Source organism: Pinus tabuliformis, chromosome J, assembly GCF_031772625.1.
Source record: "Pinus tabuliformis cultivar Carrire ecotype Pingquan chromosome J, CPIR1, whole genome shotgun sequence".
Lineage (NCBI taxonomy): Eukaryota > Viridiplantae > Streptophyta > Pinopsida > Pinales > Pinaceae > Pinus > Pinus tabuliformis.
This window is the reverse complement of record NC_142295.1, coordinates 1,253,770,988-1,253,915,166: the sequence shown is the minus strand read 5'-3', so window position 1 is coordinate 1,253,915,166 and position 144,179 is coordinate 1,253,770,988. Positions and strand designations below refer to the sequence as shown.

Below are 144,179 nucleotides of genomic sequence, written 5' to 3'. Positions count from 1 at the left end.
GGACTATTTTCAAAATCTGGCTGAGGAATAGGAGTATAGTGTGGGCCACGGCCAGGAGGGATTGCTGAAGGTTGCTCCGGTGTTTCCCCTCCTAAATCAATAAAGTGGGGCCCTTTCGTTTTTACTTTCCTCAATTTTCCTTTAAGTCTGGAGCTCCTTCTTAAATTTTTCTTTCCCTTTTCTCTTTGCTGCAGCTAACTATTCCTGAAGGTAAACTAGTCTTTCAGACAATATTTGGTGGTCCTCTTCTGAGGAAGGTTCTAGGGTTTGATAGACATCCTTAATATTTCTTTTCCCTTTTGATTTTCTTGGCTTCTTACCCTCAATTATTTCCTTCCTACTTTCATACAGTTTTTCTTCCCTACTAGTTTCTTTAACTATGTTAGTAGGAGTATCTTGACTTCTATCACTTGTTTCCTTTCTTCTGCTTCTCCTTGATGAGCTGCTTTCAGGGGTTTCATGTGGATCTTGAAAGAAATTTCTAACTAAAAACTACTCCCAGGTGTCCTTCTTTTCCTTCAATTGTTTTTCTATCAAAATTTTCACAAGGCCATGATGATACAAGTGGGGTTCTATGTCCCCCAGATTCTTTTGAATGGTGATGGACATTTTCTTTAGGCTATTTAACAAGAAGTAGGGAAAATTAATAGTTTGGTTTTCTAGAAAATTCATCAACAACCAGGTGTGGTACATGTACATTGACCCGAATTGTCCCTCACAGGTAATGAATTTCTGGATTATCAATAATAGACTAGCCCGCTTTTCTTCTAAAGCAGAGACAGGGATTCCACATTTGAAAATGGTTACATCCATACCTGGATTTCGTAGGATAACCCTCCATGCTCTCTTGTCAAAGCTTTTATTTTTGAACCACCGTTCTCCCTCCTGTGGGAGTTCCATTGTGGCTGCTATGGATGCTTCTGTGACTGAGAATTTAAGGTCTCCAACCTCAACTTCCACACCATCAAAAGATCTCGCAAAATGTTATAGACATTTTTGTGCCTTACAGCATTGAGCATGAAATGTCCATAATCTAAGGGATCCAAAGTCCCTAAACATGTTGTTCCTACCCCTAGAGGAACAAGGCTAACAAACCACAGCAATTCACAGAAGTTCTCCACCTGAAAACTGCTCAAAAACAAGTCAATTCAGGATCATTTCAGTGGCTACACTAGCTGTTTGTGCTGAATGTCAAAGCCAACACTGGCTACCTGCGTTGAACAAGAGTGGACATGTGGCAGGCTCATTTCTCAAGGTGTCAAAACCCAGGAAGCTTCCAAAATGACACTTGCCTCAGGGAATTCGACTGGTGATGAGTAAGAGGTTCTAAATCTCCAAGCAGAAGCAAGAACCTCCAAGTGGACTCAAGAACTGACAGAGGGAGAGGACACTAGTCAGATCTCAAGCTGACTCATCCTCTCTCCAAACATCTATATATGGATCTCTCTTCCATGAGATCTGGAGGCTGGAATTTTGTTATTGCAAAGAATTGTTGTTGGTTTGAGACTGGAATTATTGGGTGCTTAATGCTTTGAAGGGGCTGAATATAGGAATTCCATTTGCTGGGAAGGAGATGCTGGATTGGAGCCCTCTGGGTTGTATCTCTTCCTGAACCTTGTTATTCATCAATAAAGCTATCTTGGTTTCTCCTATATGCTGATGTTTCTTGATGTATGATTGCATTAGTGTATTTGATTTATTTCTAATCCTGAATCATTTATGAATATGAATATTTTCCTTTGTGTTGTGTTCTTCTCTTGTCGCAAGTAGCTGTTCTCTTGTCGCAAGTAGCTGTTCTCTTGTGATCTCGCAGGAATCAAGTAGGTGTTCTCTTGGGCGAGCGAGGAGGCAAGTAGCTGTGAATACCCAAAGAGAAGAGGATCTGGATCGAGGGACAAATGGAAGACACCGATAAGTCTATTGATCTCTCTTCTTTCACATTTCATAAAGGAAGAAACCAGTATAGCTGTACTCGTTTGTTGCTAAGGCACTGTCACACCTTAGGTGGATAGGATCGTCCTGCATAGGCATTTTCCCCCACAACAAATTGGCGACTCCGCTGGGGAGATTTGTTTAGTCATTTTATTTGTGTTTCTATCATTTGTTTGTTTCATAGACTTGACAGCAACAATCGAACTGCATCTTTCCCGGATGCAAAGTAGAAAGTTGCTGCTTTGATCCAATTGCTGGACTTGTCTATGATCTTAAAAATGGATCCACAAATGATTTGATGATCCTTGTGATAGATCTTAGTAGCCTCTCAAAGCATCCCTTTAGTTGTACCTTGCTTGTTTCTTTTATTTGGCCTGAAACAGTGAATTAAATAGCAATCTGTGACCCAGAACCTGAGGGAAACGAGAGTTTCTCCTTCAGCACAGACCCAGTGAAGGGATTATGCATTTCAACGCAGGTCCCGTGAAGGCTACCTGCGCTGAATGTCAAAACCCCTGTGTTAAGGTTGCGCTGAACCAGTTTGCTCTTGTGCAGCTGGGGTTCTCTGCTCTGTTTTGCCTTGTTTTGATCTCTGATTTTTGCAGCCTGTAACTAGCATAGGTACCAGTCTAATAACCCCTTTTCACTGCTTAGATTCCGCCTCCTTTTGTACAAAAAGACTGTGAGTGTTTTTATGTGTTTGTGGCGTCATTTACAGTCTTCCTTTGCATGAGTGAAGTAATCATCCTGTAGCCCTTGATTCAGATCTATTGATTGTGATCTTAGGAGAGAGTTCATTGGCTATTTGCAGATTGATTATACATTTACTTTTTCTTATTGGTTTGAGTTTGTCTCTTTTAAAGTGTCGAAACAAAAGTTTATTTCGAAAATCGTTAAGTGTTGTAATCTCTTCTACCCTTTCTGATTTCGAAAAAGTAAACTTGTTTGTATTGGTCATTTAAATGCAAATTCAAAGTTGTGCAAAAAGCTTTCTTTTGTAGGCATCAACATTAAGAAAGCGGAAAACAAACACCTGCATTGTGCATTTGCATTTTGATAAGTTTGCATGCTTGATTTAGGAAAAGTGCATTAGAGTGTGCTGATTGCTCTTTGAGAAAAGATGGTGTCTTTCTTTTCCCTTAGTAGCTAGGATTTTCAAAGTTGAAAAGATATAAGGCTTGCTTATCATCTTTAGACTGCATTTAGGAATTTGTATCATACATCTCGTGGTGAACCTTGAAAGGCAAACTTTAAAAACATCAACCTAAAATAAATTGAATGAACTTAACAACGCTTTGTAACATAACGCACAACATAGAGGTCTAGGTTAGAGACGTGTTCCGGCGTCGTTAAGCCTAGTGACTGTCGATCTCGTGGAAGGTGGGTGATTCCTCCTGAGGGACGATAGCGCTAGTATGGATTGTGCTCCCACGTACCGTCGCGTATATATTGGGAGACCCCTATAGGCATATATCCTTTATCCTTAGGAAGCCGTGTCGGCCGCCCTACTGATCGCAATGCAGTGAACACAGCATTCACGAAGATCGACCGCCCGTACCTTAAAAAGTATTCTGCGGTTTTGCGAAAAGTTTGGCACACCCTCTGCCTAGAACTCTAGAGCAGTTCCTTTTGGCCTTTTTCAGACTCTATAACAGAAAAAGTCCATCCGAGCATTTTTCACTTCGGGCTCGTTAAAACATCGAAGGAGACTAGAGTCATCTTTAGCTTTTTCTCGACTCTTTAAAAGTGAAAAAGCAAGTTGTGTCTAAAGCGTCGTTAAAATTTATTTTAAACGGAACAATCACCCTTTATTCCTGCGTTGATCTTTAGGTTGAAAAAATGGAGCACACCAACCAAGGAATTCCCCTTGGTGGAAATCCTAGTCCCTTCTCCTCTTGGGGAGATGTTGGTGCGCCCCACATGGCCACATTGTCGCTTCCAGGACTGACAATTGGCCTGCCGGTCTGGCTCTTTTCAACCAATGTCGTTCAGAACACCACCACTCCTGAACAGTCGAGTCAACAGTTAGACCAGACCAGAATTGCCAACCAGCCTTCTACTTCATCTAACTCTTCCTCTCCTCCTTCCTCTTCGCTTGACGGAACTGGTAAAACCAAAAACCGAGTTCCTAAGGAGAAGAAGGAAAAGAAGAAGAAAGAGAAGAAGAAGAAGGAGCCAAAGGCGACTGGGGGCAAACAAGTGTCGTCTGACAAAAATCCACACACAGCACTGACAAGGCCTAAATCGCCATGTGTCATATGCAAGGGAGACCATTTCCACAGAGATTGTCCCTGTATCCCTCGAATACTTAGGGACTGGTCTCCCCGTCTGCACAATTCGGTAGCATCAACCTCTGATAGCCATGTTGACTGCTCACCGTCAACTAGTGAAAGTGAAGCCACAAGACAGAGAGGGAAAGCTAAATTTCCCTGTAAACTGTGTGAAGGCGATCACGCCATCCACCGTTGTCCCTTCTTAGACGAGGCGAAAAGAGTTTTGGAAGATCGCCCGATTTTACGAGCGCAACTTCCTCCTGCATATCAAAAACTCCTGCCAAGTCCTTCACTAGTTGAGAATCCGGCTGGCCCGCCCAGGTGGTCAGCCGAAGCACCTATCATTGAAGATGAACCGTCTGGATCCATGCCTGACGAAAGTCAAAAGGTTGATACGGCAGTTGACCCGGTTTTGCCTTCAGAGGCTCTATCTTCGAATGATACCATCACAGAGGAGAATAAAGATGGCACCGTCCAAATTCTCTTCATCAGCACTGACTCTGATGAACAAGGGGACAATGCCCCCATTCCTTTATCGCAGGAAGGAAGTTCGTCAGAGCGATATCCAGCCGTTTATTCGGTCCCACCACCAAGCAACCTGGTTGTGTCCTTTGACTGGAACCAACTAGGCAGACCCCGGTTGCCAGCAAGCATACCATTCAGAATTGTCGTTCAAATATACAGAATGGTAATGGCTGGTACTATCATTGATGAGGGGGCATCTGTGAGTATCCTTTCCTCTATTGCTTGGAAAGCGCTTGGTTCGCCAGCGCTTTTACCTGAAATGAGAAATCTATCAGGTTTTGATAAAGGAACCAGTCGACCTTTAGGGATCCTCCCCAATGTGCCTATAACATTGAAAGGGAAGACCGTTCAGATGAACGTGATGGTCGTTCAAGGACCCTTGGATTATAACCTACTCCTTGGACGAGACTATATATATTGCATGGGAGCTATAGTCTCCTCACTCTTTAGAGTAATGTGTTTTCCGCATGAAGGAAGAATGGTCAAGCTCGTGGACCAACTTTCATTTCCCGGATCACACATCGCAAATAGTCACATACCATCCCTAAATGGTCTATTCATGCAAGAAGTGTCTCAACCACAGTCCGTCCTCCTGATGAGCGCGAGTAATCCGGGAAGATATGACTGGAACCTAGGGGGCATGCGTCCTGGTCTGCTTCGGCAGGGAAACTTTGGGTATAGAGTAGGTTTCCGTGGGAGAATATGACTAGTCCGTACCCCGTCCGTGATTGGAAGAGGGGTTGTTCTAGAATAAGATTCTCTTGTAAAAGTTATGTGAGAGGGCGGGTCTCGTCACTCACCTTTGTTTATCTCGGTAGACATCGCCGAAGAAGTGTTTTGTTGAAAGAATAACAAGACAATCTTTGGGTAACCTGAAAGAGGTAGGCCTCTCCTAGTGAAATGAAAGTTTTGACGGAAATGAAGTAGAGGTAACTTTGAAATCGTGCTTTATACCTGGGGGCATGCAAACCTTTTGGAGTGCAAGCAAAGAGCGGTTATTTATCTGTTTTTTGGGTTAGCCATTTCCTAACTTGCATAAAGAAAGGATGCGGAGCAAAGCTTAGTGAGATGAAGCTCCATAAAAAATAGAATCTTGATGAGACACTCTTATCACATGACTGGGTAATCGAGCAGTTTTATCATAAAGTTCATGCTCGTTAAAAAATAAATGCAAGATTCGAGCAGTTTTAGCATAAAGTTCATGCTCGTTAAAAAATAAACGCAAGATCCGAGCAGTTTTAGCACATAGTTCATGCTCGTTAAAAAATAAACATAAGATCGAGAAAATGTTTCCACCCGCGTTTAAGCTCATTAAAAAATGAACTATCCCGGTAAATAACCACTGTGAATGTAATACCATCAGCCATTAAAGCCTTGGTCATGTTTGCACCGTCACCTCCACTTTTCATTTGGCCGATCGTTCACCTCCATATGATTGTTTACCTATTTTGAGGAACGACTGCGAAGAGTGATTTCACCTAGCCATCCTTGTGACACTGTCGTGATTGGAAAATTCCAATCTGTACCTGGAATTAGCTGCTAACCCTGTTTATCACTCGTTCCTCAAAAGACGAGTCTTCTTTAAGCTCTTTTCATCTGACTCATAAAATATGAAAAGATTGCCGAGTTTTGGCCTTCCAGCTCGTTAAAGTGACCGGAAGAGCTATCTCTCCTCTAGATTTTAATCTTTTTGGACCCGAGGGATTATTGCACAAAAAGATCGAGCGCTTGTTTTATTCGGCTCGTTAAAACTATCGAAAACTCATCCCTTCTGTATTGTTTTATACTTTTTCGGACTTAAGGGATTAGATGCCGAAAAAGGACTTTTGGAGTTAGCTTTATGTACCTTTTCAGACTCTCTAAAAATGAAAAGGACCGAGTTATCCTTGTCGTTAGACTCGTTAAAATCATTAAATAGCGACAAACTTGTCTTTAGACGAGAACGAGTTTCACTATCGCTAGGCTCGTTAAAACATAGCGATGGGCTTGCCCGAAGGGCAGGTTATAGAACAAGCATATGTTATCCTCCTCAAGCTTGAAAAAAATAAAGAGGTACTGGTAAGCAATGACTGGGGAAAAATTGGGAGAAACTAAAGAAAACTTTGATGGTAGTAAGTCGCTCTTGAACATGACACTTTTCCTCCGTACCACAAATCGGGTTGGGTTGTTTCATTCACCGGTCACATCCATGGTCTCGCCATACCATCCATATTTGGGGTAATGCTACCGATCCATCGTATCAGTGTCGCCATATGTTCAAGAGAAGTCGTTCAGAAGAGTCAACCGTGTCCCATCCACTGCCATACATCATCTTTCATCCTTTCATGACCGCCACCTTGAATCATATGTCACAGATTGTTTTCACCTCCATTAAAATAATTAGCTCCGTTCTGTGTCACTGATGTGGGATTCATTAAGGCCCTCCTTTGACAGATCGCTTCTTGTCGACATCAGCTCATTATCCAAGAAGTTGATCTAGGAACACCCCCTTCAGTACTTTGAAGCTTGCATGCCACAATGGCAAGTTTCTAACTTCCGGCGACAGGTATACATCAATGACCTTCGACCGAAAGATTTTGCGTGGTGTTCGACGCCAAGTCCTCTATTCACACCACGTGAATTGTACTGCAGTACCTTGAGGGTCATTATCATTATCGGTGATTCCTCTTGCGCTTGTTAACGGTTTACATCATTGACCGGTAATCAAGCGATGTCTTTCCATGTTCGACTTCAGAACAATTCTCACATGGATCGACTTGTACTTAGAGTGAAGATCGAACGAGTTTGAAGACCTCGGATCTAGTTTCATCCATCCGGGCTGCGATATATATTCAGGAGATATAAAGACATTGACATGTACATCATCGCAGCAGATGATCATCCTACTCAAAGGATGATAATTTCATCAAAATTATCAGTCTACCATCAGACGATTGTCTGTTCTATGTACAGAAAAATGAATTTATAAAGCTGAGCATGGGAATGCCCGCCTCAGCTAGATCATGAAAGCAGTTTGAAAAATAATGTATTGTATTGTATTGTATTACAGGTCTCCTCCCAGCATTGGATGAACTTCGGATCCCCCTGATAAAGCATTTCACCCAATAAATAGCCTCATACTTTAGGGGGCAACTGTTATAGACATTTTTGTGCCTTACAGCATTGAGCATGAAATGTCCATAATCTAAGGGATCCAAAGTCCCTAAACATGTTGTTCCTACCCCTAGAGGAACAAGGATAACAAACCACAGCAATTCACAGAAGTTCTCCACCTGAAAACTGCTCAAAAACAAGTCAATTCAGGATCATTTCAGTGGCTACATTAGCTGTTTGTACTGAATGTCAAAGCCAACACTGGCTACCTGCACTGAACGAGAGTGGACATGTGGCAGACTCATTTCTCAAGGTGTCAAAACCCAGGAAGCTTCCAAAATGACACTTGCCTCAGGGAATTCGACTGGTGATGAGTAAGAGGTTCCAAATCTCCAAGTAGAAGCAAGAACCTCCAAGTGGACTCAATAACTGACAGAGGGAGAGGACACTAGTCAGATCTCAAGCTGACTCATCCTCTCTCCAAACATCTATATATGGATCTCTCTTCCATGAGATCTAGAGGCTGGAATTTTGTTATTGCAAAGAATTGTTGTTGGTTTGAGACTGGAATTATTGGGTGCTTAATGCTTTGAAGGGGCTGAAGATAGGAATTCCATTTGCTGGGAAGGAGATGCTGGATTGGAGCCCTCTGGGTTGTATCTCTTCCTGAACCTTGTTATTCATCAATAAAGCTATCTTGGTTTCTCCTATATGCTGATGTTTTCTTGATGTATGATTGCATTAGTGTATTTGATTTATTTCTAATCCTGAATCATTTATGAATATGAATATTTGCCTTTGTGTTGTGTTCTTCTCTTGTCGCAAGTAGTTGTTCTCTTGTCGCAAGTAGTTGTTCTCTTGTGATCTCGCAGGAATCAAGTAGCTGTTCTCTTGGGCGAGCGAGGAGGCAAGTAGCTGTGAATACCCAAAGAGAAGAGGATCTGGATCGAGGGACAAACGGAAGACACCGGTAAGTCTATTGATCTCTCTTCTTTCACATTTCATAAAGGAAGAAACCAGTATAACTGTACTCGTTTGTTGCTAAGGCACTGTCACACCTTAGGTGGATAGGATCGTCCTGCATAGGCATTTTTCCCCACAACACAAAAGTCTTTGTAAATTCCTTGTTGTATCCTCTGAATTTCTGAAGGAATTGTAGCCACCGTGCCTTCCTTAGCATACTTTTCAATTGCGGATACCATTCCATAAATTTGGGCCCTTTCAGTTTTGCTCTCAACAGAGGACCCATTCCTTCCCTTGCTTTAGAATACGTCTGCGTGAATGATTGACTGACAGAGGTGAGACGGTTGTGCTTGTGGGGAATGTAGAAGGACTGTCCAGAAAAACCAGTAGTCGTAAATGGAGGGACAGAGAATAGGTAGCGAGAATGAGTTCACAGAACGAAGGCTTATGTGAGCAGACCAATAATACAAATGCAACTTCGATGGGGTAGTATGGAAATAGCATGAACTCGACAAAGTTTTGAACTAGATAGCTGCAGAATAGACGTTAGCATGCTCACAAAATGGCTACAGAATTTGTGTGGTAGGAAAGAGCCGTGACCAAATCGATCACGTCCTCATAATTACCCGGTTTAACAAATGGAATGTCAAAGTACGATTGAACACGAGTTAAGTTCGGAGATGGATCATAAAGCCGTTAGAAATTAATGCAAGGTTTGTGGTGGAATTATGAAAAGGTTATGGAGTGGTTATGGAAGCTATCAAGGCGAATCATTACATATAATGGAGCTGGTGGTTTCATAACTATGTAAAATGTGTTTTAAAACGCTATTTGAAACGAACTTTGGTCATACCTTGGAACTTACCACTTTCATCCACTGACCTTTGATTGGCTACTTATTGTATGCTTCTAAGTGCTTTATATCTTCAGAATATCTTCCTTTTGCCATACCTGCATTTGATTTTCATGATCATTTAACTAACATTTCACTGTAAGTGTTGAAAAACATAGTGATGGCTGTGGAATCAACTTCTAGCTGTGGAAACTGGGTTCAGCTGTGGAAACTGACACAGTGATCATATGATTGAATGGAGATGGATAAATGATGACTGAATGAATGAAAATGGTCATAAAAGTAATTTTATTGGCAGAATGAGATGATGAAATGAAATGAAATGAAGTGAAGTGAAATGAGGTGAAATGAAGTGAAGTGAGATGTCATGAAACTATGAATACAATGAGAGAAGATTTTTTTTTTGTTTTTTGGAAAATATAGGGCGTCAGGAGTTCCTGATTTTTTCCCTGTATTTTCTATATAGGACTGCCAATTAGTGATTGGTTTTCAGGCTTATACACATATTATTATTATTATTATTATTATTATTATTATTTTAAACAGAAAAGAACAAAGGCTAGGCTGGTGCAGAAGAAGGATTCTTCTTCACCAACCTTAATGCAGAACTATCTTGAAAGATTTTGATAAATTCCTCTTTTGAGAGTGGCTTATGATAGATTTTTAATCTGTGGCCATTCACAATAAGGGGAGTTTGATGTTCATCAATGGTTTTGATTCTTACTGCTCCATTGCTAAAGATTTTGTTGATCTCATATGGCCCAAGCCAATGAGTCTGAAATTTTCCTTTAAAATCTTTAAACTTGGAATCAAATAGCAATGCCCAATCTCCTTCTTGAAACTTTTTCTCCTTGATGTATTTGTCATGCCACTTAGCTCTTTGATATTGAACTAGATCAGTTCTTAGGATTGCCTCTTGTCTGATCTCATCTAGCTCATGCAACTGCTCCATTCTATGCTTTTGGGCTTCTGATAGATCCATTCCCAATTGAACTGCCATCTTGAAAGTTTTTACTTCGAACTCAATGGGGAGCAGGACTTCTTTGCCATAAACAAGTTCATAGGGAGAATGTCCTGTTGTATTTCTCCATGTAGTTCTGTAGGCCCACAAGGCTTCAGGAAGCCTTTCTGCCCAATCTCTTTTGTGTAGATGAACAACCTTGGTGATGATGCCTTCAATAACTTTGTTTGTAGTCTCCACTTGACCATTTGCTTGCGGATGGTAAGGAGTAGATTTTTTGTGCTTGATTTTGTATTCTTCCATTAGCTTTTCCACTAGGTTGGATGTGAATTGACTTCCCTGATTTGTCACAATTTCACTTGGAACACCAAAGTGAGTAAAAATATCCTCATAAAGAAAACCAACAAGTAAATGCTCAGTAGCAGAAAATAATGCCTTGGCTTCTACCCATTTAGTGACATAATCAGTACAGAACAATATATACTTTCTTTGTTTAGATGGTGGGTTAATTAGTCCAATGAAATATAAAGCCCATTTTTCAAAGGGTTCGATGAGTACCTGTGGCTGCAATGGCATTTCATTTGAAAGGGCATGTTTTCCTACTCTTTGGCAGCTGTCACACCTTTCGACATATTGTTTTTCATCTTTGAAGAGGGATGGCCAATAATATCCTAAAGAGAGGATTTTATAGGTTGTCTTTTTGTCAGCAAAGTGTCCGCCGCATGGTTCATCATGACATGCTTTGAGGATATTAGGCATTTCATCTTCCCTAACACATATTCTGATCACAAGATCTGGCCCTGTTTTAAACAATTTGTTAGAAATCCATGAATATTTTGAACTCTCCTGAATAATCTTTCTTCTTTCACCAGGAATTAAATGTGGAGGTAGTTTCCCTGTAACCAAATAGTTAGCTATATCTGCATACCAAGTTGTCTTAGTAGTTACTATAAATAAATATTCATCAAGAAACTTATCCTCTACAGGAGAATTTTCTTTAGTATTCTGAATCCTAGACAAGAAATTAGCTATTGTATTTTTTTCCTTGGTCTATCCAACATAGTAATATTGAATTCCTGTAAAAGTAGGAGCCACCTTGTAACTCTGTCATTAGTAATAGGTTTTTTCATTAGATATCTAATTGCAAAATTATCAGTATGAATAAAAGTTTCATAGCCTGTTATATAATGTTTGAACTTATTGATTGCATGAACAACAGCTAAGAACTCTTTTTTTCAGTCACAGTATAGTTCAACTCAGTGGGAGTTAAATTTTTACTGGTATAGTAAATGGCATAAGGAACTAAATCTTTTTGACCCAACACAGCTCCTAAAGCTGTATCTGAAGCATCTGTAGAAATATGGAAAGGAAGTTTCCAATTTGGTCCTCTCAAGATAGGCGCTTCAGATATTCTTGTTTTGAGAGTTTCAAATGCTGATTGACAATCAGGATCCCATTTGAATTCACAGTCTTTTGTAAGCAGTTTGAAGAGTGGAGATGCTATTTTAGTGAAGTTTTCTATAAATCTTCTATAATATCCAGTAAATCCTATAAAACTTCTAACATCTTTTTGACAATTTGGAATAGGAAATTTGGAGATGACTTCAACTTTTGATCTATCAACTTTAATCCCATCCCCTGAAATATGATGTCCTAAAACAATACCTTCAGTAAACATCATAAATCATTTTTCATGGCTTAATGAAAGGTTTGTCTTTTTACATCTTATAAGGACTTTTTCCAAATTTTCTAACGCCTCTTCAAATGAATCACCATAAACTGTAAAATCATCCATATAAAGCTCTACACAATCATGGATTAGATCAGAAAAAAATCCTAGTATTGCTCTTTGGAATGTTGCGGGTGCATTACATAATCCAAAAGGAAGCACTCGATAAGCAAAAGTTCCCCATGGACAGGTAAATGTGGTTTTATCCTGATCATCAAGTGCTACTTGAATTTGATTATAACCACTAAAACCATCCAGAAATGAAAAGTACTTTTTGCCTGCTAATGTATCTAATACTTGATCGATAAAGGGCAAAGGAAAGTGATCCTTCAAAGTTGCTTTGTTCAATTCCCTGTAATCAATGCATACCCTTCATTTACCATTCTTTTTGGGTACTATAACCAAAGGGGAAACCCATCGGCTATCTGAAATTGGATAAATGAAGTTTACATTGAGTAGTTTTTGGAGCTCTTCTTTCACTATCTCCCTAAGATTTGGATTCATCCTTCTCTGAGGTTGTCTTATTGTTCTACTGTTTTCCTCGATATAGATATGATGGATGCAAGTCTTAGGGTCAATACCTTTCATATCAGTATACTCCCATGCAAATGCAGTAGAATGTTTTTGCAAGATTTTGGTCAACTCTTCCTGTTGTGACTTTTCCAAATTTTTGTTGATATTCAATGTCTTTCCTGGAAAAATCTCAATGGTAGAACTACCAAACTCTTCCATAGAGTAAAGAGACATTTGTATTAATGATAAGTACTCAATATCAGAATCTAACTGTAATTGTGTGTGGTCATATTCTAAAGATGTTTCAAAATTTTATAATGTGTTCATAATTTGACTATCTTCATTGATTTCAGAAATGGTAAAGACAGGTTGTATACTGTCCTCATCATCGACCCATTCATTGTCTCCTACTTCTGTAATTGCTTTTGCTGGAGGATATAGATTGAATTTCTTTGTCGAACAACCATCAGAAATGTACATATCTCCAGATCTACAACTAAAGAAAGCATCAGTTGTGGCTAGCCAAGGTCTTCCTAAGATAAGTGGGTGCCCTCCTAAATTACTCTTGGGAGTCAAAATCATGGAATCTACTGGATATTCCCAAGAATCTAAGGAGACTAAAATATCTTCTAATACACCATCTGGTTTGATTATTGATCTATTTGTAAGTTGCAGTAAGCTGGGTGTAAAAAGAAGATTAGGAAGTTTAAGCTGTTCCATAATCTGTCTACTCATAATGTTGATAGCAGCCCCTAAGTCAATCAAAGCATTTGGAATTTCTATCCCATTTATATGTGTCTTGACAATTGGACTACCTGGATCTACATATTTCTGCATGGTAATTTTTCCCATCATGATATTTGCAATTTTTTCTACCAGGTGGATTCTTCTTGTATCTCTTGGTTTCCTTCCTGGTCTTTTGAGACTCAACTCCTTTATTGTTTTTGCTAGAATAGGAATCTCTCTAATGGCTTGTAGCAAGGGAATCTTGATACAGACATTCTTTAATTCATCTAGAAAATCATAGTCAGGCAACAAGATTTGTTTTTCCACCCCTTTGTCAATTTGTAATCTTTCAGGGAAAGAAGGTGTGGATGAAGATGCAGGTTACTCAACTACAGGAGTTGTGGGGGTTGAATCTTTTTCTTTCTCTTTTTGAATGTTTGGGTTTTGAAGAGATGCTTCCTCAGAACCTTTATTGGCTTTAAGAGAATCATCCTCAGAGGTATCTTGCTCTTGAACATATATAGAAGGTTTTTCTAAAACTCTACCAGACCTGAGTTGTACATCATTGAGAGGAACAATCATATAGGTAGGAAATTGTTGTCCTACCATGTAAGCATTCTGAAGAATTTTTTTATTGGGATTTGGCAATGGCTGGGATGGTAGTTGATTTGTCTTTTGTTGAAATGGAAGCAAGAGTTGAGAATTTGGATTTTGTTGAGAAGGTTGTTGTTGTGGAAATGGTAATGAAAGTTGTGGGTTTTGATTTGGAATTTGTGGATTTTGTTGATTTTGAAAAGATGGAGGATATTGATAAAATTGAGCAAATCTCCCATAAGGATTTTGCATCCCTTGTGCCCATGATTGGTATGGATTTTGAGATTGGGGCCAAGGTTGTTGCCAAGAATTCCAATTTGGTGGGAGCTGAAAGTTCATAGGATTGTTAAATCCTTGATTTTGTGGCCCCTGCCATGGTCTTCTTGAAACAAAACAAAGGGACTCTACTGAATTTGGATCTTCCTGAAAGACAGCTTTGAGCCCATGAATTGAAGGACAATCCTTGGTCTCATGGCTTTCTAAGCAAATCACACATGTTTCTACAAATTTTGCATCCAAGGGACATTCCCTTAAAGCATGTTTCTTTCTACATTTTGGACAAAATATGGCTAAGGCTTTGGCTTCTGCTTTCTGTTTGTTTTGTATTTTAATGTTCACTAAGGCTCCCTAGAATATTAGTTTTGAACTCATCAAGCATATTGCCAATATCTGCCCTACTTACTAATCTAGTTGCAGATTTGTTTGCTCTAAGAAGAGAAGGATCTCTAGGCCCTTTTCGAGTTTTAGATTTTCCCCTTGAGAGATGGACACATAGTTCTACAATGTCATGGAGTGGAAGTTGAGAAATATCTCCCTTCCCCATCATGTTTAAAATATCTATCCATTCATCTCTAATGGCTTTCAATAGAAGGGCTTTCAAGGTTTCCTCATCTAAATTACTCATTTTTTCTCTCTTTAAGTTGTATTGAAATCTTTCAAGTAAATCCTCCAAGTTTTCATCTTCTTTTTGCATCATCTTGAATACCTCATCCTTATGATTGGTGGGCATGCAATAATCCAGGTATCTATCCAAAAATGTTTGTTTCATATCATTCCAAGTCCTAATAGATTGAGTGACTAATCCCATGAACCATTTCAAAGCAGCTCCTTTCAATGTTGAAGGAAATAGTTTGAGTTTTTGAGAGTCTTCCATATAGTCATAGGTTCGGCACAAGACTTCAAACTCAAATAGAAATGTTTTAGGATCCTCACTTTGCAACCCATAAAAGTTTGGGAGGACAGATGGTGAAATGTTTTTCACTGTTGTATGGGTTTCCTCATCGGCTATAGGGAATCCAAATGAGTTATCTCCATCCTTGTTTACCCCATTGTTACCTCTACCTCCTCCTTGTTTCATCCTCCTCTATCTCTACCTCTACCCCCTCCTCCAAATCCATTTACTACTTCCTCTGTCATGATAGTTTCCTCAGAGTTCTCAGAGTCCTTTGGTTCTTCTATTAATGGCGAGCGAGGAAGAATTTCTCCCTCCTCTTCTTCAGGTGATTCTACTTCTTTGATTACAATATGTTCCCCTATAGAAGTGAAGAAAGGTTCTTCTCCTAGGTCAAATTTAATGGATAGTGTGGGAGAGTCTCCTAACTCGACTGCTGCCCCTTGAATTCCAGGAATCCCAAGGCTGGGAGTGTGAGTCGGAGATGATGGAGGTGTATCTTGTATATGCCTTGAAGTAGCTGGAGTTGTGAAAATCAAACTTTTGGCCCTAGCTATAAACCTTCCCCTAGAATCTCTTGCTCTATGCATGCCATTTTTTTTATTTTTTTATTTTTTCAAGTTGGGCTAATAATTCTGTTTATGATCTTCCAGGTCACACTAGGTTCAAGAAGAGAGAATAATTAAGAAGTTATTAAACTAACAACTCTCTTTTCTGATCCTCCAGATCACACTAGGTGCAAGACGAGAGCATACTTCAAGAAGTTATCAATTTTTCCCTTCTTTTTTTTAAGAGATTGGCTACCTAGTTACACTTCCCTGACAACGGTGCCAAAATGTTTAGTCAATTTAGTGTGTCCTGAATTGCTACATTAATTATCAATCTGGGAGTCGTAGACTGATGAAGTGTGGCGCGCTATATGTGCAAGATAGCCTCTTTCTTATCTTTTTGTCGTTTCCAATTTTTATTTTGTTTTGGGGGTTTTTATCTTCATTTATCTCCTAATATGAATGGAAATCCTATTCCTAATTTTTAAGAATACTCTAGAAGGCAAGTATGGATAAGATTTTAAGGCAATTATGTCCTCTATAATGATTTCCAGAACTTAACACTTCAAAGGGTCTTAGAACATACTAGTGATGAAATTAATACTTGAACAAAAATATGCTACTATTCAAATTAAGCAAATAATGAACTACTGATCATGAAACTATTATCTCTGCTGTTTTCTAAATACAGAAAAATGAATTAAGCTACTGCACTCAAATAAATCAAAAATTGCAATCTAGTAAAAGTAAAATCAATTCACATCATTCGTAGTCCAATACCTCGCCAGGTAGTCTAAGCTATGGCTTTCGGAGATAATGTCAATGATATGAGCAAGTTGATGTCTAATTGCAGAAAAGTAAAACTAAAATCAAATCACATCATTCATAATCCGATTCCTCGCCAGTTAGTCTAAGCTATGGCTTTCGGAGATAATCGTCAATGATATGAGCAAGTTGATGTCTAATTGTAGAAAAGTAAAACTAAAATCAAATCACATCATTCATAATCTGATTACTCGCCAGTTAGTCTAAGCTATGGCTTTCGGATATAATCGTCAATGATATGAGCAAGTTGATATCTAAGCTAACTAACAAAGCAAGTGAATAAGACTGAAATCAACAAAACAGAACTGGAATTAAAAAAACTAAGAAAAGCAAAGTCAACAGAGAGGCTAATCCCATGTCACTAGTTATTACAAAAATTATATGAAAATGTCCGGGCCTACTCTATCTTGAAACATACACACTGTGATCAACGTTAACAGCAATATACAAAGCTTGTAAAATCATAAACAGAAATGAAATATTAATATCATAATAGATGAAACATGTGCAGTGGAAATAAGGAAACAATACACAAAAACCGTACAGCGAAAAGGAAACAAAACCTCAGCATGCAGGGGCCCTCTGCATGGCCTTGGTTAACAGGCTATCAATCCAAAATTATGCGCACGCAGTCATATAAAAACATAGTCTTCTTTATAATTCAAAACAGAGGAATAATCCTCTCGTTACCACAGTGGGACTAATGTCACGGCACAGTAAACTTTAACATTGAAATTACATTAATAAAAGACTAAAACTATGTGTTTGTAAACACGTTATTTATAAAAAAAGCTTCATAACTATTTTTCTATGAAACTACGTCAACAGAGGACACGTAAAAGACAGCGTCCATGGATTTAGCATAATGGTTGCCAAGATTATTCAATCTATCAAAAGTGGCTGTTGGATTCGCATCATGGGGCAGTCTACAGCTATCAACATGACCCCAAGGATCTAGGAATGGCCACGAATCCTTCACGTGCTTGAAGACGGAGTCCTGTTGCTGTAGGATTCCTCTGTTTGACCACCGCTTGACCACCGTTGACCACAGCTTTCCTTGATGAATCTGGCTGAACCAATAGGACCTCATCCATGTCCAGGTCATTTCTGATCTACCCACGTGTCCCATTTTTCCTGATGACACCTGCAACCTGGAGTTTAACAAAAAAAGCCGCGGAAAGTTGAATCAGTTGCGGAAAGTGGCTGCATTCCGCAGCTAATGAGCAAAATCTAAGTCAAACAGCAAACACAAAAACATAGTTAGAAAACCACTTAAATGCTCTTTTAGAATCAATATGCAATGATTTCTGATAGCTTATGGAGTACTGGTTAGGGGAAAAAGTCTGGGAAAATGTGTAGGAGAGGTGTAATCTCAAAGCTCAACAGTTTGATAACTGCAAAATTTTTCTTATTTCTTCACTGATTCTTGGCTCTAGAGTGCTGCTTAGGAGACTGAGTGTTGGATGTATAAACATTTCTATGAATTGTTTGTATGAATACTCTTTTTTCTCCTTCATTACCAGCATAGTCCAGAAGATGACTAGTTGTTGATTTCCCTCTTCATCCAAATTTGTAAGGCAAGCTTGAGGTTGTCTCCCTGAAAATATAAAAACATATATACTAACACATAAGCATATTTAAATACTTCCTCAATTTGAAATTTGACAAAATACTCATGGATGGAATCTGCAAGAAATTGGCTGAAGTTGAACAAGATCGAAGGCTTGGAACCTGCAGAGAAAATAGAAAGGAAACCTATAATAGCCTCATCTACCCATTGATCTGAGTAATAAACAAGGAGGTAGGAAGTGACAGTGATGATCTTCTTGGCTCTCTCAGGGAAAATGGAGGATGGATAGGGAGGATTTTTCTTGGGTAAAGGGGCATCTTTAGTCAATAAAATCTCAAGGGTTTTTCTCTTTTTGCAAAGTCCAATTTCTGGTACAATTCAGTGAGGGCTTCATGAGAGAAAGGAGTGGCATTCTTTGCAATAGGAGCTTGCATCATTTGATCTATTGATTGGGAAGTTATGGTAAATAGAATTTCTCTTGTTGGGGCAATAACAACTCTTTGGCTAGGTAGATAACAAGCATGACATTTACTGATGATGTCAGGGGCACTATGGGTGCAGGGAAAGATATAATGGGGTAAATTGGATTCCCAAAGTCCAATATCATCAGACTTGTCAATGAACTTGTCTTCAAGCAAACAATACATTTCAAATAGATCAAATTTAGATAGGGCTTCATGGATTTTATAGTCCCTTTCCGCTAGAGGTATATGGTGAAAATCGGTGGGAGGGTGGTTAAGAGGACTTACAGGATCTTCCTGTGCCTTGTCTTTTGGAGGCATGATTGGATAATGCTAAGAACACTGATGGAGTCTTGATTACATATGTTTGGAGGGTGTTGAAATGGGCTTGGGTTCAAGAAAATAGGAAACAAAGGAATTGGCCTGAAAGTGAGTTAACTGGAAATATCCCCGACCAGGTGAAATTGTTGCAGTTTGAATTGGCACACCTGTAATAAAACAAGGGAAATGGCAGTGTATAAAATCAGTAACATGTGAGTGGGTGAAAGGAGGGACTTTATAATCTTTTGGTTTTCCCATTGATGGTGGCACAGGTTCGTTGCATTAATAGTTAAGTAATTAAATTACATAACATATTGATTTTGGAGGGAGTGGATGTGATTAGTGGAAACAACAGGTAGATGAGGTGGCAGGAGGAGATTGGCGAGAGTGTAACAGATAGGGTAGTGGTTTTGTGTGGTGGAGAAAACCTTTTTCAGATGGGGGTATGTGGTTAATGGTTTTGGTTGAGGGGGGTGAGAAATCACGGAATAGAACCACATCATAGTGGGTCTGGGTTCGAATATGTCCATTTCAGACCCTCCTCCCCCCCGATGGTAAAGTTCAGATGGTGGGGGGGTGGGGGTGTGGGGGCGCGAAACATTATACGGGTTGTCGGATGTAAAAAGGTGGGCTCGAATGATGTGAGAAGTGGCGGCATATTATCGTGATGTGGCGGGCATATGGTGGGGTAGGGAAAAGTATTTAATGGGATATGATTAGATGAGTGGTGAGGGAGGCGAATGAATGAAAATATGAGTGGAGGGGTGATTTTTGGGTAATGAAAATTTAGGAATAGTGGAATAATATACCAAATATTATTTGATATACCGACCTTTAGAGTAAGACTTTAGTCCCTTTTCCTTTCTTCTGTACATGAAAATATATTTAAAATTCAACTTAGGATAAAAGTTTCATGCTTGTCTTGAAATCATCATTGTGCTTCTACCTACCCTTCTCATTTCAATTCTTTTTCTAAGCTAACATTTTGTCTTAATGCTTTGCAGGGTGCATTTAAACTAGAAGACCCATATCACTTTTTTAATGAAAATCTACCTTATCCTATCACTTATTTCACCATTGATTCAGATTAAACTGTTGAATCAATTTTATTTCTACCTAGCTACTAATTCACCAAGATTAAACTGTTTCATAAATCTTTATTTACTAACGTATTGAACAAAAATTTAAATGTGTTCAATCATGATTAAACTGTATGATTTGAACAGAACTTTAGTCATTGTAGCATTCAAGAACAATTTGCACACAACCTTATTTGATAATGAATTAAAAGAACTAACTTATTAGTAGTCTCACTTAGACTTGCAACACTTTCCGTATTATTTTCTATTTTTTCTTTTGTGGGGTTATTATTTTCTTTTTCTTATTTATTTTTTTACATACCCTCTTTCCATTTTCTTTTTGATATATTTTAGAAATCATTTCAATGTTGAATTTTATGTGTACTATGAAATTACAAATACAAAATACTCAATCACCTTGAGATCCTATAATTTATAGGACCCTAACAATGGCTCCAGCTGGGGATGGCACTTCTCCAAGTGAAGTGTCAAGAACATATGATTAGTAGCCTTTAGCACTGCATGTATGCAATGTCTTCATCTGATTTCTTTGTTGTTTTAAGATAATTTTGGTAGCTCATCAATCCAGGATTAGGGCCTTCACTGTGGGCTTCAACCTTTCTTAATCAGTTACTCAATCAAAACCATAAAGACTATGATATTTACAATGATGTAAGAAAATATGTAGGCTAAGAAAAGTAGTGCTTCAGCATCCTACCATTGATAGGACCCCCAGGTATCTCTGCCATCTAGCTCCTTAAGAAAGAATGAATTATTTCCCCTGAAATCATGAACAATATATGGCCCTTTCCAAATATTATCACACTTGCCATGTTTGCCTTTGTCTTCTCTCCTGGAATCCCATCTAAAAACTTGGTCTCCAATGTTAAAGTCATCAACTTTTGTCCTTCTATAAAAGATCTTTTTAATATTTTCCTGAATAATTGGGTCCTGTTGTATACTTCCTCCCTAGACTGTTGTAGCTGGATAGTTTGATTGATCCTTCTCTGTACATCATTGGGTTCCGATTGCACTTCTTAAATGATCTTCATGACTGGAACTTCTAAGGAGGATGGAAAAACTGCATCCATTCCATACACCAATTGGTATGATGACATGCCAATTGATTTTTTAGTAGTAAGTCTGTCAGTCCAAAGTGCATTGACCAACTTGTTATGCCAAGACATTTTATTGTCTTCTAACAACTTTTTGATGATGTTCACCAAAATTTTATTTGAGGATTTAGACAACACATTACCTTGAGGGTAATAAGCTATTGAATGTCCCAAAGTAATGTGGTATTTATGGCAGAATTCAACCATCTTCTTAGAAGGTTGCAACATTATCACTTATGAGTTTTCTAGGATAGCCGAATCTAGAGAGAATATTATTCTCAAGGAATTTAATAATGACAACATTAGTAGCAGCTCTAGAAGGGGTGGCCTCTATCCATTTGGTAAATTAGTCAATGGCTATAAGAATCCACTTATGTTGGGCAAAGGAAGAGGGATGGATTTCACCAATGAAGTCCAATCTCCATTTCTAGAAGGGGGTTTCAACAGAGATAGGCTTTAATGGTAGGAGCAAAAAATTTCTCTTTCCCTAAAAAATTTGGCATTTATGACATGAGGTAACTTGTTTGTGAATGTCAGGGAAAAGAGTAGGCCAGTAGAAACCATCTCTAAGGATTTTATTGGAAGTGGTTTTCCAATAAAGATGTCCACCACAATCTCCTTCATGAAATTCTTGCATAACTTTTTCTGCATCATCCTTTAACAAGCATTTAAGTAAAATACCCCAACATCTTTCCAATACAAAAAATTATCTATAATGCAAAATTTAACTGCTTTTAACTTCAAAAATATTGTCTTTGTCTTTGTAAAACCAGGAGTAGCATTTAAATTAAATAAAACATAAAGCAAGTCTGCATACTAGGGTGAGTTCAAAAATGCCTCATCAATTTGTGGAGTCACCTTTTCCTCTTGATTATCTAATGAATCAATCAAGTTAATGTCCAATACATGGAAATTTGAATCAGCCATCAATTTGGCTAGTCCTTGAACTTTGATCAACTTGGTGGGCTTGATTTCTAAGTCATAATCAAGAATTATAACAATCCATTTGCCTCGTTTTCCATTAGGTCCATTTTGTGTCAAAATGTCTTTAACCACTGAATTAGGTACATAAGCAATAATATGGGAATATAAGATATATACTCTAAAATATTTTATTTCTTTAACAAATGCAAATGCTTTCTTTTCCATAATTTTGTAATTCAAAGATGCATCTCTTAAAGCTTTACTAAAGAATGCAATAGGTTGCTCAAAACCTTCATCATTTTTCTGTAGTAAGACTGTTGCGATAGTGTGTTCAGAATAAAAAGAGAATATTATGAAATATTTTGTAAAACCTGAGCTTATCAACAATGGTACTTTGGTCAATGCCTGTTTAACTAAGTCAAAGGATTATTTAGCCTCAATATTCCACTTGATCTCTAAACCCTTTTTAAGCATGTTTGGTATGTTTCTAAGAAGTTTTGCAAGGTTGGAAATGAATCTCCTTAGAAAATTGATTTTGCCAATAAAAGACTGAAGCTCTTTGATGTTTCTTGGATGACTGATTTTTAATATTGCTTCAATTCTACTGGGATCAATCCTAATTCCATCCTTGGAAAATGTGACCAAAAAGTTTTCCTTCCTCAAGGACAAACAATGTTTTCTTAGGATTTAGTGAGATGCCAAACCTTCTACATTTTTCAAACACTCTTCTCAGAGTACTAAATGTTCCTCGTCAATTTTGGAATAGACAGTAATGTCATCTAGATAAATCACAATAAAATGGTCAATTTCATTAGCAAAGGAAATATGCATTTCTCTTTGGAAAGTGGCTACAACATTCATTAACCCAAAAGGAATTTTCACATACACAAAAGTTCCCCATGGGGTAGTGAAGGCAGTTTTATCTTGATCATCAGGATGCACTAAGACTTGGTTATAACCTGAAAACCCATCTAATAAGGAAATTCTAATAGACCCTACTACCTTTTGCAATATATGGTCCATTTTAGGTAAGGGGTAATGGTATTTAAGGGATACCTTATTAAGATTTCTGAAATCAATACATAATCTGATTTCTCCAGTTTTCTTTCTAGTAGGTAAAATGTTAGACACCCATTTATAGTATCTAAGAGGAAGTATAATTTTAGAATCATACATCCTTTTCACTTCTTTCTCAACCAAAGGCATCAAGACATGATTTATCCTCTGAAATTTTAGTTTGAATGGTTTTTTATCTTCCTTGGTTGGGATTTTGTGTTGTATGATACTAGTGTCATATGATTTTAGATCCTCATAACTCAAGGCAAAGACATCTATGAACTCTTTGAAAAGAGCTATGTACCATTGTTTTGTGACAATATGAAGTGATTTGGAGAGTTTTATCATTTTTGGATTCTTCTCACTACCTATATTGCATTCTTCTATGTTTGCCCCTGTGGATTTCATTTTTGGCTTCTTTGCTACACCATAAAATAAAATTTTTCTTCTAACAGAGCTAGACCCCTAGTTAGAACATTACCCTTAAGTTGAAGTACTTCAAATTCTTCCTTTTCTGGATCTATTTCATGCAATTCTAATTTATGTACATTTTTACTGACTGAAATATTTACATCAGAATCATCAAACTTCTTATCTACATTAACATATTCAACAATCTGCTTTTCTTCTTCACACTCTAAATATATGCTACTTTCTTCATACTCATCCTTGGATTGAAAAAAGTTTTCAATCTGTTTGTCACTTCCAAATACCTGCCAGTATCTCATATTATTGGGATGACTGGATAGTGTTTAACTTCCACTGTATATTGTCTAGTGGGGTGAGGCATTTTTCATGTGCTAGATGAAAAAGCTAAGCCATTAGCCAGGACATTCTGATTTTTGGGAATGATAGCAAGATCATATTCTACAAAAGTTCCTAGAAAGTCAAGCACATCATTTCTGTAGGCTCTCAACCTAGGATGTTTTGCAGCATATTCTCCTTTGATCTGTTTTAGAATTAATTTAGAATCCCCTTAAACTACAATTCTTTTAGCACCTAGCCTTTTCAATAATTGCAATCCTAAGAGAAGTGCCTCATATTCTCCTATATTATTGGTGCAATGAAAGTTGAGTTTATAGAAATGACCTTCTGCATGATTGTTCCCTGAATTGGAGACCCAAACACCTGCCCTCAAACCTGCTTTGCTACAAGAGCAGGCTTCCAAAAAGGTTCAGTTTCAATGTTTTGTTGCACAATTTTTGTTTGATTTTCATGTTTCTCATCAATGTCATTTTCTTCTTTAGTAACCTATGCATCAATGTCCCCATCATTATAAAGAATGAAAGAGTCCAGGTCAGAATGAACAGAGTAAAGAGGATAGTTATGTGGTTTCTCTTGACTACTGACCATATAATTCATTAAAGTTTCCCTATACAGTCTTCTCTGTTGACCAAACATTGGTATAGTGGTGTAAGTCATGTCCATTTGTAGGGTTCCTTGTAATTTTTCTCCCCATGAGCATGACAACAACATGCCATACTTAGGGGGAATGTCTGCAACCACTATATCCATCACTAGACTTTTAGCTGAGATTTGGGCTAAAGTAACACATAGGTCTTTGATAAGACCTAGGCATATAACATATCTTGAATCAAATGAATACAAATCTTTGTATTGTCTAGTAATATCAAGTCCTAGTTTTTCCATGAAAACTTTGGGCATTAAATCATGGGATGCACCTGAATCTAGCATAACATTATGGAGAATTTTATAACGAATATTCAAACTGACATAAAATGGAGGGACTCCTCATTCTTGTGGTTTTCCTTCAACTTCAAGCCCAAATAAGAGTTCAGGCTAATCACCATTCAAATTTACATCATCATACTTTTCCCCAATGTTCAATGATTTCATGACCTAAGTCCTGTATGTATTTTTGTTCATTAATCCAATTAAGGGGACAAAAATTTTCAGGTTGGAAAGTTCATTTTCTATACTAAATGGTGTTTGATTTTTAAGCAGATTTAGAAAATCAGACTTATCAACAACTACTTTTGTGGCCAATTTTGTTTGTTGACTGGTAGAAGGGAGATCAGTTTGAGTAGTTCTGGAAGGAGAATCATTGGTATTTTTCATAATAGCTTCTGTTGGTTTCTTTCCAAGAGTTTCAGTGGTTTTCTTAGGAATATTTTTTGTTGTTTTCTTGGAATTAGAATCAGATACCTTTTGAATAGGATTGTCAAGGTTCTTTTTATTTGTAGTATCTTGTTTTTTCTTACTTTTAATATTATACTGCATATGGACTTCCATTATGGAATTTTCAAATCCTTGCTTGTATTCATCTGACTCTTCAGAATCCATTTAAGTCTGGGCTATAATAAAAAGCTCCTGCTCCTCTTCAGTGAGGAAAATTGTTTCTGCATCACTTATCCCTAACAAATTTATTTGATTATCATCCAAATCTTCCACAATATTCTCCTCATCATCTGTGTAATTTTCTTGAAAAGGGGGCCGGACCTGTTATTCTTGACACTTTTTTTCTCTTTGTTTGATTTGGGGAACATTCCTTATAAAGTTTTGGTTTCTAGTTTGAGGGACATTTTGGTTTTCTCTTAATTGATTCTCATCATTAATGTTCACTCTCTGCATCATTTGATTAACTACTCTAACTAAGTTATCAATCTTATGGTCAACAACATAAGTAGAAGGTTCTTCTTTTATGGTTACTCTGCGTTCAGGCTTCTGTTTGGATTTTTTGGCCAAGATGTTAGCTTCAACTTTAATTGCATTTTCTTGCATTTATTCCAAAGTTGTCGGGTCTCTCTCTCTAAGTTGTTATTCCATGTCTACTACGAAACCATCTAGAAAATCAATTAGAGCTAGGCCATGGGAGGGCTTGATGTCTTGTGGAATGCCATTGTAAACAGTATTGAATCGTTCAAAATATTCTTCCACAGTTTCGTTGGGTTTTCTTTTTAACCTTTTATATTCATTTAGGAGTTGAAGTGGGTTCTTCTTGATCTCCCATCTAGCTAAAAAAATTTTATGGAAAGCATAAAGGTTAGTTATAATTCTTGCAGGTAAACCTCTAAACCATTTCTTGACATCACCTCCTAATATTTGGGCAAACAATCTCCTTTTAACATCGGCTTCATCCACTTCTTGGAGGTCAAAAACATCATTCATCATATCCACATGCTGTTGGGTAGTATTAGCACCAGTATTATCAAAGGTCACAATTTTGGATGGATAATCTGCAGGCATAACATTTAGCTAGCCTGATAACACCAAGGGTGCATACCTTCCTGCCATAACTATCCTGGTAGATTGACTTGAGGATGGACCTAATGGAGGTGCAGTTTTGATAACTACAGGGATAATGGGGATAGTAGTTTGAGAAATCAGAGGTAGGGAAGTTGAAACTATGGAATGAGTAGGACTGGGAGGTTGTAGAAGTACAAATTGGGAAGAATTACTAGACAAATAAGCTTCTGCAATATTCAATGCAGAGAATTCAACAGATTGATTAATGAAAGCTTCCTCGATAGCTTGGTCCAACACTGAAACTAGACCTTGTAAATTTTCGAATTGTTGTAAAGATTCAAGATCAGGATTTGTTTCAAGGTCTTGGGTTTTGGGTACATATGGTTGCAGTATGGCTTTATCTATGACAGTTTGATCTACAAAAGCCTCAGACTTCTATCTAAACAAGCTTTGCTGGAAAGGCAAATCAAATCCTATACCTTGTAAAGTTTCAAATTTCTCTGGGAGAGAATTAGACCTTGACAAAGGAGTATTTTCCAGGGGAGAATTGATTCTAGATAGAGGAATATTACTACCTTGACTCTCGGTAAAGCTTCTCTTTCTCACAAGTTTCTCAAGGTTATCTACAATTTTAGCAGCATTGGGATTAGGGTGAGATCTAGTATAAATTCTTTTGGGAGACAGGGCTATGAAAAATCATCACACACAAATCAAAATCAAAATCAAAATCAATGATACAACAGATATGTACAAAATAACAACCTCATATCATGTATTTCACAATGATACAACAATTTCTTACTAAAATACTGATTTTAAACCAAGGAATAATAATGTTTTAGATTATAATGTATTCTTCCACAGTATGGTCCTCACTATGTTATCATTCTATAATTTTTAGGTTGTTGGAGTAAATATATTGGACAACATCAAACCACTTTTGAAGTTGGGATCTAGCCCTACCAGCCTCAGAGTGGGATCTCTCTTTATGATTTACCTTTGTTTTTTAGTTGATTTTAGGGTAGTTATAATTATGCTTGGTTGTTTGTTTGAATTTGGTTGATTGGTTTGGTTGGTTGATATGATCAAATTATTTACTTTTCGTTGGGATATGGAGTCAAATATGCTAAATATTGTATCAAATATTTAAAAGAATAATCACAGGGAAAGCTAATTACATTTACTGGATCCTTAAAGCGAATTATGAAATGGAGAAGAGGTGGTTTCAGTAATGATTGAAAAACATTTACAAATTTTTCAATCAAACTTTAGAAGAAAAACATACAAATTGTAAAATAGTCCAAATAAGGTGTTCAATTAAAAAATATTATTTTTCACATTTCCTGTTTTACAATTAGATTTTCATATGATTATAATGTAGAGAATAACAGTGAAAACAACAATTACAATAAGAAAAACATTACTAGTAAATTGCAGCACAAGAATCCTGTGAAAGTATTTATATTAATGACACTCCAGTAGCGTAAAAGTACAATTCTTAATAATAAGTATTAGAATGATCAGGAACCAACCCTCAATACTTCAAATGAATGAAGTATTTAAACAAAATTTCCAAAAAGATTACAATCAATGCCGCATTGACATGGAAATATATTATTGATTACAAAATAACTGAATTGACTAATATGAACAAAAGAGGTGAATTTGGTGAAGTGATATGGAGGTATGGCGCTATTGTTGCGGAGAACAGTTGTTGAGTCACCATGATTTGGGTGTCGTGCTGGGTGTAGCTGATCTTTTCTTTAGTCCTGAAATTCACACAATTTATCCCACCACTCCTCATCTGGGATGGTGATTTTTTTTCCTTGCGGTAGATCTCATCTACCTTAGTATACTGAGAAAATGTGGGTTTTACTACAAAAATATGCTTTATCTCATGCTGGATGAAACTCATGTTGCTGATAGCTCCGAAAAAGGCTCTCCCTATCATAGCTACTTTAATATGGAAGACTTGGCAGTATCCTTTGCAATGTCTTTAAGCTTCTTCATATAATATTCATTGGTCATCAGTTTTTCATTGATTACAAATAAATAAGGCAGGCCCTTCTTAGTTAATGCTTCTATTCTGGTGAAAATTATGTTGACTGCTACCTCCAAACTATGACAAATTTATGTAAGATTCACAATCAAATTCTTCTTTGTCAGAAATTTCTTCATTTCTAAGATTATTTATGTCCTGTCATCTATTCCCAAATCATCCAATTCATATCTTTTTTTAGAATATAAAAAATTGATGATGTAGTTGGTTGTCACGGGCATATCTCCCAACTCAATGTTAATAGTGGAAATGGCCTGATTGGCTCTCTCAATCAACTCTTCATGTTCAAATATAATCTGGATACATGGCGAGATTTCATCCATGGCTTCAATAATATTGTTCCATATAAGTTCTTTAACTTGGGCCAGTGTGTGGCCAATAGAGGACTCAGTTGGTGATTTCCTCCATGCTTCTATTTGGTTTTGAGCTCTTTGTAGCTTTGCTGCATAGAAAGTTTCAGTGTTTGTCTTCTGGTCTTAGGGAATATTATCTTGAGCTGGCAATCTATTAATTTCTTCAGTTTGGAGAAACATATTCTCCACTGCACTAGCCAACTAATCTGCAGTAGTTCCTGTTTTTTTTGTAGAATATGAAGCTATAGGAATTGCCGTAAGAGGCACTGCTTGCAAAGGGACAATAGATATTATGGTAGCTTCCTCCTTTTCTTTGATGATTTTTTACATCTATGTTTCCATTTGTTTCAATTTTACATTCTATTCCATGATCAGCTTCATCATGTCTACCTTCTGTGACTTTGTTTCTTAAATATCTTTGGCTAGACGATCTTTAGTGGCTCATAATTTCAATTTCTTTCTCAATGTTGCTATGTCAGTATTCTTCTTTCTTACGAGCTCTTATGCAGCATTGATATTTGAAGGATCATACATGTTACATATTCATTTGGGCACATCACTCCCATCATTCATATCAGTATTATTAGGGCTCATCAAACCCTAATTCAGTTGCTACATGCCCTATACAAGTCATCACTTTGAATGCCTCCTTCCTTGAGAGTTTCTTGGCCTAAAGCCCTCTAGAAATGCCTCCTTGAGGGACCAACACAGTCTTGGTCAGGGGTAAGTGTGCTTCAGTGCAGGCAGGCCCATGTCAAGGTGATTTCCAGAGCACTTAGGCCCACTTTGACCTGCGCTAGGCGAGATTGAGCAAAATCATCATAGGGTTTTGGGAATATTCTTATCTTCTGGAGCCATCTAGAAGATCCCCACACTTATCATCCCCTATGATCTCAAAATTGGATATGGAATGAGTTAAGTAACCTCCTATCCTCTCATCCATTCCTCCATGGAAACTAACTCTACGTTTGGAAGGCCATTAAATACCCTCATTTATGACCAAACCTCCTCCATTTTCCTATGAATTGAGCACTCATCTAAGTGATCAGGGGCTGGACTTTGAGAATTTGTAAGGAGATATTGTTGGTGTGAGGTTTGAGATTGTAAGCAAGTATTGTTATGCTTCCAGAATGTTGTGCTTTTGATGTGATGTTGGTTGGAACCCAAGCTGAAGGAGTGACATTGGATCAATCTTCATGGTTGTAACTCTTACTTCTACTTAATAAAGTTGTTTATACCTTCTCCCATATTCTCGTCTTTATGTATGATGATTATATGTGTAAATTCTTTCGATTCCATTTGCTTTGATTGGTTTTTTTCCTCTGTTTATGATTGCAGGTACTTGTCGAGCAGATTAAGTTCGAGAAGGAGCGACGGGAGCCATACGAAGGAGACAAAGGGAAAGAGAAAGATAAAAAGTAGGTCCCTTGTCTTATTTATCTTCTATAGAAAAGGGTTAAGCACTTTAAATCTGTTGTTTTAGGTGTAGCTACCCACCTAGGGAAATTGTGTTTATCTGTAGATGAAAAATTCCACATAACAAATTCGTGACTCCGCTGGGGAACGATCATCATTCCAGGTAGTTTACCTTCATCTTAGTACACGCTAGTAGACTTTACTTGCTTCCATTGATCTTGTTTCAGCCCTTTTTGAAGTGTTTTTTGGTAAAAATTGTGCTCGCAAGCCCCTAGGATGGTCTCTCTGGCGCTAGCGTTGATCTGGTCAAGAGACAGAGCACTGTAGAGCACCTTTGGCTTGAGGACAGTGCTATGAAACACACTGTCTCACATTCAAGGCTGCACTAATCCCCCTTAGGTAAAAATTCCCTCCTTTGACTTGATTTTTCCCAAATTTCCTTCTGTTTTTGCTTGCTGAAAGATCAATGATGCTTGTGTCTTTGAAATCAATTTGTGTTTCCTTTGCTATCCCTACTAAATTGGCTTTGATTGTTTAGTATTTCTTAAATTATTTCTTTATCACTATCAATTCATTGTTAAAGTTAGTTTATAGTCGATTAATCTTTGTTCAAAATAAAGTATCGTAAAAGTCTTCATTTCATTTGAAACATAACTGTCGTAAAGTCTTTGTTCTCGCAAAAGATTGATTGATTGTATGTGCATTAGTTTCCTTTTGTTCATCACAACATTAAGGGAATTAAAAATAAAAGATTGCACTGTGCATTGAAAGAGTTTGTGTGTGCTCATATGAATAGTTTAGGGAAATTGCATTAGATGTGTTCTTTGTTCTTTGATTAAAAGAATATGATTGTTGTATCCCTACTAGTTGAGGTTTTCATTGTTCAAATTGAATGCAAAGGATGCTTTTCATATTAGTTGCATTATAAAAATTTCAAATACATCACGTGGTGAACCTTGAAAGGAAAATTCTTAATCAAGATCAACTTAAAATTAACATCAATTAACCTAATGGAGCACTGTCACCTAACGCAAAACATTTATATGTAGGCTAGGGACATGTTCCGGCGTTGTAAAACATGGCAGTTGTCGCTAAATTGTCTACGATACATTTCGAGTGTGATACCTCATTCCACGTACATGAGTATATCATAGCTTGTCCACGTACCTTCGGGTATATAGGGCGGTGTTACAGTTTGTAAAGTATAAAGGAATGCTCTCACTGTGCGATTTTGCATTAGACAGTGCTAATACGGATTGGGCCTCCATGTACTTTCAGGTATATATGGGAGGACAAAACTATGTTGATATCCATCCTTAGGTAACCAAGTCAGGTGCCTTGTACACTGTGATACACCAAACACATCATTCAAGGAGATTGCCTGCCCATACTTCGCGGTTCGCCAGGAGGTATTCTGCAGTTCACAGTTGCTTGGTAAACCTTTTGCCTAGCTTACCCCATTTTCTTTATTTCTCTTTTTGTAATAAAATCAATCAGAAATCGTGGAGGAAAATCAACCCTTATCACGTTGTTCGCGGAGAGTAGCGTGTAAACTTCCTTTACTACCTGAAGCTACACTTATTCGGCCAAAGTAGTCTCATTTGACTGGACCTAGTACTTCACAAACTTCTGGTTCTTCATCTGAATTACCAAAAACACCTATACTGGTAAGTATTGTGACCCCAGTTACTCCTACAGTTATTGGTACATCTATTACTGAAGTGGAATCTTCACAATTACCTGAGGATACTAGAACTGAATCTAGTGAAATGGTAACCCAAGTTGTTCAACAACAACTTGATTCTCAACTTGAATTTGTTCAACAAGAAATTACTTCTGAACCTGAATCTTTTCAACCAGAAGTTAATCTTGAACTTATCATTGTTCAATCAAAAGTTACTTCTGAACCAGAAGTTGTTCAAGAAGCCCAACCTGAAATTGTTCTTTTACTAGAACACTTGGATCTGGAGGTTGAAAAATTAGAAGGTGTTACCATATCGGAAGAAGATCGACTGGTACATCCTCAGACATCCATAACTGTCAATACTTCCTCTTTACCTCAGGAAAAAATACCAGAAATCTATTACAGACCTGACAGTGAAATTCTTCCAACTGGTTTGATTTCGATAAAAGAGGAACCTGAGGTAGAATCACCCAGAACTCCATTCCATTTTGGAACTAGACTGTATCTGTATCCTTATACTCCTCATTTTAATACTCCTTTTGATCTTGATTACTTTTAGACACCTATTGATTTGTTAGGAAATTTATTTGGACATTTAACTATGGCAAAGTCAACATCCCAGACCATACCATCTGTTACAGCTACGATAGAATCCTCTGTCGCAACCTCTTCGATGTTTACTACAACACCTGAGTCACACTTTTATGGTGTTCCGTCTATCCCATCGGGTTACCAATATTTATGGGGAACCCACTTAGGTGTTTCTTCTAGCCCTTGGTCTTCACCAATGTCCTTTACTCGAATTTTATCTGGTTCTTCATTAACATATACCGAACAGCTAGACCCATCAAGTTCATATCTGGTTACTTTCCTATGTATCCAATTTACATTGGACTACCCCCATACAGAGAGAAATATGCACATTCTCCTTATCCTCCATTTTCTGGGGGGCAACCATATGTCGGTATGTCGTCATCTTTAGGTCAACCTAGAATGAATGTCTGTCAGTGGCAGCCAACAATGCCCATTCAACCTAGGCTTGTGTATCAATCACAACATATGCAATCTGTCTCATCCATACGTACAACACCTGTTGTTAAAGCTTTAACATAGTCACAAGCTCATATTGTTGTATCTCAACCCGTGCAAGCTAGACCTTCAACCTTAGACCCCCAAGTTTCAAGTGTACAGATTCAACCTTCTCAGGTAGTTTTACAACAACCACTTGTGCCAGGAGTCCAACAACCTCAGGCTAGTTTACCTTTTACTGGAATGACTCATAATTACACTGGTTTAGTGTATTCACAACCTGTTCAAGCTTACATTAGTGGGAGACAACCGTTAAATCAACAACAACAACAATTGCTTTAATAGCCTTGGCAGCCCCAATATCAACAGTAGCAATTCCAACAATACCAACCTTAACATGGACTTGGTCAACAAGCCTATGTTGGGTTTGTTCAATAGCAAATTTTCCTAGGTCTTGATCAACAAGCCTATGCTGGGTTTGGACAACAACAAATGTATCTTGGTACTCAACAACAACCTCACACCGGATTTTCTCAGCAAACTTACCCTTATCAAGGTTACCAGTAGCATATGCCTTATGCTGGTATCAAAGGCCTATTGCCCAGGAAATTCCTCATAAATTACCTTCTAATATTTTGAAATTCAATGGAAACCATGGAGAAGACACGTCCAACCATGTCATGACTTTTCATTTATGGTGTTCATCAAACTCCTTGAATGATGATTTAGTTAGACTACGTCTTTTCCAGAGAATGCTTACTAGTCCGGCTGTGAAGTGGTACATTGAGTTGCCAAGAGCTTTTTTTGATAATTTTACTACCTTAGCTACCATGTTCTTAACTCACTTCCAGTTACCCATATGATATGACACTATAACGGAAATATTAACCAACTTTAAATAGACAGCTGCTACTCATATCTTTGATCATATTCATGAGTGGCATCGTCGTCATCGAATGGTTAAAACTTATGTTCCTCATCAGCTCTTAGCTGAGTGGTCTATAAAATCCTTGCTACTATCTATCACCACGGATGTGTTGAAAGGTGGAGTTTTCATTGAAGAGAAAGTAATTTATCGTTCCCAATAGTTGGAATTGATTTATACACAGCCTGGCACACTCTATGACAAGATCCTGAATGCACCTTGACCAGCTTTCACTATTCCTCCACCACCATCGAGTAAGGACTCTCATTCCGTGACAGTGTGATTGGTTCTTCGAGCACAAAAATGGCAGATAGACCATCTGGTCAAACAATTTCCATTTCCAATCAAACTACAAATGCACTTGATAACACTCTTGCTTCCGAAATCAATGTTGTGTCATCTGACAAAGGCAAGAATGAAAAGCAACTAGGAAGCAAGAAGAAGGGGAAAAACAAGAAGAAAAAAATAATTCCCCTCAAGAGAAATCATCTGATTCCTCTCCTTCGGCTAGGAAACCTCGTTACCCATGTTTGATCTGTAATGATGAGCATTTTATACGAGATTGTCCCCACCACTCTGAAGTCTCAAAGCTTTTGAAGACTTCTAATACATTCGCGGTATTGATTAATCGTTTTCCAAAACTGGAGACAAATATGGTTGCTACAGACCATGCTTCTACTTCCCAAGTGCTTATGTTATCCGCCTCTAAGCCTAAAATTGAAGTTTTGGTGTCAACACAAAGTAAATATTATGGAAATCAACCATCATCTTCAAATAACCAGGCTAATCAACCTAATTCTTCGACTTTGACTTTGTCTGATCTTATTCCACCACCTATTGCACTTGAGTTAACAATAAAACTGCCTAAGGGAGTTGTACATAAATCAACTTTTAACCCTCGAGCTCGAGCTGCATAGAACTATAACATAGTAGAAGATTTGGCTCAGTCACCTTCTGCTATGTCGACACTCGAGGTATTTCAAAATTGTCCCTCCCAAAAGCAGGCTTTGTTGTTAGCAATTGGTGGAATCGATCTAACTGATTCCAATCTTCTGGTTTTCAACCATGCAGGTTATATGCCACAATTACTAGCAAAATTAGCATTCCTAATTTAGGTAAATGCCTTGAATAAACTTATTCATTGAACCATTATTGACGAGGGGGAATTTAATTGTATTATGTCTATGAATTGCTGGAAAACACTTGGCTCACTACCTTTGTCACATTCACCAAAAATGTTAAAAGCTTTTGACGGTCGCACATATACACCTTGTGGAATATTGAGTAATCTGCAGATCGAACTAGGAGGTAAAATAATAATTTTTGAAGTTGAGGTTGTTGATGGACCCCTTGACTACAACATTTTTCTAGGAAGACCATGGGTTTATGCTATGGCTTCTATGGTTTCAACGTAATTTCATATGATTGCATTCCCTCATAAGGGTGGAATCACAGTTATCGACCAACTCGCCTTCTTTGCCTCTAGTTCATAGGCTACTGGAAGCATTCCATTAGTACACAGACCCCCGTTATCTCTTCAAAACATTGGTGTAGGTCTCTTCAAGGATCGTTGGGTGGTGGATCCTCCAAGGGTAGTTTTTGGGCTAAAAGCCCATATTTTGGTCAAATTTTGTAATCCAAGTGTAAAGAATTTGCATATTGTGGTCACGGAGTACGTAGGTGTTAAAGAGTCATAGGATTGTCCACCCTTATTTTGGAAATGTAATGTCGACTGTAGAAGATCTACCCATGGTCCACGGACCATGGGATTGTATAAAAAGAGCTAAGCTCTAAGTAGATAAAGAGACATCAAACATGTAAGAAAGTCATAGCTCTAAGCAGAAGTCTAAGTTTGGGGTTGTAGCGTAGGTAGAGGCTCTGCAGTTGAGTGCGCAGAAGCCTAGGGTAGAAGTCCGCAGTTGAGTGTGCGGACCCCTGCAGCTGAGTGCGCAGGGCGGGTCAAATCTGTAATTTTCTAGAATTATCAATAAAGAGAAGTATTCTAAAATTTATGCATCTTTATTTCTTGGTTATGCATCTTGTTATGTCGGGTATGAATTTCATTTATAATGCTTATATGATGTGTGAATGCATGTAAATGTGTTGGTTAAGTGAACGCAAGTAAGAACATCTATTTACGCAAAGATAAAATCAGTTAATATGATAAGTAAGACACTTAGCTTAGTTTGGGAGATATTGCAGTTCGCTGCCCTAGCAACGCGAAAGTCGTTGAGCCGCAAGTTAGGGCTGCGCGAAAGCCAATTGTACCCTTTTATGAAGGTACTAAAGGGTAGAACAGATGGATACACAACCTGCATGAAGGAAGGTATAGCTGGAATAAACGACATCAAAACCATATCAAGGGTGCGGAAACTTGGTTCAAACATCCCCCCATACTGCTTCGGGTGATACTTCAATCCGTGCTCCGCGGGCTGATGCCAAAAGGGATAGTAGTGTAGGGATTTGTTTAGCTAACTGACACTGAACCTGGGTCAGGCCCCCTCAAGCCAACAAATAGTTCCGTTTCCGGGACCAGAACCTACGTAAGAGATGTGTGATATCGTATCAATGGAATCCAACTAAGAGAGAAATCGAAGGTTGATTAGATAGATGGATTCACGAGTTCACGGCACAAGGAAACAGAAATCCGTCACTAACAAAAGAATAGTGGCTAGACAGGTACTTGTATACGGAGATCCACCAAATAATTTTCACCTCATTTCCAGTAGAGCTGTATGAGTGGATTGTGAAGCTAGCAGATAGCTAAGGAAGGTGGAAACTTGATGGTCCTATTGTGTGGACCCCAATGCTAGTGCGAAGGTTAGAAGCCTCGGAGGATAAGATCATGCGCGTTGTCGATCATTGGCTCTATTGCATCATAGGAGGATTTGTTACTGAATTCGTGGTTGACACCTCAGTCAGTTACAATGAGGCAAAGCAACACTTCTTCAAGGGTTCGTGAGGTAAGTGCGTAAAATCTTTGAATACTTGGATTAAAATGTTGTTGTGCAAAAAATGGGTTATGCAGCTACCTTGATGTTCGAGACTACGGGAAGCAGAAAAATTTACAACAACGAAGGAAATAATGGTCCAGAGTATAGCCCCTTGATTTCATCTCCACGAAGGGATGAAGAAGTTTGAAGTGTTATTCAGTTAATAAGATAAGGATTCCCGCGAATACCACCTCCGCCCACACCACCTCCAACTTCACCACCATCGCCTCCAACTTCACCCGTACCACCTTCACCTCCACCGTGGTTCAGTATGGCAAATACAGTGAAGTTGCCTTTGTTCAAAGGCTTGGGAAATGAGGAGCCAGACCAATTCTGGTTCATTGTGAGGGATGTATGGGAAGCTCAAGGTGTTACAGATGATCATATAAAGAAAGCGACACTGGTTAGTGCTCTGCAAGATCATGCGCTAACTTGGTATATTAAGTACTCTAACAATAATCTAAATGCTGGAGTAGCAGACATCTAGGCAGCACTAAATATGGAATTCAGTAGGCCTAAATCTAAGGCACAGTCGCTTGTGGGATTCAAAGAGATCACGAGCGACCAGGTGAGACACCTTGGGAATTGGATCCAAGATTGAAGTGTCAAATCTGTGAAGCCAATATGAATTTGACAGATGGACAACATCGCGAGTGGTTTATGGCTTCGCTACTACCACACTTAAGGAGTGCGTTGTTGTAGTAGAAGATAACAACTCAGGCAGAGGCCTTGGAGATTGCCACGAGACTACATGAGACTCCGATGTAAGATCCTAATCTAGGAGTTCAGCAGATCCATGCGTAGCTGCAGAATCTGTGCCTTGAGATGTATAGTCTGAAGCAAGATAGGATGGTTCAACCAGAGGTACATGAGGAGGTATGGTGCTTGAAATGCAAGCATCAAGGTCATGACAAATACCATTTCCTGGTCTTTGCAAATTACCTTGTAGGGGGAGGACCGATGCCTTTAAGGCCGGAAGCTCAAGTAGGACCTAGCGTAGGGCCTACATTATGGTGCACTATCTATTAGGTAGTCAGAAAACATGCCATAGATAACTGTCACTTGCTACAAAAGTATGTATAAGCACCGCAACAACTGTTTTGAAAATTTTGTTGGTCGGTAGGACATGATGAGCATACTTGTAGGAGCTATGAATTGATGATGGATAGAATTCCTGCCTATAGGGTTCAGGCCGAAACGCAGCCCCTTGACCAGAATGCAGGGATGGCGCAGACAAAATTTCAGGGGCATGGATGAGACTGAGGTGGAGGAGGACTTGGTAGAGGTCGCATACAGTTGATTTGCTACAATTGCGGAGGAATAAGACACTATGCCCATGATTGCACTAATCTAACACGTCCATCGTGCAAGTATTGCACACTATTTGATCATGAAACAGAAGATTTTCCTACACTCATAGCTAGGATACGAGACAAAGGAGCACCACCACCTCCACCGACTCAGAACCTTCAGATGATGAGGTCTGAGCTACATGAGGAAGATCCGAACGTAAATATAGTGCTCTGGAGTGGGATCACGACAGGGGATGACATGGGGAAACAACTAGAAGAGAGTACGTGGGTTCGCAAAGCCCGGAAAAAGAGGCTGAATTTGACTTGGAGCGCACTCATGAAACCTTCATGGAAGCTAAGAAGAGCTTCGCTGAGGCCTCCACCTCAGGAAGAAAGGATAAGCATGAGCCGAAGATGGACCCCTCTATGCTCACAACTTTCCTGGAAACCTGTATGAAGTTACTGCGTGATAGTAAGGCTATGAAAGGGTTACCAGAACTAATCAATAAATGTGTTGGGACCACGCTAGGTGAATCGCATGTAGTTTGAAATATCGGTAAGCATAAGACAAGGACGGGGCGTGAAATGAGACTCACCGCTCAGATCAGAGAATATGAAATGGATCAAGTCATTTTGGATTTGGGGTCAGATGCGAATGTTCTACTAAAATAAACATGGGAGCGAATGGGGAGACCTGCGCTGCAATGGTCCCTGATTCAGCTAAGGATGGCGAATCAACAGAAAATCATACCCATGGGGTGGCTGCAGGGGGTGACCGTGGATATTGAGGGAGCGAACACGCTGGCAGATTTTGAGGTAATAGAGATAGTGGATCATAGAAATCCCTACCCTATGCTCTTGGGAATTGACAGGGCTACTGATGGAACAGGGTAATCAATCTGAGAAGTGAAAGATGATCTTTGAGAAGAAATCATTGCACGTAATAATACCCCTGGATCCTGCTGAACGATCACGCTATACAGAACTAGTCCGTGATTATGAAAGTGATGATGATTTGGACTGCATCTATAAGATAACAACGCGAGACCAAGACTGGGTGAATCTCGTTGCGGATGGACAGATTACATGGGATCGCAAGAGTTCCTGCATTTCAGATTCTGACGAAGAAATAGAATGCTGGCAAAATCAGTTACACAAAGTAACTACACTGAATTAGAGGTAAGAACTCTTCCTACTTATGATGGACTGAATGATGTATATATATTTTTAGATTCATTTGAAAGAGAGGTACTAGAAAAGGAGCGCTTCCAGGCCTTGGACTGGGCACTGCATGCTACGCCTGCGAGATGGTGGGGTATGCACAAGGGAAACTTTGATGATTGGTGCAAATGTAGGAGGATGATGAGAACACGATTTGGGAAGCTTAAGGTGTGATTGATAGACAAGTACAATGGGCAGAATGATCCATGTGTGCATCTAGCCAAATGGACATAGGCTTATGGAGAAAAGCCCCAACCTGAGTGGGTGCACCTGTTCTCCAGACTGAAGTACCTGGTCAATAAGCCTGTGTTTGGGGGGCAAATCTGCAGATGGCTCTTATTGTTCCAAGTGTACGATTTTGAAGTTGTTGTGAAGCCTGGATGATTGAACACGGGACCAGACCATTTGTCACGCATTGAAACAGGAGAGGAACCTAATAACTTCAAAGAAGGATTGCTTGACGCGTAGCTATTTGCAGTGTGTGTCACGGATGGTCATTTTGAGGATATAATACACTTCTTAACCACAGGAACTGCACCAGAAGAATACGTTTTCCAGCAAAAAAAGGAATTAGTGGTGCACGCGACATATTCTTTTGTCATTGTTGGGCATCTATACAAGATGGGGATTGATGAGATATTGTGACGGTATGTACCTAAGTTTGAATGAAGTACCATCCTCACAGATGCTAATGGAGGCGCTGCGAGAGGACATTATGTAGGGAGAGAAACCACACAGAACATTCTACACGCATGGTTGTGGTGGCCAACCCTTTATCAAGATTCAAAAGCATATTGTAAGGTGTGTGGTGTATGTCAAAGAACATGCAGGCCATCATAGACGGATGAAATGCCTTTGAATCCACAAATGGCGTTGCAACCTTTCCATAAGTTGGCAATAGATTTTGTAGGACCCATTCTGTCACAAGGGAATACAGGGGCACAATGGAGTATTTGACTCGTTGGGTAGAAGCACAACTTGTGAAGGATTGCATAGGCACAGTGGCTGCAAAGTTCCTATTTGAGCATGTATTAATGTGATTTGGATTTCCAAAGATTTTGATGAGTGAAAAGGGTACGCACTTTCTGAACGAGACGATCAGCGCACTAATGGAGGAATTTTAGGTATATCACCAAAAGAGCACACCTTATCACCCACATGCTAACGAGACAGTGGAGTCGTTCAACCAAGTGCTTGAAAATGCACTGACCAAGGTTTGCAATGCTCAGTGAAGCGATTGGTACCTACACATACCTGTAGTGCTATGGGCTTATCGGACGACGTGCAAGAAGTTAAAGGGACAGACACCCTTTGGGTTGGTATACAATGTTGAAGCGGTTATGCCCATGGAACACATCATGCCTAGTCTACGCATAACAGTGCTCATAGGTATGACAGATCGCAGAGCCCTCGAAGAGAGGCTCGCACAGTTGGATGAGCTTGAAGAAGAGAGATTTTTGGCTGGATTTCATCAACAGGTCCAAAAGTAGTGTGAAAAAGTGTGGCATGACCAACATATTAAGTTGTGCACCTTTAAGGTGAATGACTTGGTGCTGTTGTATGACAGTATGTTTGATAAATTTCCAGGGAAATTTAGAATGCATTGGCTGGGGCCCTATGTTATTAAGGAGATTACCGACAGTGGCGCAATCCAGTTGGTTAAGTTGAATGGAAGTCAATTGAAGCCATACACAGGTGGCCCGACCATCTGACTATGTGACAGAAGCATAGTGTTAGTGCTCTAGGCAACTGAAAGGAGGCGCGGGACTATAAACAACACTGCCCAGGTTGGGGAGCTGTCGATTTCAAGACTATGTGAAGTAGGGAAGTGTCACAGGGTCCGCGACAACACGAAGGCAACTGAACTACTCGTGGAAATAGTGCGCAGGTCCATCGAAAAGTGACCATTAAAGTCATTTTTCACTATTTGATTGTCGGATTGTGGCCAAATGGAGCAGGCGGCATGATCCAGATTTAAATAGGAATGCAACAAATTACAGAGATAACCATATACACAAAGATGCAGCAGAAATAATACTTCATTTCATTAATGGAAAATACTAAAATATGCTTACAACTAGAAATGGAAATAAACCAGCTAGGGCGATGGTAGCTTATCTCTGAGAAGAGATGTGGTGGCTACATGCCTCTGAACTGTGTTACAATGAGGCTCAAAGGCCTATTTATTGTTAAGAAACAATGGAAAACCCTTCACATTCCAAAACCTAACCCTAGGAGATGAAACGCCAAACTGTGGGCCTCGTTTGGGTAAATTGGTACATCAACTTCCCGGGGTCATAACTTTGGCATACGATCTCCGTTTGATGCGTACAATAGCTCGTTAGAAAGATCTATCTGAGCACTACCACTTTGGGAAGGGCAACATCGGTCCATGGACCCATGTTGGCCCCATATTTCCCAAAAAACGTCGTTTAGGGCCTCAAAACAGCTCCAGAAGTTCAGGACCTGAAAAACTGCGAAAAATAGTAAGTTGTGCTACAATTAAGGAAACTGAAAATGCTGAGAGAAACAATGGTGGGGGTCTAGGTGGACTTGGCAGGTGGCCACCAATGTCCACCTAGATCATTCCTCCCCCCTTAGGAAGCAATGGTCCCCATTGTGTTGAGTTCCTCCATGAGATGAGGAATCTTTTGCTGAACTTGTTCCCTGGTGAGCCACTTGCCCTGCTGAAGGAGTTGGCCTGCTTTGACAACTCGATACAGTTGGATATTCTGTTGGCGAGTGTTCTTGATCTGTGTGTCCATAATCCGATTAGTTGCAGCTTGTTCCATGCAATCTGGATTTAATTCTGTGGGTTTGAGCTGTTCTGCAATGTCGGATGTGTCTAGCAATGGTGGAAAGTATGGCCGAAGGCGGTCCACATTGAACACTGGGTAGTCCAAGGAATGGGGGAATACTGAGCTCAAATGCATTGTCTCCCATAGCCTTAGTAATGGTGTAAGGACCATATCGAAGTGGTCTCAATTTCCGATAGGCTCCAGTAAGGCGTTCCTTTTGCAAATGCAACCAGACTTTGCCACCCACCTGAAACTTGTGTGGCACCCGATGTTGATCATGTCGCTGCTTGTACTTGGCATTTGATTTCTCAAGAATTTCATGGACCTGTTGGCAAATATGTTGGATGCGCTCAATGAAGCTGGTGGCCTTATCTGTTTCGGACTGGACATGAGCTGAATTTATGTGAGTAGCTGCAAGTGGCATGGCCACATCAATGGGGCATAGTGGCTGGAATCCCAAACCCACCTGAAAAGGGATATGGCCAGTGGAGTTGTGAAGAGCTCGGTTGCAGCTGTGTTGAACATAGGGGAGGCTCTCGTCCCATGTGCGTGGATTCTTTGAGTTATACATGCGCAGAATGTGCACAATCATCCTATTGACAACCTCTGTCTGGCCATCAGTTTGAGGATGGAAGGCTGTGGACTTCGTGAGTTTGGTGTCCAGCATTGACCAGAGACTGGACCAAAATGTGTTGAGAAACTGACTATCCCGATCTAAGATGATAGAATGTGGGATCCCAAAGTGCACCCACACTCGTTCAAAGAAGAGTTTAGCAGTGGCTTCCGTTGTGATATTCTTCTTGTAGGCCGCCATAATGGCCATCTTCGAGAACCTCTCGATGACCACAAAAACACAGTCATTTCCATGCTTAGTGGAAGGAAGGCCTGACATGTAATCCATGGATATGGATTCCCAAGGTCGACTAGGGGTAGGCAACGGGGTATAGAGGCCGTGCTTCTTAATGGTCGATTTGGCAATGGCACAGGCAGTACAAGATCTGATGTACTTCCCAACATCCTGTCGAAGATTCGGCCAATAGAAATAATTTTGCAGTACTGCCACTATTTTCTCGACCCCGAAATGCCCAGCAACCCGACTGTAGTGTGATTCCCAAATCATCTTGGCACGCTCGCTTGAAGGAACACAAAGGTGACCTAGGTGGCATAACAGGGCATCCTGGAGGTGAAAATCTGGAACATGCTGACCCTCCAAGAGTGTCTGGTATGTGTGGCCGAATTCTGGGTTGCTTTTGTAGAGAAGTGGCCAATCAGAAGTCTCGTGCCCACAAGAGTTGAGCACGGTGGTTAACGCCATGATTGGTGGTCGACTAAGGCAATCTGCAACATTATTGGTGCTGCCCTTCTTATACTTGATATTCAAGTGGAACTGTTGCAGGTATGTAGACCACTTCTGATGGCGATCATTCTGCAATTTCCCTTGGGTCTGTATGAACTGCAGGGGTCGGTGGTCTGTGTGGATAACCGTTTCCTTCCCCAAAATGTAATGCTTCCATTGTCGGCAAGCCTGTACAATGGAATACATCTCTTTATCATAAGTAGGGTACTTCCGGACTATGTCTGAAAGTGTTTCACTGTGATATGCCACTGGATGTCCATGTTGAGTAAGGACTGCCCCAATAGCATAGTCATAGGCATCTGTCTCGACCTCAAATGGTTGTTGTAAATCTGGTAACTCGAGCACTGGTGTCGTGCAGAGGCAATCCTTCAACTCCATGAATGCCTTCTGTTGAGATTCAGACCAAAAGAATTTTGCTTTCGCCCCTCCCTTGGTGACTTGACTCAAGGGCCAAGTAATATGAGAAAACCCCAACACGAACCTGCGGTAGAAGTTGGCAAGACCTAGAAAGCTGCGGAGCTCTGTTAGAGTGGTTGGAGATGGCCAATCCTGAATGACTTGGATCTTGGCTGGATCGACATGCACCCCCTGTTCATCAATGATGTATCCCAGATACTGAACCTGGGTCATGCCAAAAGTGCATTTCTCCAAATTGGCACATAGCTTGTGTTGCCGCAGTGTTTGGAGAACCTGTCGGATGTGGTGGAGGTGCTCTTCCCAACTCTGGCTGAAGATCAGAATGTCATCCAAGTATACTACTACAAAGGAGTTGGTGAATGGCCGCAAGATGTCATCCATTAGCCTCATGAAGGTTGCAGGAGCATTCGCCAATCCGAAAGGCATAACCAACCATTCGAAAAGGCCCTCCTTGGATTTGAAGGAAGTCTTCCACACATCAGAGGGTTCGATTGGTACCTGGTGATATCTTGACTTCAGATCGATCTTGCTGAAATATTTCGCCCCCTTTAGTTGGTCCAGGAGGTCATCAATCCGTGGGATCGGGTACCTATTACGGACAGTGATCTTGTTCAGTGCCCGATAGTCAATACAGAGTCTCCACGTCCCATCCTTCTTTTGTACCAACACGATCGGGCTCCCACAAGGCGATGAACTTGGACAAATGTGACCTTTCTGCAGGAGCTCCTGAATCTGCCTCTTGATTTCATTGTTCTCCAGAATGGAGCGCCGATAAATTGGTCCATTGGGTAGCGGCGCACCTGGGGTCAGATCGATGGAGTGCTTGACCTGACAGTGCAGAGGAACCCCTGCAGGGGAGGTGAAGATGTCCTCGTACTCCTCCACAACCTTGTCCATCTGTAGTTGTCGTGCAGAGGGACCCCGTCTGGAGGCCGCGGCCACCGTCCTCTTCTTTCCTTGAGGGCGTATCATCAGGAAAACAAATTTCCTGGTTTTGGAAATGATCTTACTGCATTGTTTTGCAATAATCAAAGAGATGGCGGCAGGTGGTGCTACCTCTGGTATCCTGTACAACTTATTCCCCAATGTAATAATAACATCACGGGGCCTTGATTCATACACAGCATGTCGCTTCCACAAGTATGGCTGTCCTAGTAATACACCACAAACTTCAAGGGGAGCAATGTCACACAATACCTCATCCGTGAAGGGCTTGATGTTGTATGGAAGGCGACACTGTTGGCTCACGCGAAGATCTCGTCCTTGGTGAAGCCACCCAATGGTGTATGGTTGTGGATGTGTTGTGGTCGGTAAGCCCAACCGCTTCACGACCTCCGCCAAAATGAGGTTCTTTTGACTCTCGCTATCAACAATGAACTGTATCGGAGAGCCCTTTACCCACATCTGGGAGTGGAAGAGACGCTCCTCCTCCTCTGGATCTTCGGATTCATTTTTCTGGATCTTGGCGGTAGCAACAGTGGCATTGGGATCCGCATCAATGATCTGCTTCCCTTTTTCATTCCCCTTATCGGGTTCTAACTCAGAGTCGGAACATGCATCTGATTCTGAAACCTTTATCTCAGCCACCAGTGACTGCTTGGCCCGACACTCACTTGTGTTGTGAGTGGAGCTCTTATGGAACTCACACCATTTTCCAGTGTCCTTTTTTGGCTTCGCGGCACTGTTCTTTGCCTGCAGCTTTGGCGGGTTGTCTTGGGCTGTCCCACCTTGGCTTTGTCCTTTGTTCTATGGTTTAGGGGCACCTTTCCCCTGCTTTGGATTCGCAGATCCAAAGTCTCGTTTCTTTTGTTTAAACTTCTGCTCGACCTTGACAGCATATCGGTATGCTACGCCGAGTGAGGAGATGTTTAGGAATTGTATTTCTTCCTGGATGTACTTGTGCAGGCAGCCACGATATTTGAGTATCAAATGTTGCTCTGAATCCTTGATACCCAACTTTGTGCGAAGGGTATGGAAAAGATTGGTGAACTCCGGCACGTCTTGGTCCCTTCCCTGTCGCAGCGTGGTCCACTTTATGTATTCATCCTCATAGCTTCCGACAGGGTAGTACTGCTCCTTGATGGCATCTCAGAATGAATTCCAGGTGCGTGCGGCTGAAAATAGTGAGCTAGTACTTTCATCCTTCTACTCGCAGTAGGTTTCCCACCAGTCCTTGACGTGGGGGGATGCTTTGAGAAGAGCGAAAACAATCTTTTCTCGACTCGAAAATTCATGAACAGAAAAATAACCCTCTAGCAGATTTAACCATTTATCTACCGCATCTACGTCTATCTGACCCTCGAATATGGGTATTTCAAAATTAACTTGTACCTTAAAGGGCGTGGCGTTTCCAGAGTAGCTGCTGGAAGCCGATGCGTCGCTTCTGGGTAGCCGTTGAAGGATCTGGGCAAAGCTGTCCATCATCGCGTCCGTTGTCGCTCGAGGGTTTCTTCGAGCAAGATTTTGATGGGATCTCCTACCCCCTCATCTTTCTTCTCATCCGCCATGGGAGGCCGTCGGGATTTGCGAGGCTGGTCTTGCAAAGGTTCAACCAGTTCAAGCCCTAACTCCTTATATCTCGACCTTGTTGGGGACATGCAAAGAAAAACAGAGAAAAAGAAAACCCCTCTGATACCACTGATCCGGATTTAAATAGGAACGAAAAAAATTACAGAGATAACCATATACACAAAGATGCAGCAGAAATAACACTTCATTTCATTAATGGAAAATACTGAAATATGCTTACAACCAGAAATGGAAATAAACCAGCTAGGGCGATGGTAGCTTATCTCTGAGAAGAGATGTGGTGGCTACATGCCTCTGAACTGTGTTACAATGAGGCTCAAAGGCCTATTTATTGTTGAGAAACAATGGAAAACCCTTCACATTCCAAAACCTAACCCTAGGAGATGAAACGCCAAACTGTGGGCCTCGTTTGGGTAAATTGGTACATCAACTTCCCGGGGTCGTAACTTTGGCATACGATCTCCATTTGATGCATACAATAGCTCGTTAGAAAGATATATTCGAGCACTACCACTTTGGGAAGGGAAACATCCGTCCATGGACCCATGTTGGCCCCAGATTTCCCAAAAAAACGTTGTTTAGGGCCTCAAAACGGCTCCAGAAGTTCAGGACCTGAAAAACTGCTAAAAATAGTAAGTTGTGCTACAATTAAGGAAACTGAAAATGCTGAGAGAAACAATGGTGGGGGTCCAGGTGGACTTGGCAGGTGGCCACCAATATCCACCTGGATCACGGCATGCATTTAAGGTGAAATTTATGGGTTAGATTCTGGAAAATCTGCCACCAATCTAGCATTAATGAGCCGAATGTGGGGGGAACAGTTGGATTTGAATTCAAAAGGCCCTATAAATTACAAGTGGCTGTCTAGTGAAAAAGACTTGGCATTTTGAAAATTTAGTTGTTGCACTATTAGGTGTGTATAGACTGTGCGAATTTCGAGGCTTTCAGAGCAAGTTCAGCATTTGAGAGATTGCTGCAGGAGACACAGGACCTCTTGAATAGAATGATGTCGACACCTGCAGAAGCCATGGAAAAAGGAGTGGTGACAGACAAGGAAGCCGTGCAGGAAATTGAGGTAGTAGAAGCTGCACCAGAGAGTGCCGCAGTGGTAGTCGAAGTCCCTAAATCACCTAGGACACTAAGATCAAAGAAGGATAAGTAGAAGCAGCCTATGCTACCAGTGCACATCTCACCAAGAAACCCACAGAGGACCAAACTAACCTTGCAAGAGAAGGGGAAGGCCATTAATCTGGAGGTACACGAGGAAGAATATGAAGAAATACTGGTGGATGAGGAGGATTTGGAAATGGAAGTTGAAACCTAGGGTGAGGACTCTATTACCAGGTTACCAGAATATGTTTCTCCGCACAAGGGCAAAGACAAAGTGCCAAAGGACATAGATGAGAGAAAGAGCTCCCTACAAACTCTGTTGCTCCTGAATGACATTGTATTTTAGGGGCCGCATTTAGGGTGGGTTCCTGTACTAAAATTCGAATATTGGGACCTTGCAGATCACGAGAAATTCCCACATTTAGTGAGTAAGCAGCTAATGTGTTGACGTATTGACATGACTACTGGAACGATCTAATTAGAGCCGTGGAGATGGCTCAAGGGTGTAGAGAAATATGGGCTGCTCAACCCGCTCTGGGTACCGCATTACCATCGCGACCTCGTCACCGTCTTCGTCATCAGGCAGCTACTTTTCTTGGTGCATGATGGGTGTTTATGGTTGGAGGAGCCCATTCCCATCATAGACCACTTGATTCATCGGATCACACGACTGCCTTACTCAGGGGAGAATCCAACCAATATATCAGAAGGAAAAGGTGGTGAGTTGGCCCTCGCAGAATCTATGAAGCATAAATTCAAGTTGGAGAGGAAGAAGTAGGGATATGCCATCTCCAGCATTAACAAACCTGCAGTCAAGGTAGGAAAACAAATATTAGCAGGGAAGTTGATTCGAAAGTGCCGCGCGAATGAGGTGCCCGTGCCCATGATTGCATTAGCAGCCCAATGTGCTGAGGGAGTCCAGTTCAACTGGGTGAATTATCTATGCAACGAGTTCCTTGCGAACTATTGTGAGGCACAGGAGTAGGGCAAGACATTCCAATACACGTGGCTCTTGCTGTCAATTGTACTGGTAGCATGGGAGCTGCCAGAAGACAACCAATTCCCTTTGGTCATGCCAGACCTTCTAGAGGCAACGAAGTACCCTTCGCTATGGGTGACCAAGGACGCACAGTGCAATAAAGAAAGCAAGATCTTTTGGATCTTGATGGAAATGAGTATCATGATGGGGATCAATTGCAAGCTGCGGTTGTTGCCCACAGTATACACTAGTTTGTAGAGCTTTGCAGAGTTCAAATTGGATTTCCACCATGTCTTTCTCAGGGTGTGGAAGGACCCTATGAAGACATGGCATAACTTACCATATCTGGCAACTGACGACGTTATCTTCGCAGTCCTCGAGTCTTGGATGACGAAGTGGCGCACTACAACAGGCTCTGTAGTGGAAACGAACAAGTCCGCCGTGCAGCATAAGAAGGAAGAAACAAAGCTCAGAATGGGGCAGCTAGCTGAGAAGCACAGAAAAGAGGAAGTGGAGGCTAAGACCCAAGCAATGCACGATGCTGTGAAATTGGTCAAACAACAGAAGACAAGAGGAGAAGAGTGTGAAGGACAGAAGTCACCTTCGCCTGGAACTGCAGCAGAAACAAAGGAGCCAACAGAAAATGGTGGCATGGACCCATAGATGACATCCACCCAACTCAAGCATCAACGACCGTAAGAGAAGGTAGGGCCACAAAAACATCCAAGGCATCAAAGACAACCTTCGACCCAATCACCCTCATTGAGGGGGATTTGCATGATATTGGAGAAACGGTGAGGGATGTCACCACGGAGGCCCTCCCACAGTTCGGAGCAATAGCAACTAGTATTAGGGGCTCTCTATACATAGTTGTAGGAGTTATAGGCTTGCACTCCATAGGCTAGCACAGTGTCCACTAGCCTCGCGATCGACACTTCAGATTTCATAGAGATGTTGCACACAAAGGTGACCAACACAATAGTGCTACCAGATGGGGCACTTACTACAAAAAATGAGGCCAGCAGGCCGATGGTTAGCACCTTGAAAGGGGTGGGATTGAATATGGCTGCGCTCCCTCAAGAGATGCTCCACCTCTTGCAAGATGGAGTCACTACGGAACTTAGGGCCCCGGAGAGTCGTTCTTTGTAGGTAATGAGCGAGCAGCACATCAACATCAAAGAGTTAGGCCTGCAGCGCAACGAGGTAGTGGAACAAAATAAGCGAATCATGCAGGTTGTGGAGGAAGCCTGTCAAATGGTTTTGGAGTTGGGCATTTAGGCAGAAGAACAGGTTGAGGTGTGTGTTTGCAAGTTGGCCATGGGGGTGCGCGGTGCTCGAGGACTTTTTGAACAGTCATTCAAGGTCCTGACCACCTTGCAGGAGGACCCAAATGTAGAGCGCCTAGAGACAAAGGTGCGCGAGCTCCAACAAAGGTATGACGAGGTCAAAGAGACCATGTAGATGGTTTCCCTTACACAGAGGCTCGCATGTATGCAGGAGGCAAAGGTGCTTAAGGAATAGGTGGATGTCGCTCAGCACAAAGAAGCGGTCTTAAAAGTGCGCCTACAACCATGGATATATGAGGCATATACGATCACATCCTCCATTGAAGGAAAGCTCGCGACACTATAGGAAACTTAGCAGAAGATTCAGGGTGGTAGTTTAGCAATAGTGACCAAGGAGAGAGTGGAAGAAGTCCAATAGGCAGTCGCTCAGTGCGCTGCCAAGGTTGCGATCATCTAAATGGAGGGTGAGTCACGATGTTTATGTTGGGGCCCTGTTGGGTGCAAGATCCCCCAAGGGTAGTTTTGGGGCTAAAAGCCATATTTTCGTCAAATTTTGTAATCCAAGTGTAAAGACTCTACATATTGTGGTCGCGGAGCACGTAGGTGTTAAAGAGTCATAGGGTTGTTTGCCCTTATTTTGGAAATGTAATGTCGGTTGTAGAAGATCTACCCATGGTCCGTGGACCATGGGATTGTACAAAAAGAGCTGAGCTCTAAGTAGATAAAGAGACATTAAAAATGTAAGAAAGTCATATCTCTAAGTAGAAGTCTAAGTTTGGGGTCTTAGTGTAGGTAGAGGCTTTGCAGCTGAGTGCACAGAGGCCTAGGGTAGAAGTCTGTAGCTGAGTGTCCGGACCCTTGCAGTTAAGTGCGTAGGGCAGGTCAAGTCTGTAATTGTTTGGAATTATCAATAAAGAGAAGTATTCTACAATTTCTGCATCTTTATTTCTTGGTTATGCATCTTGTTATGTTGGGTATGAATTTCATTTATAATGCTTATATGATGTGCAATTGCATGTAAATGTGTTGGTTAAGTGAACGCAAGTAAGAACATCTATTTATGCAAAGCCAAAATTGGTTAATAAGATAAGTAAGACACTTAGCCTAGTTTGGGAGATATCGCAGTTCGCTGCCCTAGCAGTGCGAAAGTCCCTGAGCCGCATGTTAGGGATGCACGAAAGCCAGTTGTACCCTTTTGCGAAGGTATTGAAGGTAGAATATAGGGCTAAGAAACTTGCGCGGAGGTAGGTATAGCCGGAATAAACCGAAATCACAACCATCTCAAGTGTGCGGAAACTTGTTTCTAGCATCCCCCCATACTGCTTCGGGTGAGACTTCAGTCCGCGCTTCGCAGGCTGATGCCAAAAGGGCCAGCAGTGTAGGGATTTCTTTGGCTAACTAACGTTGAACCTCGGTTAGGCCCCCTCAATCCAACAAGGATCCTTCCTTCAAGGTTAGTGTCTAAGGAGGTAATTCAACTCGACCCACTTAAAGTGCAGGCAATCCTTGACTTGCCTCCACCTTCAAATCTACTTTAGTTACAAAGACTCTAAGGGAAGGCTAACTTTTTGAGGAGGTTCATTCCCAATTATGTTGAAATGGATAAAGGATTTACTCATTTATTGAAAAATGGGATACCCTTCCATTGGGATCAGGTTGCGCAAGCTTCCTTTGATGCTCTTAAAGATACCTTTATTAAAGCATCATTAATGTATTCCCCAAATTATCAAAACAACTACTTCCTGTACCTCGTCGCTATAGATACAACCATTGGAATGGTTTTATTCCAAGAAGAAGATGGGACTGAACATTCGATATATTATTTGAGCCGCAATCTCAATGATATAGAAGCTAAGTACTCTTATGTTGAGAAGTTAGCTTTGGCTGTTGTTCAAGCGGTACAAAGATTTTGACACTATATCCTGCTTTGAAAGACACTGTCATTTTGGATTGCAACCCTATGACATATATTTTGTCACATCAATTGCTGGGGGGCAAATACTCAAAATGGATCGTCATTTTGCAGGAATTTGATTTGGAATTCATCAAATCCAAATCAAAGAAATCTCTAGTTTTTGTCGAGCTTCTTTGCGACCTTCCCTCGAATACCATTGATTCAACATCAAAACCATCAATTCTGGATGAGTCTATGTTCCTGATTTCATCATTTGACCCATGGTATAGAGATATATTGATTTATCTCCAGACCCAAACTTTCGAGGCTGATACCTCTCACTTGCAACAATGACATATACGATACCAAGCCAAAGATTATCTGATCATTGGCGACACACTTTACCGTCATTGTATCAATGCGATTTTACAAAGGTGCCTCACTCTTGAGGAAGCCGAGAAAGTTTTGAATGATTTTCATTCAGGTGCTTCTGGTGGACACTTATCTGATTATGCTACCGCGTAGAGAATTCTCCGTGCTAGTTACTTCTGGCCTACCATTTTCAAAGATTGCATTATTGCCATCAGAAGTTGTCATGCATGCTAGATCTATGACCGTAAAGCTAGATTACTTCCTACATCATTTCATCCTGTAGTCAATGTTGAACCATTCGCAAAATGGAGAATTGAATTCATGATATGTAACCCCACCTCAGTTGGGGGGCATGGGTACATTATAATCATCGTTGACTATGTCACAAAATGGGCCGAGGCGATGCCAACATTAAACAACAGTGGCGAGACGGCTACACTTTTCTTTTTCAACCACATGGTTGCCCAGTTTGGTGTACCACAGGCTATAGTTACATATCATGGGTTGCATTTTTGCAATCACATGATCAGTGAGTTAACTGCCAAGTTAGGACTTTCACATGACAGTTCTACTCCTTATTATCTGCAAGCTAATGGAGAAGTTGAGGCCATCAACAAAATCCTGAAGTGAATGCTTCAAAGAATGATAGGGGTTCATAAACGAAATTGGCATTTAATCTTGTCCTCTGCCTTATGGGCTTATCGAACCTTGGTTAGGAATGCAACTGGATTCACACCATTTTAATTGGTGTATGGTTTGGAGGTAATCTTGCCGATACAATGTGAAATTTCATCTCTCAAACTTGCGATTGACCTATTATCTGACACTTCTGATGAAGAAGTGAATTTCTTAGAAATCATCCATTTGGATGAAACCTGTCGTGAAGCCGCATTGGCTAATGAAGCGCATAAGAAATGAATCAAGGCCCAATACGACAGAAATGTCAAGCCTCACATTTTCTCAGAAGGAGACCTGGTCTTGCTTTATGATCATGAAGTTGATAAACTAGGAGTAGGAAAATTTGAACCACTATGGATGGGTCCTTCTAATGTCAAGTGTGTTTTAGCAAAAGTTGCCTACGAGTTGGAGGATTATGATGTAATTCCATTGTCACAGCTCCGAAACAGGTTGTACCTCAAATGTTACTATGCTTAATTGAGTGTAGTAAAAAATCATTGTATATATGCTTTAATTGCATGTGTGTGTGAGAGTGTGTCTTTTAGAATTTTTATGTGGTTAAGTAATCCGATTTGCATTTGTTGCAAATGTCAGAATCTTTGGAACCATTTTTTGGTTACGCCGATGGTGCTAGTCATAGTATGCAGAACCTATCTTCTGCAGCATGGGCCATTTTCACTCCAAGTGGCGAGTTAGTGAGTTTTCAAAGGATTTGTATTGGTTGTTCAACAAACAATATTGATGAGTATAACACATTGATCAAACTTCTCTCTGGTGCCATTTCACTTGGCATTCGCCGAATCATCATTAGGCTAGACTCACAACTCATCGTACTACAACTAACAAACATTTATACCGTAAAAAACCCAACAATTCTTCGTATGTTCCTTAGAGTTTGTATTTTGGAAATACATTTTGAGTACATTCAATATCAACATATTTCCAGAAACTTTAACACATTAACTAATTCATTAGCGAACTATGTGTTAAACAAACTTTTGCTACACATGTAAAAGTAATTTTTCAATTCACATCAATAGTTGAATAGGATTGCGTATAACCATATATGGAAACTCTAAAAGTAAAAATAGATAGATGTTTTAAAAAGGTTTTACAAAATTTGTGTCCAAGACATGTTTGGTCATTTGACCTAAAAACTCAAAATGCATGAAAAAATCATCCTAAGTAGACCTAGTGATGCTCATGATAACAGGTCACAGCCTGAGCTATCATGCGCAAGAGTCGCATCCAATGGCCAGGAACACCAATTGTATGGCGCTATAGCCTCATAGGTAACTCATGGATTCAAACATCCAAAATACCAAGGGTTAATCCCTCAACATGATCCTGCAACTCTCCCAGTGTCTCGGCCAAATCCAAATCCTGGAGAACTTCTCTCCCAACATTTCTCTGCACTGGTCCACCTGCCTCCTATTGGTGTTTCATAGGTCGAACAAAACCAACATCTACATGCATGAGGATGATTTTAGTTTAGTCTCAGAAACATCAAAACACAAAAACATGTAGAAACTTAAAAAATCAAAAAACATTTTGTCAAAAACAATTTACCTATGGCACCCCATTGAGCACCCATTAGTAAACTCAACTGTGGAAACTGAAGAATATACTAGAAAATGTAATCGATGACTAACCAAGCCATCAATTCGACCCACCTCTGCATTCGTGGATCTTTAGGACTAGCTACACCCAATGTTACATGTTGAGGTTGCATCAATGGAATTCTCTCTAAGGTAAAAGAAATTAAGAGCGATCCATAGCTAAAATTATTAGTCTTACTGCTCTTTAACTTTGTCAGCTGCTCTTTCAGTGAAGAAAGTACTGCCTCACACCAGTTGAATAAAGTTGGCTCAAGACACTCAAGTGCATACTATATGTATGATATGTTCGCCAGATGGAGTGTCACACTGCCTGCCAACTTTGAGATGGTGAAGAGGATTATTCTCAAGGGAAAATCATGAATATCTTTGATGATTATCTTTCTATCCTTGCTAGGTTGTGTACCTGGCTAATAGAATTGTCGAACATAGTCCCTCACTGATTCCCCTCCACGGGAAGAACCTGAAAGAGATATGGGGGCACCACGTCTTGACAACCCTGTCAGAAAATAAACATCATCGATCATAATAGGGACTACTTTTTCCCTTATGTGAAAATCCTGATCCATTGGATCCCATGCATGAAGTAGAAACTGCAATAGTTCTGATTGTTGCCTCATTTCGAGCAACCTGAAGTATTTTAGCAACCCACAGTTTTTGAGTGCCTCAACTGTACTCGAATTATTTAGGGAAACCATGTCTTGTTCCTCATGCTCTTTTTCTCACCAAATAATAGACATTCTAATTCGATGAAAACTTGCAATCAAACCAATAGCTTAGTTAGTATCCATTTCATGCAAAAAACTGGAGAAATTTTGGGCCAAACAGGTGAAACAAGTTTGTGAAACTCGCCCAGCATAGCCCATGCAAGGAGACAGTGTGTTGCGGTGCATCTAGCCTTTTGTATGGGTGCTCCCCATCGCAATTTTTGACATGGAAGCCTGCGCTGATCCTGGGTAGAAATATTCTAACCCTTGGGGCCCTAAAAACCCTAAACAATTTCATGAAACTGTAAAAAAAAGAAGAGGGGTAGATATCCTACCTGGTCTGGACGACACGAGAAATGATCCACAGAATCTCTCATAATCAACTGCTGAAGATCGAGGTAAAAAACAGGGTTAGAGCACAAACTAAATGGTAAATATCAAATGGTGAAAATAACATGGTAAATTCTTTTTTATGTTTATTTCGTGATCATTAAATGAGTAAAATTTAGTATTTACCTATTTTTTACTAATGAAACAGGTATTTTTAATCCATTTAGTGTTGCTTTGATAGATTTACAACCAGCTTACAGTATTCGATGTGCACGATCGTGAATGGTACTTTGACCACAGAGCATACTTTATCTCTTTTTCGAGTTCTGTTAAACATAAAAAAAGGAACCCCCCTTGGTGTCCTCTCTAAGTTATTTTCAAACTCTCGAAATATGAAAAGATTGCCTAGCGCTTGTCCTTTTCAGCTCATTAACGGATTGGAAATGACATCTACTCAGTATAAGTTTAACCCTTTTCCGGACTGAGATAGATTATTTATGAAAAAGGAACATGGTGATCGAACATGGTCAATAGGTTCTCTCTCGTATTGTTTTACACTTTTTCGGACTTGAGAGACAAATCTACAAAAAAGAACTTGTGCATTTTTCTTTCTGTCCCTTTTGAAACTGTCTAAACATGAAAAGGACCGAGTTATCATTGTCATTAGATTCATTAAAACATCAAATAGCAACAAACTTGTCCATCATGACAAGACTAGGTTTCATCTTTGTTAGACTCATTAAAAAAGCACATAGCGATGGATTCACCTGAAGGGTGGAATTATACAAAAAGCATACATTATCCTCTTCAAGCTTGATAAAAATAAAGAGGTACTGGTTAGCAATAATTGGTGAAAATGGGAAAATGGGTAAACCACTTTATCGCAGCAGGTCGCTCTCGAACATGACACTTTCACTTCATCACTGTGACTACATGGGTTATCTTCTTGATGGTCATGATCCCTTGGTCTATCATACCACCCATTACTTTAGTTTTGGGTCAACGCTGCCAATTCATTCAGTGTCGCCGAAATGTTCAAGAGAAGTCACTTAGTTAAAATTCATCCTTTGCAATACTCATAAACCTTCATTTTCATGGTTGCCATTCTTGAATCTTATGTCATCAATCACATTCTATCTCAAAAAATCATTACACTAGTTTTGTGTCATTGGTGTGGGATACATCAAATCCCTCCTGTAATGAGTCACTTCTTGTCAACATCAGCACATTATCCAAGAAGTTGACTTAGAAACACCCTTCTAGTACCTTGAGGCTTGCATACATCAATCGCAGGTTTCTCACTTCCAGTGATAGGTTGACATCACTGACCTTTGACCAAAAGTCTTTGTATGGTGTTCGACATAAAAACATCTATTCACACCATGTAGAATGTACTACTGTACCTTGAGGATAATTATCGTTATTGGTGATTTCTCTCGTGTCTGTTAACGAATTACATCATTCGCTGGTAATCAAATGGTGTCTTCCCATGTTCAACTTCAAATCACATATTCACATGGTTAGACTCGTATGGAATGAGATAGAAGACCCTAGATCTAGTTTCATTCATACAGGCTGCAATTTTAGGAAAGTACCAAATCATCCGTACACTGGCTTTACATTGATGGTCATCCGATCATGGGTCTATATCTGTAGACGAATATCTATGTACTTGTAATTAAAGTTTATATGCTGAGCATGGGTATGCCTTCCCTCAACAATTCATGAGAAAAAATAAAAATATCATGATATTATGTATTGTAATCGATGCAGGTCACCATCCACTTCAGAACCTCCTCATCACATTGTAAAGCATATCACTCGACATTAACATTTTCGACTTCATGCTTTAGGGGGCAGTTGTTATATATCCATTTGGGCACATCACTCCCATCATTCAAATCAGTACTATTAGGGCTCATCAAACCCTAATTCAGTGGCTACATGCCCTAGACAAGTCATCACTTTGAATGCCTCCTTCCCTAAGATTTTCTTGGCCTGAAGCCCTCTAGAAATTCATCCTTGAGGGACCAGTGTAGCCTTGGTCAGGGGTAGGTGTGCTTCAGTGCAAGTAGGCCCATGGTAGGGTGCTTTCTAGAGCACTTAGGCCCACTTTGACCTGTGTTGGGCGAGATTGAGCGAAATCATCATAGGGTTCTGGGAATATTCTTATCTTCTGGAGCCATCTAGAAGATTCCCACACATATAATCTCTTATGAGCTAGAAATTGGATAGGGAATGTGTTAAGTAACCTCTTATCCTCTCATCCCTTCCTCCATGTGTTAGAGCCTAGATTTGCCTCAGGCTAAAAAGGCAAGGTTCTAGGTCCACATCAAACCATGCTCAGCCTCGTAGCTAGCCCTACGAGGACAAGAGAGGGCTCTCTCTGAGTCAGTCTCAGCAAAAGATAATCAATGGGGCTAGAGATGACTTGATTTAGCAACTAATTTTAGGCTAGGTATTAAGTGCAAAGTTTTGAGTTGAGTTTTTGGGGGGTTTTATTGAAAAAAGGGACAGCCAAATTTTGGGTCCGGGGATGAGGCCTAGTTTTTGCAGAGTTCTGATTGGGGCAAGGAAGGAAATAATTTTGATGCTTTGGATTGAATGAATGGATGGATCAGACTGGTGAGGGTCTAAGGAGGGCAATAAAGTCTCAAGAGTTCTCCTCAAACAGATGAAAACATGTAGAATTAAACAAAATATCAAGGCAGAGCATAACAGTCTAATGAATTCTACCTTAATCACGCATTTTTTTAATTGCAGAAGACAAGAGAAGGGAAATTGATACACATAAACATCAGTGAACTTAAAAATACATAGAGAAACACACCATCAAAATATAGAGCCACATGGATCCCAACAAGTGCTGCAAAACCCTGGTATTTCCTTTGCCAAAATTGCAGAAATGAAATGTACAATAGAGTGCCAAGCAATCCCAATCCATTCCCTTGCCTCTAGGGGTCGAACTCATCATTCTAGGAGCTGTTTGAACTAATTCTAAACAAGGAACTGAAATCTAGGTAGTCAAACAACTTACCCCTATATGCTAGGAAACTGATTCACTCATTTAATTTTCACCTTTTAGTGAATGAATCCTCTAGAACAAGTAAAAATGTGCCAAAATTACATCATAGTTATCAAATTACATCATGAAAGGTCAAGAGTAACATCAAAAAGCAAAACTGGTCAAAACTGGGCGAATTTCTGAGTTGTACAGTGAAAAACAAGCCAAAATTCTCTATGCGCCGCGCCCAAAACCTGTATGCGTAACACAATTTTGGAGCTGATTTTGAGGCACTTTCTGAAGTCCAAATTGAGCCAAGTGTACTTGTTGGAAAGCCCTACCTGTCTACTTTCCAACCCAAGTGGAATTTCTAGATTTGGATGTCATTTTCCCCTCCAAAAATTCAATCTCCCAAGACTGGTTCATGTGTGTGCAAAAGGTGGCAGAAAGGCCATTTTCAAGGTGTTTTTGACCCTTAAGGCAACCCAGAACTTGATGAAATGCTTAGGAAATCCATCAGCATGCATAAATTTTCATAAAAAATCCAGAAATGTAAGTTTTTTCTCCTGAAGATCTCCCAATTATAAGCGCGCGCCAAGTGGCGCTACACGTTGGGCAGAAAAACCTGTTTTAAAGCTAAAAAATTCAAAATTGACAAAATTTTCTCCAAATTCCTTGAAATTTGGGCTGGAGGTTTATCATTGAGTTTCATGCTCAGCCAAAGAGGCTTCAACCAAGATTCAGAGCCTATCATCCCTTTTTCGACATTTTAGTTCCCTCCTGGTGCATGCAATTCTGTGGTAGAATCACTGTCTCGGTTATATGATGTGTCGGTGTCCGTCTCCATGGTGTTGCCAGTCTATGCCACTGATATGTTTAGCTCGTTAAAACTGAGAAATTGGTACCTTTATCTCCAATTTCCAAGTGTATGTTTGAGTTGTATGAAATGAGAATTTGGTGCCTTTTGTTTCAATTATCAAAATATGCCAAGTAGGAAGGGGCTGTGGTACATAGGGACAGTGGGGTCTTGTCAAGTGATAATTTTCCCTTTTAAAACTTCTGATTTGACAATGTAGAGACAATGGGACAGTCACTTGATTGTTTGGGGTTACTTGGGATTTTGGGAATTTTTATACAAATGAAATAGGAAATAGGAATGATAAGGAATAAAGTCACTTAGGGATAGGAAAATGGAACTTAGGAATAAGTGTATAAGGGGATATAAGGAAATAAACTGTAGCAATGGGATCATGGGAGATGGGAAAACAAGGCGGGGAGTGGCACCAAAAATGTTCTAAAACTTCAACACAAAACTTCAAATAGCAATCTTTACTAAGAGATTATGGCTTAAAGTTTGATATTCAAATTCTCATACTTAGTCATATAACCACACCAAACACTGATCAAAGGCGATTGCAAGACGACTTGACCTTACTTGGAGCAGAGGAGGCCATTCCATTTGAAGTTTGAGTTAGGTGGCAAAAATTTTAACGTTCCAACCCTATGTGCCATGCACTAGCCCAACACGCTGTGCACGCCATGTGCGCCACGCCAGTGTATTTTTACACTGCGAAAAAATGCCCAATGCGCCGCGCACAAACCCAATGCGCTGTGCCACCAAACCCTATGCATAGCGCATATTTTAGGAGACTTTTGGAGGCATTACAGGTGTCCAAATTGGGCGCAGGAGAGCTCGTTAGAAAGGTATTTGAGTCTACTTTCCAACCCAACTATAATTTTTTAATTTGGAGTTCATTTCCCCTGTCAAAACTCAAATCTCGCAATACTGTTTAAAATGTGCCAAATGAGGCTGCCTAAAGGCAGAGTGCTGTTGTAGTCAACTTTAGAATGCCTTCCTCAACACCAAATTGAGCTCATGATAGCTAATTGGAAATATATTTGTGTCTAGTTATCATTTGACTTATCAAGAAAGTCATTTGGCCAACCAAGCTAGGATAAATCTTGATTTTCCCAAGGTCACTTCAGAGGTGCATTCAATTCTCCTGAGGCAACTGTATTTTTGACATTTCTCTAAAACCATGATACTTGTGTAAAAAGTGAAGGAGTTTTTTCTTCCTTGGCCTATTTTGGATAAAAATTTCTCTCATTTTTCCCAAATTCATCTTTTATTTCTCAGAATCATCATTTGAGTAAAACCTACCCCGATGTGTGGAATAGGGGATTTGTCGAGATGAAGCGAAATGAAGGGGATAAGGGGCTTCTAAGAAAATTTCGGGAGGTAGGGAGGGATGTTAGGAAACAGGTGAAAGTGGAATTTCAAAGATTGAGTGAGGGGAAGGGGTCCAAAAGGGAAAAACACAGGCCTAGTTTAGAAAATTGTCAAGTTGTAGCAAGAAACTAGGGTTTGTGCAAAAATGAGGAATTTGGGGGATTTTAGTGATGGGAAGTGTTTAATAAGGTACATTAAGGATAGGGGAAGGTGTATGAACATCAGGATACAAGTTTTTCCATTGATTTGACCATCCAAGAGAAATTTCCTTCAAAACCCTAGGAGAGGGAAATGAACTTTACCTAGGCACAACTGAAGCATGAACAAGGTGTAAAATGACCCAGTGGAACCTGACATGATGATGAAAACCCTCTGAATGATGGTACACTCAGCTGAATGGTGACATGGACTGACATTTTGACAATTTTGAAAGGAGTAAAAGCAAACCCTAAACCTAATGCATAGTGACCAAATTTTGCTTGAAGACTCACTGAAATGACAAAATTTGACCTTGACACCTTAAAATCACTTTGTAAGAGCATGTTTAATCACTGGAGGAAGGCTGTAAAGACTGACACTAACACCATGGAAACTAACTCTAACTTTGGAAGGCCATTCAATACCCTCATTTATGACCAAACCTCCTCCATTTTCTTATAAATTGAGCACTCATCTAAGTGATCAGGGGTTGGACTTTGAGAAGTTGTAAGGAGATACTGTTGGTGTGAGGTTTGATATTGTAAGAAAGTATTGTTATGCTGCCAGAGTGTTGTGCTTTTGATGTGATGTTGGTTGGAACCCAAGCTGGAGGAGTGACATTGGATCGGACTTCATGGTTTTAACTCTTCCTTCTACTTAATAAAGATGTTTATACCTTTTCCCATATTTTTGTCTTTATGTATGATGATTATATGTGTGAATTCTTTTGATTCCATTTGCTTGTAGTAGATAGATCTCTTTCTTTGATTGGTTTTTGTCCTTTGTTTATGATTTTAGGTACTTGTCGAGTGTATTAAGTTCGAGAAGGTGTGATGGGAGCCATACAAAGGAGACAAAGGGAAAGCGAAAGATAACAAGTAGGTCCCTTGTCTTATTTATCGATCTTCAATTGTGACTGAACATTAGCTAAAGTGGCCTACAATTTAGACAAAATCATACCAATGTTAGTGAGAGTATATGAAATCATTTGACCAATATATTTGTGCATCTCCATTTTTTCAATGGGATGTATGTATTTTACATCAAATTCAAATGAAGTTTTCTTGTAATCTGATGCTGCCTTGGGCTGTGGTATCTGTGCTTGGAGGAAGGCCATCTGCATTTTTCCTTTCTCAAAGTCAAAGGCTGACATTAATCTTCTTTGGGAGCTAAAATTCTGCTTCCAGAACTGATTATATGTATTAATATTCAAAGCTTCATTTCTTACTTTAATCTCCTTGAATATATCAAATATGCTCTGATCTTTCTCCCCTGTGGTAGATTTACTGGTTTGCAAAGCTTACTACTAACTCTATGAAGTTATCGAAGTGGTAGGATAAAGTGTAGTTTGATCACCTACTAGTGAGGAAAGAGGTGTTTCTTTAGTGATGATAATCTCCTCTTGATCTGAATTCTTGCTTAGCATTAGTTTGGAGTTGAGCTTGGTCCTCTTCCTGTACATGATTTTGAATTCTTCACTGGGAATTTCAGTCACTGAAGGTGACTCTTCTTCTCTGCTCCTTTTTCTTGTTTTCTCCTGTGCGACAGGAGTCTGCAATGTTGAAGTTAACACCAACTGATCCTCTGCCTCTTGGAGAGTGTTTTTAGTCCATCCTAGTTGGTTCTTCTATTTCTCAATCTTTGGTCTGGATGTATGAAAATAAGGAGTAGATTTTTCTTTACCCTTAACTTGGAGATGATCTCTAATGGATCATATGACCATGTGAAACTGAGGCTAAATTGCATCTCTTTCAACAAGTTGTCTGCTTCTTCCCCTGCTACCCTACTGTTGCAAATGAAGGTCCTATTTGAGTTTTGATTTTGAATTGAGGTTTCTTCTTGGCAGATACAAAATGAATCTCATCAACATTGAGAATTTTCTTGATGTATTCCAAGGCAAAAATCCTCATTGGGAGGAATTTCGGCAGCTTGTAAGGAGCAAGTTCATGCCCATATATTCTTAGCTCTGTGTAATTTTGGTAAAGATACCAATCTCCTATTTTAACTTCGTCTGATAACTACAAAAATTTCCTGATTTCTTCACTGATTCTTTGCTCTAGAGTGCTGCTTAGGAGACTATGTGATGGATGTACAAACATTTCTATGAATTGTTTGTATGAATACTCTTTTTGCTCCTTCATTACCAGCATGGTCCAGAAGATGACTGATTGTTGATTTCCCTCTTCATCCAAATTTTATAAGGCAAGCTTGAGGTTGTCTCCCTAAAAATATAAAAACATATACACTACGACAGAAGCATATTTAAATACTTCCTCAATTTGGAATTTGACAAACTAGTTACGAATGGAATTTGCATGAAATTGGCTAAAGTTGAATGAGATGGAAGGCTTGGAATCTATAGAGGAAATAGAAAGAAAACCTATAATAGCCTCATCTACCCATTGATATGAGAAATAAACAAGGAGGTAGGAAGTGACAATGATGATCTTCTTGGCTCTCTCAGGAAAAATGGAGGATGGATAGGGAGGATTTTTCTTGTGTAAAGGGGCATCTTCAGTAAAGAAAAGCTCAAGGGTTTTGGCTCTTTTTGCAAATTCAAATTTCCAGTACAATTTAGTGAGGGCTTCATGAGAGAACGAAGTGGCATTATCTCCAGTATGAGCTTGCATCATTTGATCTATTGATTGGGCAGTTATGGTAATTAGAATTTCTCCTGTTGGGGCAATAACAACTCTTTGGCTAGGTAGATAACAAGAATTACATTTTGTGACGAATTCTGGGGAACTATGGGTGTGGGGAAAGGTATAATGGGGTAAATTGGATTCCCACAATCCAATATCATTATGCTTGTTAATGAACTTGTCTTCAAGCCAAAAGTACATTTCAAATATATCAAATTTAGATAGGGTTTCATGGAATTTGTAGTCCCTGTCCGCTAGAGGTATATGGTGCAAATCGATGGGAGGGTGGATCATAGGACTTACAGGTTATTCCTGTGCCTTGTCTTTTGGAGGCATGATTGGATAAGGCTAAGAACACTGATGGAATCTTGATTACACAAGTTTGGAGGGTATCAAAATGGGTTTGGGTTCAAGAAAATAGGAAATAGAGGCACTAGCCTAAAAGTCAATTAGCTGGCAAGATCCCCAGTAGGGTGAAATTGTTGTAATTTGAATTGGCACACCTGTAATAAAACAATGGCAATGACAGTGTATGAAATCAGTAACCTGTGAGTGGGTGAAAGGAGGGACTTTATAATCTTCTGGTTTTCCCATTGATGGTGGTGCGAGTGCGTTTCATTAATGGTTAAGTAATTAAATTACTTAAATGATTGATTTTGGAGAGAGCAGATTTGATTAGTGGGAAAAACAGGTAGATGAGGTGGTGGGAGGAGATTGGTGGGAGTGTAACAGATAAGGCAGTGGTTTTGTGTGGTGGAGAAAACTATTTTTGGAGGGGTGGGAAGGTGGTTAACGGTTTGGCCGAGGGGGGTGTGAAATCACAGAATAGAGCCACATCGCAGTGGGTCCAGGTTCGAATACCAGCCATTTTGGACCCCCCCAAGGCCCCAATGGTAAAGTTCAGATGGTCAGGGGGGCCGAAACGTTATACAGGCCATCAGATGTAAAAGGGTGGGCTTGGATGATGTGAGAAGTGGTGGAATATTATTGTGATGTGGCGGGCGTATGGTGGGGTAGGGAAAAGTATTTAAGGGGATATGATTGGATGTGTGGTGAGGGAGGCGAATGAATGAAAATACGAGCGGAGGGGTGATTTTCGGGTAATGAAACTTTAGGAGTAGTGGAATAATATACCAAATATTATTTGATATACAGAACTTTAGAGTAAGACTTTAGTCCCTTTGCCTTTCTTTTGCACATAAAAATATATTTAAAATTCAACTTAGGATAAAACTTTCATGCTTGTCCTGAAATCATCATTGTGCTTCTACCTACCCTTTCTCATTTCAATTTTTTTCTAAGCTAACATTTTTTCTTCATGCTTTGTAAGGTGCATTTAAACTAGAAGACCCAGATCACTTTTTTTATGAAAATCTACCATATCCTATCACTTATTTCACCATTGATTCAGATTAAACTGTTGAATCAATTTTAACTAGCTATTGATTCAACAATATTAAACTGTTTGGTAAATAGTCATTTACTAACCTATTGAACAGAAATTTAAATGTGTTCAATCATGATTAAACTGTATGATTTGAATAGAACTTTAGTCATTGTGTCATTCAAGAACAATTTTCACACAACCTTATTTGATAATGAATTAAAAGAACTAACTTATCAATAGTTGCACTTAGACTTGCAACACTTTCTGCATTATTTTCTATTTTTTCTTTTGTGGGGTTCTTATTTATTTTTTAACATACCCTCTTTTCATTTTCTTTTTCATATATTTTAGAAATCATTTGAATATTGAAATTAATTTGCAATATGAAATTACAAATACAAAATACTCAATCACCTTGAGATCATATATTTTAAAGGACCCTAACAGTGGCTCCAGCTGGGGATGGCACTTTTACAAGTGAAGTGTCAAGAACATATGATTAATAGCCTTGAGTACTCTATGTCTGCAATGTATTCATCTGATTTCTTTGTTGTTTTAAGATTAGTTTGGTAGCTCATCAATCTAGGCTTAGGGCCTTCACTGCGGGCTTCAACCTTTCTGTTGACATGGAGAATTTTCGCTATACCAACAAGGGGAACTAATTCAATCGCAGACCCCAATTAGATCTACTTTCATTTCGGGTGGCTAGCTCCAACGAGTTTTAAAGGATCCCGTAAATTGTTATAGGTGTTGAGAGATTGCTTCCTGGAGGAAGACTTCAATTAAATCAACAAAGGAAACAACTAACCTATGTATATCAAATCCTATCTACACTACTTATCACTACTTAAGCTACTCCTAACTATCCTAATCTATCTTGCAGGAGCATAACAAAAGGAGGTTAAACATCATATATAGATTATAATTCCAAATGAATCAATTACTGGTTCACAGAAGAACAAGGCTGTATTAAATCCTAATTGCAAGCCAATTACTTATATAGGAATACACATTCCTTTCCATACAAATAACACTTGCAATTGATGTTTAACAAAGTTTCGAATCAGCAACATTTCGTGAGTTAACCATGCTATTGAATTATATTTGAATAACCAGAAATAACCATGAACTGTATGTTATCAATATGCACAAAACAAAACACATTTATCTTTATGCCAGCAACAACACACTGATTCTAAACACATGAAATAAGAGGAAAATGAATCTGAAACATCAGGCTCTTTCTCGACCAAACAATCTTCTTTATTCACAATAAAGCAAAAGTTGTTCTACCAAAAAAAATTCCTCCTCTTATCTTCGGAGGTAATACTTATGCAAAAGCCATTGACCCTCGGTCTCCCATGACTTTTCACCTCCCTCCTCTTTTCAATATACAAATTAAAATATACAGGCATCGAATCGATCGGTGAAATCACTGATACGTGAAGGCCACATCTGGTGGAGCGTTTCGTTTCCTGGGCAAATGAATGGATGCCAATTGAAAGGAGGAGGTATGCATGTCATTTCTTCATGATGAGGCCCGAGACCACATAACCTTTTGAACGCGCAGGTAACACATGGGAAACATGATCGCCAACTCCTAAAGCCAATTCTTTAAATAAAACATATCCACATAGATAAACTCTTCGAATCCGCTCATGCATCTTTTATCTGGAGCCATACTTGATGCTTATACATCCGTTCTACGAACTCGCTTGCCTTCTCTCATTCCTTGCTTGCAGAGATAACAAACATCAGCTATGCTTATGAAAATATGATAGAAATGCTTAAAAAACACAAGTCTTGCCTACATTAAACGTTTATAACATCAAAAGGAACAAATGTGAAAGAATCGGCCCGTGTTTTTTTTAATTCACATATTGATTAAGTCCCGAAAGTGTAAACTTGATTTACACTGAAAATCATCGCATAACATAAAACTGGATACGAGATCAGGACTTGAAATATTATAGACGGGAACCCATACCCTATCGGGTCCGCTAATCACATCGTGCCTTATGTTTAAGCTTTGGGCTCTGCCGATTGCAACTTGCGATTGGCTGGACCCTAAATATATATGTGTCGCGATTCATAATCCCCTCATGTTTTCTATATAAGATTTCCTTTGAAAATTGGGATTGGGATACTTTATTGAAAACACAGGGAAAACACAAGAAAACCCGCGGCTGGACCGTAAGGCTAGACTTCAAATGATATACACCCAAGAATGTAGCTATCATTGGGTTCACCATATCGCATCGCAATGCTTCAATGGCAAGTGAATGGACCTTGGGTTTCATCAAAACCTGATTGCGATATGCGGAAGGCCCTAGACTCAATATATATATATGAGACACTTAATAGTCCTAGTGGGTCCTTCCTATGGGCTTTTCCTTTTAAATACCAGACCACAACACTTTATCGGAAACATGGGAATACATGGGAAAAAACTGCATCTGACCATAAGGCTAGACTTGAAATACCATATACTCGAATTCATAGTTATCGGCGGGTCCGGCATATCACAACGCACCTTATATGTAACCCTTGGGTCCCACTGATTGTGATATGTGATTGGGGAAGCAGACTCGATAATGTATGTATTATACTTGATAGTCCTGTCGGGTCCGCTATATCGCATCGGCCTTATGGCTCAGCTTTGACTCTCGCTAATTGCGATATGCGGAAGGCTCCAGACCCGAAAATATATATATTATGGTTAATAATGTCGTTGGGTCCGGTATATCATGGTACACATTGTGTGTCAATGTTGATTATGATAATTGAAAAAGGGTGAGTTATGCATGTTTTGCGAAGAATTTCCATTATAAAGAGTTATAATGGGAATAAATGTGTGATAGAAAGATTTGTGGGTTGAATCCAAATACAACCATAATAAAGAGTGGGGGTTGGTTATATGTGTGAGCATAGAGCAACGTGAAGGTTTACGGGGATTGAAAAGTCCCGACGAAGGAAATGAATGAAGGGCTAGGCTAGGTCATGAATGAACCATGCAATAGAGATCTATAAAAGGGGGTCTTGACCATTAAGAATTGAAGCTTTGACTTGGTCACAGAGTTAAAAAACAAATCATTCTGAGAGTGTAAGATCAAACTTTTAGGGACCCATTCAAATTTGCTGCTAGAGCAGGTTTTAGTAGGGTGGTGGTTGTGGCCACAACAAATGGCGAACCGCTGGGTGAACCAGTTATCTCTGTTTCCAAATAAACCTTGGCTAAATAGAACATCGGGGTGTTAAGATAAACTTTAAATGCAAACTGTATAGATGGATGGGCATGGGTTCCACTTTGACATTAATTGCTTCAGGTGGGATAAATACAAATAGCTTCAACTTACTGATAGGGTTTTGATAGGAATTCTCCAATGGTAGTATTATGGGATTTATTAACCTTCCTTTACCTGTTTTCTACTTTCAAAATCCTTTCAGGGTCATCACCGGTCTACCAATTCCTATTTAGGTGTGTACCTCAGCTCTTTATTGCATCATCAAACTTGATGTAGATATGTTTATCTACACTTTATGTAAGAATTTCAGTGCTATATTTTCGTATGATTGAATGGGGTGTAATGGATCATGCCATATTTTTAAACCACTTAAGCGAGGTTGGGCTTGCTATGTCAACCAGTACTCTAAGCCCAGCAGCAGTCCCTACTCTAACCAGTTTCCCAAACAACCTGTCCTTCCAGATTGGCACAAGGACTCAACATTTCATTTCTTTTACATAATTCCTTCCAGTTTCAGGCACAAGTACTAGAGCACAATTAGATTTGCCACAGGGTATATGACAGTGAGCTTAGCCCATGAAAGGAGGTTTACTTGTAGATGACAGGTATTGGAAAACTTAGTGTGGTGGATGGGACCAATGGAGAATAACTGCAAACATTACAGGCAAGTATAGGCTAGGTCTGAGCGGGATATTTTAAAAATGCAGTGTTTCGCCATGCCCATCCAACTGTGGTTATACATTTTTTCATTTATAAAGATGCCCCTACATGCTCTAGGTATCCAGGTTATCAATAGACCTTACCCAGTTCCCAACAGATGCTAAATGAGTGGCTTCGATTTGAATTCCACAGCTAATTTTCAAGTTCTCGTAGGCTCATTGAAAGTTTGTTTGATTTGCAAGGCAACAATGAATTTAAGACCGATATACTCATCAGAAGGTTAACGAGGGAGGCCAAATATGAAGGTGAGGAATGATGGCAGTTTGAAGAAAGTTATAGAAGTGAAAACAAGAGTGGAGGACCAAAATCCATTGGCTGAAAAGAACTAAAATTCAAAGGAAAGTAAACTCTACGGAAATAACAAGAATGGAAGGGATGAAAAGATAACTAAGCTAATAGAAAAAATAAAAATTAATCCTAACCTACTCAGGAAGTAACCACCATGTGGTGGTTACTTGAAGTATCTCTTAAGATGTTGGTCATTAACAGGGACTTTTTTAGTTTCTCCCTGTAAAGTTTTCAATCTGTAAGTTCCCTGACCAATTTTTTCCTCAACTTGGAATGGGCTCGGTCATAAGTGTTTGAATTTCATGTGCTTACCCTTTGGTGTGACCCTACCAGTCCAAAGGGCATTTATTAGAGCATTTTGCCAATTCCTCTGGTTGTCGGTGACAGATGTACGGATTACATGGATGAGGTTTTTATTTGAGGACTCTGCAACTCCATTTCCCTGGGGGTAATAGCTTGATGCATATCTCATGCGAATTGATTTATCGATAGAAAATTTAGTCAACCTTAGTGATGAAAAATGAAAAGTGTTATCAAACATGAGAGCGTCAGGGATGTCAAACCTGTTGACAATAAATTTCTCCATGAAAGATATTACCTCATCTTTACTCTCATTCATAAGCTTGTCATGCTCTTTTTCATCAATGAGTGCATTTTTGAATGTCTTCTCCCAATGTAGGAGCTCAAGGATCTGCTTGTCACGTTCGAATGCCTACCAATTTGAGATGTTATCAGGTACGGATGGTCTAAAAATCAATTCAACATAATATTTATTCTTATTTAATCTAATATTAGGCAAAAATTTTGCAGCCATACCACTCATTAGATCGACATCTTGGTTTTGCCATCGAGGTATATGTATGCTATTAAAAGAATCAAAACTATCGACTAAGATCCATACCTCATGTTGGTATCTTACCAGGTGTGGTGAATTGCAATGTCTCCTTTTCCTTACCTGGTCCACAATTATATGCGAGTCACCAAAAGCTTTAAGATTTCTCACACTCACATCAATGGATTTTTTCAAGCCTTGTAGCAAGCCTTTGTGTTATGCCGTGTTGTTGATGTACGCGAACTCCAATTGGGTGGCCATCAGATATTGGTTCCCTTGCAGGTCAATGAGAATGCCCCTAGCACCTGCGCCTTCAAGGCAGTTAGAGCCATCAAAGTAGAGTGTTGAAAATATAGAGTCTAATGTTACATTAAATGACCTGCTTCCTACGCAATTAGTTCTATCATCTACTATATTACAGGATGATTCATTAGTTGGGCTACAGGGAAGAGCTTCCAACCGTGTGTTTATTGCAGTTTCTTCAATTATCTCTGCATGGACTTCCCGAAAACAAGTTCCCGTGGCACAAATATCGAAACTATAGTTCCCAAGGATAGAGTTGGTAAACATTACAGGTTCATTGGGTCCATTTAGTTCCATCACCACATATTTCATGTATCTTTCTCGGTCCACCCTCATCACATTGCCTTTTCCCTTCTGAGGTAGCAAGAGATGGGACCAATCAATTGAGAAATATCCATTTAGTTCTGCTGACCAGTTCCTACTGAGCAGCATTCCATAAGCCTCAGATATGTCGACTACAACTATATCAATGACTTGTGTGTATTGTGGTTTAGTAGCCATCCGAATCAAAATATATTTCAATTCCCCAATTACTTTCATACTTGTCCTGTCCAACTGCATGATTCGAGTTCCATTTTTCTCGGGTATCGCATGAATTCTTTTAGCAACAGCATAAGGCATCATAGTGGACGAGGCACCTGAGTCTACAAGCAATTGTGTACGTTCATGTTGAAGATTTCAAATGTGATAGGGAAAGGAGGAGTCATGGATTTTGATTTCCTTCCTATCATGGCCGCATTGACATCTTGGGGGGTTCGATTCATTTTGGATGGAGTGGCTTCCATGGCTGGTGGCTTTTGGGATGTATTGGAGGTATTAACGGGTCTAGACACTGACTTCTTGGTTTGGTTGCTCGAGATGGTGGGAGTTTTGCAATTTCGTTCATTCATAGCTTTCAACAAAAAATATCCTTGATGCGTTAACTTCAACAAATTGAAGTATGTGATATTAGCCCTAGATTTCTTAAGATCATCCACAATGTTTTAATCAATGTTATAAATAGGGTAGGGCAAAGTAAACATACCGGTTTTTCCATTCTTAGGTGGGACTTTACCATTTTGAGTCGCCTTTGTCACGGGCGGAGATGTGTTCTCTTTCTCTGGATAGTTTGCAGTTGGAGTATTCTTGGACTCACCACTAGGTCTACCCTTCTCAACAGGATCTTTGGGAGCAGATGCCTTCATAGGGAAAACATCTTCTTTGTATGGTCTAAAGGCTTCATCATGCCTGCAAGTGGCCCTTTACTTCGTGTGTGGATTTCATTAGTGTGGATTTCTATCGTACTATCCCCTTAGTCGTTATCATTGTTGGTTGTATAGAAATCCCACAGTACATTGATTTGAGATTCTTCATCCAAGGGCTCTTCTACTTGGTATTCTTCCTCATTTTCTTGTTCTGGCTCCAGCTCCACTATAGGTTCTTCATTGTTAAGGAGCAATCCGATAAGAGCCATCTCTCCCGTATTTAAATTCCCTTCATTGGGTGGAGCATACAACACAAATTGACCATGACCACCTTCTATCTTATTACGATAGAAAGGTTTGAAAGGTTTTATGTTGTTATAATCTCCTCCATTCCCACTTGTACTCTCTCCAGAATTCCTTTTCATATCGATGACTGTGTTTGTCAATTTCTTAATGATTCGATGCAAACCTTCAACATCTGTGGTGTCCCTTTCTTTTCCCTCAACCACTTTGTTATCACTACCATTATTCCTCTTTGATGACTGAGAGGCTTTCTTTCCTTCGGTTGTATGATGACGTGCTTGAGACTGATCATTTCATTCTCGAATTTTACCACTTCATCGATAACACCTTGTAAGGTTTGTGCGTTACTCCTCTTGACCCACATCACAGTAGGGACAGGGAGAGTAGTGATGTAGAATTCCATGAGCACCTCCTCAGTAGGCCTAGCATTAATCGCAATTCTATTGAATGAAGTGTTGAATCGGATGTTAAAATCCTTGACCTTTTCTTTGGCTTCCATTTTCAAACGTGATAGTTCTAAAACTAAGGCCGCAAGTCTTTTTTCATCACCAAACTTGTCCAAAAAGGCCTCTTGAAAGGAGACCCATGAGGTGATCAATCCTATTCTCAAGATAAAGTACCATGTGGAGGTCGCACAAATCAGAGTGAAAGGGAATAAACGACATACTACGTCTTCATCGGCTACTCCCAACATGCACACAGCTAGGTAGAAAGAGTGAATATGGTTATCAGCAATTTCTCCCCGCTTAGGGTCGAATTTAGGCAATACTCTTTCTGCATTCTTGGGTAAGGGATGTTGTTGCCTAGGTACCGCTATGACATCCTAAGCGAGCTAGGGAGGGAGTGCTCCCGAGGGAGGTGGGAGTTGGTTCCCACCCAGTTGAAGCTGATTCCCACTTGGAAGAGGAACGTTAGCCATATTATGGATAGGGAGGTTTTGGTCGAAGGTGTCTTCGAGGTGTTCGTTATTAGGATTCCCCAAATCAGGCTAGGGATTACCTCTAGAGAGTGGATCCTCTAGAATTTCTTCCCAAGGAGTGTCGATAGTTTTCAAGGATTCTAGCACATTATCTTCAAGAGAAGGGGCTACAGATGTCTCTTCATTTATGGAACATATCCTTGGCTTTCTTTTAGTTGTCGGAGGTAAAGAGTGAAAGATGGGGAGCTGAGAGAGGGAATGAGCGCAAGCCCAAGTAAGTACTCTAACTGGTTGTTCCTGAGCGACAGGATACTCCCACAGTGTCTCTCCTTCGAAATGAGGCTTTTCCAAATGGGAGGAAGGGTTTTTTAGACCTTCACGATCCATGCATTAATCTTCTCGAATCCATGCATGACATTTATAGATGAAATCATAAAAAGTTGTGGAAGACGGTTTAGGCCCTCCTTCTAGTGCCAATTTGTTGACATAGCGAATTTTCACTATACCAACAAGGGGAACTAACCCAATCACAGACCCCAATTAGATCTGCTTTCGTTTGGGCTGGCTAGCTCCAACGGGTTTTAAACGATCCTGTAAACTGTTATAGGTGTTGAGAGATTGCTTCCTGGAGGAAGACTTCAATTAAATCAACAAAGGAAACATCTAAACTATGTATATCAAATCCTATCTACACTACTTATCAGTACTTAAGCTACTCCTAACCATCCTAATATATCTTGCAGGAGCATAACAAAAGGAGTTTAAACATCATATATAGATTCCAAGTCCAAATGAATCAATTACTGGGTCACAAAAGAACAAGGTTGTATTAAATCCTAATTGCAATCCAATTACTTATACATGAATACACATTCCTTTCCATACAAATAACACTTGCAACTGATGTTTAACAAAGTTTCGAATCAACAACCTTTTGTGAGTTAACCATGCTATTGAATTATATTTGAATGACCAAAAATAACCATGAACTATATGTTATCAATATGCACAAAAAAAACACATTTATCTTTATGACAACAACAACACATTGATTCTAAACACATGAAATAAGAGGAAAATGAATCTGAAACATCAGGCTCTTTCTCGACCAAACAATCTTCTTTATTCACAATAAAGAAAAATTTGTTCTACCCAAAAAAATTCCTCCTCTCATCTTCAGAGGTAATACTTATGCAAAATCCATTGACCCTCGGTCTCCCATGACTTTTCACCTCCCTCCTCTTTCAAATATACAAATTAAAATATACAGGCATCGAATCGATCAGTGAAACAATTGATACGTGAAGGCCACATCTGGTGGAGCATTTCGTTTCCTGGGGAAATGAATGGATGCCAATTGAAAGGAGGAGGTATGCATGTCATTTCTTCATGATGAGGCTCGAGACCGCATAAGCTTTGGAACACCCAGGTAACACATGGGAAACATGACCGCCAACGCCTAAAGCCAAATCTTTAAATAAAACATATCTGCATAGATAAACTCTTCGGATCCGCTCATGCATCTTTTATTTGGAGCCATACTTGATTCTTATACATCCATTCTTCGAACTCGCTTGCGTTCTCTCGGTCCTTGCTTGCAGAGATAACAAACATCAGCTATGCTTATGAAAATATGATAGAAATGATTAAAAAACACAATTCTTGCCTTCATTAAGCGTTTATAACATCAAAAGGAACAAATGTGAAAGAATCAGCCCCTGTTTTTTTTAATTCATGCATTGATTAAGTCCCACAAGCATAAACTCAATTTACACTGAAAATCATCACATAACACAAAACCGGATACGAGATCCAGACTTGAAATATTATAGATGGTAACCCATACCCTATCGGGTCCGCTAATTGCATCGCGCCTTATGTTTAAGCTTTGGGCTCTGCCGATTGCGACTTGTGATTGGCCGGACCCGAAATATATATGTGCCACGGTTCATAATCCCCTCGGGTCCGCCATATAAGATTTCCTTTGAAAACCGGGACCAGAACACTTTATCGAAAACATAGGGAAAACACAGGAAAACCTGCGACCGGACCATAAGGCCGAACTTCAAATGATATACACCCAGGCCTGTGGCTATCGTCGGGTCCACCATATCGCATCACAATGCTTCAATGGTGAGTGAATGGACCTTGGGTTTTATCGAAGCCCGATTGCGATATGCGGAAGGCTCCAGACCTGAAATATATATATGCAATGCTTAATAGTCCCAGTGGGTCCGTCCTATGGGCTTTTCCTTTTAAATACTGGACCACAACACTTTATCGAAAACATGGGAATACATGGGAAAAACCCGCATCCAACCATAAGGCTGGACTTGAAATAATATATACCCGAATTCATAGTTATTGGTGGGTCCGGTATATCATAGCGCACCTTATATATAACCCTTGGGTCCTGTCAATTGCGATATGTGATTGGGGAAGTGGACCCGATAATGTATGTCTTATACTTGTTAGTCCTGTTGGGTCTGCTATATCACATCGGCCTTATGGCTCGGCTTTGACTCTCACCGATTGCGATATGCGGAAGGCTCCGGACCTAAAAATATATATATTATGGTTAATAATGTCGTCAGGTGTATCATGGTACGCGTTGTGTGTCAATGTTGATTGCGATAAGCGAAAAAGGGTGAGTTATGCATGTTTTGTGAAGCATTTCCATTATAAAGAGTTATAATGGGAATAAAGGTGCGATAGAAAGTTTTGTGGGTTGAATCCAAACACAACTATAATAAAGAGTGGGGGTTGGTTATATGCATGAGCATAGAGCACCATGAAGGTTTACGGGGATTGAAAAGTCCCGATGAAGGAAATGAATGAAGGGTTGGGCTGGGTCATGAATGAACCATGCAGTAGAGATCTATAAAAGGGGGTCTTGACCATTAAGAATTGAAGCTTTGACTCAGTCACAGAGTTAAAAAAACAAATCATTCGGAGAGTGTAGGATCAAACTTCTAGGGACCCATTCAAATTTGCTGCCAGAGCAGGTTTTAATAGGGTGGTGGTTGTGGCCACAACACTTTCTTAATCAGATACCCAATCAAAACCATAAAGACTATGATATTTACAATGATTTAAGAAAATTTGTAGGCTACGAAAAGTAGTGCTTTAGCATCTTGCCATTGACAGGATCCCCATGTATCTCTAATCCATATAGCTCTTTAAGGAAGAATGCATTATTTCCCCTGAAAGCATGAATAATATATGGCTCTTTCCAAACATTATCAAACTTTCCATGTTTTCCTTTGTCTTCTCTCTAGGAATCCCATCTCAAAACTCGGTCTCCAATGTTAAAGTCATCAAATTTTGTTCTTCTTTCAAAGATATTTTTAATATTTTCCTGAATAACTTGGGTCCTGTTGTATACTTCCTCCCTGGACTGCTGTAGATGGATAGTTTAATTGATCCTTCTTTGTACATCGTTGGGCTCAGCTTGCACTTCTTGAATTATCTTCATGACTGGAATTGCTAGGGAGGATGGAAAAACTACATCCATTCCATAGACCAATTGGTATGGTAACATGCCAATTGATTTTTTAATAGTAAGTCTGTCAGCCCAAAGTGCATTGACCAACTTATTATGCCAAGAATTTTTATTGTCTTTTAACACATTTTTTATGATGTTCACCAAACTTTTATTTGAGGATTCAGCAAACCTATTACCCTGAGGGTAATAAGCTATTGAATGTACTAAAATAATGTGGTATTTATGGCAGAATTCAACCATCTTCTTAGATTTCAAGGCTGCAACATTATTAGTTATGAGTTTTCTAGGACAACTGAATATGGAGAGAATATTATTCTCAAGGAATTTAATAATGACAGCATTAGTAACAACTTTAGAAGGGGTGGCCTCTATCCATTTGCTAAAGTAGTCGGTGGATGTAAGAATCCACTTATGTTGGGCAAAGGAAGAGGGATGGATTTCACCAATGAAGTCCAATCCCCATTGCTAGAAGGGGGTTTCAACATAGATAGGCTTTAATGGTAGGGGTAACAATTTTCTCTTTCCCTAAAAACTGTGGCATTTATGACATGGGGTAACTTGTTTGTGAATGTCAAGGAAAAGAGTAGGCCAGTAGAAACTAGCTCTAAGGATTTTATTGGCAGTGGTTTTCCAATAAAGATGTCCACCACAATATCCTTCATGAAATTCCTGCATTCGTTTTCTGCATCACCTTTTAACAAGCATTTAAGTAAAATACCCCCAGCATCTTTCTAATACAAAACATTATCTATAATGCAAAATTTAACTTCTTTTAACTTCAGAAATATTGCCTCTATCTTTGTGAAACTAGGAGGAGCATATATGTTAGGATATTCCAACACATAGGAAATAGTTAAGTATAACTTGGTCTAGTGTAGAGTTAGGTAAAGTGTGTTTCTTTACTATGTAAATTTGTAACTTACAATCTGACGGTCACGATATGTTCTAAACATGAAGCGATCCGACGGTTCATTCTCTCCTCGGTATTACTGACACTTGATCTGTGGCTTAACACCTGATTGGTCGATGATCTCTATTTAAGGAGCATGGAGGGTCATTTGTAGGGGGACCGTTCATGAGAGAACTTAAGAAAATTTTCTTTCTTTTATTAATAAATTTCCTGAAGTGGCCACGTTGGCTTAGGCCGTGGACTGTTTCCCCCTTTCAAGGTTTTAACCACATCAAGAATATTGGTGTATTGATTTGTGATGACGGTAACCCCGTCAAACCCAGAATCAAATTCAACTTGGCATATAAAATTGCAGCTCAGTATTTGCTAAATCAAAACCTTAATAATTCATTCAAATGTTCACATAAATCAACCCCAACAAACATCATACTAAACTATCTCTTCATTTACAATCCATATTTACAAGCTTTTAGATCCAATATCAACATTCATTTTAGCATCGATCCAAATAAAAAAACTCATCGAAATTCTCCATCAAAGCTCAAATCAGAAATTCCAATAAGATCTGTGCCCCTGTCTTTTACTAAATGTTTCCACGCATTGAATATACAACTCTCATGCTGCATATATTCTACATACACAACCTTGACTTTAAACTCAACCTGCACACTGAACTTCTCATAGCTTTTCCTTTTCAATAAAAGAATACTCCCATAGATTAAAAACTCATCAAATATCCGTTGATCTCTTGCAATGTTTGCATCTTCATGAATTTAACTTCCCACGCTATCAGTTTGACCGCTCCATTCTTCATACAAAATGAATACATCTCCAAAATGGATTACAGCAATCAACAAACGGAATCTCAACTCTTAACAGTTAAAAAAAATTCCTGTTCTCTTACTTTTAAGAAGCTCAGATTCGATATATTCAATTAACCATCAAAACAGCGTTAAAACTCTTTTCAGAACTCAGTTCCAGGCATATCTATGTTGCATTGGCCGCAATTAACATATAACACCAACCATTTTCAGATTGATCCAAGTCTGATGCGATATATTCACAATTGGCAAATTAACACAGATTGCAAGATATATATATATATATATATATATATATAACTGATGTTTCGATGCAATATGTCTGCACTCAATACGATCGGCGGTCACCACATTTGAATAACATATATATATATGTGTTCAACACAAACTTCCGGCGCGATTCCACAACAAACAATCGAACTGATTTGAATGCCGAGCTGTTAATGGTTGCAGCTCCGATCCGATTTATCGGAATTCATCAATCGGCCTTTTTAGAAGTGTTCTCCTCTCAAGCGCTCCAAACTTCCGATCCGATTTATTGGAATCAGAGATTTCCAACTGAGTGTTAATAACTCTATCACCGAATCATATACTGCCGCTCCGAAGCATTCGGATCCGATGTAATTCAAAAGAAAGTGAATTATGAATTAACTTAATTCCACCCAAAGAGAATTGTTAGTCTTTTAGACTGTTTTTTTGTGTTAAAACACTGCCTTCTGCGCTAATTTTAACATGCCCAGTTTGCCCCAATCACTGATATTCTTATAATTCAAATTTAAACATGCCCATACTATCACAATTTCAAGCATATTCACATGTAGCATAACTCAGATTCCATGCACGTCACACAAAGAGATAAACGAATTTTATTTATAATATTAAAAAAAAGAACAGAGTTCACTCTCGGCCAGTTTCACAAGGAGGAAACCTCTGTTACTAATAACACAATCCTCTCCACAAATCTCTATTTCTTTTACACACAAAAACCACACTCTATTGCAAATCTGAGCTTTTTCTCTACCAAATCACACACTATAAAAAAAAAATCCCCTTCTACGAAGAAATCACTTCATTTATTACAATTTCTCTATATTTTTTTCCTAATTCCTCTAACAAATAGATAATAAATCTTCTATTTTTAAAACTCTTAACAGATAAGATCTCCTATCATTTAACTCTCGTGCACAACTATTTAACAACCTTATCACTAAATCTAAATAAAGAAATTTCACATATTACAATAATAACAAACTATTTATGAAATCGACTTCCACAGTAATACTAAAATTGACCAACAGTAAATGAAATTCACACCGTCAAGCCACAACATGTGAACAGATTTTTCACATTGCTGGCTAGTTCCGATGCTCCTGCATCATATTCTCGGAGTTTAAATTAACCATGATCTCCTGATCATGCAATTCTGTTCTGTGTCCTCCTGGATCCCATATTTGGTTTGATAGTCTGTCCTTAGTTACTGCTGTTGTTGTTTGTCCCTCAAGTCTCCATCCTTTATGCTGTAATGCCTCACTACCTGCTGCTGTCCTTTTCACACATTTCGTTGATGCTTTGCTCACTATAATTTTAAATTTTCCATTCCCTTCGCCTGTACTATTTCTTCCAGCTAATCTTACTTTCTTCTTTTGTCTTGTACTTGTTTTACTGGAATGTTGTAGTATGAGTTTCCACAACTCATCCAATTCTTTGTCCATCTCACTTCTCGTGTGTTGAATACTATTCTACTGCAACTGATTGTGTTCTTGAATTAGAGCATCATAATCTTTGTGCCAAAAATCTTCCATATACATTTTTGAAATGTACAAATGCCCAAGTTCTTCTTCTGGGTTCTCATTCATGACTTCATCATTCCTTGCTTCAAATTCCAGCATACCTTCCATTAATATGATCTATTCTTCTTGTTTCAGATTGACTTCACATTGCCCTTTTCCTGCATGTAAATCTTCATCAAAATTAATCAACTTGATAGACACAAATGCTTTACCTGGTTTCCTCATCAAAAGATTCGACTTATACCACAAATCTGTCATCTCATCTGGAAATTCTCTCAAAAGTTCTGTACAATCTGCAATATCTGTCTTTAATCCTCCTTCACTTTGGCTTTCTTCAAGATCAATGATCTTCAATGACTCAGTGTATCCTTTGAATTCAAAAATTCTTTTGCCATCCTCCTTATTCTGCATATGACTATGAGTAGTCATTTCTTCAACAGTCTTCAATAACTGTTTGTCTTTCCTCAAGTCAATGTGACCTGCAAACACACAACAACCTTCAGTTTTCGAAATACAATACCTTCCATTTTCTTTTGATGCTTCAAGCACCAATCCTCCATCATAGATCTTTTGGATTTCAGCGGATCCTTCTTGCGGTGACTTCAAATCAATATGAATTTGTTCAAGTTTCCTGAATTCGTTCATCAGTTTACCATTCAACCTCCGTTGCAATAGCTTCCACTTCACCTTTTTCTTCAGTCTCCATCTGTATCTTCGGTCTTCACTTATCTTTCTTTGTACTGCCAGACCAATTTCTGGTTCTTCATTCTACTGCCAGCTTCTATACTTCTGCAATTTGATACCTTCCTCAAATTCACTCTCATGTAGCTGATCATTCCTTCCAAATTTCTGGTTACTTCCATCTTGCTGAGTTAATATTTCTGTCTCCTTCATGCCTTTGAGGACATAACTCCCTTGTTGCTCCTGATCTTTCATCTCACCTTCAAATAATCGCTGCTCAATTTCTCTAATTTCAGCATCATCTTTTTTCTGGCAATCCTCCTGAGTTGACCTGTTTTCCACATTATCATATTGCAAGCATCTTTCATCAATTCCATTAAACAAATTCATTGGTTTACCTTCTTGTAGTCCCACCATGGAATTATCATTAGACTTCTGGCCTATATCAACCTCATCTGACTGTTTCACACCAAACAGGATTTCATCTATGAACTCCTTCTGTTGCCATAGATCAACGCCTTCTTCCTCTAAAAGGGATTCACCATCATACTTTACCTCAAGATCTTCATTCCTGGTTGTGACAATTTCATCAGGCTGTCCATCATCCTCTGCATATCCTGCAAACATACACAAACTATAAGAATCAAAATCACAAGGCTTCATTGCCTCATCTGCTTCCTTTGTCAACATATCTTCGAATTGTTCTGAACTATGCCAGTAGTTCATAAGATCTTCAGCTAACTTCTCATTATCCTCTTCCCCCAACATTTCACCTTGTTCTGGTCTGCAAATGGAAACTTCCAATTCTTCCTCTACTTCTCTGAGTTTCTCTAATTCCTCTTGAGCACTCAATATTTGCTTAATGTTTCTCAATTCTTCTGCTATCTCTGACTTCACTTGCTGATTTCACCTTTCTCGTAGCCTTTGCCATTTTACTCTTCTCCTCATGGTCCAACCATTCTTCTGGTCTTTAATATTTCTCTGCAGCATCTTCATCAATATTCCAATCTGGAAATCTATCTCAGCTTTCTCTCGGTCAAATTCTTCTTGACTCATCCTCATGCCTTTTGCCTTGGCACCTTCCTTTCTGTTGTGGCTTCTTTGTGAACTTCCACTATGACTATCTGTAGTCATTGTCTGATTCTCTCTTTCCATGAGCTCCTCACACCTCTGCAACAAGCCTCTGCAATAGTAAGTCCTCCTTACTGCAATCTTACCTCACTAAGCTCTCCTCACTCAGTCTTTTGGAAAGCACGATCCCCTATCTAGAATCTTCTCCTGAGAAACACCTTTGCTCCCTCTAGGCTTCTGCAAACTCTCACTCTCTCTTTCGAAGACACTTCAATTGTCCTCTATGTCCAATGTCTTGTTGGATTCTTCAGGTTCACTGCCACTTCTAAGGACTTTCCTAATTCTGCTTTTAAGAACACATCTGGTTCTTCTCTCACAGCTTCTCTTAGTGTAGATTGCTGTAGTCTTCGTTCTTTCTTAAGCTGTCACCTGTGTTTTGAATGGATTTCCTCTTTGTTGTAATCTGGTACTAAACTTCATTCAGAAAACAAACATATTCAATTTCAACAGAGCCAAGCTCTGATACCAAAAATGATGACGGTAACCCCGTCAAACCCAGAATCAAATTCAACTTGGCATATAAAATTGCAGCTCAGTATTTGCCAAATCAAAACCTTAATAATTCATTCAAATGTTCACATAAATCAACCCCAAAAAACATCATACCAAACTGTCTCTTCATTTACAATCCATATTTACAAGCTTTTAGATCCAATATCAACATTCATTTTAGCATCGATCCAAATAAAAAAACTCATCGGAATTCTCCATCAAAGCTCAACTCAGAAGTTCCAATAAGATCTGCGCCTCTGTCTTTTACTAAATGTTTCCACGCATTGAATATACAACTCTCATGCCGCATATATTCTACATACACAACCTTGACTTAAACTCAACCTGCACACTGAACTTCTCATAGCTTTTCCTTTTCAATGAAAGAATACTCCCATAGATTAAAAACTCATCAAATATCCATTGATCTCTTGTAATGTTTGCGTCTTCAAGAATTTAACTTCCCACGCTATCAATTTGACTACTCCATTCTTCATACAAATCGAATACATCTCCAAAATGGATTACAACAATCAACAAATGGAATCTCAACTCTTAACAGTTAAAAAAAATTCCTGTTCTCTTACTTTTAAGAAGCTCAGATTCGATATATTCAATTAACCATCAAAACAGCGTTAAAACGTTTTTCAGAACTCAGTTCCAAGCATATGTATGTTGCATTGGCCGCAATTAACATATAACACCAACCATTTTCAGATTGATCCAAGTCCGATGCGATATATTCACAATTGGCAAATTAATACAGATTGCAAGATATATATATATATATATATATATATATATATATATATATATATATATATATATATATATATATATATATATCTGTGTGTGTGTGTGTGTGTTCAACAAAAACTTCCGACGCGATTCCACAACAAACAATCGAACTGATTTGAATGTCGAGCTGTTAATGGTTGCAGCTCCGATCCGATTTATTGGAATCGGAGATTTCCAACTGAGTGTTAATAACTCTATCACCGAATCATATACTGCCGCTCCGAAGCATTCGGATCCGATGTAATTCAAAAAAAAGTGAATTATGAATTAACTTAATTCCGCCCAAAGAGAATTGTCAGTCTTTTAGACTGTTTTTCTGTGTTAAAACACTGCCTTCTGCGCTAATTTTAACACGCCCAGTTTGCCCCAATCACTGATATTCTTATAATTCAAATTTAAACACGCCCATACTATCACAATTTCAAGCAGATTCACATGTAGCATAACTCAGACTCCATGCGCATCACACAAAGAGATAAACGAATTTTATTTATAATATTAAAAAAAAAGAACAGAGTTCGCTCTCGGCCAGTTTCACAAGGAGGAAACCTCTGTTACTAATAACACAGTCCTCTCCACAAATCTCTGTTTCTTTTACACACAAAAACCACACTCTGTTGCAAATCTGAGCTTTCGCTCTACCAAATCACACACTATAAAAAAAAATCCCCTTCTACGAAGAAATCACTTCGTTTATTACAATTTCTCTATATTTTTTCCTAATTCCTCTAACAAATAGATAATAAATCTTCTATTTTTAAAACTCTTAACAGATAAGATCTCCTATCATTTAACTCCCGTGCACACCTATTTAACAACCTTATCACTAAATCTAAATAAAGCAATTTCACTTATTACAATAATAACAAACTATTTATGAAATTGACTTCCACAATAAAACTAAAATTGACCAACAGTAAATGAAATTCACACCGTCAAGCCACAACATGTGAACATTTTTCACATTGCTCGCTAGTTCCGATGCTCCTGCATCAGATACCACCTAATGAAAATGAGATCTTGGGGTAAGCCCAAAATCCCAATTCCATTAAAATCTCGAACCTGGGCCTGTGGGTTATGGCCCACAAGCCTAAATGGAAGCGTTTTAACTTCTCATTATGTGACGTGGCTCTTTATAAAATCGCCCATCTCCTTAATGGGAATCTAAATCACCATTGTAATCATTAATATATATACGTTAAGGGTTAAAACCCCACACCATGCATAATACGAACACACGCATAATCAACGACAGTATACTCGCTGAACGTTGACGTCATGAAATGATAGACCGGTTTTCCAGAAATAGAGAAACGAGACTTGTTATCGCTCCGCATCACAGTTCTGAAGGCGTCGACTCTGAAGATTCCGTATAGATTGGTCTTCTTCGACTTACAGTAAACGCAATCTCCGCACTCTCCAGCGAACAAAGGAATCACATGATCTCCTTCCTTGAGATCTATTACGCCTGCTCCCACGCTCTCCACAATCCCTGTAGCCTCGTGGCCAAATATGTGTGGGTCTTCATTGCTATCGAGCATCCCTTTATCCACTTAACAACATCGTTTGAAAATCGCCACAAGCATACAAGATAGGTGTCAAGTCACAAACCATAACACACACATGGAAATATATGTATTTTAATGATAATACTTCTGACTCTATAAACGTCGGCGATTGCATGCACTTTCCAACTGTTTCTGATTCGGTTACATTCGCCACAGTTCCGATCCGATTCTGGAATCAGAAATCGGCATTTCAACGTGCGCTCCCATTTTAATGCGTTACGATGTGGAATGGTTCTCTGCGCCACACTCTGTATTAATAGCTGTCGCAACACGCAAATTCAACAATGCCAGAATTTATTTAAACACAGAATTCTTACTGTTGAAATGAACACACAGGGTTTCCTCAATTATAAAACACACACATACAGGCGTACACAATTAACACTGAACATACTTTTATATATTTACAAAACAGTTACATACTAAGGCCTTCCAGCCTTAGAAATGAGCTCATGCTCGACTACATTTTTTCTCACTCAGTTTTTCCTCACAAATAAGATATATCCCTCAGACCCTATTACATTACATTTATATAAGACGCATTAGGAAGGATCGATTAGATCTTCTCCTTGTTTTTCTCCAACAAAAGCCTTCCACAACGCATGCATGGTAGATGACAATAGTAAGTCTCCTCGAGAGACTTATCCATCTTTTCCACTTTAAATCTGTTTTAAAGCAGATTTTTCCTATCTTTCTCCCTTCGTTCAGTTACGCTTTCCACGTCCTCCTCACTCCACTTTATATTCTTCTTTGATTAAGAAGGGGGTTAGATGCCCCTGCATCAATTTGTGATCTGTTTGTGATCGGTGTCCTTTGGTGTTTTATTTGAGGAACTTACCTTATAAATTCCTACATGGTATCAGAGTTATTTGAGGGCCGCATCTGTTAGTGATCCAAATCTGAAGCCGGTACAACTGCATTCGACTGTTGTTTTCTAGATCTACTATTTCTGACTGCTTTCGAGTCGAGAGGATTGTTCTAATGTGTTAGGAGCATCTATTCCAGTGAGGAACCCCTTTCGTTTTACGCGAAAAGGTTTTTGGTAGCCCTAGCTACGTCATTTTTAAGATCTGGAGGTATACAGTCTTTATTTGTAGTTTTAGTTATTCATATCTCTATTTATTTTGGTTTATTTAGCTCTTTGTTTTTTATTATCGGATCTATACCTTTCATTTCTGCATATGCTCTTTTCCCCGCGACTTTGTGTGATCTGGGTAAATCAGAAATAGAAAGGAAGAATTGTTCTCATGTGTATGCTCTTTTCCACTGCGCCTTACTGTGATTTCGGAAAATCAGAAACATTGAGAAAAATATAAAGTTTCTGGCGGAAGCTAACTTCAAGCCATAAGGTTTGGTCTTTTTTTGCATGTCCGTGTTGGGTTGTGTGATTTTTTGTTTTGTAGGAAAAAAAAGCTTTTTCAACTAAGCATGCACCCCAAAGCTTCAATGATTAAAAAAAAAAAAACCCCTTCCTCTTTTCCAAAAATTACTAACCTTTTAAACTAGCTCACTTGGTCCAATGTTACTTTATGAGAATAGAGGTATTGGGTTCAAGTCTTTCTTTTTGTTTAGTTACTTTTTCAAAAAGCACATGTAACTTATGTTTTAAAGTTACTTTATGTAAAATTGTTGTCACCCATTATAAAAAGTGAGTCACTTATAATTCTAAGGTCTTTTCATCTTTTATTTAAGTTACAATTTAGTGAGTAGCTGATAAAGTATCATTGTAAAAGTGACTTTCACTTATTTATAAAAGCGGGTCACATAAAATATTTTTTTAAAGTGAGCTAATTAGATTAAGTTTGCAAAGGGGTTTTTTTTTTTAAATATAAAATTATCATTCATTTCTGGACATTCACGGACTTCGTCGACATCTTCAACAACTTTTCTTCAAAAAGCCATAATTTCTTCATTCATAAGCAATTTTCAGAGCCATTTTTTAATTAGCCTAATTTTTCGAGATATTTCCATTGGAACACTCAATTTCAGAATCTACATCTTCAGTTTCTATTAAAATGGAAAGCCTGTGTCAAGTTATTCTTGACAACACCAACTACTTCCAATGGTGGTCCAACATTGTGGATTTACTTAAAAGTAAAGGTCTTTACAAAATATCCTCAGGTTAAGAAACTAAGCTTAAAGATGAAGATAAGGCAGCCAAATGGGAAAATAGGCAAGATCAAGCACGTGGGTATAGGGATGTATATTTCTCCAGACCTAAGATTCCATATTGCAGAACTTGATACCCCTAATGAAGCAATGAAACAACTTACTAAAGTTTTTGGAATTAATAATGAAATTAGAGCCCATCAACTCAAAAATGAGTTGCTTACGTTGGACCCCAATAATTTTTCTTCCATTGAAGATTTTTTGTCCAAGTTTAAGACCCTCAGACTTCTCTTGGAAGGTGTTAAGGTTAAGAAAAAGATGGTAGCCTTATCTATTCCATTCTTACTAAGTTGGGACCAACTCACTCTGTGTTTGTTTCCACCTTCCATTCTACTAGAGAAACCTTTATTTCTCAAGGACAAGACTACAAGTCCCCCTCTTTCGATGCCTTTTGTGATTCTTTAATAAGAGAACAAGAAAAATTATTACATCTTGGTCTTTTTAATCTTGGAAACTCTTCTAAGAAAGCCTTAGCCACTCAGCAGCAACCAAATTTAAAGAATCCTAAGAAGCAGTATCCGGAAAAGAATGGTCCTGAACCAAATAAGGGTCCTAAGCAATTTCAGTCTCAAAATGAAAAATCATTTCAACAAAATGATAAGGCAAATAAAAACAAAAGGAATAAGACTGATAGACATTGCAACTTTTGTAATCGAGATGGCCACTTAGAATCCAAATGCTTTAAGAAGATGGAAGCCTTGGAAGCAACAATGAAGAAGCATAACATCCATTTGGAGCACTCTTCAACTTCAACTTCACCTTCAGGAATAGCACATTTTGCAGGTGGTTGTCAAGCATCTCAGTCTGTTTATGCACTTAATGTATCTTATTCTTCTCATTCTCATGAGTGGCTCATTGATTATGGAGCTTCTTATCACATGGCCAAAAACAAAGCGATGTTTTCTTCTTTAAATGATTGTAACACCAAAAATATATATGTTGGTGGTGATAGATCTCATAGTGTTGTAGGGACTGGAACTGTTCATCTAGACAATGGTCAATTTAATGATGTACTGTGTGTTCCAACCTTATCTTACAACCTTCTATCTGTATATCAGATAACTCATTCAGGTGAAGGTAAAACCGTTGAATTTTCACCTCATGATGTTGTAATTAAGGACCTAAGAGATCCTAGACGGATTTTAGCTACTGGCATTGTTGATGATTCTACAAGTTTGTATAATTTTAACAACTTTGGGTCACCAACACTTCCCTTGGTATTTGTTGCTCATAATGATGAAGTGAGCAAACTTTGGCATGAGTGATTTGGTCACTTAAACTATCGCTCCCTTTAGAATCTATGTAAGGAAAATATGGTGATTGGTCTTCCTATGGTATCTTTCAGAGATGGTGTTTGTTTCGGATGTGTACTCGGAAAACATCATTGAGATAGTTTTGAAAAATGTGCCTCTTGGCACGCCTCAGCCCCTTTACAGCTTGTGCATAGTGGTTTATGTGGTCCAATTCCAGTTGTTTCATTCTCTGGCTACAAGTATTTCTTAACTTTCATTGATGATTTCTCTAGATGCACTTGGGTATACTTACTAAAACTCAAGGGTGAAGTATTTAACATGTTGTTGGCCTTTAAGGCCTTTTTTGAGAAACAATCTGGTCATCAAATTCTTAAGCTAAGATTTGATAATGGCGGAGAATATGTTAACAACAAATTCATCAACTTTTGCATTGAGTATGCAATCCAAATGCAACATACTGTTCCATATCCTCCACAACAAAATGGTGTAGCTGAAATGAAGAATCACACCTTAAAGGAAATGGCTAATTGTATGCTTCAATCTAAAGGACTTAGTCTTAATTTTTGGGCAGAATCAATTAACTGTGCAAATTACATAGTAAATCGCACTCCTACTAAGGTTTTAAAGAATATCACTCCAGAAGAAGCATGGAGCTCAATTAAACCAAATGTAAGTCACTTTCTTGTTTTTGGAATTGAAGCATGGGTCGATATTCCAGATGAGAAACATAAAGCTTTAGAACCTAAGAGTAAGAAATGTATTTTTGTTGGATATTCTGAATATGTGAAAGGATATAGACTTATTCCACTTAAGTAAAAAAATGTTATCATTAGAAGAGATGTAAAGTTTGCTAAAAATATATCGACCTACGACCCTAGTTCGGTGGATGTGCCACCTCTCTCTATCCCTTCTACTTCTAAAAATATTTCTTCTTCAAATAATGACAACGAGGATGACAATCATCCCCCACCTTCTCAAGATCCTCCTTCAGCTCCTCAGCTTCCCAAATGGGTCTATGCCACTTGGGATGTAGTAGGTGCTCTTGCAGGTGATCCTACAGATCAATGACATACATGTTCTCAGTTTGATAGAGCCTCTTCTTTACTGGCTCAAGCTTCAGCGAATTATGATCCTGACACCTTTGTAGAAGCTTTAGGCCATACAAATTGGGATGCAGCTATGAATGAAGAATATCGTTCATTATTGGAAAATGATACGTGGGATCTTGTTCCTCTTCCAAAGGGACAAAAAAATTTTAGATGCAAATGGGTTTACAGAACCAAGTTTGGACTAGATGGAAAAGTTGATAAACATAAAGATCATCTTGTTTCTAAGGGTTTTCACAAGTTGAAGGCATTTACTATACTGAAAAATTTTCCCCTATTTCCAAAATGAACTCTATCTGCTTTGTTCTTTCCGCTACTTCCTCTTTCAAATGGGAAGTCGATCAGATGGATGTTAAATCTGCCTTCTTGCATGGGGACTTGCATGAAGAAATCTATATGGAAGAACCTCCTATCTATATACAAACAGACTCCAGCCTTGTACATATGCTTAAGAAATCTCTTTATGGTCTCATGAAAGCCCCTCAGGCTTGGTATGCCAAAATGGATAACTTTCTTTTAGATAGTGTCTTTTCTAGGTGTCATTCTAACAATACTATCTACACCAAGAAAGTGGGTAAGTCTCTTATCATTATTGTTCTTTATGTTGATGATATTATCCTTAATGGTAGTGATCCCAACCTTATAAATGTGAAGTCCAACCTTAAAAAGAAGTTTGAAATGATAGAATTAGGACACTTGCATTATTTTCTTGGTCTTGAGGTCTTGCAAACCAAGGAAGGTATTTCCCTTTACCAGTCCAAGTATGCCTGTAATCTTCTACGCCACTTTCACATTGAAGACTATAAGCTAGCCCCTTCTCCCTTTCATTGTGGAGCCAAAATTTTAGTCACTTGTACTTCCCCTGAAGTTGATCCTACCTTATACCATCAGCTTGTAGGAAAACTTTTGTATCTGACCCATACTCGTCCTAACCTTTCCTTTGTTGTTGGCCTTATTGCTCGGTTTATGCAAAACCCACATGAAAGTCATTGGAAAGCAACTACAATAATACTTCGTTATGTTCGAGGTACAGTTCATTTTGGGATTCATTACAGTGAAGAAGCATCTCCTCTATTGGCTAGTTTCACTGATTCCGATTGCGCTGGTGACCCTGATGATCAGAAGTCTACTATAGGTTATGTCTTCACTCTTGGTTATTGACCTATTACATGGGCTTGCAAGAAGAAAAGTTCCATTTCTCGTTCTTTAGCAGAAGCAGAGTATCGTGGCACCATAGAAGCTAGTAAGGAATCCTTGTGGCTTCGTCAAATCCTGTCAAGTTTGGCTTTCAGCAACAACATCCGACTACACTTTGGTGTGATAATCAAAGTTCCATTCAACTATGCAAAGATCCAGTCCAACTTAAGCACAGAGAACACATTGAACTACACATGAACTTCATTAGAAAGCTCATTCATGACCATGTTCTTGAATTGCAATATTGTTCACCAGATGATCAAGTTGCAGACATCTTCACAAAGGCTCTCACAGAGGTGAAGTTTACTAAACTTCAATTTATGGTTGGAGTTCAGGAAGTTGTCACTAAGGGGTGATAGGCTCTAATGCCTCCTTCCTTCTCCTATTGTGTCATATTTGTACATCCTTCAATGCTATCCCAAGTTGCTCTTAAGGGGGATGTTAGGATATTCCGACGCATAGGAAATAGTTAAGTATAACTTGGTCTAGTGTAGAGTTAGGTAAAGTGTGTTTCTTTAATATGTAAATTTGTAACTTGCAATCTGACGATCACAATATGTTCTAGACATGAAGTGATCTGACGATTCATTCTCTCCTCAGTATTACTGACACTTGATCTGTGACTTAACACCCAATTGGTCCATGATCTCTATTTAAAGAGCATGGAGGGTCATTTATAGGGGGACCGTTCATGAGAGAAGCTTATGTAATTTTTTTCTTTTATTAATAAATTTCCTAAAGTGGTTGTGTTGGCTCAAGCCATGGACTATTTCCCTCTTTGAAGGTTTTAACCATGTCAAGAATACATGTGTATTGATCTGTGATCTGTTTGTGAGCAGTGTCCTTTGGTGTTCTATCTGAGGAACTTACCCTGTAAATTCCTACAATTTAAATTAAATAAAACATAAATCAAGTCTGCATACCAGGGTGAGTTTAGAAATGCCTCATTAATTTATGGAGTCACTTGTTCCTCTTGATTATCTAATGAATCAATCAAGTTAATGTACACTGCATGAAAATTTGACTCGGCCATCAATTTGGCTAGTCGCTAACATTTGATCAACTTGGTGGGCTTGAATTCTAAGTCATACTCAAGAATTATAGCAATCCATTTGCCTCCATTTCCATCAGGTCCATTCTATGTCAAAATGTCTTTAGCCACTAAATTAGGTACATAAGAAATAATATGCGAATGCAAGATATATACTCTAAAATATTTTATTGCTTTAACCAATGCAAATGCCTACTTTTCCATAATGTTGTATTTCAAAGATGCATCTCTTAAATATTTACTAAAGAATGAAATAGGCTGCTCAAAACCTTCATCGTTTTTCTATAGTAAGACTATTGTGATAGTGTGTTCAGAAAAAAAGAGAGAATATTATGAAATATTTTGTAAAATTTTGTAAAATTTGGGCTAATCAACACTAGTACTTTGGTCAATGCCTATTTAACTGAGTCAAAGGATTGTTTCGCCTCAATATTCCACTTGATCTCTAAACCCTTTTTAAGAATGTTTGTTATGTTTCTAAGAAGTTATGCAAGGTTGGGAATGAATATCCTTAGCAAATTGATTTTTCCAATAAAATACTGAAGCTATTTGATGTTTCGTGGATGATTGATTTTTAATATTGCTTCAATTCTACTGGGATCAATCCTAATTCCATCCTTGGAAATAATGTGGCCAAGAAGTTTTCCTTCCTCAAGGCCAAACAATGTTTCCTTAGGATTTAGTGAGATGCCAAACCTTCTACATTTTACAAACACTCTTCTCAGATGTACTAAATGTTCCTCATCAGTTTTGGAATAGACAGTAATGTCATCTAGATAAATCACAATAAAAGGGCCAATTTCATTAGCAAAGGCAATATCCATTTCTCTTTGGAAAGTGGCTCCAACATTCATTAACCCAAAGGGCATTTTCACATACATGAAAGTTCCCCACGGAGTAGTGAAAGCAATTTTATCTTGATCATCAGGATGCACTAAAACTTGGTTATAACCTAAGAAACCATCTAATAAGGAAATTCTACTAGACACTACTACCTTCTTCAATATATGGTCCATTTTAGGTAAGGGGTAGTTGTCTTTAAGGGATACCTTATTATGATTTCTGAAATCAATACATAATCTGATTTCTCCACTTTTCTTTCTAGTAGGTACAATGTTAGACACCCATTTAGAGTATCTAAGAGGAAATATAATTTTAGCATCATAAATCCTTTTCACTTCTTTCTCAACCAAAGGCATTAGGTCAAGATTTATCCTACAAAGTTTTTGTTTGAATGGTTTTTGATCTTCCTTGATTGGGATTTTGTATTGTATAATACTAGTGTCATATGCTTTTAGATCCTCATAACTCTAGGCAAAGACATCTATGAACGCTTTGAAAAGAGCTATGTGTCGTTGTTTTGTGACAATAGGAAGTGATTTGGAGAGTTTTATCATTTTTGGATTTTTCTCACTACCTATATTGCATTCTTCTATGTTTGCCCCTGTGGGTTCCATTTTTTTCTTCTTTGCTACATCACTAAAATCAAAAAGTTCTTCTAATGGAGCTAAACCCCTAGGTAGAACATTAACATATTCAAAAATATGATTTTCTACTTCACACTCTAAATCTATGATACTTTCTTCATACTCATCCTTGGATTGCAAAAAAATTTCAATCTGCTTGTCACTTCTTGTTGGCTTGATAGGCCTTGACCCAGGTTCAGCGTTAGTCAGCCAAGAAAATCCCTACACTAATGGTCCTTTCAGCATCAGTTCGTGGAGCGCAGACCAAAGTCTCGCCTGAAGCAGTATGGGGGGATGCAGGAACCAAGTTTCTGCACCCTAAGATGGATGTGATGTTGGTTTTTTACCTTAAACCCCCCCTTCACACAGATTGATAAGCCTTTAGGGCATATCAATGTACTTTCTTTTCCATCTCTTAGAACCTCCGTGAAGGTATACGATCATCCTTCGCGCAACCTTAACCAATGACTCAGGTACTTACGTGCCTTTGTTAATATTTTATTGTATAATTTCCCGAATTATCTTAAGTGTTCACCTATTTTACCATGCAATTAATATTATCTTCATATAAACATATATCCTTAGTTGCATTCATATAGAAGATAGAAACATAGATATTCACGCATCAAATTAGCATATAACATAAACCCAGAAACTAACATAACATAATCGCATGCAAATCACAGAGGCAAAATACACAGTAATTTCATAATACTTCTATTTATTGATGATCCAAATTTTCAATACAGACTCTATCTGCCTTGTGCACACAGCTGCAAGGGTCTATGCACTCAGCTGTGAACTTCTACCCTAGGCCTCTGCGCACTCAGTTGTAGAGCCTCTTCCTATGCTAAGACTCTCACCCTTAACTCTTCACAGACTCATCAAGAACTCAAACTTTCTTAGCCCTCCCTTTTTATACAATCCCATGGTCTGCGAACCAAGGGTACATCTCTCAAGCCGACACAAGTTACCTAAACTAAGGGCAAAAACCATTTTTGAATCTTGATATCTTCATGCTCTGTGGCCACAAAATGTGGAGACTTTACATTCCTTTATACAAAATTCGAGCTTTTTACCCCAAAACTTGGGCTTTTAACCCCAAAATTGACCCCAGGGGACCCGTTCCCAACAGGCCCCCAACACAAATCTGGCGATTCGCCCCCGAGTCACTCTACTAGCGCAAAGATATTATCAGGAAGACCTCCCAGCTCTACTAGTATCACTGCAAATTTGGTGGTACACTGTGTTGTCCCCTGCTTCATCTCCTCGACCAGCTATTTTGTGGTTGGCCCTGCGTCGTCTAACTGAATATTTTGTTGAGTCTCCTGCAGACTAGCTAGCTTGCCTTCAATAGTGGTTGTGATCAAATAAGCCTCATCCAGCCAATGCTTTAATTGATCCTTCAGCACTGCTTCCTTATGTTGAGTTTCATCTACCGACTCTTTCAAAGCCTTGGCCTCCTATAGCTTTGCCAGCCTCTGTGTGATGTCGACAGTGCGCATTGTCACCTTAACTTCGTCGTAGCTTTGTTGCAGCTCCCACACTTTTGTTTCCAGCCTCTACACAGTGGGGTATTCTTGTAATATGGTGACCACCTCGAGCAACTTCTCGAAGAGATTCGTGAAGTCCTTCACCGCGCTATCCACTGCGGTTACGACGTCTTTCACAATGGACTCACGCTCTTCTCTAATTTCTAGTGGAGTTGAAGGTTGGCCTTTCAAATGCAACTTTGCAATTTGGAGGTTCAGTTCCAACTAGACCCTTGCCAATTATGTGCATGCATTGCGCACTCTAGCAGTGAGCTTCTGAACCTGCACATCTACTGGCTCAGCCTCTATCTCTGGGATAGATCTGCATGCCTCAGCCACGACCTTAGCCATGCATTGATTCTTGTTTGTAAGGTCTTTCATGAGGTCAATGGTGGAGTCTCGTTGTACAACCATCTGGGCATTGTTGACTTGCTGCTCACTGATTACCTGTAATGCTCGCTACTCACAGGCCCGCAGTTTCGTGATCACGCCATCCTGCAAAAGTTGAAGTACCTCACTGGGAAGTGTGGCCAAGTTAAGTCCAACTACCTTGAGGGCACTGACAGCGGGCTTGTCAGCCTCTATCTCTTTAGTCAGTGCTCCATCCAGCAGCACTATTTCTAGGGGATCCTGTGTGTGCAACATCCCTGCAGCCTTTGAGGTGCCAGGCACCAAACTGGTTGACGTTGTGCCGGTCTATATCTTTGATGTGTGGATCTGCATCTCACATAGACCCATCTAGATAGCACCCAAAGTCTACTACTACTACTACTCGAACTGCTGCAGTAATCCTGCGGTGGCATCCCTTACCGTATCATCTATTTCATTCAAGTACCCCTCTGTTAGGGTGATCGGGTCGAGGGATGTCTTGCTAGCCTTGACTTTTTCCATGGCCCTACCTTTTCTCGATCTCTGTTACGCTTGACACGGAATGGAGTTGTCTCCAGGTCCACTCCTCCCTGCTCTGTCTATGCGTCCTCTTCCTCTGTCTCCAGGGAGGGCGATTTTTTACTTTGGTCAGAGTTACGTTCCTCTGCCCTCTACCTTGACCTTATCCTCGGCCTCTTGTCTCCTCTTCGTAGCCAACTGTTCCATTTTCATCTTGGCTTATTCCTTCTTTCATTGTGTGGTAGACTTGCTATATCTTGCTGTCAAGTCCATGGCAATGCGCCACTCTGTCGGCCAACGGTCAAGGACTACTGCAATCATGTCATTTGTGGCCAAGTATGGCAGGTCATGCCACTTCTGTTCTGGGTCCTTTCTCACACGTATTGAGACATGGTGGAAGTTGGCCTTGAATTCCACGTACTCTTGTAGCTTATCAAAATTTGTTGGTGACAACCGCGACTTGCGGTTGATGGCCATATGTATGCTCATCCCCATCAAGATCCAGAAGATCTTGTTGTCCTTGATCCACTGAGGATCCTTCGTAGCCCATAGCGAAGTGAAATTTGCTGCTTCCAGTAGTTCTAGCGTGACGGAGGAAACTGGATATCTTCAGGTAGCTCCCACACAACTAGCACTATGGACAGTAGTAGCCATGCATAATAGAATGTCTTACTGTGATACTGCGCCTCATGGTAGTTCGCGAGGAACTCACCGCCGAGGTAGCATGCCTAGTTAAACTATACGCCCTACGCACAATAGGCCCCCAAGGCTATCACTGGTGTTGGCATTTCATCTACGTGACACTTCCTCATGACCTTTCCTACCAAGATTTGTGTCACCACTTTGATTGAATAGCCGCGCGACTTATTTACTAGCTTGAATTTTTCTGTCATCGCCTTAGCAAGGGCATGCTCGCCAGCCTTTCCGCCAAATGCCATGGCCAGATTTTCTCTTGAGTGTGGCAGCTACGTGATCCTATGGATTAGCATGTCAGTGATGGGTATCGACTCCTCCAGCCACTGATCTGAAAATGAGATTTTATATTACTTTTAAGGTATTACAGACTCATGTGCATGGATTTTCCTATATTACTTAGTGCATTGGATCAAAAAGATTACGAATAATACAAACAATGAGTAGTTAAAGAAACATAATAGACATACACACATAACATAACCAAATAATCAAGGAGTTCACCCAAAACTCCTGGGCTATGTCTCCTGGTCCAGCCTTCAGTGGTGACATCTCTATTATGTCTTCAAGAGCAGAGTGTTTACAAATGTGAGCTCAAATTGAGTCTCAACACAACAGGAATAAAACAACGGGGCTTTACTTGGATCCCCCAAGTCCTTTTGAGTACACAGACTCTCCCAAATTCTCTCTGTCTCAGCACTGCCTGCCTCTGTCTCTGTCATTTAGTGGCTTTTAAGCCAATCGGCGCTTGTCTGTTCATTTTCTCTTTCAGGCTTTCTGGCTTCTGGTCTTTGTCTATTCAAATCCCCTCTGAGCATTAACCAATCATGGTGTAACATCTTCAGGTATTGTCGCCACCTTTTTTGTAACAGAAGGGACTATCGGCGCGTTGAAATCCCAAAAATGTCATTTCTCTGTTTACATAGAGAAATACACAAAAATGTTGTAAAATCTGCCAAACTGTCGTTTATTAGACTTCAAATATTATCAATTCTGCCATATAATCCTTTCAGATCTACCTTTGGTCACTATCGCAAGTCCACCATTGATCTATATGATCGTTGATCCAACAGTTGCTATTCATTTCGGGTAGCTTATGCGTACGGAGATTACTCGCCCGAAAAGGTGGTTTTCTCTCTCTGGTGACAAGCCACGTGTTGGCCAGTGTATGGGATCAGGCTGAGCCCGTCCAATACCCCTTACCACCTAAGGCCTGTCCGAAATCCCACTCATTATGGAACCCAAAATATATATCGTTGCATGTATAAACCCTTTCGGGTCCGTTTTATCGCTCTGTTCGCATTTCCTTTGTTTTGTGTTTATTTAACGAAAATGCGAATTTACATAGAAAACACCTTTTCTTCTGGAACTCAAAATATATATATTTACACCCACAAAACCTGTTAGGTTTGGCTTTATCACAAGTTGCATATGTATCGACCCCATTCCTTTGTATCGCTCTGATGCAATATTGCGATGCAATATATCGCAATCGCATATCGCATAGTCCTCGAGCCTTTGGTAAGCACTCCCTTGTATTTTTCCGATGCGATATCGCAAGTTAAACTGGGTCGTCGATCTACGCACTTGATCGACAGTCCTCGTTGACTCGTGCTGGTCGTTGTCACAACTTTCATATGGTAGCCTCTGATAGCCTCTGCTTGCCACCTCTGATTGCGATATGCTGATCAAATCTGGACCATTGATCAACTAGATCTGACGGCTCCCGTGCGATGTTGCTTAAGCTTCTGTTTAACTCTGTTTTCACCATTTCTTCTTGTTTTTCCTTTGCGATAGTGTTTTCCGCCATTTTCTAATGTTTTCCCCTTGCCATAGTTTTTAAATATATGAAAACTTATAGGGTTTTAGGATCCATTTTGGATCACGCCTTCCCACTGAAAAAGCTTTTGGACCACCAAAAGTTGTTTTTTAAGCATCGATCAAGTGAGGATATAGCTTTATCACTTGTCCAATCTCTATCCATCATGAATTTTTTGGTTTTGAACCATTGAGTCTGATTCTAAGGTACTCAACATCCCCTCTACGCATAGTTCTCACCTTTCTGTCTAGAACCGTGTCTTGCTGCAACTCATTGAGATATTTAGGTAATAAATCATCAATAGAAGGCAACTGACTTTACTCTTCGGGATCTTCAATTAATGAAGGTTCAAACAGACTCAATTTTTCTGCATTAATGACTGAATAGATATGCATGTAAGCTGGCAGATCAAGGCGAAAAGCGTTTTCACCAATTTTCTTAATTATCTTGAAAGGCCCATACCTTATTGGCTTCAACTTCTTACTTTCACCTTGCATTCTATCTTTGCTGATGTACAGCCAAACTTGATCACCAACTTGGAAGCTATGCTCAATTCGATGCTTGTCATGCCTTGCCTTGTACTTGGCCTGACTTCTTTCCAGCTGTTCCTACACTGCTTGGTGAATTTCTTGGATCTGTTTATTGAACTTGGTTGCTTTGTCCACATCACTATGTCCATCAAATGCTATGTCTTTACCAAAGACAAAACCCAAGGGAGACTTTGGTGTAAAACCAAAACAAGTCTCAAAAGGATATCTCTGAGTAGAAGAGTGCTTGGCACGGTTGTAAGCATGTTGCACATAACATAAATGTTCATCCCAAAGCTTGGGATTCTTGCTGCAATAGCCCCTGAGCAACTGGATCACTGTCCTGTTGACCACCTCTATTTGACCATTTGTTTGTGGATGAAAAGATGTGCTCTTCTTCAATCTGGTGTCCATCAACTCCCATAGACTTGACCAAAACTTCCCAACAAATCGAGAATCTCAATCAGATATAATAGAAGTGGGTAACCCAAAATGAACCCATACATGCTGAAAGAATAGCTTCACTATTTGTTCAGCTATAATCTACTTGTTACAAGGTATTAAAATACACATTTTGCTAAACAATTCCACAATAACATATAAATAATCATGACCTTTTCTAGTTTTTGGCAATCCCCTAACAAAGTCCATGGAAACACTTTCCCAAGGACGAGAAGGAACTGGAAGTCGAGTGTAAAAGCCTATTTTTCTATTGTTGGGCTTGTTTTTAGCACACATGGTACACCCTTTAATATATCTAGAAATTGTTTCATGCATTCTTGACCAATAACAGAACCTTTGTAGCTGCGCAACTATTTTACTTACACCAAGTGCCCTGATATAAGAGAAGTATGTGCTTCTCAGATTATGTTAACTCTTTCAATTTGTGGAATGCATAACTTTATGTTGTGGCCAGCAAAAACCCCCCTTCTTATTTAGTTTTATCATTAATACTACCCTTATGCAAAAATTTAAAAAAATCAATTAATGCCTGTATTTCCTTTTTGAATAAAACTTACTATCATAAACTTAGGAGAATACCCTCAAAAACCTAAAAGGACTTAATTTTTATGATAAGTTAGAAGGAAATCACTCCTTAAAGCACGTTGCATCGCAAAAAGGGTAAAGGATACCTTCTCACAAGCGGAATTCTAAAAATGCGAAATCGCGATGCGAAATCACACATTGATAAAACCTTATCACATCGCATGCCTTAAACCTCACCTACATTGAAGTGCCTTAAAACGCTGATATGCGATGGTGCATCTCGTGAATCACATTTCGGAGATAACACATTAATGAATGCTTGCCACACATAAAGGACTGCGATTGCGAAGCAAATCGCAAAATCGCCTTATCGCAGATCTGCACGGCCCATCGTTCAAGAAAGCTTTTTCCATAAACCGAGGCCCGGTTATGCGCATTTATGTTAATTAATGAGTTAGTTGGAAATCATTAATGAAATATGGTTTTGATCTTATCAAGGAGCCAATTCATGTAAGGTGATATATTTTATATATTTTCCACATTTAAATCTTTCCCGTCACCTTTTCTTATCATCGTTCTCACCTCATTTGTAAACTGCAGGAGCGAAGAACTGAGAAGTATATAGAGCAAAGAACAAGATATTATGGGAAAGAAGGGTAAAGCTCCCAGTTTTGAAGATAAAGAGATGGCTCCCTTGTACACAGACACCACTTGCAACAAAGACGCTGGTGTCACTACTTGAGAAGGCATGTATAGTTTACTTGAGGAAGAAGATCCCAAGGTAATGGAGGTAACGACCACTACAGGCTCAAACGGGTCTTTTGAGGCGTCTATTATAGATCTAGCATGTTCATTCTTGCACAGGATAGCGGCGAGACCCAAAATTCTCCCGTATACGGACATGGTTAAATGAGTACTAAATAGTTCTGATATCATGTATAAAGAAATCAAAGCTTAGAACCAAGGATGTATAAAACCATTCTTTCTACAAAATTTAAGCTTTATATCCTCTAAAAAAAATGCGCAAGAGGTGAAAGTCGCCTCAAGGAAGCCCGGATCAAGAAACAGAGGCAGCTTTGATAATCGCGCATTGCCAGGCAAAACCCCTCAAGGTGGAAAGCCTCAAATTTCTCAATCGCCTGTAAGCGTGGGAATTTGTAGGAAAAAGCGCTAAAGACAGAAAGTAAAATTGGAACTCAAAACCAGTAATATTTATCAGGCATATCATCAAGCGATATGTAGATATCTACCAAATGTGTAGCATCTACAAACAAGCTGGAGACAGAAGGCTCAAGAAAAGGAAGAATCAATCCAAAGGTTAACCAAGTTAAATTGGGATTCTTACTGGGCGTACTTGGTAAAACCACACAGCTAGTGCATGACTCTCAAATGTGTCATCAATTCTACCGAGAAGATGGCGCCAGCTCTTACCGATTCTATTTTCGCAGGACAGCTAAAATCGGAAGTCGGCCAGCCAACTCTCCTCAAGCAAATGTTGAACGCTTGCGACTTCAAGGAGCAGATACATCAATAGTTAGTTAGTAGTTTTAGTTTTAGATTTAGTTTTAGTTTTAGTTTTGCTTTATTTTTTCTCGAAATGAGGACGGTCATTTAAACCACATCCTACATTTTTGTAATAAATTATTTTAGAAATTGTTAGTAGTATTTAAACCCTTCCCATGCGTTTAGAGAGGGGTCCAGAAATTTATCAAAAACTTGTCCTCAGAACATGCACTTTTGCAACCTCCGAGGAGGTTTTGATGAATGAATAGAATAGGATTTATTGATTTCTGCGTTTAATATCTACTACTGGTGTTGCACTTTTGTACTCTTAGTGGATGTTGGATTAAGAAGAAATAGATCATTATTGCTGGAGCTCACGAGTAGAACTAGTTATAAATGGTACTTTTATCTATTAACTGTTTCTGCTTATGTGTTATGGTGATATTCATGTTTAGTTATTTATATATGAATGCTTAAATGCTTGAGTTATCATTTGGCACTTTTGTACGGTGATAGCTATTTATTTATGCTTAGTATATGAGTAGCTTACTATGCGATATGTTTTTCACAACTGTTTCATCTAACTTTTTATATGAAATGGTTTATCTTTATTGAATTCTTTTCTCATAGCAGTTGAATGATCTTTATTACCAACTATCATTTGAAATCATTTTAGATCGCATAAAGGAAAGATTACATCCCGGGTTAATTTAGAATTAGATATTTTTGTTTATTAGATTACAATTGCATGTTGATAGATTAGATTTAGAATAAAGAAAGCATTTTACTTAGGAATCATTAGTTAAGAAAGATAAATTCTCAACACACACACACACATGTTGGGAAACTGGTCCCATATCCCCAATCGAACCCACTATACCAAACGGGAAAGGAGCTGCTAACCAAGGTCCGGACCGGATGGGTATCCCCCTTATTGTAGACCTGATTTTCGGGGCTTCAACACTTTCCCAAATGATACAATAGTTGGTCCTTAACATAATGTTATATACCTAGGGGGGATAATATGGGGTACCAAAAGAGGTACCCAAGGTAATAATGTAATAATGGGAGGGGCCATAGTAATAAATAAGGTGGTTAACCCATGTCATGTAAGGGACCACAAGTAGTTAATAATAATGTAAGGGGCCCATGGTATTAGTTGATGGTATGAGGAAACCATGGTAATGATACATGGTATTGTATGTATGAGGCCTATATAAAGGCTAGAGACTCCATATGAAGATGAAGTGAAGGATTATTGTATGAACAAGCATATGGCTTGTGGAGTGTTCTCCTTCCTTAAGGAGTGAATGTATGGTGTTGCCCTACCTTAAGAGTTTGATCAATAAAGAATCATTTCATATTATCTTTGGGTTTACTTGCATTATCTTATATTTTTATCAGATCTATAGTATTTCCGGGTTAGATCTACAACAATTGGTATCAGAGCAGTTTCTTGGGCAAACTGTGGAGAATTTTTTTTTTTTTTTTTTGCAGGGATTTTTGGGTGGCGAATTTGCAGATCAGATCTGTACGTTTTGGTTTAAGATCTGCAGAATCTAATTGCAGATCTGTATTCCTTGTGAAAAAATAGCCGATTTCAAAAAAAAAAATCGGTTGAATCAGAGTCCGGATGAAGGAGATATCGCTGATCTAAAAATCAGTTGGGTTGCAGAGAATTTTTAGGGCCAGCGAATTTGCGGCGCAGATCTGGACGTCCTTGTGCCAGATCTGTAAGATCTAATTGTAGATCTAGAATCCTTGTGACAAAACACCTGATTTCAAAAAAAAAAATCAGGTGAATCAGAGTCCGGATGAGGAAGATATCGTTGATTTAAAATCAGCTCTTTTTTCAGAAATTTTGAGTGGCGGCGGGAAAGTTGCAGCGCAGATCTGGAATTCTAGTGCCTGGATCAAAATTTCTATCACATGGGCAGATGCAGAATGATGGTTCCATTTCTAAAAACAGGTCATAATAAGGATTCTGAGCAATATTGACGGATTTGTGGCCATTTCAAATTTTCGCCAAGTTTTTTCAAAACCCTCTTCATGGCTTCTAGCAAGATTCTATATTTTACAGGAATAGATGATGGTCCTACTATTGAAGAATTTATACAAAGATACAAGTCCTCACATGGGAAATATTGGAGGCTTCCAATAACATGTAGTATGAGAGATGAGGCTAAAAATTGGTGGTTATCACTTGACCACCAGCAGTTGACCAACATTTCAGATGCAGAATTTGAAAAAGTCTTTTTGGACAAATGGTCTCGAGCTAGAAAAAAGGAGAATGAGACACATAAGGGTTTAATTGCTACGGGTGTCTCCTTATTGCAGGTTCATGGATTGATTCAGAAGGAGAAAATCATTGTGTATGTAAATCCAAGTTGCAAGCAAAATCTCATAAATATCAACTTGACAAAGAAATTGCAAGTCCCAGCAAAACAAATTGAAAATACACAGGTTGATGATAAGGATGTTCAAATCTATAAGGATTTGAAGCCTTCTATGGATAAGTATGTGTTTCATGGTGATTTTTATGCTTCAGAGATGGATAATATCGATGTTGTTTTGGGATATCCTTGGATGGAATCTGTGGGTACTATCAATATTAATGTGCAGAAAAAATTCCTGAAGCTATGGTATAAAAAGAAGAAAATTACATTACAGGATATTTCCATCCATAAACAGGTAGAGCACATGGAGGCTGAAGATGTTCAAGGGACTGACATATCAGATGATGAGCCTTTGATGATAGACAATCAAACACAAACAGAGGCGGCAGAAGAAAAGGTTATAGGTAATGATACATCAGAGGAGGGCTCAGTGGTTGAAGTCATATTGACAAAGAAGACACCACAACAGGCACCACAGCAGGGTGAAGTCAAGCAAAAGCCATCATGGGTTAAAACTTCAACATATCATCACCCAGCGAGACAACCATCAAGATGGAAACCAAGTCGTCACATGACGGATCGCGAGGAGAGAAGATCCACCCACTACACATCAACACAGAAGAGCAGCCACGGTCAACTTCCATCTCAAGCGAGCGAGGCACCAGCGAGATCGAGGGTTCACCTTTCTCTTCGATGGTTAGATGCACGTGCATGGTATCAGTGGACTACTCTCTTGAGTAGATCTTATTATTTATGTTCTTCCCATGTTTCGGGGACGAAACATGTTTAGGGGGGTGGAATGTTATGTACCTAGGGGGGATAATATGGGGTACCAAGGGAGGTACCCAAGGTAATAATGTAATAATGGGAGGGGCCATAGTAATAAATAAGGTGGTTAACCCATGTCATGTAAGGGACCACAAGTAGTTAATAATAATGTAAGGGGCCCATGGTATTAGTTGATGGTATGAGGAAACCATGGTAATGATACATGGTATTGTATGTATGAGGCCTATATAAAGGCTAGAGACTCCATATGAAGATGAAGAGAAGTATTCTTGTATGAACAGGCATTTGGCTTGTGGAGTGTTCTCCTTCCTTAAGGAGTGAATGTATGGTGTTGCCCTACCATAAGGGTTTGATAATAAAGAATCATTTCTATCTATTTTGATCGTGTTCTTTCTTGGGTTTATTTCTGGTATCATATATCTTTTGGATCAGAGCTACAACAATTGGTATCAGAGCTACATCGCATATGGCTTGTGGAGTGTTCATGGGCCTAGATCGCTTTGAACAGGAAGACTCTTTTTTGGGTCATCTCGTTAAGCTCCGACAGACTGGTACAGTGGAGGAATATATTACTGCTTTTGAAGCCTTAGCCTTCCGCACTAGGGGTCTCACAGATGAGTTCTGCATGGAATGTTTTATCAACGGTCTTAAAGAAGCCATCAAAGCTCAAGTTCTACTTCACCACCCTCCTACGTGGAAGGAGGCTTGCCAGGTAGCTCGTCAGGTCACATTGCCTAGCAAAGATTTTATTTTTACAGAAAAGAAGGAAACCATGAAACCTAAAGGGTTATTTCCTACTAGTATATCCTTATTGCAGATTCATGGATTGATTCAGAAAGAGAAGATCATTGTTTCTATCAATCCTAGTTGTAAACATAATTTTATCAGTGTTAATTTGGCAAAAAAATTGCAAGTCCTAGCAAAACAAATTGAACATACACAAATTGATGGTAAGGATGTTCAAATCTATAAGGATTTGAAGCTTTCTATGGATAAGTATGTTTTTCATGGTGATTTTTATGCTTCAGAGATGGATAATATCGATGTTGTTTTGGGATATCCTTGGATGGAATCTGTGGGTACTATCAATATTAATGTGCAGAAGAAATTCCTGAAGCTATGGTATAAAAAGAAGAAAATTACATTACAGGATATTTCCATCCATAAACAGGTAGAGCACAGGGAGGCTGAAGCAGAAGATGTTCAAGGGACTGACATATCAGATGATGAGCCTTTGATGATCGACAATCAAACACAAACAGAGGCTCCAGAAGAAAAGGTTACAGGTGATGATACATCAGAGGAGGGCTCAGTGGTTGAAGTCATATTGAAAAAGAAGACACCACAACAGGCACCACAGCAGGGTGAAGTCAAGCAAAAGCCATCGTGGGTTAAAACTTCAACATATCATCACCCACATCACCCCGCAAGATAATCAAGATGGAAACCAAGTAGTCACATGACGGATAGCGAGGAGAGAAGATCCACCCACTACACATCAACACAGAAGAGCTGCCACGGTCAACTTCCATCTCAAGCGAGCGAGGCACCAGCGAGATCGAGGGTTCACCTTTCTCTTGGATGGCTAGATGCACGTGCATGGTATCAGTGGACTACTCTTTTGAGTAGATCTTATTATTTGTGTTCTTCCCATGTTTCGGGGACAAAACATGCTTAGGGGGGTGGAATGTTATATACCTAGGGGGGATAATATGGGGTACCAAGGGAGGTACCCAAGGTAATAATGTAATAATGGGATGGGCCATAGTAATAAATAAGGTGGTTAACCCATGTCATGTAAGGGACCACAAGTAGTTAATAATAATGTAATGGGCCCATGGTATTAGTTGATGGTATGAGGAAACCATGGTAATGATGCATGGTATTGTATGTATGAGGCCTATATAGAGGCTAGAGACTCCACATGGAGAGATAGGAAGATGAAGAGAAGTATTCTTGTATGAACGGGCATATGGCTTGTGGAGTGTTCTCCTTCCTTAAGGAGTGAATGTATGGTGTTGTATGTATGAGGCCTATATAGAGGCTAGAGACTCCACATGGAGAGATATGAAGATGAAGAGAAGTATTATTGTATGAACAGGCATATGGCTTGTGGAGTGTTCTCCTTCCTTAAGGAGTGAATGTATGGTGTTGCCCTACCATAAGGGTTTTGATAATAAAGAAGCATTTCATATCATTTCTGGGTTTCTTTGCATTATCTTATGTTTTCATATCAGATCTATAATATTTCCGGGTTAGATCTACAAAAATTGGTATCAGAGCTATATTTTCATATTAGATCTACAACAATTGGTATCAGAGCTCTTTCTTGGGCAAACCGTGGAGAATTTTTTTTTCATTTTTGCAGGGTTTCTCGGGTGGCGAATTTGCAGATCAGATCTGTACGTTTTGGTTCAAGATCTACAGAATCTAATTACAGATCTGTATTCCTTGTGAAAAAATAGCCGATTTCAAAAAAAAATCGGTTGAATCGGAGTCCGGATGAAGGAGATATCGCTGATCTAAAAATCAGTGGGGTTGTAGAGAATCTTTAGGGCCAGCGAATTTGTGGTGCAGATCTGGAAGTCTTGGTGCCAGATCTGTAAGATCTAATTGTATATCTGGAATCCTTGTGACAAAACACCTGATTTAAAAAAAAAAATCAGGCGAATCGGAGTCCGGATGAGGAAGATATCGCTGATTTAAAATCAGCTCTTTTTTCAGAAATTTTGGGTGATGGCGGGAAAGTTGTAGCGCAGATATGGAATTCTAGTGCCTGGATCAAAATTTCTATCACATGGGAAGATGCAAAATGATGGTTCCATTTCTAAAAATAGGTCATAATAAGGATTCTGAGCAATATTGACGAAACTATGACCATTTCAATTTTTCGCCAATATTTTTGTGATGGCGGGCCTAGATCGCTTTGAACAGGAAGACTCTTTTTTGGGTCGTCTCATTAAGCTCCGACAGACTGGTACAATGGAGGACTATATTACTACTTTTGAAGCCTTAGCCTTCCGCACTAGGGGTCTCACAGATGAGTTCTACATGGAATGTTTTATCAACGGTCTTAAAGAAGCCATCAAAGCTCAAGTTCTACTTCACCACCCTCCCACGTGGAAGGAGGCTTGCCAGGTAGCTTGTCAGGTCACATTGCCTAGCAAAGATTTTATTTTTACAGAAAAGAAGGAAACCATGAAACCTAAAGGGTTATTTCCTACTAGTATATCCTTATTGCAGATTCATGGATTGATTCAGAAAGAGAAGATCATTGTTTCTATCAATCCTAGTTGTAAACATAATTTTATCAGTGTTAATTTGGCAAAAAAATTGCAAGTCCCAGCAAAACAAATTGAACATACACAGATTGATGGTAAGGATGTTCAAATCTATAAGGATTTGAAGCTTTCTATGGATAAGTATGTTTTTCATGGTGATTTTTATGCTTCAGAGATGGATAATATTGATGTTGTTTTGGGATATCCTTGGATGGAATCTGTGGGTACTATCAATATTAATGTGCAGAAGAAATTCCTGAAGCTATGGTATAAAAAGAAGAAAATTACATTACAGGATATTTCCATCCATAAACAGGTAGAGCACAGGGAGGCTGAAGCAGAAGATGTTCATGGGACTGACATATCAGATGATGAGCCTTTGATGATCGACAATCAAACACAAACAGAGGCTGCAGAAGAAAAGGTTACAGGTGATGATACATCAGAGGAGGGCTCAGTGGTTGAAGTCATATTGAAAAAGAAGACACCACAACAGGCACCACAGCAGGGTGAAGTCAAGCAAAAGCCATTGTGGGTTAAAACTTCAACATATCATCACCCACATCACCCCGAAAGACAATCAAGATGGAAACCAAGTAGTCACATGATGGATAGCGAGGAGAGAAGATCCACCCACTACACATCAACACAGAAGAGCTGCCACGGTCAACTTCAATCTCAAGCGAGCGAGGCACCAGCGAGATCGAGGGTTCACCTTTCTCTTGGATGGCTAGATGCACATGCATGGTATCAGTGGACTACTCTTTTGAGTAGATCTTATTATTTGTGTTCTTCCCATGTTTCGGGGACGAAACATGCTTAGGGGGGTGGAATGTTATATACCTAGGGGGGATAATATGGGGTACCAAGGGAGGTACCCAAGGTAATAATGTAATAATGGGATGGGCCATAGTAATAAATAAGGTGGTTAACCCATGTCATGTAAGGGACCACAAGTAGTTAATAATAATGTAATGGGCCCATGGTATTAGTTGATGGTATGAGGAAACCATGGTAATGATGCATGGTATTGTATGTATGAGGCCTATATAGAGGCTAGAGAGTAGAGACTGCACATGGAGAGATAGGAAGATGAAGAGAAATATTCTTGTATGAATAGGCATATGGCTTGTGGAGTGTTCTCCTTCCTTAAGGAGTGAATGTATGGTGTTGCCCTACCATAAGGGTTTGATAATAAAGAGAATCATTTCTATATTTTGATCTTGCTATTCTTGGGTTATTTCTATTCTCATATATCTTTTGGATCAGAGCTACAACACATAATAATCCAATTCTTCTATTTGTTTGCCAAATTAAGGTTGCATATCCATCTTTAAAATCTATATCTTGAGCATATTGTTCGATGTAGCTTTCGTGCATTACTAAGTTATGCTTAAGTATATTAGATGCATTCATGATTGGTCTAGATAACATATCCGCAACCTTATTGTGTATTCCCTTATATCTGATGACAAGATGAAATTGCTATAGAAAACCCATCCACCTATAGTTCTTGATTGCTACAATTTAGTTTGTGAGTGCAAATATTGAAGTGGTTGATGATCTTTATGTATGATTGTTTCCTTGCCCATTAGGTAATGTTTCCACTTTTTCACACTTTGCGTTTATGCATACAATTCTTTATCATGTGTGGGATAATTAACTACTGCAGAATTAAATGTCTCAGAATGATAGCATATGGATTTACCGTGTTGCATCAACACTGCTCCCATGGCATAGTCACTAGCATTTGTTTCAATCTCAAATGGTCGTTGAAGATCTGGCAGTGCTAGTACTAGTGCTATACTAATTTTTTATTTTAAGGTGTCGAAGGCTTTCTGCTGTTTGCCTCCCCATTGAAACACCTTGTTCAATCCTATTAAAGCATGTAAGGGAGCTGCAATCAAGGAAAAGTTAGCAATAAACTTCCTCCAATATTGTGTTGCCCCTAGGAAACTCCTAACTTCTATAGCAGATTTGGGTTTAGGCCGGTTCACATTGACTTCAACCTTAGAGGCATCTATCTTCAATTCACCACCCCCTACAATATGACCCAAATAATTTAAAGATGTTTTGCCAAATTCACATTTTGATAACTTCACATAGAGATTTTCTCTTTTCAAAACATCTAAAGTCTACTTTACATGCTTCAAATGTTCTTCCCATGTTTTACTAAAAACAAGAATGTCATCTAAATATACAATTACAAAATCATCAATAAAATGTCTGAGTACATCATTCATAACTCTCATGAAAATGGCAGGGGCATTGGTTAAGCCAAAAGGCATAACCAACCATTCATACAACCCTTGCTTTGTCTTGAAACTAGTCTTCAATGCATCTTGTTCTGCAACTCTGACCTGATGATAGCCACTACGCAAGTCTAACTTGGAAAAGTAAACTACATCTTTCAACTGATCTAATAGATCATCAATGCGAGGAAGAGGATAATGATTCTTGATCGTTATTTTGTTCAATGCTCTGTAATCAATGCACATCCTCCATAAACCATCTTTCTTTCTCACCAGTACGATTGGAGATCCACATGGTGATGTGCTTGGTCTTATGAACCCTTTATCGAGTTGCTCCTGTACCTGCTTCTTGATCTTTGAATTCTCTAAAGCGGATAACCTGTACATTCCGATGTTAGGTAATGGAGCATCCTGCTACAAATGAATATCATGTAATATTTCCATTTTGGGTGGAAGACCTTTATGTTCGTGAAATAGGATATCATATTCTGAAACAAATTTAACTAAATCAGCTTTCTGTTTAGCATCACAACCTTCAAATACATTGGTTTTATCAAGGTTCTTTTCCTTTACAACCATTAGTAAAAATTGCTTGCATGAATTTACAATTCTTTTCATCTGCCCTGAGTTTATGAGAGAATAGTTATTTTTGAGTTGATGAGCTCTTACAATATATTCTATTCCATCTTTAGTGAGTTGATACTTATTTTCAATTCTATAGAAAATGGCTTTTCTATCATACAAGTAAGGACTTCCTAAAACAATACCACATATATCCAAGGGAAATATATCTAACTCAACCTCATCTACAAATGTTGACCCAATAGCAAACCTAAGTTTACATTTTCTAGTCACTTGTAGCTTTTCTTTATCACATACCCAACCGAATGGATATGGCTTCTTGTGAGGTGCTGTTAGTAAGCCCAACTTCTTTACAATTGTTTCAGAAATCAAGTTTACTTGTGATCCATTATCAAATAAAGTATCAATCTTTTGGTGCTTGGAAATAACTCTAATATGAAAAAGTTCATGTCTTTTCCTCTCATTATCTTCATTATCAATAGATTGTGCAAAATTACTTGTAGATGCTTCATAATTTTTACCTTTTATACCTGTGGTTGTGATTGTTATTTCATCACCTAAGTCTGACCCCAAGTATTTCTGAATAACAACAAGAATTTTCTTCTTCTTACCACCAAACTTCTTAGGTTTTAGCTCTGGATGCAAAGACCAGCAATGTTCATAATTGTGTCCATCCTTCTTGTAGTGAGTGCATGAAGGTTTGTCCTTTTGTACAACGTTTGTCTTCCTCTCCTTCAATTTCAACTTCTTCTTTTCCTTGTTCTTGCTTGTAGAGGGTTTTGATGATTCCCCAATCTCTGGGTTCACATTCTTGCCTCTAGCTTCTAGATGTGTAGCCTGAACTGATACATCATCTAGGCTAGTGGGGTTAAACATGAGAATGGTGTGCTTCAATAGCTATGTACACCACCTATATAATTCAACAAAGTTTCAGGTGTGTCTGGAGATATGCCTAGAGTTAAAGCACTTTTTCTAAATTCCTAGGTATAACTTTGTACACTTTGGCCCTTTAATTGGTGAAGTGTTTGCCAACTCATCATTGCTTGCTGCATATAAGCTAAAGGATAGAACTATTTTTTAATGGCAGAAACAAATTCATTCCAGGTAGAAAGTATTTTACTATGTCTCTTCAGATCAGCTTGTGTCTTGCCTTCCCACCACACTAATGTAGTTCCTCCAAGGCGAAGGCTAGCCAGCTGAATCTTTCTCCTCTTTGAATCAATTTTCTTCACCCTACAATATACATCAATCTGTCTAATCCAGTTATCTAGCTTTTTTTCATTTAATTCTCCATCATAGATTGGAAAATCAAACTTTACATCTAATTTAATAAAAGATGTTTTCTTCTTTTTCTTTTCAGGGCTAGGAGATGAGGATGATGGAGGTGATGGTGGAGGAGATGATGGAGGAATCTTTTCCCCTTTCCCTTTGCCCTCTGGATGGGCATCTAGAGAAGGTTCCTCTGCTCCTTTATCTTGTTTGGCTGTTGAAGTACTTTCACCTCGACCCTTCTTGAATTCTCGATACATCTCTTCCACCATGGCTTGCATGGCTATAAAACTATCCATGAATTGAGATTCTGAGTTCAATGGGACTTCTCCGACCATTCTTCTTCTCCTAGTTTGAACTTTGACCTAGTTAGCATTCAATAATCTACCACAAGCTTGTCTAACCTTAGCAAACCTAAAGCTCTGATACCACTTGGTCTGAAAATGAGATCTTAGATTACTTTTAAGGTATTATAGACTCATGTGCATGGATTTTCCTATATTACTTAGTGCAACGGATCGAAAATATTATGAATAATACAGACAATGAGTAGTTAAAGAAACATAATAGACATACACACATAACACAACCAAATAATCAAGGATTTCACCCAAAAATCCTGGGCTACGTCTCCTGGTGCAGCCTTCAGTGGTGACCTCTCTATTATGTCTTCAAGAGTAGAGTTTTTACAAATGTGAGCTCAAATTGAGTCTCAACACAACATGAATAAAACAACAGGGTTTTACTTGGATCCCCCAAGTCTTTTTGAGTACACAAACTCTCCCAATTGCTCTCTGTCTCTGTTTTCTCTCTATCTCAGCACTGCTTGCCTCTGTCTCTATCATTCAGTGGCTTTTAAGCCAATCAATGCTTGTCTGTTCATTTCCCTTTCGGGCTTTTTGGCTTCCAGTCTTTGTCCGTTCAAATCCCCTCTGAGTGTTAACCAATCATGGTGTAACGTCTTCAAGTATGGTGGCCACCTATTTTGTAACAGAAGGGACTATTAGGGCGTTGAAATCCCAAAAATGTCATTTCTCTATTTACATAGAGAAATACACAAAAACACTGTAAAATGCACCAAACTGTCATTTATCGGACTTCAAATATTATCAATTCTACCCTATAATCCTTTCAGATCCACCTTTGGTCTCTATCGCAAGTCCACCGTTGATCTATATGATCGTTGATCCAATGGTTGTTGTTCATTTCGAGCGGCTTATGTGTACGGAGATTACCCGCCCAAAAAGGTGGTTTTCTCTCTCCGGTGGCAAGCCATGTGTCGGCCAATGTATGGGATCGGGCGGAGCCCATCTAATACCACTTACCGCCTAAGGCCCGCTTGAAATCCCGCTCATTAAAAAACTCAAAATATATATCATTGCATGTATAAACCCTTTCGGGTCCGTTTTATCGCTCCATTCACTTTCCTTTGTTTTTCGTTTATTTAACAAAAATGCAAATTTACATAGCAAAACCCTTTTCTTCCGGAACTCAAAATATACATATTTGCACCCATAAAACCTGTCAGGTCTGGCTTTATCGCAAGTCGCATATGTATCGGCCTCGCTCCTTTGTATCGCTCCGATGTGATATTGCGATGCGATATATTGCAATCGCATATCGCATGGTCCCTGGGCATTTGGTAAGCACTCCCTTTTGTTTTTCCAATACAATATTGTGAGTTAACCTAGGCCGTCGATCTTCGCACTTGATTGACGGTCCTCGTTGATTCGTGCTGGTTGCTAGCGCAACTTTCATATGGTAGCGTGACCCAAGGAAAATTTTAAGGATGGAAAATTTTCTTGAAGTTTAAAAACATTGGCGAATCTCACTAATCCCTAATATGCAAACTATAAATTTTTTAATGATATATTTGCAAAATTATTCAAATTTATAATGATTTTATATATGGTCTCTATATAATGTTGGCGATTTTTAAGGTAAAATAATTTTATATTCTAAAATTTGGGCGAATCATCTTTTATAAAAATTGGAAATTGGCGAATCGTTTTTTGGAAAAATCATGGAAAATTAGCCCACTGGGCGAACATTAGCCCCTAAAATTTTCCATGGTAGCGTCCGATAGCCTCCGCTTACCACATCCGATTGCGATATGCTGATCGAATCTAGACTGTTGATCGGCCAGATCTGATGGCTTTCGTGCGATGTTTCTTAAGCTTTTATTTAACTCTGTTTTTGCCATTTCTTCTTGTTTTTCCTTTGCGATAGTGTTTTCTGCCATTTTCTAATGTTTTCCCCTTGCGATAGTTTTTAAGTATATGAAGACTTAGAGGGTTTTAGGATCCATTTTGGATTAGCCACAGATACCCATCATGCACCAAGCACAACAACTGCTTGATCATGATCATCGTGATGGGTGCGCAGTTGTAATGCAACACCCATAGTAGGTTTAGCAGGCCGGCCTTATCCACGCATTTCAACCACTTCCTCGGCTCCAAATTGGTCAGTCCAGTGTTTTTTTGGAAGACACGGTGCATAAGTTTGTCTGTCACTAAATGAGGGAAACACTCCATGTCAGCTAAATCCTAGTCTTCCAATTTTAGAAGGGGGACATGCCCCAAACGCAGTCCCTCAAAGACAATTTGATCTGACAGTAGGGGTGTGTGCAGGGTGACCTTACTCTCATCAATATCCTTTGGCACCTTCGTTTTGCCCCTACGTGGAGGAATGTACTCAAGGAGCTTAGAAATGGGGTTAGACCCCTCAACCTCAACATCCTCCATTTCCATCTTAATATCGTCATCATCCATGGGGACTTCTTCAACCTCTTCTTCCAGCTCTAGGTCAACCACTTTGCCCTTTTCTTGCGTGGTGGGCTTATCCTTCTGTGGGTGCTTTCTAGGGGATGCACGCACTGCTTCGGTGTCACGACTTACTTGCCTTTCTTGTTCTTCGGACCCTCAGTCAGGGTAGGCCTTGGCCTAGGTGATCGTGGTGACTTAGGTACTTTTGTAGTTTCAACCTCTGGGGCAGCTCCCTCGGCTGCCATGGCTACCGCTGGAACAAGTCCTTCAGCTACCATTGTGTTATAGACAATTTTGTGCCTTACAACAACAGGCATGAATTGTCAATAATCCAAGGGATCCAAAGTTCCCTAAACATGATGTTCCTAGCCCTAGAGGAACAAGGTCAGCAAACCAACAGCTCTCAGATCAGTTCTCCACCTGAAAACACTAAAAAACAAGCAATCATGAAATCAAAGCAGGTGCTCCACTAGGCTTTTGCGCTGAAACACAACTCCTCCATGGTGTACCTGCGTTGCAAAGCAGGTAGAACAAAGGCCACCTGCGTTGAGCGAGATTGGACAAGTGGCACACTGAGTCATTGCTCTGGAATCTTCCAAAAATGACACTTGGATCAGGGATTTCGCCTTGTGATGAGTCAGAGGCTCTGTTTCTCCAAGTGGAAGCAAGGTTCTCCAAGTGGACTCAAGAACTGAAGATCAACTAAAGATCAACTGAAGAGAGAGAGGACACAAGGCAGCTACACATCAGTTGCAAGCTGACTCATCCTTTCTCAATTCATCTATATATTGAGCTCTCTCCTATGAGCTCAGGGGCTGGAATTTTGTGCAAAGTAATGCTATGCTGTTGGTTTCACTATAGAGCTATTGGGTGATTTCTTGAGGGAGGTGAAGAGGAGAAATTCTTTCTGCTGGGAGGTGTTGCTGGATTGGGGCCTTCAATGGTTGTAACTCTCTCAGAACTTTACTTCTTCATTAATAAAAGCTATTGAGGTTCTTCTATATGCTCTTGTTTCAATGATATATTGTGATAATTGTATATTTGATTTACACTAATCCTTGAATCAGTTATGATTGCATGTTGCTTGTAGTTTCCTTCTTTGCTATTTTGCAGGATCTCATTGTAGTTGGGCCAGCAATAGAGCAAGGAGCTGGGAGCAAGCAGCCATAGAGAAGAGTTTGGAGTCGACATTAAGCGCAAGGCAACGGTTAGTGCATTCTTTCATTCTCTTTTTCTTTCATAAAGAAGTAAACCTTCAGTAGTTTCCTTTACAGTTGTTGCTGAGGTACTATCACCCTTAGAGTGGGATAGGGTCATCCGAGTCGGATACTTTTCCCTACAACAAACTGGCGACTCCGCTGGGGATCGTATCTGTTTGATTGTTTGTAGTATTTTGCTATTCATTTCCTGAACAAAAGAGTACCAAATCGAAAAGCTTTTGACTATATCAAAAGCGAAGTAGAGGGCAGCTACTCTAGCTCATTTCTGAGCATGTTCATGATTTGAAGAGCTGATCTACAAGGATCCTTGTAAGCTCTTAGTGATAGCTTTTCATCCTCCTAATCATCCCTTTGAGTGTGCTTGACTGATTGCTTCTGATTTGAGCAAAAACTGTGCATTTTTGAGAAAATTGTGACCCGGAAACTGTGAAAACGCAACTTTCGTTTTCCAAAGCAGGTAGTACACAGGCTACCTGCTTTGCAACGCAGGTCCCGAAGGGGCTACCTGCGCTGAGAGCCAGATTGGCTGAGCAGCACCTGCGTTGGCCCAATTTTGCCTAGTGCAGTTGGGGTTTCCTCCCTTTCTCTTGCCTGTTTTCACTATAGATTTGGCAGCCAGTTACCAGTCTTGTACCAGTTCTGAAACCAACCTTACTTGCCATCATTCCGCCTCTATTATATAACAAAATTGTACTTGTTCTTTTGTATTTCTTACTTCATTTACAATTTCCCATAACGAAGAGTAAACTAGTCTTGCTTTGGCCTCTTAGATCTGAACCTGTGTTAGGCATTTTGCTGGTCTAAAGAGTTAGCTTGTTTGCTGTCCATAGCTGATTAGTCATTTTACTTTCGTCATTATGGTTTGATTTCATGCATTTCCAGTGATTGAACAAGTAAATCTTAAGGTGTCTTTTGATTTTGGACAAACTTGTTTGTTTTTTGCTTTAAATCGAAATCAAAGTTATATAACAACTTTCTTTTTGTAACCAATCAACATTAAGAAAGGGAAAAGAAAATACATGCATTGTGCATTTTGCATTTGACTGTTTGCATGACGATTTAGGAAATTTTGCATTAGTGTGTGCTCTATGATCTGTGAGAAAAGATTTTCCTTTCTTCTCCCTCAGTAGTTAAGATTTTCAAAGTTGAAAGATTGAAAAGTTTGCTTCTCATCTTAGACTGCATTCAGGAATTTGTTATATACATCTCGTGGTGATCCTTAAAGGCAAACTGCTAAGCAAGATCAACATTAAAATAAATTCAATTTACATAACAACGCTTTGTAACATAACGCAAACACATAGAGGTCTAGGTAGAGACGTGTTCCGGCGTCGTTAAGCATAGTGACTGTCGATCTCTACGAAGGTGGGTGATTCCTCCTGAGAGTCGGTGGCACTAATACGGACTTGTGCTCCCACGTACCATCGCGTATATATTGGGAGACCCCTATAGGAACAAAGCCTTTATCCATAGGAAGCCGTGTCGACCGCCCTACTGATCGCGATGCAGTGAACACAGCATTCACGAAGATCGACCACCCGTACCGTAAAACGTATTCTGTGGTTTCGCGAAAAGTTTGGCACACCCTCTGCCTAGAACTCCAGAGAAGTTTCTTTTGGCCTTTTTCAAACTCTATAACTGAAAAAGTCCATCCGAGCATTTGTCACTTCGGGCTCGTTAAAACATCGAAGGGGACTAGAGTCATCTTTAGCTTTTTCTCGACTCTTAAAACATGAAAAAGCAAAGTTGTGTCTAAAGCGTCGTTAATAAAATTTATTTTAAATCGGAACATAATCACCTGTTATTCCCACGTTGATCTTTCAGTTGAAAAAGTATGGAGCCCACCAACCAAGGAAGTAACCTTAGCGGAAGTCCCAATCCCTTCTCCTCTTGGGGAGATGTTGGTGCGCCTCATATGGCCACATTGTCACTTCCAGGATTGACAATTGGCCTACCCGTATGGCTCTTTTCAACTAATGTAGTGCAGATCGCCACTAATCCTGAGCAGTCGAATCAACAGTCAGACCAGTCTAGAACTACCCACTAGCCTTCCACTTCTTACAATACTTCCTCTGATCCTTCATCTTCGCAAGGTAGAGCCGGCAAAAGTCAGCCTCCCATGGAGAAGAAGGAAAAGAAGAAGAGAGAAAAGAAGCAGAAGGGGCCTATGGCGAAGGCGACTGGGGGCAAGCAAAAGACATCTGACAAAAATCCACACACTGCACCGACCGGGCCTAAATCGCCATGTGTCATTTGCAAAGGAACCCACTTCCATCGTGATTGTCCTTGTATTCCCCGGATACTAAGGGACTGGTCCCCAAGGTTGCACAATCCGGTAGCATCAACCTCTCGTAGTCATGTTGATTGCAGTCCGTCAACTAGCGAGAGTGAAGGACGAAAAGGGAGACCAAGATCACCCTGTATGTTGTGTGGAGGCGATCACGCCATCCACCGATGTCCATTCTTAGATGAGGAAAAGAGAGTTTTGGAAGATCGTCCGGTATCACCATTACGACTTCCTCCTGGATACCAAAAACTCGTGCCTAATCCCTCGATAGTTGAAAATCCAGCTGGCCCGCTCAAGTGGTCAGCTGAACTGTCAGTCATTGAGAATGAACCTGCTGAATCCAAACCAGACGAAAGTCTAAAGGTCGAAATGGCAGCTGACCCGGTTCTTCCTTCAGAGGTTTCATCCTCAAATGACACCGTCATTGAAGAGTTATCTTCAAATGACACCCTCACTGAAGAGGATAAGGATGACACCGTCCATATTCTTTTCATCAACACAGACTCTGATGAGCATCAGGGAAATGCGCCCATTCCTTTATCGCAGGAAGGAACATCGTCAGGGTCGTATCCGGCCGTATATTCGGTCCCACCACCAAGCAACCTAGTTGTATCCTTTGATTGGAATCAACTAGGCAGACCCTGGTTACCAGCCAGTATCCCATTCAGAATTATCGTCCAAATCTACAGAATGGTGATGGCTGGAACTATCATTGATGAAGGGGCATCTGTGAGTATCCTTTCCTCTATTGCTTGGAAAGCACTGGGTTCCCCGGCGCTTTTACCTGAGATAAGAAATCTATCAGGTTTTGATAAAGGAACCAGTCACCCATTAGGGATTCTCCCCAATGTTCCAGTTACATTGAAAGGGAAGACAGTTCATATGAACATCATGGTCGTCCAGGGACCCTTGGTTTATAACTTACTCCTTGGACGAGACTATATATATTGCATGGAGGCGATAGTGTCCTCACTCTTTAGAGTTATGTGTTTTCCGCACGAAGGAAGAATGGTCAAGCTCGTAGACCAACTTTCATTTCCAGGATCACGCATCGCAAATAGTCAAATACCATCCCTTAACGGTCTATTCACTCAAGGAATGCCTCCACCCCCGGTTCTACTTCCCGATGAATGCGAGTGATTCGGAAAGAAAGAACTGGGACCCAGGGGGCATGCACCCTGGCCTGCCTTGGGCAGAGGAAACCTTGGGTATAAAGTTAATTTCCGCAGAAGAATGGACTAGTCCGTACCCCGTCCGAAGAAAGGAAGAGAGGGTTGTTCTAGGATAAAGTTCTTTTGTCAAAGTTATGTGAGCGGAAGAATCGCTCCCTTTGTCTAAAAAAGTAGGCTCTCCTAAGGGAGGAGATCCATTTGTGACGGCAAGTAGCCACCATCTTTGAATGTCAAGCCTCACCCATTAAAACATATGTTTTGAAGGATAAGTAGGGGCAGTCTCCAAAGAAAGAGATGAAATTGCTGCAACAAGTAGTCACCATCCTTAGCAACCTAATGATAGACACCGCCAAAAAGAGAGTTTAGTTTGCGGCAGCAAACAAAACCATTTTTCGGATAATAAGTAAGAGGGCCTCCCTCTGTAACACCAATGTTTTATCTGTTGCGATCTTGCAAAATCAAAAAGTGAACTGATGGGAAGACAAGTACCGTCGGCACCGAAAAATAATGAGAAGACAAGTATCGTTAAAAATATAGCAAGACGACAATTAGAAAAACAGAGGTGGGACAGAGGAGGGGCAGCCTTGAAATTATTCTTTATACCTGGGGGCATGCGAACCTTTTGGAGTGCAAGCACGGGACGACTATTTATTTTTTTAAATTTTTAGGTCCTCCCTTTAAACCTGTAGGTCTAACCCGTTAAACTCGTAGGATTAGCCGTTTCTAGCTTGCATATAAAAAGGAATGTGGGGCAAAAGTTAAAACTTGCCAATTTGGAGTAGCTAGTGAGGTATAGCTCCTTAAATAAGAATACCTCATCTGAGGCATTCCTTGTATTAAGACTGGTATAATTGAGCAAGGTTTGAACGCATTCAAGCTCGTTAAAAAATGAACTGCCCCTTAAAGTTTAGGGGGCATATGCCTCGTCTGCATTATTATGCTGGGGGCATCATCGAGCAGTTTTAGCAATGTTCATGCTCGTTAAAAAATAAACGCAAGAATCCGAGCAGTTTTAATACATAGTTCATGCTCGTTAAAAAATAAACATAAGTTGTGAGCAATCTTCCCCTACAGTTCAAGCTCACCCAGAAAAAATGAACCGGTAAATAACCTTGAGAGATGTAACCTTTGACAGCCATATTAAAAGCCCTTGGTCGTGTTTATATGCCATCACCTCCATCCGTTCATTTGGCCAATCGTTCATCTCCATATGTTTGTTTACCCATTTTGAGGAACAGCTGCGAAGAGTGATTTCACTTAGCCATCCTTGTGACACTGCCGTGATTGGAAAATTCCAACCTGTACCTGGAATCTGCTGCTATCCTTGTTTATCACTCGTTCCTCAAAAGACGAGTCTTCTTTGAGCTCTTTTCACTGACTCGTAAAATATGAAAAGTTTGCCGAGTTTTGGCCTTCCAGCTCGTTAAAAGGACCGGAAGAGCTATCCCTCCTCTAGATTTTAATCTTTTTGGACCTGAGGGATTATTGCACAAAAAGATCGAGCGCTTGTTTTGTTCGGCTCGTTAAAGAAATCGAAAATTCATCCCTTCTTTATTGTTTTATACTTTTTCGGACTTAAGGGATTAGATAACGAAAAAGGAATTTTGGAGTTGACTTTATGTACCTTTTCAGACTCTCTAAAAATGAAAAGGACCGAGTTTTCCTTGTCGTTAGACTCGTTAAAATGATTAAATAGCGACAAACTTGTCTTTAGACGAGAACGAGTTTCCCTATCGCTAGGCTCGTTAAAACATAGCGATGGGCTTGCCCGAAGGGCAGGTTATAGAACAAGCATATGTTATCCTCCTCAAGCTTGACAAAAATAAAGAGGTACTGGTCAGCAATGACTGGGGAAAAATTGGGAGAACCTCACAGCTTTAATGGTAGCAAGTCGCTCTTGAACATGACACTTTGTCCTCCGTATCACATCGGGTTGGGTTGTTTCATTCACCGGTCTCATAACCATGGTCCTCGCCACACCATCCACATTTTGGGGTAATGCTACCAATCCATCACATCAGTGTCGTTATATGTTCAAGAGATGTTGTTCTGCAAAGAGTCAACCGTGTCCCATCCACTACCATACATCGTCCTTCATCCATTTCATGACCGCCACCCTGAATCATACATCACAGTTTGTTTTCACCTCACCACAATCATTAGCTCCGTTCCGTGTCACTGATGTGGGATTCATTAAGGCCCTCCTTTGACGGATCACCCCTTGTCGACATCAGCTCATTATCCAAGGAGTTGATCTAGGAACACCCCCTTCAGTACTTTGAAGCTTGCATGCCTCAATGGCAAGTTTCTCACTTCCGGCGACAGGTATACATCAATGACCTTCGACCAGAAGATTTTGCATGGTGGTCGACGCCAAGTCCTTTATTCCCACCATGTGAATTGTACTGCCGTACCTTGAGGGTCATCATCCTTATTGGTGATTCCTCTCGCGCTTGTTAACGGTTTACATCATTGACCGGTAATCAAGCGATGTCTTTCCATGTTCGACTTCAAGAAATTCTCACATGGATCGACTTGTACATCGAGTGAAGATCGGAAGAGATTGAAGACCCCGGATCTAGTTTCATCCATCCGGGCTGCGATATATATTCTGGACATAAAGACATTTGATATGTACATCATTACAGCAGATGATCATCCTTCTCAAAGGATGATAATTTCAGCAGAGAATTATCGGTCTACAATCAGACGATCGTCTATTCTATGTACGAAAATGTATTTATAAAGCTGAGCATGGGAATGCCCGCCTCAGCTAGATCATGAAAATGTATGAAAAATAATGTATTGTATTGTATCTTATTACAGGACACTTCTCAGCAGATTGAATGAACTTCGGATCCTCTCAATAAAGCATTTCACCCGATAAACGACCTCATACTTTAGGGGGCATCTGTTATAGACAATTTTGTGCCTTACAGCAACATGCATGAATTGTCAATAATCCAAGGGATCCAAAGTTCCCTAAACATGATGTTCCTACCCCTAGAGGAACAAGGTCAGCAAACCAACAGCTCTCAGATCAGTTCTCCACCTGAAAACACTCAAAAACAAGCAATCCTGAAATCAAAGCAGGTGCTCCACTAGGCTTCTGCGCTGAAACACAACTCCTCCATGGTGTACCTGCGTTGCAAAGCAGGTAGAACAAAGGCCACCTGCGTTGAGCGAGATTGGACAAGTGGCACACTGAGTCATTGCTCTGGAATCTTCCAAAAATGACACTTGGATCAGGGATTTCGCCTTGTGATGAGTCAGAGGCTCTGTTTCTCCAAGTGGAAGCAAGGTTCTCCAAGTGGACTCAAGAACTGAAGATCAACTAAAGATCAACTGAAGAGAGAGAGGACACAAGGCAGCTACACATCAGTTGCAAGCTGACTCATCCTTTCTCAATTCATCTATATATTGAGCTCTCTCCTATGAGCTCAGGGGCTGGAATTTTGTGCAAAGTAATGCTATGTTGTTGGTTTCACTATAGAGCTATTGGGTGATTGCTTGAGGGAGGTGAAGAGGAGAAATTCTTTCTGCTGGGAGGTGTTGCTGGATTGGGGCCTTCAATGGTTGTAACTCTCTCAGAACTTTACTTCTTCATTAATAAAAGCTATTGAGGTTCTTCTATATGCTCTTGTTTCAATGATATATTGTGATAATTGTATATTTGATTTACACTAATCCTTGAATCAGTTATGATTGCATGTTGCTTGTAGTTTCCTTCTTTGCTATTTTGCAGGATCTCATTGTAGTTGGGCCAGCAATAGAGCAAGGAGCTGGGAGCAAGCAGCCATAGAGAAGAGTTTGGAGTCGACATTAAGCGCAAGGCAACGGTTAGTGCATTCTTTCATTCTCTTTTGCTTTCATAAAGAAGTAAACCTTCAGTAGTTTCCTTTACAGTTGTTGCTGAGGTACTATCACCCTTAGAGTGGGATAGGGTCATCCGAGTCGGATACTTTTCCCTACAACACATTGCTTCCCCAACATTTAGAGTCTCAACCAACATTGACATGATGTTATTCAACTACTCCTGTGTCACCTTTGGCAATTTCTCAAACACTGAAATCGCTACCAGAGCTTCAAAGTTTTCACAGTTCATGCACGCCTAAGAGCTCAACACCTCAGTTCTCAAAATGCCAGGTGTTTTCTGCTGGGCAACCCTTTTTAATTTATAGGTTTTTTGAATTCAATTCCGACCATTCCCCCCATAATCGGTTCATTAATGCTAGATTGGCGATAGATTTTCAAAGATTTGGTCTATAAATTCTGACTTAAATCCCCCCCCCCCCCCCCTCTATTTGGCCATTTTTTCATCGTCAAATCATGAACAGTGACTTTAACGGTCACTTTACGGCTGTCCTACGTAGTTTTTCCTTTGGTAGCGCAGCTCACTGCGTGCTTCTGCAGGCTCTGTGACAGTAATTTGTCTCGTGCAGTGCCCCAATCGCGCAGCTCTCCAACCCAGGTAGTGTAGTTTGTAGTCCTGCACTTCCTTTCAGCTACCTGGAGCGCTAATATTGTAATTCCCTCATATAATCACCTAGCTGGATCACTGGTGTATGGATTCAATCGGCTACCATTCACCTTCCTTTGGAAGGGTTCTCCATTAAATTTGACCAGCTGAATTTCTCCACCAACTGTAATCTCCTTAATGACATACGACCCTAGCCAGTGCATCCTAAATTTCCCTAGAAATTTATCAAATTTGTTGTCATATAATAAGACCAGATCATTTATCTTGAAGGTGCGCAGTTTGATGTGCTGATCGTGCCATGCCTTTTTGCGCTATTTTTGAACTTGTTGATGAAATCCAGCTAGAAATCGGTCCTCCTTAAGCTCTGCTAGTTGTGCGAGGCTCTCTTCTAGGGTTGTACGATCTGCCATTCTGTGAATGAAACTATGTGCATGCTAGGTACACTTTATTCCATTGGCATCACAACTTCCACGCCATACACGAGTCTGAAGGGCATTTGTCCCATTTGCTTCTTGCAAGTTGTTTTCTAGGCCCATAGCACCACGGGTACGCGCACATCCCAGTCATTTCTCTGAGCATTGAAAACCTTCGTCAGTTCACTCTCCAGTATCTTATTGAATGCTTCCACTTTCCCATTAGCCTGTAAATGATACAACGTACTTTTCTGATGATACACCTGAGATTGCTCTGTCAATGCATTGATTGTTTCATTAAGAAAGTGTGTACCACGATCGCTCATCAAAATCTTTGGACACCCAAATCTCGTTAGGACATACTCAAAAATAAATTTTTTTGTTGTCACGCCTGTGTAGTCCTTCACAGGCTGTGCCTCTGCCCATCTGGTCAAATACTCAGTCGCGGTGATGATGTACCATGCACCTGTCTTCTTTCCTTGAGGCTAAATTGGTCCCACAAAGTCAATTGCCCATTTCTCGAATGGTTGTAATGTCACCTACGGTATCAGAGGCAGTTCATCCCTCTGTGATAGCCTACCAATCCTTTGACATGCATCACATGCCCTATAATATGCTTTCAAAACCTTATGCAGGGTCGGCCACCATAACCCAATGCGGAGAATCTTCTGTGTTGTTGGTTTCCCTACATAATGTCCTCCCACAACTCCTCCATGAGCCTCAGCGAGGATGCTACTTCGTTCAAAGTCAGGCACATAACATCAGAATATTTCATCTGATCTCATTTTGTACAAGTTCCCTACAATGATAGAAAATTCTGCCGCTCACACTACCAGTTCCTTCTTCTGTTGACTTGTATAACCTTCCAGAGCTGTTCTTGTCGTCAGGAAGTGGATAATATCTTCAAAGTGATCATCCGTGATGCGCACTGCAAAGAGTTGTGCATCAGACAATCCTTCCTCTAAATTAGTAGGTTCCTCTCTAGTTTCGATGTGCGATAGATGATCAGGTCCCTCATTCAGTCGTCTTGGCTTCACAATTACTTCGAAGTCATACTCCTGCAACAATAGCAGCCAACTACATATTTCCCCCCAAACACAGGCTTGTTGACCAGGTACTTCAACGCAAAATGATCTGTATACATCTTAAAGTGTCCGCCCAACAAATACCGCCTGAACTTCCAAAGCGCATACACCATAGCTAATCCTTCAAGCTCTGTTGTGGAATAATTTTTCTTTGCTTTAGACATCTTCCTACTTGCGAATGCTATAGGATGATCCAGTTCTCCCTTGCCAGCTTGTGTTAGTATGGTGCCCAACATAATACATGATGTGTCCACATGCACATGAAATTCCTTCTTCTAATCAAGGAAGACTAGGATTGGCGTGGTGAACATTTTCTTTTTTAGCACATCCAAACTCTTCTGACATTCATCATTCCAGTAGAACGTAGCATCCTTTTTCAACAATTTGTCCATAGCATGGTGATTTGGGCATAGCTCTTGATGAACTTCCTATAGTATCCAGTATGCCCCAGAGTGGTGCACATCTATTTCACATTCCTCGGTGCCTCTAAGTTGATTATCACCGCAATCTTCGTGGGGTCTACCATCAATCCTTGTCTGCATACTACATGACCTAGAAAAATCCCAAAGGGGACACAAAACAAACACTTCTTCAGATTGAGCGCAATCTAGTATCTCCTACATGTATCTAGCATCAAGCACAAACTTGCCACATGGCGCTTGACCAATCCAAACATTGTCCAATCGTCAAAGTATATCTCCAGAAATTTATGAATGAAGTCCTTGAATGTCGCAATGACTACGCGCGAAAAGATCGTTGGCTCATTCTTCAGCCCAAAAGGCATTATGGTGTATTGAAAACATCCCCATTCAGTTGTGAAGGGTGTCTTGCTTCTATCCTCAAGCATAATTTTGATCTAATGGTACCTAGAGAACCCATCAGTGAAAGAGTATGCTTCTTGGCCGCCTACATTATCTAGGACCTCATCGGTGAATGAGGTTGGGAAAGGATCATGTACACAAGCATCATTCAATTTCCTGAGATCTACGCATATCCTTATTTCTTCCTTCTGTTTCTTTTCCTGAACTACTATTGGGCTTACCCAATCAAATTCTTTGATTGGTTCAATAATACCTACCGTGAGCATATTATCTAACTCAACGCGGACCCTTTCCTTATATTTCGGATTGAGGCGGTAAGGTCTTTGTTTCACAGGTTTCGCGTTCGGTTTCAAGGTGATCCTCATGACACCTAGGTCTCCTATTATTTCTTTCAGGTCATAAAAATTCATGGGGAACAAATCCTTATATTCGCAGAGTAATTCGGTGACCTTATCTACTGTCATGTCATCCCAATAGTCCCCAATCTTTGCAAACTTCGGCTCTGCTTCTGTGCCAATGTTCACCTGCCTAGTTTTGAGCGGTGCAGTTATGTCTGGGTTTTCTACCTGTGGTCCTTCAACTTCGTGGTGACCTTCAGTTTCTGGAATATTAATTTTCCTAGGATCCTCGTCTTCTTCTTCAATGGTCGCGTTATAACACTCCAGCACGTGGCTCAACTAAGTGGTCCAATCAAGTTGAATTAGATCTAAAGGATCATATGGTATCCTAAAGATCACTGATTTAACCCCTTGTAGTGCTTCATCAGTACAATCAAACTCGTCTTCAAAGTTGAACATCATTACGAACCCCTGACACAGTGGTAGAGCTCTGTTTCCAGGTACCAGTTCATAGGTACGACATCTATGACATAGCAAATGCACCCATTCAGGCTGAGGCTCTGCTCCATAAGTTTTAGTCCATTTGGCCATGTGATCATGTGGATCATTGCTCCCATCATACTTGTCTTTCATCTGTATCATAGTCAATATTATAGCGCAGCATAGATACTTCATGTAATTGATTATGCCAGTGCTCTAATTCTTCATTCGAGTCTGATGTGCAAGAACTTTCACGGTCCCATGCAATATGGCCATCCACTCTTAGATTCACCCAATCTTGATCTCGCATTGTTATCTTATAAATATGGTCCAAATCGTCATCACTTTTGTAATCACGGACTGGTTCAGTATAGCATGGTCCTTCTGCAGGATGCAGGGGTACTACAACATGAAGCGATTTTCTTTCAGACATCATTTTTCACTTCTTCAGGTTGATCACCCCATTCATGTCAATAGCCCAATCAATCCCAAGGAGTGCAGGGTACGGGTTGTTTTCATCCACAATTTCTATTACTTCAAAATGAGCCAATGCGCTTGTGCCTTCAATACCTACAGTTACTCCCTGCAATTGACCCATGGGGATGATCTTTTGCTGATTTTCCATTCTTAATTGAATTGGAGACCAGTGTAGCATAGGTCTCCCCATTCACTCCCCTGTCTTCTTAGGAAGAACATTCGCGTTTGACCCTAGATCTAGAATAACTTGATCCATCTCATATTCTCCTATTTGTGTGGTGAGTCTGATCTCACGTCCCGTCCTTGCCTTATGCTTACCAAGCTTTCTAAATATGTGTGGTTTGCTAGTAGTGTTGTCCTTGATAGCACATTTCTTGATCAGTTCCTGCAGTCCCTTAATAGCCTTACTAACGTGGAGTAGTTTCATGCAGGTCTCCAAGAACGTGGTAATCATGGATGGGTCCATCTCTTCCCCTGGTTTCTCCCGACTTCTTGAAGTAGAGGCCTCAGGGAAGCTCTACTTTGCTTCCATAAATGTTTCTTTTGCATGCTCCAGATCAAATCGAGTCTCCTTTTTTGGTGCTTTACGGACCCACTTGCTTTCTGTAGGCTGCTTCCCTTTATCCTCACCCGTCACCATTCCACTTCGCAACATAATTTTTACTTTAGGGTCCTCACAAGGCTCAGCCCTCATCATCTGGAGGTTCTATGTCGGTTATAGAGGCTACACCCCCTTTTCGGCAATCTTAGCCAACAATATAGGGCAATCCCCAGTCGCATGGTGAAACTGAGTACAATAGCGACATGACAGTCGCATCGGGTTCAGGCAGCCTCTCATGTAGTGTCCTGGTCCTCCACAATTGTAACAAATAAGCTGCCCTCGACCTCTACTAGGCCCTACTCCATCTCAGCCTTGTTCACGCCACTGATACTCACCTCACACTCCTCCAGCTCCTTGGTCTAGAGGCCATGTTTATGCCTGCACCCTGTATGTAGGTATCTTGTCCATGATTAATTCATAACTATGACAATTGCGCTCGTCATGACCCACTGATTGACAGAAATTGCAGAAAAGTTGATGCAGTGTCTGTACGAACGTCTGCAGCAAATGGCAATTATCAGTTGCATGCTTCCCAACTACCTAGCATATAGTACAACATAGCACGGGCCCTGTACCTGCTGCAACCTCTGGCCTTAGAGGCATTGGTCCCCCTACTGCAACATAGTTCACGAAGACTAGACAGTGATCCCTGTCACACCCTTGACCTTTGCACTTCAGGCACCAGATTTCTTTTCATGCCTCTGGCTGAGCGATTCTGTCTTTCTTTAGACTTTGCATTTCAAGGATAAGGTTTTGCAACTATGCGTGAATCTGCTAAAACCCCAGATTAGCATCCTGATCCAGGAGGATTCTGTTAATTCAATTGTACAGGTGTTCAGTGTCATCATCACTTCAATTCAACTTCGACGATTCGATAGTGTTGGTTATGGATCAGGTTGTTCAGGTAATAGGGTTTCATGGCGTTCAGTTGATATGGGTTTTTACCTCGTTGTCGACTTATGTTCATCGACAATTACCCAGGATTTGGTCGACGACATGTGTTTTGTCATTCGACTCGCAAGATTTGGTGTCGACATGGTTGTTTCATCCATTGCAGAAGTTTGATGTGTCGACATGGGTGTCATCCGATGCAAAGGTTCGAGATGGCTTGCCTTCTCAGGATTTAGGGTGTCATTGTAAAATGCTCTTATGTAGATGATATGCTTTTGTGTTTCGTCTCATTGCGACAAAGGTACTACCTAAACCCTAATCAACCTAACCATAAGAAAAGTCTAAATCCATGTTATAACCTTAAACCTATCATCATATAATGCAACTATGTATTAAAACATACGTTGCCTAAATCTGAACCTAACCCTATGTTCTTGACCCTAGCTTCAATAACCCTCAGCCTATATTAATACAATGCAAAATATAATAAAACATATAACAGTCCCCAAACCGCGTAGGTATGGAGATCACGATGGAGACAGGTCATGTGTGTTAGCGCTTGAAATTTCACCTCAGGCTAAGAAAGGTAAACTTCAAGGCAACATCAAACCACTTAGCCTCGTAGCTAACCCTACGGGGCAGGAGAGGGCTCTCTCCAGTCTATCTCGGTAAAGATCTTCAAAGGGCGAGATAACCAATGAGGAAACACTGATTTTAGGCTAGTAAACTGATAAAAGGTTTTTTTTAATAAAATGATGGGGCTTTTCTGGGCTGCATGGGGCAAAGGAACAGCTTGAACAAAGAAATGTAATCAAAAACACAGATTATCCCCTGAGGCAAGGTAGGCAAGAAATTTAACATCAAATTGAGATTAAATTGAATGGCAAGACTGTTGAGGAGCTAACAAGGGCATAGAGGATGAATCCTTGTCAAACAGAAGAAAACATTAAATATGAACAAACTTATAGGCAGAGCATAAAATATTATGAATTCTACCTAAACACTTCATTTGTTCAATTGGAAATGATCATGAAGTGAAATGAAAACATAACAGGTTACATATGAAACAAAAGGAAAACTTATGCTAAATTGTCATACCACAGGAATCTCAGAGGTCAGAGCTGTATTTTTCATTAAAATCTCTGTCAAAATCTATACAATGAAAGCTCTGTTCTCCGCCATCTCTCAGAACTTTCTCTTTTTCCTGCTAACTTTTACAAATGATTTTTAATACATTAAATAAGACTGTTGTAGGAGAAAACAGATCAACCCAAAAACCTGGGTGCTGTTTCACCTGAAGTTACATAAATAGAACAAAGAACAACTTTCTCCTCGAAATTCTCTAACCAAAAAGACTAAAAATTGGAGCACAGACCCCATTGTGCGACTAACTGAGGTCATAGATAAGAATACGGATCCTATTCTTCTGGTAACAGATGTCTTTGTTTATTTTTGGCTGAAGTGAAGGGCCAGGTGTCAAGGATGTGTGCCAAATTCTTCTCTGCTCCGATCAGTGGATCTACTCGTGATGGTGATATGCCAGAAATTATGTATCCTAGTTTGCTAGTGTAGAAATTCATTACAGATATATTTCTTTTCTGAACAGTAAGCATCACTGCCTTCATCTGGTTCTTGCGTGCGATAAGCATCAAAAATTTGCCAAGCCCTCTTCCTTGCACACATTTCTGTAACTGAAGTTTATAAACATAGACTACAGGAATTTCTTCCTCAACAATGAATCGATAATGCACCAAAGCAACCGCAGAGTCTCCATCACCTGTCCACTGACACTCATGCACCTCTTTCTTATTATTTATGTTGCAAAGATGTTCATTGTCAGCACTTTGAATACTCCGCACAAAAAATATATCGCGCTTCAGGAGCAACCATTTCTCTGCGTTTTATTTTCTCTTCCGCAGCCCATTCGGGTACATATGCACTCTACATATTCAGAACGTTCAACCATCCCAGTCCCAAATAAAAGCCATAAACCTGCAAAAATCCTAATACCCTCCTATTTAATACTTAATTTCAAATCATTTTCCTGATTTAAGGTAAAAAGACTACTAGATTAAGAAAACCCCAACCCAGCTCATCTCCGAGCTCGAGTGGTACCACTTCGAGGCATGTCATAACCTCCTCGTGCAGGGGTGGGTCCAGCTCCATAAGGATTGCCATTCACAGGGGCAACTGGCATCTGTGAACCACCACCTCGAGGCACATCATATCCACCATGACCAGCAACAGGCCCAGCACCATAAGTCACAGCACTCGCAGCATTAATAGGCATCTGAGAGCTTCCATAGCCATCTCCATACATATTTGGTCCAGCAGAATGGAAGGGAGCATCAGCATCATTAAAAGCAGCACCATAAGCCCCATGAACTCTCTTGTTAGTATTTGCCAACTAAGCACGTAGCTTCTCCACTTCTCTTGCCATGGAAAGCAAGTTCGGATCAATGCTACAGAAGAGTAGTCACATATTTCGGAATTTTTCCACAAGTACATGATTCAGTCTCTTCTTACTTAGATCACATATCACATAATTCATTTTTATGTTACAGACATGAATTATAGATTTCGGTTTTGAGCATCGGCAGGCTATCCAAGCGAGTGTGCTGTTGAAGAATGTCCACTGCTGCCAAATGAGCTTGCTCAAGAACATCACTATCAGTCTAAAGCCGAGCAATAGAAAATTCTGTAAGGTATCCTAACTGTCGCGTGCCAAGCAAGCTTCCAGGACTGCGAAGACGGAGATCTGCTTCTGCCAATTCAAATCCATCCATTGACTGCTGCAATATTTTTAGCCGCGGTAATCCAATTGCAGAGGATGAGACAAGTATACAAGTAGATTTTCCAGTGTCCCTTCCAATACAACCTCTGAGCTGATGCAACTGTGCTATTCCAAACCTCTCAGCATTCATAATTACCATCATTGTTGCCTCAGGAATGTCAATTCCAACTTCAACCACCTGGGTTGAGAGCAAAACTTGTATCTTTCCTTCTTTGAACTGTTGAATTGTTGCTTTTTTTCAGTATGATTCATACGAACATGAAGGAGACCACATTTGTAACCCTTAAAGACATTAGATATTTTATTGATTTCTGCAGCAGCTTCATGAAGTTCTGGAAGCTATTCACTTTCATCTATTACTGAGTAAATAAGAAAAAATCTTCCTCCTTTGTCAAGATCTTTCTATACCATCTGGTATGTTTTAGTGAGCCCCTCTTTGTTTCCATGGAGTGCAAGTGTTTTCACAGGAATTCGACCTGGTGGAAGTTCATTTATCTTACTGAGTGACATATTTCCATGAAGAGCTAAAGCCATGGTCCTAGGAATTGGAGTGGCAGACATGACAAGAACATGTGGAGCAAAGAATGTCTTATTTGCAACCAACTGCCCATCTTCTAACTTGATGCCATTTGCAGCTGACTTGTTCATAACTATGCAAACCTTGCTACTAAACCTTCCCTTTTGTTCCACTCCAAAGCGATGTTGTTCATCTATTACTGCAAAGCAAAGAGAGGCAAAGTTCACAGTTTCTGAAAACAATTTGGGTGTGCCTACTACCAATGCAATATCTCCCATCTCCAGTCCCTTCTGTATTAAACGAGCTTCCTTTAATGGAGTGGAACCAGTTAAAACAACTACTGAAGGCCTATCATCTTTGCCTCTCTAGAATAGAAATAATGTTCCCATGATGCTGCATTGCTAATAATTCTGTTGGCACCATAAATGCTACCTTTCATATTTTCCATCATGTTGAAGTGTCGCTCTCTAAGGACTTGCTCTTCCTTATAAGGAACTTCCATCTCAGCTAATTGTTCAGCTTGTTTCTTCAAAAGTGAAGCAGTTTGTGCATTCTTCCTACAACAATCATTAGAAGTGGGCGCCTTCCATATTTTTCCATAATCAATGATGCGAACACCGCTAGCATCTGATGAAATCCTCTTTGCAATATTCTTTGCCAATTATGCTCCAACACATTATTACAAACTCTGTTTTCTAATTCCCTTTTTAAATTTGCTGATTTTGAATGAGGGCTTTTTCTTTGTCTGCTTGCAGGGATAGGAGTTTATGAAACCATTGCCATTTGAAGAGCTGGAGAATTTGATACATATTCTAAAAAATACATTTAATGATTTCTTCTTCAAAACAGGGTTTTGAAGAAGAATCAATCTCACATTTGACATACAAGACGGAGTCTAACATCGGCTCCATTTGGGATGGCAGCTGCCGCTTCGTGGAGGTGCCAAGAACCGTAGAACTTTGGGAGAGCAGACAATGCCTCCATCCATTGGGCAATGGAGTCATTATTTTGAACGGATAACACGAAACCTTTGACACATTTATTGAATGAAAACTTGACTGAAAACTAACTGAAACTTGACTCAAACCGACTCGATGACAAACTGAAATAACTTGAAAAACTCACTCAACAGACCAAACACAAATGACTCATGACTGACTTAACTAAAACAAGAACTTACAAAGATTTTTGAAGGGCAACAGTCCATCAAGATTTGAAATCATGATGACAACCACCTGTGTTTCTTACAAGACAATATACATCAAACTATATCAAAATGCCAATGCAACCAATCAAGCAGATGCCTTCTTGATTGACTCTCCTAATTAGATCTTCTGGTCAACAATAGATACTGGTAATTGGGCATCCAAAAACATAGCTGACCAGGATCTCCTTCATCACTGAACACAACAATAATCACTTTCACTGCTGACTGTAACAAATCTGCCATTAGATCCTGGAAAACATGAAGACTTGACATTGCCACCTCCTGCTGAAAGAACAAGGTATCCTTTGTTTCAAATTCTGATCTGCCTTCATCATGTGCTTCAGAAAGAGTATGTTCCTGGTCCTCAAAAAATTTTGAACAAGTAGATGAGCAGATCTCCTCTTGAAAAAACATTTCAAAACATGAGACATATGAGGAAGAATCTGAAATGGAATCCTGAATGGTCTGATCTTTTGCAGTTTGAATATATGGTAGGTCATTCTCATATGATATGACAGCCAGATTCTCATTACATTCATCAATCATGAGAAAAGAAATTTCAGATGTTTCGTGAAACCCAACACTAACATTTCTATCAGCTATCATAGATTCATCCAGAGAAACCTTTTCACTTACTTGAACGAAGATCTTGTCTTGTTTTTCACAGAGGCAATGAACTACCTCCTCATGAAGATCTAGTGTTGGTGAAATGAGAGCATTTAGGTCTGCTACTCCATTTTCTTCATTTGAGGCAGCCGCGACAATACAACTTTCTTTTATGAGATCCGGAACAACATGTTTTGCCTCATCACAATTTATCTCTCGATCTGATTTATCATCATCACTTTCTGAGATTGGAACATTACTTTCCTGCGTTACTTGCATGCTGTCTTCTTCTATGGACAGATCTGAAACAACATTTGCTCTTTCCTCATTTTCAACCATATGGAAATCTTTAGCCTGCTGATCTTGACAAGTATCCTCTAAGATTTCTGTGTGCTGCTGAAATGGATTCTCATACAGAGCCTCCATGATCTCAACGTCCATAAAATTATCATCTTCATAACATTTCTCAAGGCTTTCAATAAAAGTTGAAGCATGTTTGCAACAGTCATGAACTAAATTTAATGATGGATAAGATGCTTGATATCTTTCAATGAACATAGTATGAAAATCCTTTAAACAGTAAATACAAGCAGGCGGCAAACTTTCATACCATGATTGGGCTTCACCTTACAGAGTGGCCAGGAATATCTTCATCAAGCAATCTTCAGGAAAATCCACCTTCAACTTGCGAATATGCATATGAAATCTAACTAGATCTAGAGCAGCGTCCTTCTTACCATCATCATTAAATATAGGCAGATTCCTTGACCAATCTACCTTTGGAATTTTATTTGGAAAACCAGGGATGTGATCTCGGCTCAAGGGAGCATATCTTCTTGTGATCCGCTCCATCTTGAAAAGCTCAAAGCTACTGATCTCTCTGCAGTGAAGTCACCATGAAGCACAGGTTGCTGGATTATTCAGTGAAAAGAGTCGCCAAGTGAATGATTTCAGCCTTGTCAGTGTCTGATCGTTGTCCACTATCAACAATCAGATCTGAACTTGATACATGTACTAGGGTAAAATTCAAATATTCACAAGCTCACAGAGATGGACTGAAGCAGCGTTTATCTACTTCCGCTTATGCAAAGCAAAAGCGTTTCGAAGGCTACCTGGCATAACTTCAGGCTCCGTCTAAGACTTATGAAACAAACACATCAACCCACAAACAAGTTTGTTCTCCCCAGTATGGTCGCCAATATGTTAGCGCTTGAAATTTCACCTCAGGTTGAGAAAGGTAAACTTCAAGGCAACATCAAACCACTTAGCCTCGTAGCTAGCCCTACGGGGCAGGAGAGGGCTCTCTCCGATTTATCTCGGTAAAGATCTTCAAAGGGAGAGATAACCAATGAGGAAACACTGATTTTAGGCTAGTAAACTGATAAAAGGTTTTTTTTAATAAAATGATGGGGTTTTTCTGGGCTGCATGGGGCAAAGGAACAGCTTGAACAGAGAAATGTAATCAAAAACACAGATTATCCCCTGAGGCAAGGTAGGCAAGAAATTTAACATCAAATTGAGATTAAATTGAATGGCAAGACTGCTGAGGAGCTAACAAGGGCATAGAGGATGAATCCTTGTCAAACAGAAGAAAACATTAAATATGAACAAACTTATAAGCAGAGCATAAAATATTATGAATTCTACCTAAACACTTCATTTGTTCAATTGGAAATGATCATGAAGTGAAATGAAAACATAATAGGTTACATATGAAACAGAAGGAAAACTTATGCTAAATTGTCATACCACAGGAATCTCAAAGGTCAAAGCTGTATTTTTCATTAAAATCTCTGTCAAAATCTGTACAATGAAAGCTCTGTTCTCCACCAGCTCTCAGAACTTTCTCTTTTCCCTGCTAACTTTTACAAATGATTTTTAATACATTAAATAAGACTGTTGTAGGAGAAAATAGATCAACCCAAAAACCTGGGCGTTGTTTCACCTGAAGTTACATAAATAGAACAAAGAACAACTTTCTCCTCGAAATTCTCTAACCAAAAAGACTAAAAATTGGAGCGCAGACCCCATTGTGTGACTAACTGAGGTCATAGATAAGAATACGAATCCTATTCTTCTGGTAACAGATGTCTTTGTTTATTTTTGGTTGAAGTGAAGGGCCAGGTGTCAAGGATGTGCGCCAAATTCTTCTATGCTCCGATCAGTGGATCTACTCGTGATGGTGATATGCCGGAAATTATGTATCCTAGTTTGCTAGTGTAGAAATTCATTGCAGATATATTTCTTTTCTGAACAGTAAGCATCACTGCCTTCATCTGGTTCTTGCATGCGATAAGCATCAAAAATTTGCCAAGCCCTCTTCCTTGCACACATTTCTGTAACTGAAGTTTATAAACATAGACTACAGGAATTTCTTCCTCAACAATGAATCGATAATGCACAAAAGCAACCGCAGGGTCTCCATCACCTGTCCACTGACACTCATGCACCTCTTTCTTATTATTTATATTGCAAAGATGTTCATTGTTAGCACTTTGAATACTCCGCACAAAAAATATATCGCGCTTTAGGAGCAACCATTTCTCTGCGTTTTATTTTCTCTTCCGCGGCCCATTCGGGTACATATGCACTCTGCATATTCAGAATGGTCAACCATCCCAGTCCCAAATAAAAACCATAAACCTGCAAAAATCCTAACACCCTCCTATTTAATACTTAATTTCAAATCATTTTCCTGATTCAAGGTAAAAAGACTACTAGATTAACATAACCCCAACCCAGCTCATCTCCGAGCTCGAGTGGTACCACTTTGAGGCATGTCATAACCTCCTCGTGCAGGGGTGGGTCCAGCTCCATAAGGATTGCCATTCACAGGGGCAACTGGCATCTGTGGACCACCACCTCGAGGCACATCATATCCACCACGGCCAGCAACAGGCCCAACACCATAAGTCGCAGCACTCGCAGCATTAATAGGCATCTAAGAGCTTCCATAGCCATCTCCATACATATTTGGTCCAGCAGAATGGAAGGGAGCATCAGCATCATTAAAAGCAGCACCATAAGCCCCATGAACTCTCTTGTCAGTAGTTGCCAACTGAGCACGTAGCTTCTCCACTTCTCTTGCCATGGAAAGCAAGTTCGGATCAATGCTACAGAAGAGTAGTCACATATTTCGGAATTTTTCCACAAGTACATGATTAAGTCTCTTCTTACTTAGATCACATATCACATAATTCATTTTTATGTTACAGACATGAATTATAGATTTCGGTTTTGAGCATCGGCAGGCTGTCCAAGCGAGTGTGTTGTTGAAGAATGTCCACTGCTGCCAAATGAGCTTGCTCAAGAACATCACCATCAGTCTGAAGCCGAGCAATAGAAAATTCTGGAAGGTATCCTAACTATCGCGTGCCAAGCAAGCTTCCAGGACTGCGAAGACGGAGATCTGCTTCTGCCAATTCAAATCCATCCATTGACTGCTACAATATTTTCAGCCGCGGTAATCCAATTGCAGAGGATGAGACAAGTATACAAGTAGATTTTCCAATGCCCCTTCCAATACGACCTCTGAGCTGATGCAACTGTGCTATTCCAAACCTCTCAGCATTCATAATTACCATCATTGTTGCCTCAGGAATGTCAATTCCAACTTCAACCACCTGGGTTGAGAGCAAAACTTGTGTCTTTCCTTCTTTGAACTGTTGAATTGCTGCTTCTTTTTTCAGTATGATTCATACGACCATGAAGGAGACCACATTTGTAACCCTTAAAGACATTAGATATTTTATTGATTTCTGCAGCAGCTGCATGAAGTTCTGGAAGCTGTTCACTTTCATCTATTGCTGAGTAAACAAGAAAAACTCTTCCTCCTTTGTCAAGATCTTTCTGGACCATCTGTTATGTTTTAGTGAGCCCCTCTTTGTTTCCATGGAGTGCAAGTGTTTTCACAGGAATTCGACCTGGTGGAAGTTCATTTATCTTACTGAGTGACATATTTCCATGAAGAGCTAAAGCCATGGTCCTAGGAATTGGAGTGGCAGACATGACAAGAACATGTGGAGCAAAGAATGTCTTATTTGCAACCAACTGCCCATCTTCTAACTTGATGCCATTTGCAACTGACTTGTTCATAACTGTGCAAGCCTTGCTACTAAACCTTCCCTTTTGTTCCACTCCAAAGCGATGTTGTTCATCTATTACTGCAAAGCAAAGAGAGGCAAAGTTCACAGTTTCTGAAAACAATTTGGGTGTGCCTACTACCAATGCAATATCTCCCATCTCCAGTCCCTTCTGTATTAAACAAGCTTCCTTTAATGGAGTGGAACCAGTTAAAACAGCTACTGAAGGCCTGTCATCTTTGCTTATCCTCTCTAGAATAGAAATAATGTTCCCATGATGCTGCATTGCTAATAATTCTATTGGCACCATAAACGCTACCTTTCATATTTTCCATCATGTTGAAGTGTCGCTCTCTAAGGACTTGCTCTTCCTTATAAAGAACTTCCATCTCAGCTAATTGTTCAGCTTGTTTCTTCAAAAGTGAAGCAGTTTGTGCATTCTTCCTACAACAATCATTAGAAGTGGGCGCCTTCCATATTTGTCCATAATCAATGATGCGAACACCGCCAGCATCTGATGAAATCCTCTTTGCAATATTCTTTGCCAATTATGCTCCAACACATTATTACAAACTCTGTTTTCTAATTCCCTTTTTAAATTTGCTGATTTTGAATGAGGGATTTTTCTTTGTCTTCTTGCAGGGATAGGAGTTGATGAAACCATTGCCATTTGAAGAGCTAGAGAATTTGATACATATTCTAAAAAATACAGTTAATGATTTCTTCTTCAAAACAGGGTTTTGAAGAAGAATCAATCTCACATTTGACATACAAGACGGAGTCTAACAATGTGAACGATGTTTGTTTAACCATCGGAGTTGTTAGTGTCAGTCTTTGCAACCTTCCTCCAGTGATCAAACATGTTCTTAAAAAGTGATTTTAAGGTGTCAAGGTCAAATTTTGTCATTTCAGTGAGTCTTCAAACAAAATTTGGTCACTAGGCATTAGGTCTAGGGTTTGCTTTTACTCCTTTCAAAGTTGTCCAAATTTCATTCCATGTCACCATTCAGCTGAGTGCACTATCATGCATAGGGTTGTCATCATCATGTGAAGTTCCACTGGGTCATTTTACACCTTGTTCATGCTTCAGTTGCGCCTAGGTAAGGTTCATTTCCCTCTCCTAGGGTTTTGAAGGCAATTTCTCTTGGATGGTCAAATCGTCAGCAAAACTTGTATCCTGATGTTCATACACCTTCCCCTATCCTTAATGTAGCTTATTAAACACTTCCCATCACTGAGATCCCCCAAATTCCTCATTTTTGCACAAACCCTAGTTTCTTGCTACAACTTGGCAATTTTCTAGGCTAGACCTGTGTTTTTCCCTTCTGGACCCCTTCCCCTCACTCAATATTTTAAATTCCACTTTCCCCTACTACCTAAAATCCCTCCCTACTTCCCAAAATTTTCTCAAGAATTTAGAAGACCCTTATCCCCTTCATTTCGCTTCATTTCGACAAATCCCCTATTCCACACATCGGGATAGGTTTTACTCAAATGATGTTTCTGAGCAAGAAAAGATGAATTTTGGAAAAAAGAGAGAGGGTTTTGTCCAAAATAGGCCAAGGAAGAAAAAACTCCTTCACTTTTTACACAAGTGTCATGGTTTAGGAGAAATGTCAAAAACACAGTTGCCTCGAGAGAATTGATGCACCTCTGAAGTGACCTTGGGAAAATCAAGTTTTCTCCTAGCCTGGTTGGCCAAATGAATTTCTTGATAATTCAAATGATACCTAGACATGAAGGGATTTCCAATGAGCTATCATGAACTCAATTTGGAGTTTAGGAAGACCTTCAAAAGTTGACTGCAACAGCACTCTGCCTTTAGGCAGACTCATTTGGCACGTTTTGACTAGTCTTGGAAGACTTGATTTTTGACAGGGAAAATTAACTCAAAATTGAAAAATTCTGGTTGGGTTGGAAAATAGACTCAAAGACCTTTCCAAAGAGCTATCCTCCACCTAATTTTGAAATTGGGAAGGCCCCCAAAAGTCTCCTGAAAAAAGTGCTATGCATAGGGCAGGTGGCGCGACACATTGGGCTCAAATTTCCAGTGTAAAAATACACTGGCGCGGTGCATAGAGGAGGTGCGGTGCATTGGGCTTGAGGCTTGGCTCATAGAGCTTCCAAGCACGATTTTCTCAAAACTTCATCAAATCGCCCAAATTGCATGGATTTTCCTTGTGACAAGTAGGTAGAGCCTCTGTCGTTGTGTTTTATCCAAGTTTGTGCTTATATCATGGTGGTTGAAAAATGGTAATTGTTTTAAACACAAAATCAAACCCTACCATTTGACATTCTAAGATACTTGCTGCCAAGGGTTTGAATAACCATTTTGCTACCAAATCTATCATTCCTCAATCACTCCCTACTCCATTTTCTCTTGATTTCCCTATTCCCCAAATTCACTAATCCCCTCTCCCCATTCCCATAGCCACAAACTCAAACTCCCAAACCCTGGTCCCATACTAAAAACTCCCAAACTACTCCCTAACCACTGTTCCCTTGATTAAACCCTACCCCCAGTAGTCCCTAAATCCCTCATTATTTTTTCTTCCCCCTATAGTTGTATCACTCTTCCCCTTGGTGGAAAAATTCAAAATACACCATCAAGACAGTTCAACACATCACAACTCACCTATTTCTCATCAAGGCAGCTCCAAGACAGTTCATCCACTAGCAGTGATGGCATCTGATCCTTCATATGAGTATGAAGAGGAGACACACATTGACTCACCAACAAGAGTACATGCACCCAGGAGACCTCATAAAGGTGGCAAAACATTCGGGAGAATCGCCAAGCTGCCCAAAGGAGGAGGGTGGAGTTCACTTCACTTGAGCAGGAGGTTAATGTCGATCGAGAGTCATGGCTTGAAAGAGCCAACATCCACTTAGAGAGACTACTGGACAAGGCCGACAAGGAGAAGGCATTGCTGAGACACATGGCTTTTCATTACATGGCGAGGAACAAAGTTTGCAAGGCGCGAATCAGGAATTTAAAGGCAAAATTAAGGAAGGCATCAAAGAGGCAAAAGAGGCAAAAGGAGCATGATCAACTTTAGATATTGGCCAAAGCCTCTTTAGCCCAACATAGCTCTTGATAGAGAAGGTCCAGCCCAAATTTCAAGAAATTTGGAGAAATTTTTTCATTTTGGAAATTTTTTGCACAAAAAATAGAGTTTTCCTCCCTATGCACCGCGCCACGTGGCGCTCGCTTTTGTTAGAGGGCTCCAAATCACAAAATCTTTGCGTTTCTTGATTTTTCATGAAAATTTATGCTTGCCTACTTATGGACAAGAAATTTGGGTAGGTTTTGAGCCCTCAAAAGGTCAAAAAACACTCAAAAAATGACCTCACTGCCCCTATTTTGACACACAGGAAGTAGTGTTGGGAGAATGGACTTTTGGAGGGGCAAATGGAGACCAAATTGAAAAATTCTACTTGGGTTGGAAGGTAGACAGGTAGACCTTTCCAGAAAGCACACCTAGAGTTCATTTTGACATCAGAAAGGCTTCCAAAAATGGGTCCAAACAGGCGCTACGCATAGAGAATCAGGCGCGACGCATAGAGGAAAAATTGCCAGTTTGACCAAGTGTTGCTTTGTTTTTCGCCCAGCTTTGCCTAGTTTGATTTTTTTTTACTTTCCTAATGGAAAATTATGATGTAATTTGATGTATATTGATGGATCATGATGTAAATATGTCAAATTCTCACTTGGTAAGGTAGATTCATCAGTTAAAAAGTTGTTTGAAACTGAATGAATCAGTTCCCTAGTTTATAGAGGCAGGCAATTTCATGGCCTAATTTCTAGTTCCTAGTTTAGAATCAGTTGGATCAGCTCCTAAACATGTGAGCTCGACCCCTAGAGGCTAGGATGAGATATGGTTTGTCTATATCATGTAATTTCTTAGTCATTAGCATGGTTGGACACTTGGGATTGCTTGGCACTCCATTGTACATTTGAATTCTGCATTTTTGGCATAGGAAAGACCAGGGTTTTGCAGCACTTGTTGGGATCCTTGTGGCTCTGTGTTTTGATGGTGTTTTTCTTCATGCAATTGTAAGTTCATTGATGTTTCATGTATGCCATTTCCCTTCTCTTTGCTTCTGAAATTAAACAAATGAGTGACAAAAGGTAAAATTCATTAGCTTGTTGTGCTCTGCCTGTTAGTTTGTTTAATTTTCAATGTTTTCTTCAGTTTGAAGAGGATTCTTGGTACCCTCTTGCCCTCTTCAGCTCCTCAGTGGTCTTTTCTATCCATTCATTTAATCTAAAGCATCAAAAATACTGCCTACCTTGCCCCAACTAGAACTCTGCGAAAATTTGGCCTCATCCCCGGACCCAAATTTGCCTTTCCCTTGATTCCAACAAAACTCCCAAAAAATCAAATCAAATCTTTGCACTTCATACCTAGCCTAAAATTAGTTTTTATTTCAGTCATCTCAAGCCCCATCGATTATCTTTTGCTGAGATTGACCTGGAGAGAGCCCTCTCCTGTCCTCGTAAGGCTAGCTACGAGGTTGAGTGTGGTTTGATGTGGACCTAGAATCTTACCTTTTCAGCCTGAGGTAAATCTAGGCTCTAACATAGTGGCAACCATACTGGGGATGAAAGTTTATTTTCATTGTTTGGCTTTGTAGACTACAGATGGAGCCTGAAGATTAGCCAGGTAGCCTTCGAAACGCTTTTGCTTTGCATTAGCGCAAGTAGATAAAAGCTACTTCAGTCAATCTCCGGTCTAGTTTATAAACTGAACATCTGATCTAAACGATCACCCCAGTACATGTATCAAGTTAGATCTGATGGTTGATGGTGGACAATGATCAAACATAAGAAGGCTGAAATCATTCACCTGGTGACTCCAACTCAATGTAGAGACTCCACTGGAGGACTAACTCTTCTCTAAGAAAATGGAAGGATCTTACACAAAGTTCGGGTATCCAAAGTGGAATGGTATTCAGGATCTACTATGATTTCTTGTAAATTACTTCTTTGCTGTTCTTGAAGCTGTCCTGAAAGTTTTTCAGAATTTGTTGTATGATAAAGGTGATCAAAATCTTCACTCGATCTATTCAAAAAGTGTAAATATTGAGTTTCCCTTTGATCCTGGCCTCCTTACTTTTCCCACATCTCATGATGACTCTCTTCAACGTGATGAGCCTAAAGAAAACAAACCTGATCCTGTAGCTCTTGTATATACTCCTACACCTTTTATAGTCCCGGATAGGTATAAACCTCTTGTTTTACCTTTTGTTCTCCATGCTTTCCCTGCAAATTATTACCTATATTTGCCAAGATTTGACGGTGAATGTAAGAATGTCAACGCTGAGAAACATGTGCAGAATGTTGAGACTTTTCTTTATCTTTTTGAAGTTGATGAAGAAGATGTTAGTATTAGGCTTTTTGCTCTTTCTTTGCAAGGCAAAGTCAAGAGTTGGTTCAAAACCCTGCCTGATGCAAGCATCTCAGATTTCTAGCAGTTCGTCAAAGTTTTCCTCGACAGGTGGGTGGTAAGAAAAAACCATTTCTTGATTATAGAAGAGTATAACCAGCTAAAAAGATTGCCAGGGGAGACAGTACAACAGTTTTCAGCCATATTTAATCAAGTTTATTATTCAATTCTGGTTGATATAAGACCTCCTCCTAGATCTGCTCTCTTGCACTATCCGGGTGCCTTTGATCTGGAAATGGAGTTTTAGTTGAGAGAAAGGAACCTTGCAACACTTGAAGAGATGCAGAACAGTGCAGTAGATGTAGAAGCTCATTTGTTGATCCGAAGGGCAAAGTTGAAAGAAGAAGAGATGAAAAATATAGACCCGGAGGAATCGACATCTCTAGAGGTAAATGTTGAAAAGTGTGCAACAAGAAATGTTTGTTGAGAATGCAACAAGATGATGGAGCTTAGTGGAAAGGAGTCGCCTTCACTAAGTGGTCCCACAGGCAAGTTTGGGCGCAAAGTCTATTTTTAGACTATATCTATTTTTAGACATATGGATCATGGTCTATGAGTTGCAGTTTGTTGTTTATGGATGATTGGTCATGTTGGGAAAAATAGATGGACTTATATTTTTGGATCACAGCAGGAGTGATCAGAGTCTATTTTTAGACTGCTAGTAAAAAATAGAAAAGTCAAATATTATTGTCTCATAATAATATTTAGACTATAAACTTGATCTTATCCTCTTGGAGCACTTCAGTTTGAGCTACAGATGTGGCACATGCAGCTGTTAGAAGGAAATACACTTTATTTGTGGGTCAGTTGAGCTATTGCACGCAGGACATCAGTTAGAACTCATGTGGTTGAGTTCTGTAGAGTTGGATGAGCAGTTAATGGAGTTGTGTTCAGTTTGACTTAGTTTAACTAGTTGTATTTAGTCTAACTGGCCAATAGACTAAGTGATGAGTTGTGTGAAATAGTTATTAATTAATTCACTAATTATTAACTCATAATGCAACTGAAGAATACATCAGTTAACTCAGTGCATGTACAGTTCAGTGGAGACAGGTGTTAGAGGTTGAGATTGCTATCAGTTGTGACTATAGTTGTGCATGAGATTTTGCACAATCAAAGGATTGAGTATGCCCATGAGAATTTCATAATCCCAATGATATAGCCTATGCTCACGTGATTTCCAATGTGAGTGATTCTCCAAGGTAAATAGAACTTAGAATGAGTTTGGATTCAATTCATTCTCTTGCAGGATTGTGCAGTGGAGGCAGGAAAGTAGCGGGGGAGATTTGGAGATCAGA

The 144,179-nt window shown here is 39.6% G+C and overlaps 1 pseudogene; it reads right to left on the bottom strand.

The window, feature by feature from the left end:
* Nucleotides 1-136,290: 136,290 nt before the first annotated feature.
* On the bottom strand, nt 136,291-137,741 carry LOC149231755 (ATP-dependent DNA helicase homolog RECG1, chloroplastic/mitochondrial pseudogene; annotated as a pseudogene).
* Nucleotides 137,742-144,179: the final 6,438 nt, after the last annotated feature.